The 144179-nt window shown below is 40.9% G+C and overlaps 2 protein-coding genes across 3 annotated transcripts; one reads left to right on the plus strand and one right to left on the minus strand.

The window, feature by feature from the left end:
• Window positions 1-28223: 28223 nt before the first annotated feature.
• Window positions 28224-78967, minus strand: SLC9A6 (solute carrier family 9 member A6). Its single transcript, NM_001101146.1, has 16 exons — window positions 78632-78967; window positions 70160-70359; window positions 68493-68570; window positions 68144-68220; window positions 67727-67839; window positions 65357-65462; window positions 58908-59049; window positions 56682-56787; window positions 56298-56386; window positions 53890-54003; window positions 51323-51434; window positions 49961-50114; window positions 44131-44161; window positions 41822-41901; window positions 36176-36281; window positions 28224-30903 (listed from the first exon to the last, which is right to left on the minus strand). The coding sequence occupies exons 1-16, from the start codon at window positions 78957-78959 to the stop codon at window positions 30631-30633; spliced, it is 2109 nt and encodes a 702-aa protein (NP_001094616.1). The 5' UTR covers window positions 78960-78967; the 3' UTR covers window positions 28224-30630.
• A 23216-nt stretch (window positions 78968-102183) lies between these two features.
• On the plus strand, window positions 102184-114473 carry MMGT1 (membrane magnesium transporter 1). 2 transcript variants are annotated; one of them, NM_001079630.1, is given in 5 exon segments: window positions 102184-102562; window positions 103784-103885; window positions 106598-106650; window positions 109365-109468; window positions 111067-111351. In NM_001079630.1, coding segments are annotated over 5 exon segments (498 nt in total). In that variant the 5' UTR covers window positions 102184-102483; the 3' UTR covers window positions 111227-111351.
• Window positions 114474-144179: the final 29706 nt, after the last annotated feature.

Raw genomic sequence — 144179 nt, forward strand, 5'->3', positions numbered from 1 at the left:
TCTCCAAGCAAGAACACTGGAGTGGGTTGCCATTTCCTTCTCCAATGCATGAAAGTGAAGTCGCTCAGTCGTGTCTGACTCTTAGCGACCTCATGGACTGCAGCCCACCAGGCTCCTCCGTCCATGGGATTTTCCAGGCAAGAGTACTGGAGTGGGGTGCCATTGCCTTCTCCGAAAGATGACTTACAAATGGCTAACATGAAAAGATGCTCAGCATTGCTCATTATTAGAGAAATGCAAATCAAAACCACAATGAGGTGTCATCTCACACCAGTCAGAATGGCCATCATCAAAAACTCTACAAACAATAAACATCGGAGAGGGTGTAGAGAAGAGGGAACCCTCTTACAGTGTTGATGGGAGTGCAAACTGATACAATCACTTTGGACAATGGTCTGGAGATTCCTTAAAAAACTAGGAATAAAACTACCATACAGGGACTTCCCTACTGGCCCAGTGGTTAAGACTTCACCTTCCAATACAGAGGGTGCTGGTTCAATCCCTTGTCAGGGAGCTAAGATCCCATATGCCCTATGGCCAAGAAACTGGAACATAAGCAACAGAAGCAATATTGTAACAAATTCAATGAAGACTTAAAATTAAAAACAAAAACAAAGAACTACCATACGACCCAGCAATCCTACTACTAGGCATATGCCCTGAGGAAACCAGAGTTGAAAAAAGATGCACGTACCCCAGTGTTCATTGCAGCACTACTTTCAATAGCTAGGACATGGAAACAACCTATATGTCCATCAGCAGATGAATGGATAAGAAAGTTGTGGTACATATACACCATGAAATATTACTTAGATATAAAAAGGAATGCACTTGAGTCAGTTCTAACGAGGTGGATGAACCTGGAGTCTATTATACAGTATGAAAAAAGAAAGAGAAAGACAAATACTGTATATTAACACATATATATGGAATTTAGAAAGATGGTACCAGTGATCCTATATGCAGGGCAGTGAAGGAGACACAGACATCAAGAACATACTTTTGGACTCTGTGGAAGGAGAGGGTGGGATGATTTGGGAGAACAGCATTGAAACATATACATTACCATATGTAAAACAGATAGCCATTGGGAGTTTGATGTGTGACGCAGAGCATCCAAAGCTGGTACTCCGTGACAACCTGGAGGCATGGGGTGGGGAGGGATTTGGGAGCGGTGTTCAGGAGGGAGGGGAGACATTTATACCTATGGCCGATTCATGTCAATGTATGGTAAAAAAAAAAAATTACAATATTGTGCAGTAATTATCTGCCCATTAAAATTTAAAAAAAAATTTAAAAGAGACATGTTTGTTCACTGAACAGAATGATGTGGTAGAGCAGGAAAAATGACTGGCTTGGAAGAAGGATTGTTATAGCTATGTCCTTCAGTAGGAACAGAGGGTAGGGATCTAGTGAGGAATTGGAGTGGTCGCTCTTAGAGAGAAAACATACATTTTCCAAAGTAACAGATTTGGTTGTGGGAGCTTTAGGAAGTTCTTTTTCTCTTCTGCTCACTTCTATTTTCTCAATGAAATAGGACACTAGATCACTAACTGAGAGTGAAAAATGGGAGAAGAGGTGTTGGAGGCCTAAAGAGAGAGGAATAGATGTGACATGGTCTTCCACAGGAGTTGGAGAGTGAATGTGTAGGAAAACAGTTTGGTTGCCAGACAACTCCAAGGATCCACCTGTGGCTGCTGCTGCTGCTGCTAAGTCGCTTCAGTCGTGTCCGACTCTGTGTGACCCCATAGGCGGCAGCCCACCAGGCTCCGCTGTCCCTGGGATTCTCCAGGCAAGAACACTGGAGTGGGTTGTCATTTTCTTCTCCAATGCATGAAAGTGAAAAGTGAAAGTGAAGTCACTCAGTCGTGTCCGACTCTCAGTGATCCCATGGACTGCAGCCTACCAGGGTCCTCCGTCCATGGAATTTTCCAGGCAAGAGTACTGGAGTGGGATGCCATTTCCATCTCCGCCACTTGTGGCTAGCCGTCATGAATTTAAAGTGAGATCAGATAATGTGGTTTTGTATTTTCCTTCAGCCACAGTTCAGCTGCAGGTGCAGAGCAAGTAGAGAGGTGCACTTAACCAGGTTTGGGTTTTGCCAAGTAAGTCTGCAGATACGAGAAGGGCATTAAGCTGGAGCGTATGCAAGAGAGTGATTACAATGATCGAGTATGGAGTGCAGGTTCAGTAAGGAGGGGACAGAAGACATCAAGTAGATGCAGGACAGGGAAAAGGTCGTAGGATCAATGGATGGGAAGTTTCATGGGGTCAAAAGATAGTTGGCAGTGAGCTGGACAGACAGGAGATGCCAGACTCCTATCTAGCCTTGCAATGAGACATTGCAAGATTGGGTAGAAAAATTGGTAATGACCAGGTCTAGGATATGGTCATGGAATTGAGAGGCTGGGGTGGGGCTGAGGGCAAACAAGATCACTGGAGGAAAGGAGATCAAGGAACTGAGAGGCTGGGGTGGATACCAAAGTGGCTATGGTGGTGTTAGTGGAAGAGGCTATGGTTGTGGTGGCAGCTCCATACAGAGTTCAAATGTCTCCCCATCTGAGAACTCTGCTTTGACTCCTGAGGTTAAATGAGCCCCTCCCACACCTGTCTCTTACCCTTCCCATCACTGTGCATCCTATTACTCTATTTTGCTTTCTTTAATGCACTCATCATCGTCTGGAAAGATCATGCTTCTTTAGTTACTTTCTGTCCCCTTATTTTCTGCCTTTTACGCTAGAATCCAATGAATTCGTCTTCTCCAATGCTTTCTCCATGTGCTGTGCTTAGTCGCTGAGTCGTGTCTGACTCCTTGCGACCCCATGGGCTGTAGCTCGCCAGGCTCCTCTGTCCGTGGACTGCTCCAGGCAAGAATACTGGAGTAGGTTGCCATGCCCTCCTCCAGGGGATCTTCACAACCCAGGGATTGAACCCAGGTCTCCTGCATTGCAGGCAGATTCTTTTATTGTCTGAGCTACTTTTCTCCATATAGTGTACTTAATAACTGGCCATTAGAAAATAATGAAAAAAGCTTGAATGAGTTTGATCATGCATGTGCTGCCTCCTCAGCCTACAGGAGGGCCCTTCATGAAGCCTTTGGAAAGCTGGGTGAACAGGATTCATTTAGGGGAGGCTGAGCCTGTGTCAGCTGGTGAGGGTTTCTGGGAAGGGGGGTTTTACAAAAAGCAGAGGACTAGTGATGAGCCCTCAATTTCTGAAAAGTGTAGCTAGTGTTTTTTGCATTCAGGGGAGTGTTGGCTGTTACATGTTGAATGAATACAGAATTCCCCCAAGGGTCTCCCTGTGCACACCCTACGAAGGGTTCAAGCTTAGTTTCCAGCCAGCAGAGGAGTAATGCGACCTTGGGCTGACCTCCAGCTGCAAAAGTTGCCTTTCCTCTGGGGCTCTACACCTTTCCACATCCCATTCTTTTTTATCTCCACTGGCTCCAATCAGGCTCTACCTCCCCTTGCCTCTACTGAAATAGGTCCAGTCAAGGACACCAGAGACCTCCTGCATCCAGTCATTCTACTGTCTCTGCCTCAATGCTCAGTGGCAGCCTGAGCCACACAGACAGCTCTCCCCTCCCTGAAACATTTTCTTCTCTCAGCTGCTGGGAGATACCTAGGATTTTCCCCACCCACCCATCTCGTTAGCTACTCCTTCTCCTCTGCTTGGCCTCTAAATGTGGTGTGAGGGCCTCAGGGCTCAGTCTCTGGTGTCATTTTCTCTGCCTTCATCCTGCTTCTGGCTATTTCCCTCGGCTTTGCCTCTCCACTCCTATGGTCTCCGCTGCCACCACTCCCATCCACCTCCTGACAGCTCTTACAACTCCAAGACTCTTCTCTGGGCTCCAAACTTCAGTATTTCTGTCTGCCTACTAGACATCACCTCAAATGCAAACATCCAGAACAAAGCTGTGCCTCTTCCCTCCACCCCTCACCAAATCTCCTCCTCTGTGTTGCTCATCTCTTTAAATGGCACCAGCATAGCTCCAATAGCTCTGGCCACAAACCTAGCAGCATCATCAGTTCCTCTTTCTCCTCCCTCACCTCGATTTATAAATCCATCATCAAGCCCTCTCAGTCTTACCTTCTAAATAGCTCAGGATTCCATCTACTTGTCTTCATCTCCACTCATCACGCCAGCCAAGCCAGCATCCTCTCTCACCTGCATGGCATGTCCTAACTGATCTTCCTGCCTCCACTCTTGCTCCCCCACTGCAATGAGATCGGTGGTGGTTTCAAAACATAAATTGGATTGTGTCTCTCTCCCACTCAATACTGTTTAATGGTTCTTCCATTGTCATCAGAATACAAATCCCAAATCCATGACATGCTCAAGTTACCTCTCTGGTCTCCCCTGCATGACTGCTTCCTCTTTCTTAAACTCTGTGAGCTTTTCTTTGTCCCTCAGTTTTGCACAGTGAGCATAGGCCCTTCACATGTGTTGCCCATCTTCTCCCGTATTCAGCTTCACCTTGTTGACCTGGCTAACTTCTCCTTATCCTTTATGTCACAGCTCAAATGCCACTTCCTCTGGGAATCCACACTGACCCTCGCATTCAGCCTTCAGGGTCCCTGCTCTATGTTTCTAGAGCACACTACATATTCTCCTTGTCATAGCATCGATCTGACTGCACTGTAACTGCCAATTTTCCATCTCTCCATCTAGACTAGAAGCTCTGGAGGGCAAGAAATTCCAGTCTTTTGTTCCCTTCTGGATGCCATGTGTCTAGCTCATAGTAGGCTCTTTGCACCAGTTATCCTTATACTGGAATATTCCTCATGCACATCTTTAAAAGTTTGCCTGCTCATCCTTCAGACCTCAGGCTAAAGATCATCTCTTCACAGATGCTGGCCCTGACCACCAATCAGAGCTAGCCAGCCACTCACTATCACATCACCTTACTTCCTTTCTCTGCATTGCACTTGCCACTCTTGGATATTTTCCTTGCCTGTGAGCTTCTTTTTTATCTGTTCCTGGCCTGTCTTCCCCAGCAGGAACATACCCTCCATGGGAACAGGAACCTTGTCCAGTTTTGCCCCACATTATAGCATAGCAGCTAAGTTAAAGTATAGCTTGTGGTAAGATGAATGTTGGATGAACACATTTTGGATGAATTGAATGAGTGAACCAATGAATGAATCAATCAATCATTCAAATGTAACCCTCTGAGGAGAGCTGAGCATTCTCAAGTGGAAGCTGTAAATTAAGTGAGGAGCTTGTAAAACCACCTTCACAAGTTGAGGCCTAAGATGGGTGATCGTTGGATCCTGAAGGACCATGGCCAACATTCACCTAGCATGAGTTGTCTCTGGGACTCATGAGAGAAGGATACTAAGGAAGGTTCTTTTTTCAAATTTCCAAATGGCACAGACCTTTGGTATGGAGAGAAGAAAAATAGCTCCCTGTGGCCTCCCATGGCTTGCTAATGGAAGGCACTGGCAGGGACTGGCTTCTCAGAACTTTTGATGGGTACTGAAGGTTGATCAACTGGTAACAAGTAAGGCCTGGGACACAGATGTCACATGAGCACTCATGGAAATGAGTGGACCATTGTCTACACCCAGGGCAGGACTGGGATTTTGAACAGTCTCAGCTTTGCTGGAGGGCAGTGAAGAAGCATATACTGGCCAACAGTCCCCACATTCCACTGCCGCCCTGCCTCTCCCCGTCCCGCTACCCTCACGTCCTCCACCCCCAGACCACCAACAGCTAGAACAGAAAGTCATCACTCCACCTCCAGAAACTCTGGCCACAGGAACTTGTCCAACTTACTAAATCAAGCTCTTCACTTCTGTGAATACTAAGAAGCAAACCTAAATGGAGCCCTTGCCAACAAAACTTCTCGCTTGCTCAGCATTGAAGTCGAGCTTCTGAGCTTTCCAACAAACATTTCTGAAGCCACCCCCTTTCTTTTTTAAAACTGCAAACTATAGAGCTCTCTCGCAGAGTCCTCCTCCCTGCTACCCCCTTGATGGCGAGCCATGCCAGTTTGGACACCTCCCAAGGACCAGACTTTTATAAACCAAGCACAAGTTCCCTCAAATGCTGCTTGATTGATGGAAGTTCTGTGGGATTCGACCCTTAGAGGATTCACATTCAAAGTCTCCTTGATTATTAAGTACCGCCAGAATAGACACTAAGCCCCCCAGTATAAAACCAAATGCCCTGAAGTTCCATTTGCTTGCTGTTGCACACACTGTTGTAGGCAATTCAGAGCATTATGTGCCCTCTGGTCCAAGGTACCATGTGTGGTGCTGCTTAAACAATAGAAGACATAATTCTACCCTTAAAAGGGTCCAGTGGGGCCAGATCATCATATGTGCCCAGGACATACGTGTTAATGAAGACACTTGTAGTATAGACACATAAGGCGTGAGCAGTGTTCTCTCTCTATGCCACCTCTGGTGAGTGGGCTGAGCTCTCAGGTATCCTTTGGGCCCCATGACACAGAAGACCCAACTCCAGAATACCAGGAGCAGGCCACATCCCTCACCCAGGGCTAGTGAAAACAGCTCAAGTTTAAATTCTGGTCCCTGGGACAAGAAAATCTTAGAAGATCTAAAGAGCCTCGCAACCCAAGTGAGTTGCTCAGTTGTGTCCAGCTCTTTGCAACCCATGGACTATACAGTCCATGGAATTCTCCAGGCCAGAATACTGGAGTGGGTAGCCGTTCCCTTCACCAGGGGATCCTCCCAACCCAGGGATCTAACCCAGGTCTCCCACATTGCAGGTGGATTCTTTACCAGCTCAGCTACCAAGGAAGCCCTACCAAACTAACCCCCTAATGGAATGTCTGTTAACTGAGTCGACTGGAAATGACTAGCCCTGCCCACAAGGCCGGGTTGGCACGTAAATCTTGGAGCACCAGGGAAGAATTTGCACCTGTGGCTCTGGTCTCATCTTCCTTGCTTCTTTTAAAAAATTTTTATTTTATTGAAGTCTAGTTGATTTACACTGTTGTGTTGATTTCTGCTATACAGCAAAGTGACTCAGTTATGTGTATATATATACATATATATATATGTATATATATATACTTTTTCACATGATTTTCCACTATGGTTTATCACACGATATTGAATATAGTTCCCTGTGCTATATAGTAGGGCCTTGTTGCTTATCCATTCTACATGTGATAGTTTGCATCTGCTAATCCCAGACTCCCATCCCTCCATTGCCTTCCCTTCCGCTTGGCAACCACAAGTCTGTTCTCCATGTCTGTGAGTCTGTTTCTGTTTCATAGATAAGTTCTTTGTGTCTAATTTTAGATTCCACATATAAATGATACCACACAGCATTTGTGTTTCTCTGTCTGACTCATTTCACTTAGCATAATGCCCTCCTAGTTCATCACTGTTGCTGCAAATGGCAGTATTTCATTCTTTTTATGGCTGAGCAGTATTCCATTGTGTATATGTACCACATCTTCTCTATTCATTCATCTGTCGATAGACACTTATGGTATTCCATATCTTGGCAATTATAAATACTGCTGCCATGAACACTGAGGTGCATGTAACTTCAAAGCAGTGTTTTTGGGTTTTTTGGATATATACCCAGGAGGGCAATTGCTGAGTCATGTTAGTTCTATTTTTAGTTTTTTGAGAAACTTCCATACTGTTTTTCACAGTGGTTGCACCAGCTTACATTCCCACTACACGTCTTTGCTCCTTAGTAATCCACTTGATCACACTCCATCACCCAAGCACATTTCCTTTAATGGGAGGCAGAAGAACAAACACAGAGCTGAGCAGTTCCTCTCAGAGGCCTGCACCTGAGGCTCTGGGAGCACAGAAATCAGTGAAGCCACAGTGAACTCAGGAAAGGTAGACATTTTGTGTGGGAGGCAATGGGTCCTAGGGGAAAAAAAAAAAAAGAACAACCACAGAAAAAGCAACTTGCTTAACTGGTTATCTTTTTACTTCAGGGCTGGCCACACAATAACCATGTCACAGGATGAGTTTAAAGGAAAATGAGAAAGCATTTCATGGTTTGCAGAAACCACCACACTCGAGCCCAGCTCTGGCATAGCAGTCCAGGGCACACAGCGCTCTGGGAGACAAGGGGGATCACCAGAGTCTGACATGCTCACTGTCTGCACTCTCTCCCCACCATCACGGGCCCACCCACAGCATACCACATCCCAGCCCCCAGGGGACTCTTTCCCATCCAGACTTGGCTGTGAGAAATGGAACTGGGCAAAGGACTCCCTGAGCCCTCAGCCTGGGCTGTTTTTAGCCGAATGGGTCCAATCCACCAAACCACAGCAAAATCTACTGCTAGCAGCTGTAAAGAGGTGCGGAAATGCGGGACAGATGGGAAAGGCCTTTGAAGTAGAGAAGCAGTCCCTAAACGGAGGAGAAAGCCGCATGCTGAGCAGTCATTTTTTTGAAAAATCAAATGGCCCAAGTGCAGGAAAACATGCAGCAAAATCCCCAAAGGTGTTTACAGAATACAACCTTGACTTTCAACTCCTTGGGTGAGGTAAAGTAGCCTGTGAAGAATTTGTTTGTGGATCACCTTTTAGGAAAACTACTTCAGACCCTGCAGCCAATTTCTTGGGATAATCTCATCACTAGACGGCATTTTCTCAACAATTGGTCAACGTCTGATCCATGCCCATGAGGCAGATGTTCCAATAAGGCCAGGCTACCGTGGCTCCCCAAAAAGCAGGTGAAGGGGGTTTTCTCAGGTGTTGTATAACTTGGCTGGGAAGAGCAGCCCCGACTATGTCACGCGTGCTGGCAGCAGCCCTGGAAGCAGTGTGCAATCTCCCAAGAGAGGACTTCTTGGAAGGGCAACACTCACTTAATGAAGGTAGAATTTCTGAAGTCACTGAAGAAATATGAAAGCTCTGATATGCTTGTTAAAAATCCATCTCTACTTTTTTGTGGTGCCAGGTGTTTGGGGAGGAGGGGCGGGGGCGGGGGAGGCCACTAATGTCACAGTTCTTGTCCTGAGCGGGAGGGGATTGCTGAGGGCTTCAGGGCAGGGCTGGGCAGACTTTCTCCGAAAGGGCCAGATAGTGGATATCTTCAGCTTTGTGGGCCTTGTGGGCTCTGTCCCACAGGCTCAATTCTGCCTTTGTGGCTCTAGCAGCCAGAGACAAAATACAAACCAATGAGCGTGGCTAAATGCCAATAAAACTTTATTTGCCAAAGCAGCCTGAGCCTGACTGGCTCTTTGGGCTGGATTTGGCCTATAGTCCATAGCTGGTGACCCTTGCCCTGTGCAAAGCGAAGGCTCATTTGCAGACTTCTTCTGGTTCAGCATCTCCAAACTTGCTGAAAGGTAAAAGGACAAGCTGAGGTCCCTAGACACCCATAATCACTTCTCTTCAACCGTTCTCAGTTGAATCCCATGATGTCATTCTGAAATGCAGTGGGTCACTGACAGGGTCACATTACTCAGAGAAAAACAGGATGTTCGACACCTAAAATATTCAGAACAGGCCCAGAGCTCATCGCTGCAAAAATGCTCTTATATAATGGGAAGCAAGGGAAGGGAAGGGAGCCATGGGCAGCTGAGCAGGGTCAGTCCCTCACAGAGCAGGGGCCAGCTCAGATGGTGGGCCTGCTGCCTCTCCCCCACCCCATCACATCTCCCCTTGCAGCTGTCATCCAGTGGCCAGATGACTTCATTTCAGCTACCCACCCCCCAAATAAAGGGGGTAATAATCTCTCACTTGGGAGAAATACCATATGGTAGATGCTTTGAAAAGTTGTAAGGAAAGTGGAAATTACTTAGGGGGAGAAAGCTACTTCCAAAAGCATGAAATTTGTCTAGAAAAGGATCAGGCAGTTTCTTTGAAATATCATAGCTTCCTAAAAACTCGAGTCTAAACTAACGGATTAGGCAACAAGAGGGACATTATCAAGGCAAATAGGCAGGGAGATCTGTTTCTTTTGTTTACATACCTTTAGTGCAGTTCAAATCCCCGACACTTATTCGCAAAGCCCTCCCATTACCTGCTCCTGCTAGAATCTCCAACCTCAAGGCCACCACTCTCTATCTCATACTCCAGGCTCAAAACTACGTGACACAACAACTTCTAATTCCCGAAGGTCCAGGGCTGTGTGGTTTCATGCTGCTAGGCCTTTGCTCGTGGGGTTCCTTGTTCTAGAAGGCCCGTCTTGCCCTTTAAAACTTAGCTTCTTTATATGCATAAGATAAGTTACAAGGATACATTGTACAGCACAGGGAATATAGTCATTGTTTCATAGTAACTTTAAGTGGAGTATAATCTATAAAATATTAAATCACTATGTGGTACACCTGAAACTAATATTGTAAATCAACTATACTTCAATGAAAAAAGTCAAAATTCCGCCTCCTTTGTCTGTTCCCTGACCCTCCTAAATATGTTCAGCACCCTCCCTTCTGTGCTACCTATGGCTCTTTTGTACATATTTCTCCTATGGTATTTACCATACCGTTGAGTCATTTGTTTGATTATATGGCTGATTTCTTCAAGCAGACCACGAACTCCTTGCTGTCTGATACATCTTTGGATCTCCAGAGCCTAGACAGTACTGGGCTCATGGGAAGAGCTCCATAAGCATTTGCGGAATTAGGATGTCCAGTAGTGGGAGCACCATATTGCCAGGTGTTTTCTTTTGAACCAGAGCTATGTTTTCCGGGGCTTGCCTAAGTTAGGTCTCCACATTAAGGTCTCTAGACCACAACCATCTGTAGCCCTGGGTTCCTCAGCGTGAGGTTCCAGTCAAATGGGTCATTGGCATAACTCTTTCATGAACTTTAGTCCAACTTTTATACACCAAGCCTCCCAGTCCAATTACTGATAGTCTTCCAGATGGCTCCTTCTTATCCTTCAGGTCTCTTTTAAATGTCTTCTCTTCAGAGAGGCTTTCTATGGCACCCCAGTCCTCGGGTAGATCTTCTTATTACTCTATCTTGGCACACTGTTATTTTGCTTTATGTCATTCATCACAGTCTATAATGATCTGTGCTATTTCTTTACTTGTTTATTGGCTGCCTCTCCCACTAGAGGGTTAGCTCCACAAGGGACTAGCTTATTTGCTGTTGTAGCCCTGGCTTAGAACAGGACTTGGCATTTAGATAGCATTTAATAAATATCTGTTCAATGAATGAACGCTGTGAAGTCTGAGTAACATAATACACCTGGAATGCCTCACACAGTAACTGTTGCCTATGGGTGTGCTGTAAACGTTTTTGTATTGATATCTCTTCAAACACACTAATCCTGGGAAACAGCTAGGATAATGAAGCCACATGTTCCCTGCTCCCACGCTTGCAAAAATGCTTCCTTCCATCTACAGACAAATGAGAAGGGAGATGAAAGCCAAAAAGAGGGCAGTTGTCATCTTTCATGGACAAATAAGATGTATGCAGAAGTGGACAACATTCATCTCTCCTTCAAGGGAAGCAAAAGTTAAATTCCCCACAGCTTGAGCAACCAGGGAAACCAGAAATGTTCGCACATAACCTTAAAAGTGGATCTGACCATACTGCAGAGGAAGACAAGCCCGGGTTAGGAGATTATGACCATATAAGGCCCTGCAGGCCGCTCCCAGTGGAGACCGAGATAATTTGGCACCTCTCAGCAAAGACCAGCAGGACTGCGCTCAGGCCTTTGTTCACCAATAACCCCAGATCTGCTGTCTACATTTTCATCTAAACATTTGAGGAAAACTCTAATACCACCCTAAATATTTCAGGCTTCATAAACCCTTGAAAGAAGTGCAGAAAATAACTCAAAGGTGGTCATCATGGACATGCTTCCTAGAGATCTCCCTGATCTGCTAAGAGGGTGGGATGGGAGGGCAGGGTTCTGGAACAAGGGCTAAGATCTGCTTCTTTTTCTGCCAGTGACCTATAAGGCCAGAGAATTGGAAAACTCTTCTTGTAAAGAGCTGCTGCTGCTGCTGCTGCTAAGTCGCTTCAGTCATGTCCGACTCTATGCGACCCCATAGACCGCAGCCCACCAGGCTCCCCCATCCCTGGGATTCTCCAGGCAAGAATACTGGAATGGGTTGCCATTTCTTCTCCAATGCAGGAAAGTGAAAAGTGAAGTCGCTCAGTCGTGTCCAACTCTAGCGACCCCATGGACGGCAGCCTACCAGGCTCCTCCATCCATGGGATTTTCCAGGCAAAAGTACTGGAGTGGGGTGCCATTGCCTTCTCCTGTAAAGAGCTAGGTAGCGTTTTTAACTTTGTAGGCCGTAAGGCCTCTATCACCACTCCTCAACTCTGCTATTAGAATGGAAAAGCCTTAGCCCACAGGTAAAAGAATTGGCATGGCTGTGTCTCAATTCAACTTTACAGATGGAAACTGAAATTTGAATCTTATATAATTTTTGCATGTCATGAAGTAGTTTTCTTTTGATTTTTTCCAACCATTTAAAAATGTAAATGCCACTCTTAGTTTTCAGGTAATATAAAAACAGGCAGGTGGTGGGTGGGTCTGAATTGGACTGTGGGCTGCAGCGGACCTCCCCCAGCAGCAAGCAGCCACACACAAGGAGTACAGCCTCAGGTGTTTGACCTCACTTGGATTTTTCAAACTTACTTTCTGGCAAGGTGACCTGGAACAAGGTGGAGTCTGAATCTCAGTTTTCCCCATCTGTGCAGACTTCTCCATCAGCTCTAGAATGAGGTTTCAAAGAGATAAGTCATGGGAAGCACTCAGTATATAGTTCTTGGCACACATTGTACGGGTGTGATAAGTATTAGCTACTGTTATCTGAAATGCCCTTTGCTGAGAGCCAGGTCTTCCCTTCTGATAACCCAAGTGCCTTGCACATCTGATACACAGTAGATGCTCAGGAATTGTTTGCCGAATGAATGACAGAAAGAAAGGAAGGAAGGAAGAATAAATGGAACCCCACTGAAATCTAGCAACTGATGCCTCCACTCACTAGCTGCACAGGCTGTCGGGTTGCAGCCTGTCTCACTTCCAGACATTTAGTTTTGGCCCAATGCCCTTGTTGAGTCCTCATTGTGGATAAAGGGTTGGGGTGGACTTTGTGTGATGTCACGATGTATCTGTGGTAGCTGATCAATAATCACTTGACAAATGAATGCATGAATGAATGAACAGGTATTGCCTAAACCAAGCACTATGGTGTTGGAAGTCCAAGAAAAGAGATTCTTTTCTCCCCTCCCCTGACCATGCCTGGGGCTCCTGATGCTGGGAGGAGTCACAAGAGCGAGAGGGACCCCTCTGAAAGTCTAAGTGAAAGGAGGCAGAAGGTCCTATTCCCTTCTCTTCCTCCCTCATTTGGCACCACCCGGGGCTACTGGTCTGTCCACCACCTGCCTCACTAGGAGACGTGGCTCCCACACAAACAAACTGGGGCTTTTTCAAGCCAAATTTCTCTCCACATCCACATCCTCATCCATAGGGCCCTTGCTCCAGCTGCTAAGGTAAAAGAGGGGTTAGCCAGTGATTCAGGCCCATGTGCTTCATGGGGGGAAGCCATTTATTTTTCTATAAACAGCATATGGTGCTCATCTATGCCTCCCAAGGAGGCTGTGGGGATTCCTGGCACGAGGGTGATTTTGTTTCAAAGACTCTCCATGGGTCCCAGGGCGGGGAAAAAAAAAGCTGCTGAAAAGACAGAAAGGGAAATGATCTTGAGCCATCCGCAGCAGTCCCTAAACCACAAAGAGCAGCATGGGCGTATCTGAGGCTCCAGCGCAGGCCTCCCTGGAGGCAGGAAGGCCCTGTGAGGCCCAGCCAGGCTGATACCACTCAGGCGGAGAAGCGGCGCGGGGATCAAATGAGCGCTCTGTGCTTGGCCTCGGCGCCCACGAGCAGGGGCCTGTGGGCTACGTGCGCGCTGACAAGACCCTTAAAGGATTCCAGCTTTTCCTCCAGAGGAAGGCTTGACTTGGCTCCTGGCTACAAATAACTGTCCAAACCACATCATAGCTGTTTCACAAAAAGTGCTCAGAAAATGGAAAATGTGAAGGGCATTTTGTGGGAACCAAGAAAGGAGCCAAACACAAGCACAGCATAACTTTTCCCACCACCCAGGGAGCCACCTTCCTGAGTCTCGAGTCTTGAAGAGACAGAAAGGGGAGTCGGGGCAACCCACCCCATTTGAGCTGGCCCCTATGAGCTTGGTGAGGCTCATGGGAATCGGCATCTCAGAGCCTGCTTTCGGCCTTTGAGTCTATGGTATCAGTCATCTCTTCTGATTAAGAATAGTGATAACAGGGCCTTTCCTGGTGGCCCAGTGGTTTACAAATCCTCCTGCCAATGCAGGGGACGCAGGTTCTATCCCTGGGCAGGGAACTAAGATCCCACATGCCAAAGAGCAACTAAAGCCCCTCATGCCACAACTAGAGAAGCTTGTGGTGTCACAAACTAAGACCCAACGCAGCCAAAAATTAATAAACATTTTTTAAAAAACTAGTGATAATATCTGTAACAGCCAACAACGGATAGAGTGGTCACTGTCACCAAGGCACTGAAAACTAAACAGCTATGTGAACTTGGACATTCACTGAACCTCTCTGAGCTTGAATTTCTTGGCTTCTCTGTAAAAGAAAGACAATAATAGGGCTTACTTCAGAGGACGCTTGTGATGATTTCAACAAAGCTATGAGTGTAAAGGGCTTAAACCCTGCCCCTGGCCCATTTGAGGTACTCGGTCCAGCAGCAACTTATTATTACTATTCCACATTGAAAAAGTATCAAGTGATTAAGATCAAAAGGGGGACACCAAGAACCCGTCTGAACTCTGCCTTCTGCACCTCCTCACCCTACTCTGCTCACCTTACCCTGGCTCTTCAATACACACTCGTCAATTTTCTCCCAATGGCCCAGAGGGGCAGCCAGGATGAGGGCTGATCTGGCCATCCAAAAGCAATAACCTAATCCCTCAGGGGTCCATGTGCTTATCAACTGCAACTCTGAGCAGACTGCCTCTTTCTTCCTCCCCACCAGGTCCATTTTCTGCAGTTTACATCTCCTTGACAGCTTCACTTTGGCCTGGCTCCACAGGGCAATGCATGAGGCATAGCCCTAGCCCAAGTTGATCCATTGGCTATCTTGCCAGGTGACCAAACTGTGAGTCAGAAATTACTCAGGCATTTGAAAGCAAAAGCACCCTTTCTGTTGATGGCCACCAAAAATAATGCCCCCAAAGATATTTTTTCCTTGTTTTTCTGAGTGTAAATCAAGATGAGAAGGCGAGGGTGGAATGAATGAGGAGAATAGCATTGACATATATAAACCATGTGTAAAACAGACAGCTAGTGGGAAGCTGTTGTTATAATACAGGGAGTTCAGCTTGGTGTTTTGGGTATGACCAGGAGGGACGGGAATGGGGGTGAGGGTGGGAGGGGGTTCGAGAAGGAAGGGGATGTATGCATACCTATAGCTGATTCACTTCAGTGTACAGTAGAAACCAACACAACATTGTAAAGCAATTATACTCCAATTAAAAAATAAAAAATAAACAACAACAAAAAAACCCAAACAAAACAACAAAGCAGAAGAGAAAAAAAAGTGAGTGGTGGCAACCAGTCCTGTGAAGAAAATGTTTCGTCTTGGGTTTGTGCACTTGTTCATTTCATGGCATTCTTAGTAAGTAGCTGAGTAATACACCACAGGCCTGGGGGATCGAGTCAGACAAAGGTGCCTGAGCCTGAGGGGGCCACTCTCCACTGGTGGAGGTGGACACAGTAAATAAGCAAACTGTGATGTGGTGTGAAAGTTCTCTGCGGAGAGGAGCCTGAGGTGCTGCTGGGCCCCAGAGGGAACAGGCACTGAACTCATCCTGGGACTGTGTTTGTGACAACAACAGAAAACAGGCTTTGAATGAAAATAAATGGAACTGAGCAGCCCAGGAAACCACATGCAAAGCACCCCAGGGCCTGCCAAGGCAGCTCTAGATCTTGTTTCTCTGGGTCGTGGTGACTCTTACTGCTATTTCTTGTCTGTTCCTGAGCCTGCGGATTGGGCTCTTTGCCTCCAACCCCTCAAGGAAGAGTTAATCCTTAAGAGAATACTCACAATATTCTTTTTAAATTCAAGTATAGTTGATTTACAATGTTTCTGTATGTTACAGAAAAGGGATTCAGTTATACCATATATGTATGCATGTTTTCAGATTATTTTCCATTATAAGTTATCATAGAATATTTAATATAGTTCCCTGTGCTATACAGTAGGACCTTGCTGTTTATCTGTTTTATGAATAGTGATGTATATATGTTAATCCCAAACTCTTAATTTATCCATCCCCATCCCCTTTCCCTTTTGGTAACCATAAGTTTGTCTTCTATGTCTGTGAGCCTCTTTCTGTTTTGTAAAAAAGTTCATTTGTATGAATTTTCTAAGATTCTACATGTAAGTGATAACATATATTTGTCTTTGTCTGACTTACTTCACTTAGTATGATAATCTCTAGGTCCATCTGTATTGCTGTAAGTGGCATTATTTCATTCTTTTATGGCGTAGCAGTATCCCATCGTGTGTGTGTGTGTGTGTGTGTGTGTGTGTGTCTATGTACCGCATCTCTTTTATCCATTCATCTGTCGATTGACATTTAGGTTGCTTCCATCTCTTGATTCATAGTGCTGCTATGAACACTGGACTTCATGTATCTTTTAAAATTCTATTTATTTTAATTGATTGATGATTGCTTTATAATATTGGTTTGATTTCTGTCATATATCAACATGAATTAGCCATAGGTGTACATGTATCCCCTCCCTCTTGAACCTTCCTCCCACCTCCCACCCTTTCCTACCCCTCTAGTTTGTTACAGAACCCCAGTTTGGGTTCCCTGAGTTGTACAGTAAATTTCCATTGGCTATCTATTTCACATATGGTAGTGTATATGCTTCCATGCTACTCTCTCCATTCATCTTATCCTTTCCTTCCTCTCCACCACCCTTATCCATAAGTTTGTTCTCTATGTCTGCATCTCCATTGTTGCCCTGAAAATAGGTTCATCAGTAACATCTTTCTAGATTTCATGTATGTTAATATACGATATTTGTTTTCTGACTTACTTCACTCTGTATAATAGGCTCTAGGTTCATCAAGCTCATTAGAACTGACTCGAATGTGTTCCTTTTAATGGTTGATTAGTATTCCATTGCATATATGTAATACAGGCTTCCCTTGTGGCTCAGCTGGTAAGGAATCTGCCTGCAATATGGGAGACCTGGGTTCGACCTCTGGGTTGGGAAGAGCCCCTGGAGGAGGGCATAGTAACCCACTCCGGTATTCTGGCCTAGGGAACTCCATGGACTGTGTAGTCAATGGGGTCACAAAGAGTCGGACACAACTGAGTGACTTTCACTTTCACCACAGTTTTCTTTATCCATTCATCTGTCAATGGATATCCATGTTTCTTCCATGTCCTAGCTCTAGTAAACAGTGCTGCAAAGAACACTGGGGTACATGTGTCTTTTTCAGTTTTGGTTTCCTCAGGGCATATGCCTAGAAGTGGCATTGCTGGGTCCTATGGTGGCTTTATTCCTAGTTTTTTAAGGAATCTCCATACCGTATTGTAACACAGGCTTCCCTTGTGGCTCAGCTGGTAAAGAATCTGCCTGCAATGCGGGAGACCTGGGTTCAATCCCTGGGTTGGGAAGATCCCCTGGAGAAGGGAAAGGCTACCCACTCCAGTATTCTGGCCTGGAGAATTGTCCAAAGAGTTGGACACCACTAAGCAACTTTCACTTCACTATATTATGTTCCATAGTGGCTGTATCAATTTACATTCCTACCAGCAGTGCAAGAGGGTTTCCTTTTCTTCACACCCTCTTTAGAATTTGCTGTTTGTGGATTTTTTGATGAGAGCCTTCATTTATCTTTTTGAATTAAGAGTTTTAATCTTTTCTGGGTATGCACCCAGGAGTGGAACTGCTGAGTCAGCTCACAATATTGTTACAAAATCCAACATAAAAATCCCCAATCCTGTATACAGTAGGATTCCAATTTTGTACTTGTCTGTTTCTGTATGTGGGAGTTCATAATGCGCATGCAGAAAAAAGACTGGAAGGAAACACATCAAAACATTAAAAGTGGCTCTCTTTGGGAAGCATTCTTATATCTTCTTGTTAAATATTTTCATTTTCCCACAATGAATATGTATTCATCTTTATTATCTGAAATATACTGTTAATTTTAAAAACGAAGAGTTTGCAAAAGGCTGCATTGCTATATGATTCTGCTTATATGACATTCTGGAAAAGGCAAAACTATAGGGACAGAAAACAGGTCTGTGGTTGCCGGGAGCCTAGGGTGGGGAAGGGACTAACTACAAATGGACACGGGGGTTTTTGGAGTGATGACAACGTTCTGTATCTTGATTGTGGTGATAGTTACATGATTGTGTGTGTGGTTTTCAAAACTCACAGAACTGAACACTTAGGACAAATGTTGTTGTATATAAAAATTTCCTCAGTAAATCAGAGATTTCTTTTTGGTTAGAGTCTGGATCATTTCTCAGCTTCTATTATTTCTGAAGAATCAAATGGACCTAAGAAGATAATGAAAAATTAGAGGATATGATCTCAAAAAGGAAGATTAAAGAAAGAGATAAAGAAAAGTTTCATATTCCTGTCAGTCTCTTCAAGTTCAGCCTTAAGTGACTGGGGTTTGAGTTTGGTTTCTGTTCTTTGCTCCTTTTTTAATTTTTTTTCCCTTTGCTCCTTTTTTAAAGTCACTTGAGACCAGGATATATATGAAAGATATAGTTTTTCTTGGTATTTAATGAGGTGACTTGAGTATGAATTCAAGTATATGATTTACAACTGGAGTGATATCTTTATGAAACATTTACACCTGTGACAACACCTAATAAAACTTATTTATTATTATTAGAAACATTGCTTTTATGGTTAGAACAGACTCAAAATAATGCCATTGGACCAGACACATACAAATTGATCATTTACCCTATTGATCTTGTCAGTGTCATATCTAAATTCAATCTGATGGAGAATTGAGAAAAGGGCAAGCCAGTGACATCATTTTCTTTAAGAAGATTGGGGTTTTAATTCACTGCACAGGACATGACATAAAGACTATGTTAGAGTAGGGAACTACATGAGCCAGAAGCTGGCATGAACTCAAGATTATCTGTAGAAGGAAAGAGCGATGCCTAGACACAGACTCTCCTTCACGTAAAAGGACTTGAGGGTCCCCTGTGTCTGGCATAGGGGCAGGTGCTACAATTCTTGTCCCGAGTGACCAAGGTAGACACTAGTGTTCAAATTCAGTCATATCATTTAAATATTTATCCTTGGTCCTTTATTTAATATCAAATCAGATAACTGTCCATAAATATTGACATTAGGTGTTGTTATAATCAAGATAGATTCAAAGCTACTCTTTCGTTGCCTCCTTAGAATAAATGTTATGGAAGACAGGTGGGCAACTGGCTCAGTGCAGAGAGAAGAGCTATTCTATTTACTTTTTATGAAGCTGCAAATTCTTCTGTTTCTCCTTGCTGCTGCTAAGTCACTTCAGTCGTGTCCGACTCTGTGCGACCCCATAGACAGAAGTCCACCAGGCTCCCCCGTCCTTGGGATTCTTCAGACAAGAACACTGGAGTGGGTTGCCATTTCCTCCTCCAGTGCATGGAAGTGAAAAGTGAAAGTGAAGTCGCTCAGTCGTGTCCGACTCTTCGTGACTCCATGGGCTGCAGCCCACCAGGCTCCTCCTTCCATGGGATTTTCCAGGCAAGAGTACTGGAGGGGGTTGCCATTGCCTTCTCCGTGTTTCTCCTTAGAAGTGGCTTTAAATGTGTGGTGCAGAAACTGTATGTACAGATGCTCCTGGTTCAAATAAAACCAGTTGAGAAATCACAGAGAAATACTGAAAATTAAAAAATAGTTAAGTAATGGATCCTGGTTAAGGGTATGATGAAAAGATGGCATGGAGTTCACTACAGAAAAAAAAAATTACCTTGTTAGTCCATTTTATTTACAAACTAGGAAATTCAAGCTCTAGACCCATAAAGTCGATGGCCCACTGGATGTCTCCACTTGGATATCACACAGGTACATCATGCTCAGTATGTCCAAACCTGAACTTTTTCCCTTTCCCTCTCCCCAGCATATGCTCTTCCTGGGTTCCCCATCCTGGTGAATGGAGCTACTACCTACCAGTAACTCAGTCCAGAGAAACCTGGCAGTCATCCTTAACACCCTAACCTTCCTCACCTCCAGTATGCAAGCATTCAATAGGTTTCCCCCAAATGTGCTTTGCCATTCCCTTAGTGTTACCATTGGTCTCCACGTTCCTGGATCCAGTGGATGCTCTTCTATCTTTGTATGACTTTGACCTCTTTACTGATTCTGACATTGCTGGAGGTCCCTTCCTAATGAAAAAGTCTTTTTCTCCTTTGATATCTCTAACACCACTCTTCTTTTCTACTAGCCTCTCTAATCCCTTTAAATATGACTGGTTTTGCTTGTCTGTTTGTTGTTGCTTTGTATTTTTGTCTAGGACTCTTTCTATTATATACTTTCTCTTGGTGAGCTCATCTACTCCCAAAGTCTAAATCTCTCTCTTGTGCTTTGGGCTTATATAATTAACTCATCCTTTAAGACTCAATTCAATGCCACCTTCCTCAGGAATCACAGAAGAGTACTTCATCTTATTATAGGCCTGTCTTCACTACTAGACTGTGAGCCCCTTGAAAGCAGGAACTGTGCCATATTCACTGCTGAATTGCCAGGACCCTGGGTAGGTGCTCAGATAAAGTTTGCTGAATGAGTGAGTGAATGAATGATTAGTAGAATCAACTAATTGGTCTCCTATGAATGGTAGAGGTTTGAATCGCCCTACTGACATCCCTGGGCTTCCTAGGTGGCTCAGTGGTAAAGAATCCACCTGCCAATGCAGGAGAAGCAGGAGATGCGGGGTTTAATTCCTGTGTCAGGAAGATCCACTGGAGGAGGAAATGGCAACCCACTCCAGTATTCTTGCCTGGAAAAACCCATAGTCAGAGGAGCCTGGCAGGCTACAGTCCATGGGGTTGCAAGGAGTCGAACATGACCTAGCGACTGAGCATGAACACACTGACTTCCCTACCAATGGGTCAAAAAGAGTACAGCTCAGCTGGATAGAGTATAGTGTAATGAGAGCAGAGTTGATGGCTGCATTATTACCCAGACCAGCCAGATTTGTCCTGGATGGTAACTCGAGGCCAGCTGTGAACTCTGACCAGCTGTCTTGAAAATGTAACGTTAGTCATCAAGAGAAATGGGTGAGAACACAGCATCACAAACCCGGATGGTGGTAGGGTCTCACCCCAGCAAGTAATCTTATTCTTTCATTGATGTCTCCCTTTAGAGGTGGGATTAGTGTCGGCTGATGGAAACCTTGGGGAGAGGGAGAGGAGACTTTTCACCTTCCCGGGGGCTGTACTTCTAACCCCACTCTCTACAGGGAAAGACTCAGGTGAATCAATTAAGTGTTCTCAATAGCTGAAGGGCATACTTCATGAGGTTTAATACACAGTTTTAGATCAGCACATCAGTCCTACAGTTTCTAGATGGGGGAATAAAATCCTACTGAGGAAGGAAAGCAGTCATGAGTTAACACAGAAGCAACTTTAGGAAATACCTAACAGGATCAACATTACCTTTTTTTTTTTTTTAAATGACAGCTCTCTGTGGATCATCTTTCTCTCAAGGTAGTTCTGAAGTGACTTTTCCCAGCGACTCTGGAGGCAACGAAGACTTCATTTTGGAAACATTGGCTGGTGAGCTGGTGAGTCACACCTCAGATGAATTAATAAAAGTTAAGAAAACAAAAACCAGATGTTTCCTTCATCTTAATATAGGCCTCTGTGCTTTCTTTTGTCAGTTCTACTGTCAATTGCTGATTTCCTTCTCTTGAGGCAAAAATCAATCTTTAAAAAGTTTGAATATCTGCATCTTTTATGAACTCTGTCCCACAGTGGCTGTTTGGCTCAAATGTCCACACAGACTGCAGCCCCGGCACGGACGCTTTCAGCAAGTGAACGACACAGTGTTTGAGGACAGCACACCAGAGGGCTTTTGGATGCTCCACTGGGTTCGCTGGAGAACTGTCCCAACAGCCTTTGGGAGAAGCACAAAGTGAAGCCGTCTCCTTGCTTGCACGTAAACCTCCCCAGAACCAGAAAGGGTCCGGCCAGCTAGCAGTGGCTTCCTTTCCAGATCCTGGATTCACTTCTTGGCCCTTGACCCTCCCAGAAAATGCTAAGAACTTTAGAGCGCCTGCAACATATATTTTCATCTCCTGCCCAGACCAGTGGAGGATACACTGAAATCCAGAGTGACACACTTTTTAAAGTTTCCTAACACCACCCATCATTCCCTGAGAACTTTGGAAGTATTCTGTATTTTTGTAAGAAAGGAAAATAATTTATTTTTTCCTCCATCTATTGTACTTTGGTTAAAGCAATTATTTTCCCCAGACGCCACCCCAAGCAGAAAGCTCCAGATGTTCTTAGGTCATAACGGGAGAATAGATTGCAAGTCCTAGTGTTTTCCAAGCTTGTGTCCTCTCCCAGCTTTTTCATTTGGGGCCCTGAGTTATTTTCTCTTACTCTGCTTTTCCTGATTGGGTTCCATCTTCTCTTACCTTCCAGAGGCAAAACTGGATTCATATCTTTACTGCCTACATCTCTGAACATCTTTGTCATAAAAGGTTTTTGATATAGATGAACTTATTTGCAAAGCAGAAAGAGAGACACAGATGTAGAGAACAAACATACAGATGCCAAAAAGAGAAGGCAAGGTTGGATAAATTGGGAGATTGGGACTGACATATACACACTAATGTGTATAAAATAGAAAGCTAATGAGAACCTACTGTATAGCACAGGGAACCCTACTCAATGCTCTGTGGTGACCTAAATGGGAAGGAAATCCAAAAAATAGGGGATATATGTATATGTACAGCTGATTCACTTTGCTGTACAGTAGAAACTGACACAGCAGTGTAAAGCAACTGTATTCCAATGAAATTTTTAAAATAAATAAAATTATAGTACTACCATTCTACCCACTCACTTGCCTAACCCAGATCACTGGGAATCATTGTACCACCCCTCACCCTCAACTCAATCACCACGTTTAGTCTCCAAGTCCTGTTGAATCTATGGAGCACCTGTGCATGTCTCCTGCATTTTTTCCCTCCTCTCCACTCTTGACATTTGTACAGTCCAGGCCATGCCCTCTTTCACTAGGCTAAGCCATCATCTCTGTGTCCACTCTTAGTCTGTCCAGATAATCCATCATTCCCATTGCAGCCACAATGAGAGCGAGCTTTCTAGAACCCAAATATGGTCATGTCTTCCACACACTGCCACTCCCTGGCCAGCGCGTGGGCATGGTGGCTTGGGAAAATTCCTGACAACAGTGAGTAATGTGGAAGCATTTGTTAAAGATAGGCTAACATCACAGAAATGGCAGGGCCTCCTTCCCCAGCCTCCTGACCCCTCTCAGGGCTGGGCATTTATCATCCGGACATTCCTCCATCCCAGTGCCATGTTGTCTGTATACCTGCTAGTCTACCCCACTGGACTGTGAACTCTGGATCTTGTGCAGTTCCGTACCCATAGCATCGTGCACAATGCCTGACACAGAGCAGACATTCAGAACTAAATAAAAACAAGCCCCTCTCCCTCAGAGGCAATGCGTTAGTTGCCTATTGCTGCCATGACAATTTACCACAAACACGAAGTGCAAGTGTTAGTCTCTCAGTCGTGTCTGCCTCTCTGCGATCCTATGGACTGCAGCCTGCCAGGTTCCTCTGTCTGTGGGATTCTCTAGGCAAGAATACTGGAGTGGGTTGCCATGCCCTCCTCCGGAGGAACCTCCTGAACCAAGGATCAAACCCGTGTCTCTTATGTCTCCTGCACTGGCAGGCGTACCCTTCACTACTGAGGCACCTGGGAAGCCCCACCACAAACAAAGCACCTTAAAACAACCCGCACTTGTCACCTTATGGTTCTGGAGGCCAGAAGTCTGACAGTCTCACTGGGCTCAAATCAAGGTGTCAGCAGGGCTGCCCTCCTTCCAGAAAATCTGGGGGAAACTGTTTCCTTCCCTTTTCCAACTTTTAGAGACTGCTTTCCTCTCTCTTTCAAACCAGCACTGAAGCATGTGTCTACCCCTGCTTCTGGTGTCACATGTGTTTTTCTGAACACAGCCAGTAGTGTTCTCTAATTCTGTGGGCCTATGGGATTGGACTGGACCCAACTGGACAATCCAGGATAACCTCCCCATCTCCAGGTTGGCTGATTAGCAATCTTAATTTCATCTACAACTGTAATTCTCTTTGCCATGTTACTATTCACAGGTTCCAGGCAAGTTAGGAAGTGAAATATTAGTGGGCTCAAATGTTTAAATATCAGCTTCTTGGTTCCCCTTAGAAAATGGATCTCTGATTGTTGGTCTCAATAAAGTGTTAAAAAACAATTGTGTAGTGCAGACAGGGGGTCTGATCACCATTATCTCACTTTCTCACACCAAACAAGCTCTCAGATGGGAAAAACAGGCAGCTTTCATTGTCTGACAGAAGTCCTCCGGATTTTTCAGATGCAAAAGCAGCTCACGTGCTTTTTGCCTAGTGCACATGGAAACGCAGCTGTATAGGAGATTCAAATGAAGAAAAAAATCATGTAATAAAGCCTTGTGACTCCCCAAGCAACCAAGAGTTGAATACTTGTCAAGCAATTTTGGTAGGATTAGTATTTAAACACATAGTGGACCACTTCAGTTCCAACAAATCTGGAGAAATTAAACCTTGTTTCCAAGAAGCGCTCACAGAGCTTTCAAAGTGTTTTTCCATCACTACAAAAAGAAAGAACTTGCACTGCTAAGCTGTCTCTTGAGTGGGACTCACACCATCAGACCACAGCAGTGGAAAACGAGCAGGACACCAGGGGCGGGGCTCCTGGACAGCAGGGCGGTGCTGCTCAAGGAGAGGGGCTCTTTCACTCAGTACACAGAATTGTCCAGAAACTGTCAGGTCTCACGGCAGTCAGGCTCCAGCCATGACAGCCCCAGCTAAGCCAGTTCTCAGAGTTCAGCCTTCACCGTGGCAACCGCTTGGGAACCCTCCAACTTGCAGAACTGGAGATTCGGAAGGAAAGTCGCTCACAGTAGAAGCATGGCCTGCAGAGAGTTTTCCCTATTTTATTCATGTAGCACCTCATCACAACACCTGGCGGAATACTCAAGCTCAGTGTCAAGAGCCTTCTGAATCCTGGTCAAAACGTTTCCATGTACATCACTTCATCTGATCCCCCAATCAGATCTGGCAGCTACTTGGGCTTGGAATCATAACTCAGTACCTACCACAGTGTTGGCACACGACAGTAGCTCAGTAAGTGTTCACTGGATCCACGACCTGTCATATTTTATAAAGGAAGAAACAGGCTCGGAGAGGTTTAAGTAGCTTCCTCAGTGTGCCCAGTGGCAGGCAGGGCTGAAACCTGGCCATTCTGTTCTCCCACTCCACCATGCTGGCCTTCCAAACCCAACTCAGTAAAGGGTATGAGGATGTTTTGCTCCTTTTCAGCAAACTTTTGTTGAGCATCTACCCCAAACCAGAACTTCCCATTACTCTTCCCCTGTCCTCTGCCTGGCCAGTTCCTTCAAGCCCTGGTTTTAATATCAGCTCCTGAGCAAGGCCTCCTCGATGAGCCCTCCCACAGCCACCCAGCCCCTGCCTCCTCACCCAGTACCTCTCACCTGATTCCTGTTTGGTATTTATCCCAACCTCTAATTACTTGATGTGTATATTTGTTTATTTATGGTTGGCTTTCCCCAACTGGAAGTTCCATGAAGGCAGGAAGCCAGCTCAGACTTTCTGGTGACACTTAAGATGAGGGAGATGATGCCACTAAAACAAAAAGCCAACATGGTCTCAGGTGAATCCACAAATATGTTTAGAACAATGGACTCCTAGTGCGAGCATCTGAAATACAGGAAGGCAATGAGATTGTCAGTCTAGGGGCAGAAAGACTCAGGGGAGACACAGCAGTTTTTCTTTTCCAATAACTGAAGGCTGTGATCCCAAAGAGGACCATGGACGTGCCTCAGAGGGCTGGTGGGAGAGGGCTGAAGGGGAGGAAGTTGCAGGGACAGGTTTGGGTTCAAGGTGCTTCTCGTTATGAGTGCTGGGTACTTCCTGTCTTGCACACTCAGCTGTGAGTATAAGAGGGTTGCCTCCATCTATTTTCTTCCTCACTATATGTACCTGGTTATGGTTTCACTCAATATCTATTTGACTGAATGAATTTGTGTGGAAGTTACAGGTAGAGGCTGTCACTATTCACTGCCTGGAATGTTTCTCATCCTCACCTTGTCATCTGCTTGACCCTCTGCTTATTCTGTGGTCTAACCTTAAATATCTCATCATCAGGAAAAGCTTCCTTATCCCCCATGACCAAATGACAGTCCCGCTTAGAGCCTCCTGTACTTTTCCACCCTGTGATGACTGTATTTGGTGTTGTCTGCTACTTGAGGTACGTACTCCCCCACCAGAAGGCACTTGGTGTGTCTTGCCTGAATGATTCCCAGCAACACCATGAGATGGTCACTGGCATCCCCTGCTGTGAGGGCAGGGACCATTGCTGTTTGCTGCTATAGCCACCATGTGGGGCACAGTAAATACACAAATATTTCTTAAATGAATTAACTTTACAGCTAAGAAATTGCAAAAGCTTGGCAACAGTAAGCGGTCAATGTTACACTATAAGCAAGCAGCAGAGTCTAGATTTGAACTCAGGTCTGTGTAACTCCAGAGCCTGGGCTTTTTCTATCAATATTATACCAAACTCTGTGTGGGTTCACAGCCATTGTTTAGGACCTCATGCTCTGCCATCAAAGGTGGGCTCCTTAGTGAAAATATTGGCAGGCACACTGTGAAGGCATGGTGTTAGCCACGTTGCCTTGTCCATGGACTCAGAGATACAAGGGGGCACTTCACTAAGAATTCAAGAAATTTCCCAACCAGGGAACGTGTGTCTGGCAGCCAACAGTGCATCAAATGGAGGAACAGAGCTGAGACTTCATGCCCTACCCTGGCCTGATGACAAGTAAGTGGGGGGTGGGCAGCAGGACAGACATCTGTAATTGCCTTCATCATCCTTCTACTAATACTCAAGATGGAGTAGCCTGTCACCTGGCACTGGAGCTACTAGAGTAGCAGGGAAGAAATGTAGACTTTGGAGTCAAGACTGGATTTGAGTCCTGGCTCTGTCACTTACTAGCAGTGTATCAAACTCCTCCCAGCTAAGTTCCCTCATCAGTGAAAAGCGAGTAATGGAATATACCCTCCCGGCATTATGAAGATTAAGTTAAAATGGAAATGAAAAAAATACCTCTCATACACATTGCCTAGACCTAAGCGGGCCCCCAAAATGCAAACTACTTAGTGACTGAATGACTATTTTTGTCATTCCCAGTTTATTGCAAGCCTCACACATCAACGCTGCATCATTTGTGTGAAGTACTTCCTATCAAGGGCTTTCTGATTAAGTCAAGGCTTTTACATCTTCATCTCCAAACACTTGTGCATTGAGTCAGATAAACAAATATACTTTCTCAAACTTAATGTTAAGGTTTTATGTGTGAATTAGAAAACATGAGTTGGTTGAAGAAACAAGCCTGTGCTGTGGAGGCCACCACCTGGGCCCCTCAAGGACCATGAGCAAGGGAGCTGGAGTGGGTGGCACCAAAAGACAATCATGGTGTGGTTGGTGCCATTACCGGACTAGGCGAAGTGACTGTCAGCAAACCCCAACCTAGAGAACTTCTTACACACAATAAGCAAGACCTGTCTTTAACTTGGAAAAGGACTATTTGTGTGATTGTACTCTCAACCCAACTTGGAACTACCTTACCTAACTTTTTACAGAATTTACTCTCCCCACATAATGGAAGTTAACATGTTCATGACATTATCCATTACTGAGCTAACAGGCTACAAATCAATATAACAGAATTCAACTGCTTTGAATCATATTTCTTAAATGGTCCAACTGTGCCCATGAGCAAACACATCCAGCCTTACACATAAGCACCAAAAATGTGCCACCCCATAAGTTATGTTCTGTTAGGTTTCTGTTTGCTGCTTTTTTAAAAAAAACACCAGTCTTCCCCCTTTCCCAGTAGGTATATAGGTAGAAAAATAAATGAAGTCAGCACTCTTTACCTCTTACTAGAATAAACTGTGACTCAAACACCATGAATGGTTACTTGCAAGGCTATAATTTTTTTAATGACAGATTTTCCTAAAAGAAACCACTATAACGTCTGTCCAAGTCCTCCAAGGGAAAACAAAAAAATACATAAAGATTAAAAGTCTATTACTTTAACAGCACACTGCCAAACACGGACAACTAGGATACAATGCCAAGGAACCTTAAAAAATAACTTGAAAAGACACAACGTTCAAGTCATTCACACGTGTAGGGTCCACAAAGGACAGGAAAACAAGTCCGAGAACAGTCCTACTTGTGCATGATGAGAATTCTGCTCTACCTCATCCAGGTTCATTCAGGTGTCTTAAACCAACAGATGGATGAGCAGAGTTTGTTTTCTTCTTTGCTTGGAGATGCACACATAGATTAGAGGAGAGGAGAATCTTCCAGATGCTGATTTAAGCACAGCAGGCTTGGTTCCCCTTTGATAAAGTACGAAGGCAGATTCAGTTGACTCAAGCTTTATCAGTTTCCCTAAGAAAAAGTCTCATGCATGCTGAAACAGACAAGTTACTGAATTTGTCATGCTAAGTATTTACAGTCATTTTCATAAAGTGAGCCCAGTAACTTGACAGGATAAAAAAGGTAGTTGTGAATTCCTTGTATAACCTTTTACAGCGTGAATGACTTTGTGGGTAAATGACGCTGAAGTTCAAAGCCCCTCAAACATGTTAACAAGAAATTACTGACGGCATGAAGAGGCACACATTATAGAAAATGCACACTTCACGGGTTCCTGCATAGCAGGAAAGTCGCTACCACTACATAACAAATGGCTATGCCAACAGTTAGAGCTGCCACTCAAGGGATCAACAGTAGAATTCCCTTAAAACCGCAAGGAGTGTTTGCATCACAGCAAGAAAACCTTTGGGAAAATAAGTATATTTTGTTTGGAAAGATATTTTGCATTGGACAATTTGAACATCACATAAACAAAACCGTTTTCAAATTGGATAAGATTTAAGGCAATGCTACTCAGACCTGAGGGGGAAAAAACCTACAGAAGTTTGTTTTTCTTCCAAAACTCTGACAGGTCAGAATCAACATTGGAAAGGATCCCCTCTGCTAAGCATTCAATACACTGTTAGGTATTTGCAGCATTACAAAATAGAATCCACTTTCATACTCTGCATATGAAATGGGCAATTGTTATACACTCTTCCTTGAAAACTGTAAGAAACAAAACAAACATGGCAGCTTAGGTATTTCCTATTAAAAGTCACATGAACATGAAGACAACTACACCTGGTAACACAAAGGCAGAACCGTCCTCACAACAAGCTCGGGAGCGCTGTATTCTCTCCTGACTGGCTGTGGTGTCCTGTGGAACGGTCATGGATTCATAAATTAACATCAACTACAGACTAACGAATGACAAGTAGACACAGTCAATTCAAAAATTTTACATTTTGCTCCTGTTTGGCTGCTAAAGAGCAGCGATTTAAATTGGTATAAAAACTTCTGACCACAAAGCTTGCTATACAGATAAAGTACATAATCAAAAAGTAAGCAGCAATCGAGTTTCTCATTTAAACTTATCTGGTATAGAGTATTTACAGATTTGGGGGGAGAGCTCTCTGAAACCACTACGCTCCTTACTTCTCCTGTCCTCTGCCCACCCCAGCCCCTCCAAATCGAAATCAAGTGTTCCGAACTATATACAACTATACTTTGGCTAAGTGGGCTGGATGGTGCAACTCTTTCCAAGGTCTTGGTCTGGAAAAAAGAAACAAAGTCTTGGAAGTCATGCATAGCGTTCTTTTCTGAGTAGCAGTGTACTGGAGCCAAAAAATTTACTTTTTCACGGCAAAGGGGAAAAGGGGCCCCAGCACTTCACTCCCCAACCTGAATGGGCAAGATCCGAAGCCACTGGCCTCATGCACCATAACAGGCCACCAGACAAAAAGGAAAGAAAAAGGTCACGACAAAGGCAGCAGCAATCAACATAACTTTCCAACAAAGCAACTTCTCCTGCCTGGGCTCCCCCAGAAACAGTGCTCCCTCCTTCCTCTCCCTCCCCTCCCACAAGACAAAATTAATTCACATCACAAGAACTTGGTGCTCTGGTTAAGTGGCAGGTAAATATAAGAAAGAGTAAATCTGTCACCTTGTATACCTGAACTGAGACATAAAGCTAACAGAACACAAGACATCACTGTGAAATTAACTTTCTAAACAGGTCCAGTCTACATAGTGTGGCCAATAAAAAGTAAAATGAAGAATTTGTTCACAATCTGCCTTGTACAGGGTATTTATAGTCTTTCAATGCTATATAAATAAATAGCATTTATATAGCTTAAACATTCAGAGACATGCACTGGGACTTTTTAGGTAGTACGAATTTCTTCACAATCACATGTGCAAATTTTACAGATCACTAAGTGAGTAACTAGTAAGCTTAGGCTGGACCGTGTCTCGTATTATCTAACAAATTTAAGGGGGGCTCAGAATCATCCATAGGTAGAACCAGGCGTGTTCCCCGAATGACCAGTTCATGGTCCCCAAAGGCAAGTTCCCGATCAAAGGCATCTTCAGAACTGTTTCCCATAAGTCTCCTAGGGGCACCGGATGATGCTGACTCAGTGTTCACAGTAGAATCGCCATACGTCAAACTAATATCACCATCATTGAGGATGAGATCAGAGTCATCGTCTTTCAACTGTTCCTGGTTCTAAATGCAAATAAAACAAGTTTTGAGAATTATTATGAAAAATTAAAGAAACATTTCCAATAGCTGAATTTTCAAGGATGCTGTATTTTCTCTGACCCCACTTGCCCCATTGTGTGCCTGCAGACTGAAGTGCTTGACAGCTGCCAAAATCTCTACTGCTTTCTCTTACCTCCTGTCTCCTCTCCCCTCCTTCAGGTATTAGCTCCTACTTATCACTGAGGTTTTCACTTAAAAGTCACTTTCTCCCAGAAGTCTTCTTTGATCGTCCAAGGCTAGCTTAGTGCCCTCTTGTGTTCTTCCCTAGCAGCCTGCACTTAGCCCTCTCCCTACAGTGGCACTTACCCCTTTTCATAGCTGCACATGCAGGGATCTGCATCACATCTCCCCCCACTAGACTCTAAATCCCTTGTATGCTGTAGTTCAACCACCTAACAATTTGGGGTACACAGAAAAGTATTCACTAAATGTAAGTGCAATTCATTGCTGAATAGGTTTAAATAAATGAAGCGCTTACTTTCATGTCAACAATGCCTAGAAATATTGAACCTTCACTACCCTCATTACATACTTGTCAAGCAGCTCAAAAAGCTTTTGTTCTAATGGAAATTTGGGGGCCAAAAAGAATATAATTTCATAAAGTTCCAGAAGAGGGAAAAGTGTCCAGGATATATAGTGCCATTTTGGTTAATTAAAAAATGTACATGTGCATAGTGAGAAAGGGTCTGGAAGATCCCCTGGAGAAGGAAATGGCAACCCACTCCAGTATTCTTGCCTGAAGAGTCCCATGGACAGAGGAGCCTGGTGGGGTACAGCCCACAGGGTCACAAAGAGTCAGACACAACTGAGTAACTAAACCACCACCACATATCAGTAAACAATGATGTCACAGTCAGCAAGAAACTGCAGCCCTCCAATGTGAGCTGGTGAGCCTGAGGAAACTCAGGAAGGAAAGAATACCTGCCATCCAGCAGCCATCAAACTGCAGCCACAGCCCACAGTGAGCCCCAAGGGAGCTCAGGGTGTGAAAACATAGGATACCCGCCCCACACAGCTGAGGTGCATTTCAAAGGAATGCTTTCAGTGAGCCCAGACTTTGCCATCTTCCCATCATAAAAAAGCACTAGATTCCTTCTTTTGGGATATCTGGTTTTCTTTAATTTACAAAAACTTTTGACATTCAGACTTCCCACCCTTTGTTGCAAAATTTTTATATAACCTGGTTCCACCTACCCTATGCCTCAGCTCCAATCCACCCCACTCCCCCCACTCCCACCTCCAGGGAACAGTTTTCTCAGGGTTTCTTGAGATGCTGCCTCCCAGACTTGAAGTACCCCAAATTCCAACTTTTAGGTTGTGACTATTTTTCCAGTCAACAATAGAAAAGTCTAGAAGGGTATTCAACAAAATGATGATAGCAAGCTCTGCATGATAGGATTGCTAATGGTTTTTATAGTTTTCTTTATGTTTCTGTATTATCTGAAATTTTATTATAATGAATACTTATTACTTTTAAAAATCAGAAAGTCATTTTATTTAAATGTAGAGTAAGAATCATTGTAAATACTCATGTTGATACAGCAAAAAAAAGTCTGTGACTAATACTCCTTGAGGGAAGTAGATAGAAACCTCCTACACCCAACTCTCCTATCCTGTGCATTTAAAAATGTTAAGTTTGTCTAAGATAGTCAAATAGACTGAGGACACTATTAGACTAAAATTTCACATTTGCTGTTGCTGGAAATTTTAAAATTCTTTGCTGTTGCTAGAGATTTGCCTCAACACTCAAAGAAAAAGACCTGTAAATTAAAAACCAAAGAAACCCGCTCCACCAACCAGCCATAATCCCTTCCAAGCCAATCCAGCTGTAAGTCTAAGCTGTAAGTCTAAGGAGCCTGTCTATCACTTAATTCAGCAATGCCCACAACAAAGCTCTGTGGGGCCTTCACACATCAGCAGGGGCTCTTCAGCACCTTGGACTGCCTTTATTAAGTTTGAAGTTTGGGGCAATAGCTACCAAATCTTAAAATGCATATGCCTTTTGACCCAGCGATTTAACCTTTAAAATCTATTCTTTATAACTTTATATTATTGGGTAAACATATATACAAGGATACTCACTGTAAACATTGTTTGTAATAACAAAAACACAAAAGGAATGAGACTGACTAGATCAACCTTAGTAAAGCTACACTACGCAGCCACCAATAGACAGAAGGTTCTTGTGGACTCTTACAAAGGTATCCATGCTGTGGATCATTAGGTGAAAAAAAGCAAGTAGCAGGACAATACTATTATAATCCTGTTAAGGGAAGCACACCGATTGAAACCGCCCACCTTGGCCAGGCACCACAGTAACTTTGCATGAGTTGTTGTATGACAGGAGATCCTGATAAGGAATACGGAATAAGCCACCACCAACCAGAAGAGTTCGGGGAAGGTTAAAAGGAGACACCATGTGTCCATCCACTTCCCAGAATCCCTCTCGCTAGCATCCATCTTGGCTGAGCGATGTGTGCGCCACCAGGAAAGACTCTGAATTAGAGTGATTGGCCAAAGACCACCCGGAAACTAATCCCATCACCATAAAACCCGAGACTGCAAGCCACACAGCAGAGCAGTTCTCCTGGGTTCCCTTACCCTACTGCTCTCCACCCGGGTGCCCTTTCCCAATAAAATCTCTTGCTTTGTCAGCACATGTGTCTCCTCGGACAGTTCATTTCCGAGTGTTAGACAAGAGCCCAGTTTCGGGCCCTGGAAGGGGTCCGCCTTCCTGCAACAATCCCATTGTAAAAAAACAATAACAGACAGTTATATACACACATAGAAGTTTGTATAGATAAAATATATCTGGGACTATCCACAATAAACTCTTAAAAAGACTGTCTCTAGGGGATGTGGTGGGAGAAAGAGAGTGACTTTCATTTATCACTTTGTACATTCTATACTGTTTGAATATCTGGCTGTAAGTATGCTGCTGCTGCTGCTGCTAAGTCGCTTCAGTCGTGTCCGACTCTGTGCAACCCCATAGACGGCACCCACCAGGCTCCCCCGTCCCTGGGATTCTCCAGGCAAGAACACTGGAGTGGGTTGCCATTTCCTTCTCCAATGCATGAAAGTGGAAAGTGAAAGTGAAGTCACTCAGTCGTGTCTGACTCTTAGCGACCCCATGGACTGCAGCCTACCAGGCTCCTCCATCCATGGGATTTTCCAGGCAACAGTACTGGAGTGGGGTGCCATTGCCTTCTCCTGTAAGTATGCTACTTTTGTAATTTAATAAGGAGTCAGCATAACAAAAAATTAAATTAGAAATGAAGTTTTATGGTTGTTCTGGGTTACACTGCATCCCCCTCATCCCCTAGAAATATGAAATCCTAACTCCCAGTATCTGTGAAAGTGACCTTATCTGGAAGTACAGACTTTTAAGGGATCATGTTAAGATGAGGTCTTTAGTGTGGGCCCTGATCAAGTATGGCTGGAGGGTGTCCTTATAAAAAGGGGAAATTTGGAGACACAGACCTGCACGTGCACACACACACACACACACACACAGGGAAAATGCCAGGTGAAGATGAAGACAGAGATCACGGTGATGCATCTTCAAGCCAAGGAATGCCAAAGATGGCCTGCAAACCGCTAGAAGCTAGAGAGAGGTCTGGAATAGACTCTCTCTCAGAGCCCTTAGGACCCAACCCTGCTGGCACCTGGACCTCAGACTTCCAGCCTCCAGACTGTGAGACAGTAAATTTCTGCTGTTAAGTTTGGGGTACTCTGTTATGACAGCCCAAGGAAGCAAATAGAACAATGTTGTATTCTGCTATATTCCACAGAACACACAGGCATTGTGCAGCTCTTCTGGCTTTTCATGATGGTGAGTAGGTCTCTGGAATCCAACAGCCAGGCCTCACTGACTTAGCTGACAAAGCTGGCTGACCCCTCAGCAGACAGCCATGTGGGCTAACAGGGTAAAGAGGGAATGGGCACTGTGCTTGATACGGGAGCCTGGGTAAAGTGGGAGGGAGGGACAAGACAACATGGGGTGTGCCCCCCACCCACCAGCAGTCAGTGTATGGACTCAACATAACATAGTGCTGCAGGGTACTCCTCCCTGACCCAGGTGCCACCCCAGCTAAGGCTCCCCTTCCCTGTCCATTCTCCATGAGACCTACGCTAAAACACCACAGAGGAGGTCATAAGGAAGTGTGTATGTGTGTGTGGGTGTGCATGTGCACACACATCTACACTGTTTTACCACACCCTTGCCTCTCAAGGTGTTACATCAGAGTAGTCAAAACTGACAGGTTTTGTTAACATGGGGACTTTATTTGATGTCACAGATTATTTTTGAAGGATTGGGTTAGAAGTAAAGTTTTTAACAAAAAACTTGAAAAAAACTAAATGCTCATATTTTAAAATAAAAACTGCTTAGCATTTGTCATTTCTTTCTTTGTTGCAGTACCTGCTAAATTACCAATCTTACATTGGCAGTTAAGGAAAAATATGGAATTTAGATTATATCTAGGTATGTTGATGCCTCCCATGAGATATACAATACAGGTAGATAAACTTGCCCTTATATATGAAATAAAAGACCATCTGCTGCACTTTAGGAGCATCAAAAAATGTTTTAGTAATCCTCTCATCATGACTGTGATGATCCAAATTTATAGATTAAAATATATAAAGTTAGTATTGAGTTCAGACCACATGCTGCAAATAATTGATTCTCCAGGCAAGAACACTGGAGTGGGTTGCCATTTCCTTCTCCAATGCAGTAAAGTGAAAAGTGAAAATGAAGTCGCTCAGTTGTGTCCGACTCTTAGCGACCCCATGGACTGCAGCCTACCAGGCTCCTCCACCCATGGGACTTTCCAGGCAAGAGTATACTGGAGTGGGTTGCCATTGCCTTCTCTGAAATTGAAAACCAGCACAGAAATAGAATTTTTTTACTAAAATTACTGATAGCAAGATGCTATTCCATATCTGTTTTCAAATGATGTTTCAAACACTGTGAATTACAATAAATTTAGAGATAAATTATATCTATTCCATATACAATTTATATAAAAATTATTATATATATAATAAATTTAGAGATTTCAGTGCACTTTCTAGCTGAGCAACATATGTTTATATTCCTGCTTGTGGCTTTTATATCATAAAAGCAAGCAAAGCAAAACAAAACAAAACAAAAACAGCAGTCACCCATCCATAGAGCAGATACATTTAAATTTAACTTAATGAAGAACTGAGGTTCTGGATGAAACCAACTTACCTCATAGGCCTGGGGACTGGTCAGGCATCTTGCAATGGGGCCACAGCAGGCAGGCAGGGTGGTGGTAAGAGGAGGCCCGCTATGCGTCAACAGAGGCTTCAGATAGCTGTGCTGGTTAAGGAAGAGCTGTGTTCCTTTCTTTATCAATTTAAAAAGAACACTCTGCTTGATTACAATCACTGTCACAGTGTACCAACCACTTCAGATAGCAAATGTCCCACTTCATGACCCTGTTATGTCAGTGAGATAGCAACATTTTAAAATTTTGTAATATTATCTCTGTTTTACAAATATGGAAACTCAGGCTCACAGAAGTCAACGATCTGCCTAAAGTCACACAAGTAAATGGAGGACCAATACTCAAACCCAGATCAGTCTGATTCCAGATCCTATGACCTTTTGACCACTACATCATATTGCCTTTATGATTTTACTAAAGGCAAAATCACACTCGATTTAGCACCGAAGGAGATACAGAAGAAAGAATACTAAAGAGCCTGAAAAGCGATTAAACATTTCAGTAGTAGAATATAGTAATAAAAAATGGTTTTCATTATTTAGCTGGCCTCTTCAATGAGTTGAAACTTCAGTATCAGAGGAAATGCAATTCTAAAAATATTTTTAAAAATTATGCATCATGAGTTCCTCTGTCACAGACTCTCATTTTAGCATTCATCTATTCTCCAAAAATAAAAACAGATGCAATAATATATTTGATACTTGAAAGGAAAAAAGAGAATCACAAGAAAAAGCAGAGAAAGGGAGAAAGACACATATACATATTCCCTACTTTCTAAAATTACAACCTAAGGTTGTTCTCAATTAAAAATGAAAGAAATTTACATAAATTCCCATAAACTCTAAGGTTAAAGTACTTTGTATAAACACACTTATATAGTTCATAAAACATCTTGCCACACAAAAATCACTGAAAATCTGGAATGATGAATTGTACTAGTGCATCAAGTACAGAAACTACCACATCTTAGTTCAGTGGTACTTAACAGGGTACTTAGTACTGAGGCTAATAAGTCTTGGTGTTTAACTCTACAAGAACAAATTCCCTACAAACTAAAACTTATCAAATATTGACCAAAAAATCTGAATGGTCCAGTATCTATCAAACAAACTAAAACATTGCTCATACAAAAAGCTCCAGGCCCAGAAAGCTTCACTGGTTAAAATCTTCCTGGCACTTAAGAAGCAACACCAAGCTTACATAAAGTCCTCCACAAAACAGAAAAAGAGAAAAAGTCTTCCCTACTTGTTTTATAAAATTAGCACAGTCTTATTATAGAAACATGATAAGGATATTACAAGAAAAAAAATCACAAGCCAATACTTCTCATGAAAATAGACACAAAATATGAGCAACTAAATCCAGTGTCACACAATGAATAACATATCATGATCAAATGGGATTTGTTCCACCAAACTAAGATTGGCTTAACATTCAATTGATGAAAATCAGCAAGATAAAACACTAACAGAGAAAAAAATAAACACGTGATCATTTCAATTGATGCAGGAAAAGGGTCTGATAATACTCAATACCTATTTATGATAAGAACTCTCAGCAAACTAGAAAAAAAGAGAATTTTCTTAAATTGATCACAGATATCTCAAAAACTTATAGCTAATATCATACTTAATGGTGAAATATTGAAAAATATCCCTTGAGGTCAGGAATAAGACAAGAATGCCCACTGTCATCACTTATATTTAACACTGCATTGGGAAGGTCCAGCCACTATCAGTTCAGTTCACTTGCTCAGTTGGGTCCAACTCTTTGTGACCCCAAGGACTGCAGCATTGCAGGCTTCCCTGTCCATCACCAACTCCCAGAGCTTGCTCAAACTCATGTTCATCGAGTTGGAGATGCCATCCAACCATCTCTTCCCCTGTCACCCCCTTCTCTCCTGCCTTCAATCTTTCCCAGCATCAGGGTCTTTTCCAATGAGTCAGTATTTCCCATCAGGTGGTAAAAGTATTGGAGCTTCAGCTTCAACATCAGTCCTTCCAGTGAATATTCAGGACTAATTCCCTTTATCATTGACTGGTTTGATTTCCTTGCAGTCCAAGGGATTCTCAAGAGTCTTCTCCAACACCACAGTTCAAAAGCATCAATTCTTCGGCACTCAGATTTCTTTATGGTCTAACTCTCACATCCATACATGACTACTGGAAAAACCATAACTTTAACTAGATGGACCTTTGTTGGCAAAGTAACGTCTCTGCTTTTTAATATGCTGTCTAGGTTGGTCATTGCTTTTCTTCCAAGAGGCAAGCGTCTTTTAATTTCATGGCTGCAGTCACCATCTGCAGTGATTTTGGAGCTCAAGAAAATTAAAATCTGTCACTGTTTCCACTGTTTCCCCATCTATTTGCCATGAAGTGATGGGACCAGATGCCATGATCTTCGCTTTTGGAATGTTAGGTTTTAAGCCAGCTTTTTCACTCTCCTCTTTCCTTTCATTTTCACCAAGAGACTCTTTAGTTCTTCGCTTTCTGCCATAAGACTGGTGTCATCTACGTATCTGAAGTTATTGATATTTCTCTTGGCAATCTTGATTCCAGCTTGTGTTTCATCAAGTCCGGCATTTTGCATGATGTACTCTGCATATAAGTTAAATAAAACAGCCTTGACGTACTCCTTTCCCAATTTGGAACCAGTCTGTTGTTCCATGTCCAGTTCTAACTGTTGCTTCCTGACCTGCATACAGATTTCTCAGGAGGCAGATCAGGTGGTCTGGTACTCCCATCTCTTTCAGAATTTTCCACAGTTTATTGTGATCCACACAGTCAAAGGCTTTGGCATAGTCAATAAAGCAGAAGTAGATGTTTTTCTGGAACTCTCTTGCTTTTTCCATGATCCAGCAGATGTTGGCAATTTGATCTCTGGTTCCTCTGCCTATTCTAAAACCACCTTGAATATCTGGAAGTTCACCGTTCATGGATTGCTGAAGCCTGGCTTGGAGAATTTTGAGCATTATTTTGCTAGTGTGTGAGATGAGTGCAATTGTGTGGTAGTTTGAACATTCTTTGGCATTGCTTTTCTTTGGGATTGGAATGAAAAGTGACCTTTCCAGTCCTGTGGCCACTGCTGAGTTTTGCAAATTTGCTGGCATATTGAGTGCAGCAGTTTCACAGCATCATCTTTCAGGATTTGAAAGAGCTCAACTGGAATTCCATCACCTCCACTAGCTTTGTTCATAGTGATGCTTCCTAAGCCCCACACAACTTGGCATTCCAGGAAGTCTGGCTCTAGGTTGGTGATCACACCATCATGATTATCTGTGTCATTAAGATCTTTTTTTGTATAGTTCTTCTGTGTATTCTTGCCACCTCTTCTTAGTCACTTCTGTTTCTGTTAGGCCCATACCATTTCTGTCCTTTACTGTGTCCATCTTTGCATGAAGTGTTCCCTCAGTATCTCTAATTTTCTTGAAGAGATCTCTAGTCTTTCCTATTCTATTATTTGCCTCTATTTCTTTGCATTGATCACTGAGGAAGGATTTCTTATCTCTCCTTGCTATTCTTTGGAACTCTGCATTCAGATGGGTATATCTTTCCTTTTCTCCTTTGCCTTTAGCTTCTGTTCTTTTCTCAGCTATTTGTAGGGCCTCCTCAGACAACCATTTTGCCTTTTTGCATTTCTTTTTCTTGGGGATGGTCTTGATCACTGCCTCCTGTACAAAGTCATGAACCTCCATCCATAGTTCTTCAGGTACTCTGTCTATCAGATCTAAGCCCTTGAATCTATTTGTCATTTCCACTATATAATCGATTGTAAGGGATTTGATTTAAGTCATACCTGAATGGCCTAGTGGTTTTCCTTACTTTCTTCCATTTAAATCTGAATTTTGCAATAAGGAGTTCATGATCTGAACTCTAGTCCCATCACTTCATGGCAAATAGAAGGGAAAAAGTAGAAGCAGTGACAGATTTTTTTGGAGGATCCAAAATCACTGTGGATGGTGACTGCAGCCATTAAATTAAAAGATGCTTGCTCCTTGGAAGGAAATCTATGACAAACCTAGACAGCATAATAAAAAAGCAAAGACATCACTCTGCTGACAATGGTCCAAATAGTCAAAGCTATTGTTTTTCCAGTAGTCGTGTACAGATGTGAGAGTTGGATCATAAAGAAGGCTGAGCACCAAAGAATTGATGCTTTCAAATTGTGGTGCTGGAGAAGAATCTTGAGAGTCCCTTGGACAGCAAGGAAATCAAACCAGTCAATCTTAAAGGAAATCAGTCCTGAATATTCATTGGAAGGACTGATGCTGAAGCTGAAGCTCCAATACTTTGGCCACCTGATGCGAAGTACTGACTCACTGGAAAAGACCCTGATGCTAGGAAAAGTTGAAGGCAAAAGGAGAAGGGGGCAGCAGTGGATGAGATGGTTAGATAGCAACACCGACTCAATGGACATGAGTTTAAGTAAACTCCAGGAGATAGTGAAGGACAGGGAAGCCTGGCGTTCTGTAGTCCATGGGGTAGCAAAGAGTTGAACACAAGTTAGCAACTGAACAATACCATAGATACGCATTCATTCGTGTTTCGATATATTAGAATCCTTCCAGAAAGTGAATGTAAAAATCTAGCAAACAGAATATAGTAAGTAGTAGCTTCTAATGATAAGTGTCAAGTGCATTTTTCTTAAACATAGAAGGTTTTGATCAGAAAGTCAAAAGCAAGGAAAAAGGATTTTACATAGCTGTCCCAAAGTCACTTCAACAGAACATAAACTAGGTTCTGATTCACTTAAAGTCTCAGCCAGAAAGAACTCCATAATCCCTTTATCTAGTTCAATTTTCAAATAAGAAATTAATTTTAATAAATAGTGAGTGATACAATTTTTTAAAAGGCATGATTTAGGGACTTCCCTGGTGGGCCAGTGATTAAGACTTTGCCTTCCAATGCAGGGGGGTTGGGTTTGCTCTGGTCCAGGAGCTAAGATCCCACATGTCTCTTGGCCAAAAAACCAGAAACAGAAGCAGTACTGTAACAAATGTAATAAAGACTTCAAAAATAGTTCATATAAAAAGTATCCTTTAAAAAATTTTTTTAAAAGCATGATTTAAACAGGTTATTATATATAACCTGACTTAAAGTATAGCTATGAAGAAGACTGTTACAATAGGACAAGAAAGAAATCTGGTAAATAATGAAGCACTGGCATTCTGAATGGAGAGGAGAATCCTCCAGTCTTTGGAAAGGTCAGAGAAAAGACATCAATGATCACTGCGGTATCTAGCATTGCTGAGTTTCTCATTCCCATGCTTCTTCCTAAGCCTGCCTTTCCTCTTTTACCCTAGCAAGCACACTGACAAACACCAACAAATTCCTTTTGCGGCATTCACTCAATTAGCTAAAAGACAATAAATATTAAAGTTTACTCCATAAATAAACCTATATATCAAAGCAAGTCTATCATAAAGGCTCTTGAGTCCCTACTGGCTTCACGGGTTTTCAGAGGAATTCATCCATGTGTGTGGATAACCTTCTCCACTACACTGAAGGGGAAAAGGAAGACCAAAGGTATGTTTTATATTCCAGTTCAGGAAGAGAGTAGTCAAAACAGTTGTTCCATTAAATTGTAATCATTCATATCCATACTGTTTTTTTCTCAATTAAGGATACTTGTGATCAAAGTTATACCACATCCGGAAGAGCCACGCGCTCTCTGCTTTGGTAGTTCTTCTTTCACTTTCAGGAATACCCTGCAAACAGACAATAAGTAAGTCAATATATACATAAAGACAAAAAACACATTCATTTAAGAGTCATTGCTTTGTAGAATTACAAATATAGCCTAATTTAAGAGCTTGTATATTGCAGCTTAGGAATAAGAAACTGAAGTATTTTTCTGAACACTTCTATTACTCAGGCTGCTTCCTGATTTATGAGTCGACTGGCATTTAGCAAAATTAATGTGGGATAATCCACCCCCTAAATCTGAAAGCTTTACACCCACAATGTGAACTGCACCTTAAGCGGAAAACATCCCATAAACATTCTGATCTTTGGGAGTTGTCATGGGTCTCAAAACTAACTGGCATTTTCAAAGATGCTATTATGTTGTTAGAACATTAGCAAAATTTAAGTAAGTAGGGAAATTCCATGGTAAGCCAGGCTGGGTAGGAGGGAAAACTAACACAGCAAGCGGATCTCTTCAAAAACAGCTCCCCCCAAAACATAAACTGCATCCCCATGTGTAACACGGAGCAGTCAGCAGTGGCGCTGTGAGGCCATCTGGTTCATCTCGGCTCTGATGTGAACTAGTTGGGCAAGTCCCTTCCCCTCCCAGCCTGAGTTTTTTCATGAATACAATGCGAACCTTACTCAAAAGCTCTTTCCAGCATGAATGTTCTGTTTCCAAGATTTTCAAAGAGTACAGTTTAGATTCTGGGTTTGGTTCCTGTTTTGTTCCTGTTTTTCCTGATCCTCAAAATAAGTGAATCTTCCTCTCAGTAGGTATCAAAATACAAAATGTCTGAGAACACTGAACAGGCTTACAGTGTTTACTTTCACATCAGGAGGCATTAGTTTGTATAGCTCCACTTTTTAGAAGAGCAACAAATCTACAAATCTCACGATCCCCTCACCACACGAACACCTGTAAACCTAACCCCTACATGTTCCATAGTTACTAAAATCTTCCTCTGTGCTTCCCAGTGGACACTTGAAATATTGAGTAAACAATATACTGAGCCAAGGCATCCACAGTTTTGAGGGCAAAGTAAAAATGACATTTTTTTCTGGATGTCACAGTTGGTACTCACCTACCTGGCTCTTTCCCTGTCACTCCATTTCCATTTGTCCTCTGTGGTGACAGAGGGGACATAACAGGTAGAGGCATACACAGATGGTGATCAAGCATTGGTCTGGGGAGCTGTCTGATCACTACTCTTTTTTCGACATGGGGGTGGAGGCACTGAGGGGCTATTACCCTTTGGAAACTACCCCAGGAACTCAGCATCATGGGAACTCATCCAGCCTGGTTTGTACAATTATTTCAAACCCATGAAATTATACTTTAAGGTTCTGATCACAAAAGAGGCAGGTGCGTCCTAGGTCACATACAAACTCATCACTCGATAGCTAGCAAAATTAGCATTCAGGAAATGAATCTGACAAAAAAAATTTTTTTAATTACACTCTGAAGACAAGTAGACCAGGGCCTGTTTCAGACAAGAAAAAGAACTATTGTTTTTAAAGAGATGCTTTCCATTTTCAAAAACCTCATTTCTGTTATTTCCCATCTCATGTCTAGGGCAGAGGCACCTATTCAGCTGTGCTCAGAAAGCATTAAAAGGTGGAAGAAAAATACCAGGAAAAGGTGGTCAGTCTAGAGAAAGCACGGAGTTACAATGCACTAGTCTACCAAGTTCTGTTTCAAGGAAACAACAGAGAAAGTGACACATGAGTGTAAGCAAGGAAACATGGGCAGGGCTGAGGCAGAGGGTAAGAAAGCACATTCTCCTGAACAGGCAGGGAAGCCTGGCTGAAGAGCCCAAGGCTTCCAGGCAGTTCTCAAGGGCAGCTGCTGGTCATCCAATTTGAAAGTTGCACAGGAAAAGCAGCTGGAGTGGGGCTTACATCAGAGACAAGACTTCATGCGGAAACCAAAATGGAAAAAGGCTCCCCGTGCCAGAACAGTCACTTGAAAACCCAGGAGTGCTTAAGGGACTGCTCTTGTCTGTGGCCAAAGCCCAGCCTTGCCCACAGATAGGGGAGCTGTCACCCTTGATAACCACACGCGGCCTAAAATTCAGTTTTGTCTCTATCGAGCAGTGAGAAAAGCCAGGAATGATATGATGTCAGTTAAAAGCTGATGCAAATAGTACAGAATCTAAATAACAGTGGCATGAAGTCTACGTAGACTTGTTTTCTTTCCAAGCAACCACACATTTGACAGAAATGCCAGGACAACACAAATGCATATTTACCAAGTGTTCTTGGTCTGAATCAACACCAACCCTAAAAGAAAAACACAAAAGGCAAATGAGATCTTGAAGCAAAAAAAAAAAAAAAAAAAAAAAAAAAAGCCCTATTCACATATGAGTACTCTTAGGCAACTATTTTTCTCAACACAGAAGCTATGAAATGACTAATATTTTTGTGCTTCTCAATGGCTGCTGCTGTAGACTTTTGGCTCCTGCCACTTTCCTTAGCAACAGCTTGACTCCTAAGGTAAGCAGGGTCTACTAACCTTCTCTTCCCGCAAGCCAATCCCACTTACCAGTTTCAGAAAAAATAACTTTTTCTTTTGTAACCAAGTCCACAACAAGCAGGAGTCAGGGCAAGCAGTGCTGCCCAGTGGCCGAATAAGAACTCTAGGGCAGTTCCACAAACAAGGTTGGCCCATTGCAGTTCCGAGAGGAAGCTGCATGTTTTCAGACCTCTCAGCTCTCCTGGCAACATTCTGTTATGATGACTGAAGAGAAGGTCCAATTCCAGGGTGTTTTTCCATAGGTGAATGGATAGCTATTAGCCTTGGTTCTTCATGACTCTTTTTTATCTGCTTTCAATATCTCAGGGAACAGCTTCATTATGAGAAGCTCTCTTTGACTCCTCTATCTCCTCAATCTGAGCACTCACCACCTCTGTTCATTCTCCCTCTAAACTGTCTCTCAGATCCTCTCTCCTTTCCATTTCAACTGCTCAAGCTGGGACCTCATTCTGACTCACAGCATCTGGAGCAACTGGCTGTAAGGGTCCCCTGCTGCCAGGCTCTCCCTGAGAGTTAGCCATCTCAAGCAGAGAGCTCACTGGCTTACTACCTTTACAAAAGTCTCTGAGACCAGCTTGTAACTCAGAGGGTCAGGTCTAAAGTCCTTTGTGTGGCATTCAAGACTCTTCAAATTAGCCACCCCTGCCACTCTGGCCCAGTTTTCCCCTGACCCTCGCCCAAACACCTGCTGGTAGTGAGACCCGACTGCTCCTTGCCCCAGACCCTGTCCTCTCCTGAGCTTCCATGTCTGTGCTTGTGCTGGTCCCTCTATTTGAACTGTATTGTCCCTTATTTTGTTCTCCTTTTTTGAGTTCCAAAGGAACCATTCTATGACCCCTTCAGTCAGGATCATTTTTCCTCTGGGCTTTTACAGTACTTTCTAATTCTTTTATTATAATACTTAGTATAGTAGAGTATAGTTATTTACCTGTCCGTCTCCCCAGATAAGACTGTGAGCTCCTTGAGGGTAAAGGTCATGTCCCAATTCATCTCTGTATCCCCAGAGTCTAGCACAGTACCTGACACACAATAGGTGCTCAAATGTTTATCGATTAAGGCCACTACTACAGACAACACAGAAAAAAATAGCAGTGTGAGAAGCTGCAGCAGGAGCAGCCTAGTAACACCAAAGGGAGGAAAATGATGCACGACCTTATCTGGAAGGCAAGAGAATCAGGGCCAAATACTTGAAAAACAGATGGTCATAACTAGATTCAGAATTCCAAGAAATGCTCGTTTCTTCTTTGTTAAGATGGCCAGAAGCTATTTAATACCTCCTTCGCCATATTAAACTCTAACCACATTTGTGTATCTCAAGTGACATCTAGTGGTCTTGACAACACAAGTTTAATTCTCAGATGCAAGAGTGTTGGAGGCCAAGTTAACGTAATAAACATTTATCAGAGCAGTTACCACCTGCCAGGCACTGTGCTAAGCATAGGGCATAGACACGATTTACACACAGCCCTGCCCTCCAGGAGTTCACAGACTGGTGGGAAAGACAGACATAACTACAGCGCAATCCCCAAGGGCTCTGCAGTCCAGAAGAGCTGGGTTCCAATCTGACCTCAGCTCCTTTCTAGCTGTTTGAACTTAGTCAAGTCATGCGGCCCTATGAACCACAGTTCTATCACCTGAGAAATGGGGGTGATGGCCCCCATGCAGAGTTGCTGCAAGAACTAAACAAGAAAATGTGTCTAAAGATTTTAAAACAGTGATACATCATTGTTGTTGTTCAGTCGCTCAGTTGTGTCCGACTCTTTCTGACCCTGTGGACTGCAGCAGGCCAGACTTCCCTGTCCTTCATCATTAACACTTGCTAAATGGTAACTCTTATAATAACATCATCATTACAAGGCTGACTGAAAACAGTGCTATAACAGACGTACTCTACAGTAAGCAGACAGAAGAGTGGTTCTGAGAGAAAAGAAGAGGGTGAAAGGAGGCGGTGTTTGAGCTATGTCGTTTCCTGGGAGTGGAAGAGCAATCCAGGCAGAGCCAACAATGTGAGCAAAGGCTCAGAGACGGGGAAGTGCAAACTATGTGTGGTACACAACAAGGAGCCAAAGGTGACTGTCACAAACTACGCAAAAGGACAGAGGAAGAGCTGGCTGGCTCTCACTCACTGAGGAGCCACTGTCCACACAACAGGACAGATGACATCACGTTCTTGCTGTGAAATCCTACAAGACAGCAACTGGATTTTATTTATTTTTAAACAGAAAGTTTATTTTTAAGACATTCTTGTTTTATTTATACTACATTTTCTTTTTAATGGCTACACTGGGTCTTCGTTGCTGCGTGAGGGTTTTCTCTAGTTGTGGCGAGTGGGGGCTACTCTCAAGTTGCGGTATATGGGCTTCTCATGCTGTGGTTTTTCTTGTTGTGGAGCACAGGCTCTAGGGCATCCAGGCTCAGTAGCTGTGGTGCACAGGCTTAGCTGCTCCAACGCATGTGGAATCTTGTCAGACCAGGGATCGAACCCCTGTCTCCTGCATTGGCAGGCGGATTCTTTACCACTGGACCACCAGGGAAGTTCCGAGTGGATTTTAAAATCCAAACTCCTTACTGTGTCCTACTAGAACCAATAGCAGGGCTCCACCGACCACGCCAAGTTGGTGCACCTCCTGCTTTTGTGAATAAAGTCTTGTGGGAGCATGGCCATGGCAACTGATTCATGTATTGTCTATGGGGCTTTCATGCTGGAGTTGAGTAGTTGAGACAGAGACCATATGGCCTTCAAAGCCTAAAATATTATTCTCTGGCCCCTGACAGGACACATTTGTCAAGCTCTGCCCCTAAAGGATCTTGCCCACCTTGTTTCCTACCTGCCTTTTGGTTACTATATTCCAGCTAGGTGGGCTTTTTTCCTTTTCATTCAACAGGCTGTTTGTTCCTGCCTCAGAACCTTTGTACTTGCTCTCCCCTCTGCCTGGACCACTCTTCTTCCTGCTCACTGCTTAACTGGCATTATCTTGTCATTCAGGTATCCTAAGCTCCAATGTAACCTCAGAGACACCTTTCTTGAGCTCCATCGATAAAATGCACTCTATGCCCACCTACTATCATAGCACCTTGTTTGCCATCAGAGCATTTAACATCATCTAAAATAGTCATCTTCATTTACTTACTTGCCAGTTTACTATCTGTCTTCTCCCACTACAGTACAGACTTTATGAGACCAGAGACCTTTTCTATCTTGTTACTACCACTGTACCTCTCCAGATCAGGGTCTCTTAACCTTTGCAGTACCAACATTTTGGCTCAGATTACTCTTTGTTGTGGGGGCTGCTCTGTGTACTCGTGGGATGTTCAGCAGTATCCTTGGCTTCTACCAACAAGATGCCAGTAGCAGCCCCCTCTCTTTGACTGTGACAATCAGAAATGTTTCCAGGCACTGCCAAATGCCCCTGTGGGGAACTGCTGCCAGTTGACGGCCACTAAATTTCACCTTAAAACAGCACTGGGAACATGGCTGGTGCTAAGTTAGTATTCATTGAATAAATGAATAAAAGACACATTTGAAGTATTGTACTAAGAGCTTTACAGACATGAGCTCAGGAATCCTTACAACAACCCTGGAGGAAAGTACTGTCACACATGTTACCAATGGGGAAGCTGAGGCTTAGAAAGGTTAAAGAACTTGCTCAGGATCACAGAATTACTAAACAAAGGGGCAAGAACTCAAAGTCAAGCCTAATCCTGCATATATGTTAAAACTGAAGGACTTTTTAGTATTCTCACAATTATACTCAACAAATTTGGGGGGAGGTAAGAGAAATTTAAATTCCAGTCTCTGCAAAGAGGCCAAAAAACCCCCAAACAACAACATTAATAATAGTTAACCTAAGACTGTATGATAATGTATACAACTGAATGCCAAACAGGACAGGCAAGATGGGGCCAAAGAGCTTGCAAAGCTGGTGAGGTGGATTCAGCTTTATGTGAGTAGGTAGGTTTTGGGGGAGCTTTTTCTGGGGGGTGGGGTAAACATGGGTATTTGGTTTAGTACGTGTGAAAGGCAATGAGGGAAGAGAACTGATTCTACCTAAACACTGAGATTCCACTTAAGAGTGTTATTTTTCCTAAATTATCTTACATTTAGCTTTGGCTTTGTTTTCCTTAGTAGAATAAGGAAGAACGTTTGTTTTAAAACTCTTGAGGAAAAAAAAGGAGTTTAATCCTTCCAAAATGGACCATCCTCATTTCTTGATACAGAGGTCTAGGACAAATCAAGTGAGATTGGAGGCTCCTCTGTCCACCATTAATGGTATTTATGAGCTTGAACAACTAGAAACTTTTAAAGCCTCTATTTCCCCACTTGTAAAATGGAGTGATTGTGATTAGATAAATATATCAAATGCACTTAGCACAATGCCCAGCACATAGAAGGTGTTCAACAAATGCCAGGTCCTCCCTAAAGTAATAATCAGGGTTACAAGAACATTATTTTGATGTATTTTTAATTATCCACAATAACAGCACAGGAATTGTAATAAAAGGATTAGAACAGTAAAGAGAAAGACAATCATAACAATATTCAAAGTCTGATTTAGGGCTGGTTGCTATTTAGAGTATTAAAAGAAAGGCATAAAATGGAGAATGGACTCTGTAAGATGTGAAAGAAATACTATTTTCTCTAATGAACCTTACACATTCTGGAAGCTCAGTAGCTCTCAAGATCTATGAAGTTACAGCAAACACAGAAGTAAAACCTACAACGGCTTTAACTATAGACTGCTGTACCCATGGAAACAAATGCAGAACTCCTGAGATACAACAGAGCTTTTTCCAACTGAATACAGTAACTAGTGTGCATTCAAGACTAAGATCTTACAACCTTGGCCTTGGATTGTCAGGTCAGAAACAGTGCTGATCATGAAGATAAGAAAGAATGATAATATCTAGTTATTGATTTGGGCTGGGATAAATTGGACTGTCTCATATGCTGCAGATACAAGAAAATTTTTGATCCAGTTTGGAGATAAGAATAATAAGCCTTAAATATATGCATATCCCTTGACCAAGCAATTCGACTTCTAGGAATGCATCCTAAGGAAATAGCCAAGTGCACATTGGTATATGCATTTCCAAACACTCACACTGTTAATCATAGTAAGAGCAAAATTCTCAGCCGTAATAACAAAAACCTAAAAACAACACAAAAGTCCAATGGTAGAGATTTGGTTAATAAATTACAATATAAGCAGCCATTAAAATAATGATATTTACTAACATAAATGTCTATGCTATATTATATTTAAAAATCAGTTTATAAGAGTACCTACAGTGCTGCCTCTTTTTGTTAAAAAAAATACATGGAGCAGAGCAAGAGGTCTGGAAAGACATCCCTCCAAGTGTTAACAATAGTTTTTATCCTTCCTTTGCATATTTTCCATTTTTTCTGTGCTACATGTTATATACTTATTATAAGGAAGAAATGAAATATTAGGGACTTATCTAAGCTTAAAATTCTCTCATGGTTAAAAGAAAAATAACACAAATTACATTTTAATACTAAAATGAGGTCCCCAATCAATACATACCTTATATGCAAACATGACAGCATGGCAGTGGTGCCACCACCAAATACCCACACAGTAAAAAACACAATCAGAAGTGTGGTGCTGAACATCATCTGCCGGGCATAAGTGGCCGTATCTCGAATGGCCAAGGCAAACGCCATCGCGCCACGAAGGCCTACAAGGGAATAGGAGGACGACAACATGAACTTCATAAATTCAAAGACATAAGGTACATTCTGAGACCTTAGAATAGCATGAACAAACACATATTTCAACATACGTAGGTATATACAACCAAATACAAAAAGAATTAGTAGATGATACTCACAAGCATTGATCATTTAATAATTTTTTAAACTCTATTGTAAAATGTACTTACACTAAAGTTCACTCTTTCGGGTGTACAGTTCCGTAAGTTTTGACAAATGTATAGAGGTGTGTGACCACTACCACAACCGAGACACAGTGGTTTCATCACCCCTCTCCCAAATTCCTTTGTGCTACCTTCTTTTTGGTCTAACTTCTCATAATCTTACCACACTCTTGGTAACTATTGATTTTCTCTGCATTGCTGGGTTTTTGTCTTTTTGAGGATGTCATGTAAATGGAACATACAGAATGAAACCATTTGAGCCTGGCTTCTTTCGCTCAGCACAATGCCTCTGAGGTCCATATATGTTCTATGTATCACTGGTTTGTTCTTTTTAGCACTGAGGAATATTCCATGGCATGGAGGTGCCATTATTTTGCATACTCCCTCACTCACTGGAAGACAGACAATTGGGCTGTATCCAGGTTTTGGCAATTATGAAGAGAACTGCCATAAACATGCACATACAGATTTTTGTGTGAAAATGTGTTCATCTTTACCTCCTCCACTACACTTAACATAGTTCTGAACTGGGAATTTGGAACCAGAACATGAGAAAACTCCCACAGAAAGGAATGGGACACTTTTAAAAAGGATGTTTTATTGGAGGCTGTGATTTCAATGTTTAAGGGAGTCTAATATATTATCTTTGGAAGGGCTGATGCTAAAGCTGAAACTCCAATACTTTGGCCACCTCATGCAAAGAGTCATTGGAAAAGACTCTGATGCTGGGAGGGACTGGGGGCAGGAGGAGAAGGGGACGACAGAGGATGAGATGGATGGATGGCATCGCCGACTCTATGGACATGAGTTTGGGTGAACTCCAGGAGTTGGTGATGGACAGGGAGGCCTGGCGTGCTGTGATTCATGGGGTCGCAAAGAGTCAGACACAACTGAGCAACTGAACTGCACTGAATATATTATTGGCGTATTATTTCCATCTAAAATCAGACTGGTATATGCACGGTGAGTTGTTTACTGGAGGAGGCAAGAAATAGAGAGTTAAAACTTACCAGCAAACATCATCATGTGTTGAAAATTTGATCCAATCTTACTTCTTCTACCCAAATTAAGTAAGAGGGACAAGGGGTAAATATTGGCAGCTCTTCCCAAGAAAATAGCAATCTAAAATTATTAATAGGTTAAGGATAATTCTTTTTATTGTTAACGTTATTTAGACCATGCATTCCTATCACTGGACTTTTGTACTATTTCTAGGATTTTGCTATTATGGCTAACGATTGAGGGGGGAGCCACCTGGGTCCCTAAGAACAAGGACAACTCCCTAAGGATGGTTACAAGGCTGTGCGGGTCCCTGGTGACTTTGTGGAGCAGAGCCTGCTACACCAGTTCAGACTTTTACATGAGAGAGAAATACATTTCTATCTTTTTTAAACTTTGGTTAACTTTGGTAATTGCCACATGAAACCAAACCTATATCCTAACAAATACAGCCAGAAGGAGAACAAGTATCTCCTGCTAAGAGTCAATTTCCATGGTAGGATTCTGTTTTGAGGAATTTCAACTCTTAACAGACTCAAAAACCTACAGAAAATATTTAGCCTTGGTGCTGGGTAAGTACTGTGGATTCAAGCCACTTGACTGCTTAAAAATTTCTCAAAGACTAGCAGGATATGAAGTTACTGATCTCATGGGAGTCTTCAAGTCAAGGTTCTTCTCTTATGAATAAGGCTTTATCTGTTTCTGCCTGAAGTTCATTCTCAGAAGACTAAGACTCGGTAGAATAGTATTTCAGTAATACTTCAGTTTCTAACACAGATCCTACTTAGAGTTTTAACTAAGAAAATATTTCCAACAATCTCTTTTGGCAGAATCTTCATTCTGAGGTGGTTTCTTAAAATACTACTTCTTTTGAAAATCACTAATTCAAACATCCCACTCTCTGACCACAATTTCTCTTTCCATGTTTCACATCCATCTATTGCAGATAATTCTTCCATTTCACTGGGACCTCCAGTCCAAAGACCCCTCTGCTTTTCCATCAGTCAGTCCTCTCCCTTCTTCATTTCCTTTTCTAGACGCATCTTAATAAAACTCTTTCCAATACTCAGCAATCCCTTTCCCCTCTGTTTTCACTGCACCAACTTGACAAAACTCCAAATTCAGATGGACTCAGCTATCTGTTTTCTCCATGCTTATAGCTAAATAGTCCTGGATAAAGTAATACAACAGGGCAGGCTGACTCTACTTTAAGATTTATTCCTCAAACTCAAATGGGTTCCTAACACCGCTCAGCGATTCTACTGCATTTCTTTGCTCAATGCACTTTTCTACTCTCTGCAACAACTATTTCCTCAAAACTCCTATCATCTATGGGAGCCAGCCTCCTAGAGGGTTCCCTAGTATTCACACCCTTGTGTAGTCTCAGCTCACACTTTACCAGGGTTTATGTGTGATCAACAGAAAACAGCAGAAGGCAGATGGCACACTGTCTCCAAGACTAGGTCATAAAAGGCCCTTTGCACTCCATCTTGGTGCTCTCTCATCTCACTCTATTCTCCTGGGGAAGCTATGTTGTGAGTTGCCCCATGGAGAGGTCCATGTGGAGAAGAACTGAAGCCTCCAGCTAACAGCCATGTCAGTGAGCTTGGGGTGGCTCCTCCATCCCCAGTCAAGTCTTGAGAGAGTACAGTCCCAGCCCAGAGCATGATTATAACCTCATGAGGGATACTGGAGCCTGCCAACTTAACCTGCCAGTTAAGTTGCTTCTGGATTCCAGACTCTCAGAAACTGCAAAATAACATGTTTGTTGTTTTAAGCTGCTAAATTTTAGGGTAATTTGTTACATAATAGATAACTGATAGGCCACCTGCTCCTATCTCACTTTCAGCAGATGATCTCACCTCCTGCTTTTCAGATAAAAATAGAAGTAATCAGAGAAATGCCATCTTGGAAATGTACATACTTCATCTCTACATACTCTACCTTCTCCTGGAACAATGGCGGAACTGTGCTTCTTCCCTCTGGAGGCCCATCCCTCCCCATGTGCTTTGGACTCCATCTCTTCCTGCCTTCTTGTGAAGTTGGCACTATTGCTTGCTCTCTTTCACGTAATCAGTGTCTCCTTTTCAACTAGGTTTTAAAAACTCAATGAGAAAGAGAAAAAGAAGGGTGGTGGAGAGGGAAAGAGTGGGCAAGCCTCCTTCCATCTTTCATCATCTTTCAACTACTGCCCTGTGGCACAGACTGCAAACTGCTCTCCATCATCCAATCTCTCTTTCTTCCCTTCAGTAACAGAGGACAAACAGTTTTATCTTTTGGAGTTGGCAGAATGGTAAGAGACTTTTTCTTGTCATTTCAATCTGTCAGTATTATTTGTGCAATAAACAAAAACGTAAATAGCATAGACTAGATAAAAGAGTTGAAATCCTTATTTACTTCGCTCAGAGGAAAATATTATATATATTATTATACATATTATTTATATTAAAAATATATGTATCCTTATCAATTCTTATCAATCTTATCAATTCTTATCAATCATCCGACCCCCAAGAAAACACGTGCAAATCTCAATTTAAAAAGAAGTTTCCAAAACAGAATACATAATAAAGGATACAAATGCTCCTACTACAAATGTTGGGTTAAAGACATGGTTCTGGAAGGTGAACAGTGTCAGTCCCATGTAGGAGAAGATGAAATTCTCTGCCAAGAAATTGAGAAGCTCAAACAACTGAAACGAAATTTCAAAAGGTTAGTCCAGTAAAAATCTACATTAATTTGAAAACATGAGTATTACTAAGATATTGAAACAGATACTTCAAATATGTAATGTTCATGTATATCCTCCAAAACATGCGATTCAGAGGGAAGCAAATGTAGAGATGACATTTCTGGTCCCACAGAAAAAGCCATAAATGTTTCCCCTTCACTTGCCCAATCAACTTCCCTTCTTCAATTCCCATATTCAGTCATTCTCACCCTCATCCTCCAAACCCTGCCAATTTTTTTTTTTGGAATGTTCTTGGTTGTCTCAGCCACTGCGTTAGTCTAACTTTCATCACTTCCCATCGATACTGCTGGGGATGGACCCTAAGTGGTATCCCTGCCACCCTCGACTTCTACACCCTGACTCAATTAATTCCTAAATATGGCAGGTCCCAGACACTTCCCTCTTTACAGGCTGTAAGACCCAGTTCAAATCATTTTATCCTGGTACAGAGTGCTTCATGACAACTCTCACACCAGCTTGCCATGTGATTTCACTTTTTACATGGGTCTCAGCCCTCACTAAGAGAGTGAGGGCTTGCACATTATAGTCCTGTGCTCTGTTCCCTGCCCTGCTACCTGCCCACCTCCACCTGTTTACATCACTGTGATGAAAAGGCCACAACTAGAAGCATGAAAATTATAAAAGGAAAAATCTCATTTATAAAGGCAAATAAACAGTAAAGGTAATAAATCAACCATATATAAAGCTAGTAGGAAGGTTAAAAGACAAAGGTAGTAAAATAATCTATATCTGCAATAAGAGATAAAACAAAATGATGTAAAATATGATATCAAAAACAGTAAACATGGCAAGGGGGGGAAATGCATTTGAACTTAAGAGATCAGCAAATATATGCACCCCAACGTTCACGGCAGCATTATTAACAACAGCCGAGATATAGAAGCAACCTGACTGCCTATTAATAAATGAATGGATAAGATGTGGTGTACACACACACACACACAATGGAATATTACTCAACCGTGAAAAGGAATTAAAATTTGCCATTTGCAACAATACGGATGGACCTAGTGGGTACTATGCTAAATGAAATAAGTCAGAGAAAGACAAATACTATGTGACCTCACTTATATGTGAATTCTAAAAACAAAGAATAAAAAACAGAAACAGAGTTATAGATACAGAGAACAAACAGATGGTGGCCAGAGGGGATAGAGTTGGGGGAAGAAAAGAAATAGGTGATGGAGATTAAGAGGTACAAATTTTAAGTTGCCAAATAAATGAGTCATGGGATGAAAGGCACAGTTTGGGGAATATAGTCAATAATAAGGTATTATCTTTTATCATGGTGATTATTTTGAAATGTACATAAAAACCAAATTGCTATGCTGTATAAGAGGAACTAACATAGTGTTACAGGCCTCCCCAGTGGCTCAGCGGTAAAGGATCACCAGCAATGCAGGAGCCACAGGAGATGTGGGTTCAAGAAGATCCCCTAGAGGAGGGCATGGCAATACACTCCAGTATTCTTTCCTAGAGAATCCCATGGACAAAGGAGCCTGATGGGCTACAGTCTACAGGGTCACAAAGAGTCAGACATGATTGAAGTGACTGAGCATACACATACAACACAGTGTCATAGGTCAATTATACTTCAAAAATAAACTAACTCATAGAAAAAAGACATCAGATGTGTGGTTACCAAACGCAAGTTGTAGGGAGAGGGGAATTGGATAGAGGAAATAAAAAGGTACAAACTTTCAGTTATGAGATAAACAAGTACTAGGGATGTAATGCATAATATGATAAATATAATTAACACTGTGATATGTTATATATGAAAGTTGTTAAGAGTAAATCCTAAGAGTTCTCATCACAAGAAAAAACTTTTCCTATTTCTTTAATTTTGTATCTATACGACATGATGTGGTCACTATTTCATGAGGTATACAGATCAAACCATTACTCTGTACACTTTAAACTTAAGACAGTGCTGTATGCCAATTATAGCTCAATAAAACTAGAAGAAAAAAAGCTATTAGAGGAAAACAAGGAAAAGAAGCTAACTGACCATTGGAATCACAATAGTAACAGCCCCTGGCTACTTTGCTGATCTATCTCTACCCTAAAAGCTGTCACCCTTCAATCTGCCAGTCTCATCTATTTCTGGAGCCAACAGAAGAGGAACTGAAGTGAGCAGACATCACTTTGAACAGAACAAAGATTATTTTAAAGTAAAAAAAAAACTGTTTTGCTGCAAAAAAAGTTTATTGACAAACTATAGTTTCTCTTACCTGTTTAGTTCTATGCTGAGACTCTGTGGACAAGTTGTTGTACGTATAATGGGCCTGTGTGATGCCACAAAACAACACTGCAACCACACCTATAAAGACAATGAGTTCCGAGTTCACATCAAAGGCGTGTTCCCAACTTTTATACTAAGGATCTTATTCATAGAAGTAAATTAGATGTTTAGTGTTAAATTTTTCAGTTGTGACTTACTTTGTCGAGAGGAACCGCTTCCACTGAAAATCTTTTACATTCTAAAATGATAGCATAAATGCCAACCCTAACAAGAGTGCTCAAACACTAGAGGAGTTGGTCCACACATAGAAAAAACATCACTGGCTAAGTCACTCCCTATAAGGGTTTACAATTAAAAGGAGAAAGTAACCTACCTGTGAAACCCCATGCTTCAGCTAAGAGGAAGGTACTCCAGGACATCAAGAAGAACAGGCCCGTCTCCAACAGCTGGAACTCTCGTAATTTGGTGAACTTTGTCACGTAAGACTGTCAAGGTTGATAACAAGATCTCATAATACAGAAGTGTTACTAGAAAAAATAATAGTTGAAGCAAGGCAAGCCTGAAAGCAGAAGGATTCTCTAGTCTCTAACACAAAAGTCACAGAATAAGGAGGCACCAAAGTGAAGAAATTCTGAACACAAGCATTGTACTAAGGAGTCAGCAGTCCTCCCTTCCATGAGGAAGCTCTACAGCTTAGTCCATCCAATTGTTTTATGGGTATCACATGCTTTGTTAGAAACCATGCAGTAAGGAACAGTGTGTGTGCGTGCTCAGTAACTCAGTTGTGTCTGACTCTTCTGAGACCCATGGACTATAGTCCACCAGGCTCCCCTGTCAATGGAATTTTCCAGGCAAGAATACTGGAGTGGGTTGCCTTCCTAATCCAAGTAAAGAACAAACATGACAGTAAAGGACAGGAGTGACAGATCAGATACACAATATGCCAACTCTATTAATTTGAGACCCAAAGCAAGACAGCTTCCATAATAATAGCAATTTATACCTAGTAAAAATGTCATTTTCATGAGATTTGATGTTTAATCCTCTCTGTGATGTAGAGTATCCCATGAGGAAACTGAGGCATGTCACTCACTCATACTAGTATAACAAGTATTTGATAGTTGCCAGTGGAAGGGCCTGTATCAAGCTGTGGCAAATCTCAGCCTGGAGTCTACATTCCCTTCAACAAATGTGTACTACAACACAATGATAAAGTTCCTCAAGGAACTTAGGCTAGGAAAGAGATACTAGCTGGCCTGGTCCTTCTTCAGAACTGTTTTCACTGTCCCTTTAAGGCTCAGTGTGCCTGAAAAAAAGCCCTAAGACAAGCTTCTTCCAGAACAAAACTAAGTACAGAAAATGAATATATTCTTGGAAAAGTATTTGTTTTCTATGAAAGTATCTTGAAAGTTCTGGAGCTGGAAGCTCTTTAGAGATCAAATCCTACTCATCTTCCACGCTCTCCTCACCCTCCACCTTCCTACACTGAGGTCCCATGGAGTGCAGTGCCAGCAATTCTTCTATATTAGGAGTTCCAAAAGGCAGACACCACAAGAGGCCTTGTTTATCTGTGATACACAGGGCATAGCATGTGGTATATAACAGATAATCAAGAAATTTTTTTGAAGAATTAAAAGCTTGATATAAAACAGAAAATTGAAGTTCCAGAAGTTTAGGTATACTTGCACTTAAAGAATCCAATAACAGAAGATTTAGATTCATTTATTAAACTGTCATTTTCTATTATATTTTAACTTATGAACGTGAAACTGCAATGACTAAGAAAAAAAGAAAAATTTTTGAATGAATACAAGAATGACTGGCTCAATGTTTCTAAAAGCAAACTAGTGGTAATGTGTAGGACTTGAGAGCATAAGGTTAAAATCGGTGAGAGCTAAGATGAACTCCCATCTATCCTAAGCCCGGGAACTTTATTTTATTCAATTGGTATCAAGATCATACATTCCTATTCGTCCTATTAAATGAAGAGCAAAAGGATGCCAGGCTGAACAGCCACATGGAACACCCAAGGGGCTCTTTGGAAAATATCTACCTTTATATCAATTCAATCTGCTGCTGCTGTTGCCGCTAAGTCACTTCAGTTGTGTCCGACTCTGTGCGACCCCCATAGACGGCAGCCCACTAGGCTCCTCTGTCCCTGGGATTCTCCAGGCAAGAATACTAGAGTGGGTTGCCATTTCCTTCTCCAATGCGTGAAAGTGAAGTCGCTCAGTCGTGCCCGACTCTTAGCGACCTCATGGACTGGAGCCCACCAGGCTCCTCCATCCATGGGATTTCCAGGCAAGAGTACCAGAGTGGGGTGCCATTGCCTTCTCCCTTAAAATTCACCCCCAAAAGGTCACTATGTCTAAATAGAATTCCATAGTGAGTGTTTAAGGGCATGAAGCCCTACACAAAGCAATGAAATTCTTTTATTTATTTACTGGTAAAGATGATTGCCTAATTCAAACCAAGCACTTGCTTATAAGGTTAATAATTATAACATGATGTCAATTGCAGAAGTAGGTGAGACCACGGAACACAGTATTACATTACTCTGTAAAGTTAACAAGAAAAGATAAGTATAATAAAAGGATATTAAAGCTGTCACCACTCCAGTAGCAGCACCCATCGCGAAAGAGCCACTGAAGATTCCAAGGAAAATCCCAATAGACTTGAACATGGCTGTGACATCAAAGGTGTGGCTGTTGTCTCCAGCTGGCTGGTATGCTACTATTGAGCTATGAAAGAGAAAGAAATGGCTCTTTCTTCGAGAAGCAACTTTTACTTTTAAAACATTATCTAAAAAATTTTAAAAATTACCTAGTGTCAAGCTTGATGATGAAATAAGAGGGGGTAAAACCCAAAACTTTGGATTTGAATTGCCAAAATAAGGACCAAAGGTTACCAAAACATGCTGCAGTGGATCAGCTAACAAGAAAACTCAGCTTTTGTTAAGTGACAATTTCAGAAGGTAGAACATTTTATTCAGTAAGATCCTCTTTATGAAGGTCGAACCAAGCCTTTTCCTCCCGTCTCAAGATACCACGCAGCACTATTCTTTTGTGACTGTTTACTTACTGGTACTGAGTGCCTAAAAGCCCTAACGTACTAATAATATGAACAAACTCATGAAAAATTCCCCACGTTTCCAACACAGTATGCATAAAAATATAAAGAACACTGTTCAATACTCAATCCAGTCACATTTTGTTTTTCCTATGGGAAAAATAAAAAGGATGACTAAAGAACCCTTTCAACTTTTAGAATACTAGATGGCCCAGAACCTCCTATCTATTCACTCACTGAAATGGACTTTTATAGATAGAAGGGCTTGAAAGGCCTTCCAAGGAGTTAAGAGTCCACTCAACAGTACTTTTAGCATACCCAGCTGAATCCTTCACCTAAACTTCTGAAAGAAAGTCACTCTGTGAGAGGCCAAGACAGGTAATTAGAAGGGACACTCTCCATCTTGAACTCACAGTCTAAATCTGGTCTAAAAATACTTCTTTTGAAACAGTTGCCCCAGGAACTAAACACAGCTGAGAAAATCACTCTTGCTAGTGGGTCTCTGGCAAAAGCACCTACCATTACTAAGTCAGTTTTCATCACAGTTAATTGAGTACCAGTGTTTATATAATGAATCCAGACTCAAAGACATCACACAAGTCATGTCAAAGAAAAGAAGCAGAAGAAACACATTCCTAAGAATATAATGAATTCTCCCCGTGGTTATTGCTGATTTTTGTTTTTTCTGATTCGAGGCTAAAAATGACATTGCTATACCACGTACATGAAGTTCTCTTCACACATCCCTAGTTAAGTTAAAAAACAAAACAAAACCTAAGACCAAGCTAACATTTCCTAATTTTACCTATCTTATTGAAGTATAACTCCAATATGAATTTCTGGTAATGGAATATAGAAATTTCTGAGACTCAATCTGAATTGAAAACTTTAAAATCTGCATTTAGTCCAGGTTCGATGCACGATACTGGATGCTTGGGGCTGGTGCACTGGGTTGGACCCAGAGGGATGGTATGGGGAGGGAGGAGGGTTCAGGATGGAGAACGCATGTATACCCGTGGCAGATTCATTTTGATATATGGCAAAACCAATCCTGTAAAGTTAAAAAATAAAATTAAATTTAAAAAAATAATAAAATCTGCATTTAAATCTTCAAAGTGACCAGATCATTTTGTGATTGGTAGATCTGTTACTGTTTTAGTGAATATGAAATGGCTTTTCACGTCATACTATCTTACCTACACATAAAGGACCCTACCACTGTAAATTAGAGTTGACTATATTATAGCATGAAAATATAGCAGCTGGCTGGAGAAAGGAAATACGTTCTTTCTCTCTGGCCATAGTTTTCAAAATGCTGACAGGAACAAAGTATCAATGCAATGCCTTCTGAGATCACTTTCCCTGGAGTAGTTCATGGAAATTCAAGATTCACATTAATCATTATTTTATTCTTTAATCACTAAAATGTACAGGAAAAGCATGGTGGGCTGAGAACACATGACAGGTTTGTCTTCTTCCTTTTCAAATGCTGGCCTCTGGATTGAAATCTTAACTCATCTTTTCTACATCAGTCAACATTTTAACTTGAGGCAGCAGCATTTTTATGAATACTTAAAAAAAATCTTGAGAGTAATACAATGTACAATTTAGGGGGGAAAATCACCCCATCATTCCACTACCCTGACAGATCTCTTATTTTCCTTCTGTATTTCTTCCCCCTCTTTTTGTTTTGTTCAGTCACTCAGTTGTGTCGAACTCTTTGTGACCCCATGGACTGTAGCACAACAGGCTTCCCTGTCCTTCACTATCTCCCAGAGTTTGCTCAAACTCGTGTCCATTGAGTCAATGATGCCATCCAACCATCTCATCCTCTGTCACCCCCTTCTCCTTATGTCCTCAATCTTTTTGTTACATGCATGCTAGTTCATGTTTAGTTGTAATCATAGTGAACATACAGTTCTGAATTCTGCTTCTTCAACTGACAATAAGAATGACTACAGTCTCTCTAGTCGTGGTTTTTTAAGACATCAAAATGGTCCAAATGGATATAACATGATTTATTTAACCATTTCCTCACTATTGGACATTTTAAAGTTGCTTCTAATATTTTTGCTACTATAAATAACAGTGTGAAAGAACATATTTGTGCTTTTTACAAATTTTGGACTGTTTTCCCATTCTACATTCTTAGAAACAAGGTATTAACTAAACCTATAGCTGCTTTTACATGTTGAGCAATAGCTTTCAACTAAATCTTTATTATATTTTAAGAGGGAAATATGACTATATCTCTCATTTTTTAGTAATGATATCCAATGGCCTAGAAATTCTACTTTCAAAAAATATCCTACAGAAATACTCTCAAGGATTCACAAAGATTTATATATAATATATTCACTGCAGTGCTATTCACAATAATACGATATTAGAAAACACTAAATATTAATCAGCAAGGGAACTGCAGAGGTACATTGGTAGTGTATCCATACAATGGGATAAAGGAGGTATTAATGTAGTACAATGTCTAAGTGAAAGAAGAAAGTTACAGAAAAGTATGTACAGTGCTATGCCATTTTGTTTAAAAATTAATATTATTTATACATATGCTAATATCCTAATGGAAAAAATCTGGATGAAAACATTAATAAGTGGTTATTTCTGAGAGCTGAAATTTCAGGAATTTTCTACTAAGTCAGATACTTTAAATTTTTGTTAAAAACATGTATTAATTTATTATCATAAATGACAAAAGATAAAATACAAAAGAGCAGGTACTACCAATTTCAATGTCAACAACAATGTACAAGTGATGCAGTTTTAAAACGACATCAGGGTTTCTCAATCCCAGCATTACTAACATTCAGGGCCAGGTAATTATTTGTTGGGTAGTGGGTGCTGTCCTGTGTATTGAAGGATTATTTAACAGTACCCTTGGCTTCTACTCACTAGATGCCAACAGCAACATCCTCCTGTTCTTGATAACCAAAATGTCCCTAGACGTTGCCAAATATCCCCTGGTTGGGGGGTGGTAATGGTGCAAAACTGTCCCCAGTTAAGAATGACTATAGTAGACCATTACCAGCAGTAACTATTTTTCATTAACAATTTTGTTCTTGGTAACTGAATAGGTAAAAATGGCCACTAATTTCACATGTATATCTCTGGTGACTAGTAAAGCTAAACAGTTTCTGTCATGTTTGTCTACTCATACTTACATTTTATAAAATGTAAATGACCCTCAAAACATATTTTAAATTAGTATGAACTTAGGTCTCTAGGGTAATCATGGTATACCCGTTCAGAGGAATACTATTCAACGTAGACCATCTCTAGGTATACACAACCCTATCAGTACATAAGCTCTACCTCATACAGCAATGAGGGAATCAGTTTCACTCCACCTTCACCAGATTAAAGTATTGACATTAACAACAAAAAAAGTTACTGTCAATCTAACAGGTCAAAAAACAAATAAAAACAACTTCTAACATAAATTTCGAGAATGGATATCTTAACCTGTTAACTGCCTAAGAGAAGTCCTTCAGGAAGGGGTCCCCCTCTTTCCACAAGGCTGTTTCTACAGAATATACACGTTAGAAAATCACCAAACAGAAGTCAACACAAAGTAGACTATTCACATCTAGTGAAAGTTGCTCAGTCGTGTCCGACTCTTTGAGACCCCATGGACTATACAATCCATGAAATTCTCCAGGCCAGAACACTCGAGTGGGTAGCCATTCCCTTCTCTAGGGGATCTTCCCGACCCAGGAATCGAACCAGGGTCTCCTGCATTGCAGGCGGATTCTTTACCAGCTGAGCTATCTAATGTACTTTTAAAGGCAAACGAAAGATGATGAAAAATGTAATGCCAAGCACTTCAGTTAGGAACCTCCTACGAAAGTGAAAGTGTTAGTCGCTCACTTATGCTCGACTCTTTGAGACCCCATGGACTGCAGCCCACCAGGCTCCTCTGTCCATGGGATTTTCCAGGCAAGGATACTAGAGTGGTTTGCCATTTCCTTCTCCAGAGGATTTTCCCTACCCCGGGATCAAACCTCGGTCTCCTGCACTGCAGGCAGATGCTTTACCATCTGAGCCACCACAGTCGCAAAAAATTCTGGCAATAAATATGGTAGAGGGGGTAGAATTTATATGCACTACATTCACAAAAGAAGATCTGATCTTTCGCACATCTTCATGCACAACATTTAAGGAATTAGTGTTACATCTCAGAAAGGATAATTTTCCACTTTGCAGTTAGACAATGGGGTAAATCAAGTTGTGTAAACCAGAGTCAGTGACTGACTGCTCTTTTATGGTTAATGAAGTGGAAATTAAGGAGAGAAATAAAAGTAAGGAGGAAAGGTGAGAGAGTTTTACTTCTCTCTTGTAGAAAGTTCTGGTGTAGAGTAAAGGCAGTTGTCTATAGGGTTAGATATTTGCTTAGTAGGAGTGAGTTGGCAGGCCACAGCTCCTCAGAGGTTCACATCCACTCTTTCACCTGCAAATATCTTCTAGTAGCATATATAGTGATTTCTATACTTAGATTAAAATACTGCTCATTTTCATTGTTTTCAAAAAGTGTCCAGCTCTTTGTGACCCCATGGAGTCCATGGGGATTCTCCAGGCCAAAATACTGGAGTGGGTAGCCATTCCCTTCTCCAGGGAATCTTCCCAACCCATGGATCGAACCCAGCTCTCCCACATTGCAGGCAGATTCTTTACCAAAATTCTGTAAAACAATTATCCTTCAATTAAAAAAATAAATTTAAAAAGTATACTACTTAGCACTTCTAAAAATTAAGTTTCTGAAATGATTATGTTAAATAAGAGAAATATGAATTAAAGTATGAAGTATTTCTTAATCATCAAATTGGCAAAAATAGCAAAGTCTGCCATGTTGGTGAAGTTGTGAGGAAACAGGCACTCTCATAATTTGGTGGCTAAAATGCAAAACAGCTAATTGACAGGCATTTTAGCAATTTAACAAAATTACAAATGTATTTACCCTTTAACCCACTAATCTCACTTCTGAGAATTTATCCTACCAATAATCAATATACTAATGTACATATAAAACAGGCAAGTTCAAAGTTAATCACAGCAACATTATTTGAGATAGCAAAGAATTGTAAACCCTTTATGTTTCCAGCAATAGAAGACTGATTAAGTAAACTACAGTACAGTTCATAGTATTGTACACAGAATACTATGTGCCTGTAAATGAAGAATGAGAAACTCCTGGCTTTGATACAGAAAGATCTCCAGAATGTAGTTACGTGAGAGGAAGTCAGGTATAGAACATATACAGCATGCTACTTTTAAAATATGAAATGAGGCAAATTAAGAATATTTATTCATATACATGCTTGCATTTGAAGAAACACTAGGATACACAAGAAACTAATAAAAATGGTTACCTAAAGGGACTGAGGGGATAGGTGGATGAGGACAGGAGTGAGAATGTGACTTTTCAATGTATACCTTTCTATATAGTTTTGATTTTTGAACCATGTGAATATATAGCTATGCCAAAAAATTCAATTTGAAGAAAAAATGTCCATGTTAAAACAGAATGCAAAATTACATATACACTACAATCACAACTATGTAAAAATATTATGTATAGAAGAAAAGAAATTTTTAAAATGTCCTAGAATGCTTACAGTAATTGTCTTTAGGTGTCAGGGATACATGTCGCTTTTTCTTCCTTTTCTTCTGTGCATTTTTTAAAAAAAAATTATTCGAGTATAGCTGCTTCACAATGTTGTCTTATTTTCTGCTGCACAGCAAACTGCATCAGCCATGCATATACATATATTCCTTCCCCTCTTTTTTTGGTTTCTATGAATTTTCCATGTTATCTATAAGCATATATTTATTCACAGGGGAAAATGCTTCAGGTTTTCAAATGTTTCTATTCATAATCTACTCTACTCAATAAGTGACTTCTGGTTCTTAGAATCCTAATGTTCGACATAGAGAATAAAATAAGAAAAAAAAAAACAACACACTTACGAAGAGAGCACTATGGCAACAGCATCATTGAGGACACTTTCACCAAAAAGAAGTGCATAGAGTTCAACATCAACTTGAAGCTCGTGGAATATGGCAAGAACAGTCACTAGCAAGTAGAAAGAGTCACAGGAATATTAAGACATTACAAATATAACATATTTCCCTCCACAGATGATCATACTAGTTATTTGGAAATTCCTTTCTTCATCTCAGAATTCAATCCTAACAAACATTCATACCATATTAAAGATTCAGTAATTTTATGTCAATATTTTCTTTTCCCTAACTGTGTACCTGTAATATCTCCTTCCTTTTCTAACAGTCAAAAATAACCTTGGAGGACTGAGTTGGCCTACATTCTTTATGCAAATGCTAATAATCTTGCCTTGTACATTTCTTTCCCATAAAAAATACATTCAGAATTTCTTACAGACCAGGTGATCATTAATCTTTGATAAAGAAGACTATTACAAAAAGCATTTCCTGCTGCAAACTTCATTTTTCCTTGGAGCCTTATAACTCACTTCTATTTGACTTGTAAATTTCAAGCATACCAGCTTAGCAGAGACAGTGGGAAATGAAAACACGAGTTTGGTTTCCGGTTGGCATAAAATTTATGACCAGAATTACAGCTGCTATATTTAACTTAATAAGAGGACAACTATCAGGCTATTTCAGCTTGAGAGGGAAAAAAAAACAAAAACAAAAAAACCTTCTCTTAGAAAACCATTACATGAGAATTCTTAGAAAATCAGAGGAGACTGAAGTTGCATTGTAACTTTAATTGCTGAGTCACGTACAGCTCACTTGCTAGATAAACTCAAGCAAACATGAAAGATTATTACAACCAGAGTTGGGAGAACCTCTTCAAATGCCAACTAAAAAACAGGAAGCTTGTACTTTAAAAGATAAAGTGTCCACTGCAAAGCATTTCATCCAGAATATCCTGATATCAAAGCTAACCAAGAGAAGGCAAAAAGGAGGGCTGGAACAATGCTGTAAAATTTTAAAAAGAACCTATGGCTCCCCCTTCTATCAAGTGAACAACTGCAAAATAATAGAATTATTATAGGGGTAAATACCTATATAACTCAGAAGAAATATAACCATTCAGCTTTATATAAGCAAAACAGTTCTGCTTGAGCCATCCAGGCAATACTCCCACTAAAACAAAACCAGAAGTTTTAAGTAATGTAGGCCAGTCCAACTGACTGAGATTTCTCCTAGACTTTGAAAAGTTGAGGATTTTGCTTCCAGTAAGAGAATATGGAGAACAGAGACCACTAGCTTCCTGCAAAAACCATCCCATCTTCATACTGATAATGGGAATAGCTACAAACAACAAGGGGGCAGTCTCGACTGTCTTTAAGGAGGTGATTTGCTTTTCAGTTTTAAAAATGCCAGACTACAAAAATGCCTCTCTAAAATGTCCTCTGAGCTCTTAAAATCATTTCTTACAGAGTATAGAGCATATTTTCCCACATTCTATAATGCCCTGTGTTATCAGAGTTAACACAGGAATTCAGAGATAAACTTTGATTATGCTAGATGATAATTAAAGAAGATTATTAACTTACAAGGTCAAAGGGTAAAACGAAACAAACCTACCAAGAAAACAAAATCTAGTAAAAGAAAACTTGCGTCCTTAGTTCAAAAAATGCAATCTCTGCTCTTATCCCTACATCGTCAGCCTAAACATGCTCTAAATTCTTAATTTGAATGTAGCTGTGAAGATCACCAATATTATATCAGGAAAACTACAGTCTAACTCATCTAACTCAATACAACAAAATTCACTGTCACGTCATGATAATATCAAAACTACTCCATAATCAGAAAGCCAATTTTCTAAAAATAGCTCTTTAATATATATTACAACCCACCAATGGCCCCAAATCACACTTGTTTGTATAATGGCCTTCTAACAGTCATTTTAGAACAATTTTTCTTACTCTTAAATTCAGATTAGCTAAATGTCAACAGATTTTTAGGGATCTGTTTTCTAGAAGCTTGAAAGGAAATGTATCATCATTGCCCATTCTTAACTAATACAGTTTGTCTTCTATACCCTGTCACCTGGGATAGAGACCAACCTAAAATTCTTGAAGGAAATGCTTTACGGTCCTCATCTAAAAAGCATCAAATTGTGGACCAGTATTAGGACATATAATAAAGAGGAAAAAAATTGTGTGCTTAAGCCAAAAGGATCCATGAATTTTGTTTTTTCCTTCCACAACTGGAAAGTATAGCAAGATGGGGAATACCTAATACTGAATTCTACACCTCAAAGCAAGAAATACATGCATGTGTGTTGTTGGAAAAACACTGTACACCTTAAGTACTCAAGTTCCATATTCATGTAAAACATACCTGGATCAGTTGCTGATACGATGGCACCAAACAGCAGGCAATCTGTAAAGTAGAAATCTCCGGCAAGTTGTCCAGTTACTTTCATCAGTGTAACACAGCCATACATTATTGATCTGTTCAATAAACATATGTCTACTTTAGAAAAAACATCAACTGCGAAAGAAGTTAGAATACAATAAGAATAAGACGGGTCTACTATTAGTACTTTGTGACTAAACCCGCATTTACTGCATGTCATTTAAATATCGTAATGCCTTAGCCTTAAGGAAAATTCAAAGAACTTATTACCTATATGAATACATTTTACTACAAAAGTCCTTAGACACATTCAAGAATACAATATTGCAGAAGTCAAATATGCATTATTTTAAAATTATAATTTGAAGGCTAAAAGTGTTTTAAGCTTCAAATACTCACCCAATTACAAAACAAGAAATTGCAGTTCCAAGAAAAGCGTATGCTAGGATTGACCCAAGGTTTCGAAAGAAATGTCTCTGATAGGAAAAAAGTTTTACTGTGTTAGAATATTCACCAATTATTTTTAAAAGAAAAGGTTTCATATTCTAGTGTACTATACTAATATTAAATGCATTATCCATTAAAAGAAATAACTAAGAGAGACTTCGTACAGGCATTAAATTCAGCATCTCAAAAGGATCAGGAGAGGGAGAAGCGAGGGGTGAGCTGGCCATTTCTGAGCGGCAGCGATAGTAAAGCCCGTGGAGTGTAAGGGTGTTCAAAGCATATGAAATACAAAAGCACTTACTCTTTTCAGGCTATATCCTGCATAAAATATGATAGGAGGAAGTAATATGTTGAAAAATACTTCTGGATCAAAAGTAACCTGTTAAAATAAAGAGTTCTTTTAGATGAATTCGCTCAGAAGATTTCTTATTACACTATGAAATGAGCAAAAAGAAAAAAAGATTAAATGTTAAACTGGTGAAAGCCAAGAACAGTACCATTGTGGTTACTGAAAAATATTTCATACAGGATAGCTGGTGTTCCACTTCTCAACCAAATGACAAGGAGATAGCATTGGAACAATCAGTTACATCCTATCTATGCAAAGTAGGTTAAAATGATAGTAACACTCTTCAAAATAAGAGAAAGTATGAACGTGTCTTTGCTTTAAATAAAAGAGGCCCCAAACTGGTAACATAAAATTTGGGAGTACAGAATTATTGTTGGCAAGAGGAAACAGAGTTCTTGCATAGGTAACATCTCTAAAGGTATATAGCATAATATAAAAAGTTTCTGTACAAATCAGATTTCTAGTCCTGACAGCCCATTTCTTTTACTATCTATTCCCTATAATAATATAGATGTCCCCTTCTGTTCATAAGGCTACAGTAGGATTTGACATGAACACAGAGCAGCTACACACATAGCCAAGCTAAAAGTTCATTTCCTAGAGCTTTTAAGGAACTAGAATTTTCCACAGGTAGAAAAAAGCTCTAGCTACAAAGTAAAATTTAAGTTTGTGTGTAATTTTGAAAAGCATTAAAGATGGTCAAAAACACAACCAAGTAGTTGTAAAAGCCAAGTCCTGTCAATGTAGAAAGCATATGTGGAGGCAAATGGTCAAGGGTGGATGAAAACAGAGATATGAGGCCCTGAGACACGTCAGGATGGGAACTATGAATGGGTCAGGAGAAAGCAGCTCCAGGAATGTCTGGGAGCCAGTAAGACTGAAACCAACCTACATCAAGTTTCATGCACACCATGGTACAGTACCTGATACTCAGGTTGAGGCCCTTATGAATCAAAGAAAGATTAAATTGTGCTCAGTATACAACACAAGGGCATCCCTCCTGGCTCAGTGGGTAAAGAATCCGCCTGCAACGCAGGAGACACAGGAGATGCCGGTTCAATCCCTGAGTTGGGAAGATCCCTGGAGGAGGAAATGGCAACCCACTCCAGTATTCTTGCCTGAAAAATCCCATGGACAGAGGAGCCTGGCAGGCTACAGTCCTACTGGTTGCAAAGAGTCAGATGGGACTGAGTGACTAAGCACTCTACAACACAATCAAGGCAAGAAAGAATTCAAAAAAATATTCATGGAATATTTTAGGTATTATCATATAAATGCTATGTGCTAAAGTACCATAAAACTCCAAGGGCCATAGGCAAATTGAAAGAAATATTTATAAATTCTGCTTAACTCAATACCGGTTACCATTTATTACAACTGTAAACATTACAGAGTGAAACAAAAACAATTACAGTACTTAGTTTCAATCAGAAAATCAAACTGTAGACATGACAATTTCCTTAGCACTGCATTACATTCATTCATTGAGGTTTTAATGCATTTGAAAATACTGATTATTCTAAATATCATTAAAAATTCATTATTTTTCTCCTGAATCACTTTGCTGCTATTATATACTTTTTAAAAAATCCAAAGGTTCTCTTTAATGAAGAACTTACCTTTCTAAGCATTTCATTATCTTGAACATTATTGAGTTCATGTGAACTAATCTCTCCTTTCAGCGTATACTCATAAAATTTTCCACTAACATTTACCAATAAGGTAGTTGGGCTTGACTGCACTTCACAGCTCAGGGTCACGTTATTCACATCGCTTGGAACGTGAATGCCATATCGAAGCACAAGGCCCACCAAAAGACCTGGAAATAATAAAAGAATAATATAAGCTCTTCTTTCATACAGAAACTACTTCTTGTGTACCCCACACATACCTCTGGATTAATAACAGAAAATCTCTTATGATAGTTTCCTGTAGTTCAAAATACATTTTTATGCCAAATGCAGTTACATTTTAAAGTCCTACTAAATTCACAAATCTAAGTGCCCAATTTAACTCCAGTGACAGGAGGGGAAAATATCCCTGGGGGTAACAACGCATATTGTATTCCTAGATTAAGATATAAATAAGTGATTAGGAAAGTAACAAAATGAGGAAATACCTTCAGATCATCTGTACACAGTACATGCTCCAAGGTGTCCCAACCTGACAGTATAATTATGTTAGAAATGTGTTTACCATCTCCATCTATTAATACCAATTCACAAGTCCTAACTTCTTGCTATTTTCTTAAGTCATTCCTAAAGCACTGCTGCTGCTGCTGCTAAGTCACTTTAGTCATGTCCGACTCTGTGCGACCCCATAGACGGCAGCCCACCAGGCTTTCCGTCCCTGGGATTCTCCAGGAAAGAACAATGGAGTGGGTTGCCATTTCCTTCTCCAATGCATGAAAGTGAAAAGTGAAAGTGAAGTCGCTCAGTCGTGTCCGACTCTTAGGGACCCCATGGACTGTAGCCTACCAGGCTCCTCCATCCATGGGATTTTCCAGGCAAGAGTACTGGAGTGGGGGTGCCATTGCCTTCTCCTCCTAAAGCACACGGCTGGCCAAATACAACTTTTACAAACTGGAAAGTTAATGTTTGTAGATTGAGTTCTTCTAATGCTAAAGGTTCAGATTTTAATTTTAAAATATGTTTCAAAATGAAAACATGGACAGAAGAACTGACTTTGACACTATATCAATGTATTATTAGAATTTTACCTGGATCATCATATTGATATTCAGTTATTCACAATGTTCTAAGTACTATAAACCTAGATTGATCAAAAATGTTTAAAAATGACTTTATTGTGATATAACTCAAGTACCACAAAGTTTATCCTTTTAAACTGTACAATTCAGTGGCTTCTAGTACATTCACAAAGTTGTATACTGATCACTACTTTCCAATTCCAAAACATTTTCATTGCTCCAAAAAGAAACCCTAGACCTATTAGCAGTCACTCTCCATTTCCCCCACCCCAACTGCCATCCCCTGACAGCCACTAATCTACTTTTTCTCTAGATAAATCTGCCTATTCCAGATATTTCATATAAATGGAATCCTACAATATGTGACCTTTCATGTCTGGCTTCTTTTCCTTAACATAATGTTTTCAGGGTTTATCCATGTTGTAGCATATATCAGTGCTTTATTTCTTTTTATGGTCAAATAATGCTTCAGTGTATAGATATACCTCAACTGCAAATTGAACTCAAACATCTGGAACTTTCCTTAACTCTGCTTTAATGGCATTTTACCTTCCTGTCTCCGTCCACTCTAACTGGTCAGTCTTTCTTTTAATATATGTGAATGGACTATTATGCTAAGTAGGCCCACAGGGTTCACAAATGAAAACAAGGTCCCTCCTTCAAGTAGCTCTCAGTCCACTTGGCAAAGGGAGTGGGACATTAGGAAAGTCTTTCCAGAGGTGTCATCTAAGCAAGTAACAAAGTCAGAGAAAATGGTTTCCCAGGTATGAGGACTAGCAGTACATATCCAGTCACGGAAGAGTGAGAAAACATAGCCCATTCAGGGAATCATAAATAGTTCAGGATGGCTGGGATATCAAGTGTCAAGAGTTGAGGTGTGAAAGACTGGCAGGAGCTGAATCACGAAAGACCTTGCATGTTGGGGAAGGGAGTTTAGACTTTATCCTGAAAGCAAATGAAGCCATAGAAAGCCTATAAGCAGGGGCTTGACATCAGATTTCTATTTTAGCATGACTGGTCTAGACTACAGAGGTTCGGGAAGGTCAGATAAGAAGGCCACTGAGGTTATTCAGGCACTAAGAATGCAGGGCCTAATCTAAGACAGCAGAGATAGGGAGAGAGGGAGATTTTTTAGAAAGTATTATCTTGTAAAAGAATTTGGTGACTGAGCAGACTGGGAGCAAGGGAGATGAAAAACTAAGAGGAACCTAAAGTGACTTGGCAACTAGGTGGATAAGCTGGGCCAGTGAGTGAGGCAGGGGACAGATTTCTAGGGGAAATGTGCAGCTTCATTTTGGACATGTTGAGTTTGATGTACCTGTGATACATGCACAGTTGAGTATGTGGGATCTGGACCTCAAGGAAGGGGGAGGGTCTGGACTGGCGATATACACTTGGCAGTCATAAGATGGTTGAAGTCAAGTGCAGAAGGGATTACCTAGGGAGCAAACAAAGTGAGAAGAGGACTATGGATATATGCCCAGAGTTTTATGCCAAAATTAAGGGGCTGGTAGAAGAGAAGAAGACGATGGAGTCTAAGAAAGAAAAGCCACAGGCATAGGAAGAACAGAGGAGGAAGTGATGAAAACTAGTAAATGCTGCAGCAAAGTCAAGGAAGACAAGCATTAAGAAGTGTCAATTGGGTTTGGCAACAAGGAGGTCACAGGTGACCTTGGTAAGAGCAATTTCAGTGAAGTAGTGGAGGCAGAAGCTAGGCCAGAGTGGGGAGTGATAAAGCAGAAATGGGGAGTGCCAGAGCAGTAGTTGGCCGGGAATGGAGGAGGAAGCAGCAGAGATGAAGGATCCTTCTCTTCAACTTATAGTCACATGTAATTTTCTTTTTTTAAATGAGCAACAATGAGAAACTGGTAACCAGTACAATGGCATCGACTCTAAAAAACATTTTAACAAAGATTCAGATATTTGAAACAACATGATGGACATTGAGGGCATTATGCTAAGTGAAATAAGTTGGACAGAGAAAGACAAATACTGTATTCTCTTTTATGTGGAATCTTAAAAAGAATAAAACAAAAAACAAGCTCAATAGATACAAGCTCTGGTGGTTGCCAGAGGCAGGTGGAAAGGGATGGGAGAAATGGGTAAAGGGGTATAAATTTATTTAAAATTTAATAAATAATAATTGAAAGATTTGATCTTGCTGTTTAGTCACTAAGTCGTGTCCAATTGTTTTGTGATCCCATAGACTGTAGCCCACCAGGCTCCTCTGTCCATGGGATTTCCCAGGCAAGAATACTGGAGTGGGTTGCCATTTCCTTCTCCAGGGGATCTTCCAACCCAGGGATCAAACCCATGTCTCCTGCACTGGAAGGCAGATTCTTTACCACTAAGCTACCAGGAAAAGATACACTTTGAAAATATTTCACCTCCAAAAAACAAAATTAAAAAGTGATGGCTGGATACTGTGTTTGATAAACATAATCTGGGAGAGAAAAGGTTATCACTCCACAGTCATCCTGTCTATATGATATGGAAATATCTCTTTTTTCTACTATCCCATAAGACCTCCTAATTAAGAGGCTAAGTAGTACTAAGTTGTCCCCTTACATTGATGTACAAAAATCACAGTTAAGCTATTACAAGCAGCAATAATATCAGCATAAATTCTTTCCTTATCCCCAAGCCTAACTATATAAGGAAGAGTACCCACAGGTTCTACTGCACCCCAATCCAATGCTGAAATGTCACTGTGTGTCCTGAGGAGGGCTCAGCACTTGGACAAATCTTATACCCTGGCAGTTAAAACACCAGCAAGGAGAATAATTACTTAGGTTGCAAAAAAATCAGATCTTCTTATTACAGCATCAGACAGCTGAAAAATTAGAATTTCTGTGAATAAGGTTGACAGATCAAGTTAACTTGGGCTCTGTGAAAGGTCAAATCCTAATCATGGAGTTAAGGCAGTTCTCAGTAAAGAGAAAGTACACAAAAGGAGTGCTTTGTTAAGGGGATAAGGCAGAAAATTCTCGCTTCCTACACAGAGGCACAAAAAATATTGATATCATGACATTTAAAATTACCACTGTCAGGCAACAAAGTGTACAACCACAAAGAGATATCTTTCACAAGAGACAAGTCCCTCCCTTCCTACACATTCCTGACCCTCTTGTGCTGGAGATCCTCCCAAGGACTGAGGACTCAGGCCCTCTGGACCCAAGGCCCAACCACTGTATGAGTCCCATAGTGGAAACTGGTTTTTTAATGGATTTCAGCACATCCTTCCAGCTTATCATACTAGAAGCCTCTGATAGTCAAAAATATGGAAGAAACTTAAGTATGGCCAAAATTGATAAAGATTTCTACAGGTTAAAAATATATGCATATTTGTATATGTGTGTGTATACATATATAATATTTATCTGCTTCTTGAAGAATGCTGTTAGATTCTGTCTTAAAAGTTAATCCAACTATTACGAATCTGTCACTATTTTCTCATCTATAAAATGGGGATAAATGACTTTCTCAACATTATTTGGCATTGACAAAACCAGAATTAAAATCTGCATTTTCTATTTCCAAAGTCTTTATAATTTTCTTATCACTTCCTGGCTTTCATGTCACTAACTTGTTCTCTGGTGGTTATGTCTCCATTCTCTCACAGGTTTCCCTCACAACTCACTTTAAAACCCCTGTAACTTTAAGTATTAACTCCCTTCATATCTGATCTTATGAAATTTAATATAACATAGTGAAGGAGAAAAAGCACAAGTTTGGAGGGCAGATAGAAGTATCAATTCTGGCTCCATCAAGTTCTAGTCTGTGATTCTACCGTAGATAATCTCTCATTGAACCTCAGTTTCCTCATACGTAGTGATGATAATACTAACATAGTTCGTTTTCATAAATAAGCTTTATCTCTTCGACATGAGGTAATATGTTTTAAGAGGCTAAGAGAATGGGGCTCTGAGGCTGACTGATTGAACTTCATCCTTACAAGTTATGTGACTTCAGGCAGGTCACTGAACCTCCCTGTGCCCCAATTTCCTCATCTGTAAAATGGGAAAGATAATAGTACCCATCTTACAGGGTCATTATGAGGTTTAAATGAGATATCTGGAGACCATCTAGCAGTGTCTAACGTTATAATGCTCAGTAAACACTTCCTATTCAGTCACTAGATTGTAAGTGCTTTGTGGGCAGGGAGGATGACTCATCTGTATTTTCCCATTATGTCTCATACATCAAAGACAATAAATATTTATTGATGAATCACATTAGTTAAACTTGGGACTCTGGATGCTGTAGTTTCAGGCATAATAAGTACTGCTTCCTTGCTTTTTGCTTTTTATACCATCTAAAAGCACACTGCAGTTTTCAGACTTACTAACGGTAACTCACTTTGAAGCTTCTTAAGCAAACTAGCCCAGGGAACAGAACACTTGGGTGCTTCAGCATTGTGTTTGTAACTAGGCTATATTATAATCTAGAAAGTGACCACGTTGGCAATTTAATCTCATTTTCTTTTTTTACCCTTGCTTCTCAAAAAGATAAAGGAGAGGCTTATTTTAAGTAGCATTTTTCCAGGATTTAGGTAGCTAAATCATCAGTGGACTGAATCTTGGTGATCTGGACATTCCCAGAGTAAGAAGTCTTTTCATCTGGAAGTAAAGCTAAAAACTAAAGGTCTTAAAGTACTATATTAACATAATAGCTATAATGGTACAAGTTGTAAGAAAAGGTAAATGGCAGATGGTAATTATGACTAGAAAATGTCCTAATTTTCATGGCACTGAAAGTACTTTGAGCCTCACCTATTCTCAAACTGGATTTGGGAGTTGGTCAGGAGCTGTTCATCCACAGCCCCCGATCACCCATACTGAGAAAATGGGACAGGCTAAAGAATGCCAAGTCATGGCAAATCAACCCGATTTGACACCCAGGTAAATCTCTTTTACTTTATATTCCACAAGAGACACCCTTGTTTTTTCTTCACACAACACCAACACTAAGGTACTCCATCACTTTTTATTAACTTAGAAACATCAGGGAAGGAAATCAGTAATCCCACTTTTCTCCTTTAGCCCAAGAATTAGAGGAGGTTAATGATATCAACTACCAAAGAACAAATGTTGTCAGGGCAATTCTAAGTCTCTATTTGACTTTTGTAAAAAATACTATGTCTGCCTCTTAACTTACAAGACTGAGTCAATTAAAAGAATCATTCTGAGCTTAACCTGAGAAAATGCAGTTATAACAGCAATAATAATGCAATTGAAACTCTCATTTAATGAGCATTTACTTAGGGGTCAGATACTGAGCTAAAAACATTTCTTCCTCACAATAATGCTACTATCATTGTTCCCAATTTATAGATGACAGTGTAAGAAGGTGAACTTGCCCAAGATCACAGAGCTATTGGCACAGCGAAATAGGAACCCAGGTCTGACTCTAAAACATGGGCTAGAAATCACGGTGGTGGTCTGTTTTTGTATGGTACAAGAGCTAAGAATGGCTTTTAAATTTTTAAAGGTTTACAAAAAGAAAAACAAAACAAAACAAACATTTTCACAACACAGAGATTGATGTGATCCACAAAGCTGACAATATTTACTCTGTGGCCCCTTTCAGAAACAATTTGCAGACCTGTGATCTAACCATCTTGAACCACTTTATCATACTCTATAGGAAAGAGGTTACAGTGATCGGTTCCTTATTTTAACACCATAATACTCATTTGGCATTTAATGGAATTTAAGATCCTTTATTTTCTTTATATGACTTGTCTACCCAAGAAAGATAAGTTCTTTTAAGGTAGGGATCATATATTTCTTTGTATTTTCTGTGCATAACATAGTAAGCTGAGTAGCAAATGTTTGTTGAGGATAGTAAATAAATCACACACTGTTATACAGAGAAATTAAACAGAGATATACAGTTTATCTGACTAACTCAGCTTAAGGAGTGCTGCAAATAGAATACAAAAACATGAAATATGAAAACCACCACCCAATATGTCTAAAATCTAAGAATCTCAGGAAGCAGAGATATTTTGCACACAGGCTTAGAATTTTATTACCTTACAAATGAAAAATAAGTCTGAGTTCCTGCATTTTCCTGATACACACAGCTACCTTTCCTTGCTATGCTACCCTTGAGCTGCACATTCCAGAAGTCTGTATTTACTGGAAAGGGATGGGGGTGGGGGGGTGCGTGGAGAAACGTCTTTTTATGCCAAGGCTTCTCCCACCTATCTGCAAGTCTGAGACACAAAGCTCAACAAGCTCATCAGTTTAAGCCTGTTTCAAATGCAGATAATCTTCACTCATGAACTGCACAGAAAGGACTGTTTATCTGCCCTCTTCTCTTCAGCCATATATCCCCTCCTGGTCATCCTAGATTAAGACAGCAATATGCATCTTTTCCTCTCATGAGTCCCCAGCAGAGGCCAAAATGCCTCTGAGTCTGTGGTTTGATTTGCCCTTCTCCCCTTATGATCAAAAAATAAAGATAAATAAGAAATCTCAAAAAGAAAGCACACTAAGACACAAGAACTGAAGCCATTTACTCAACAATCTGTCAACAACCTTATGCCATCAGCAAGTCACCCATCGCACTGCATATGCGTGGTGCTCCTAATTACTGTTTGGCGGAACTGTTCTGACCATCCTACAGTACAACACGCTGCCGGAAGATCTTTATCTCTTGTCCTTACCTCGGCACGGCCTGAATTAGAAGAGTCAACCATATGTATTCATATCAGATATCACAAGCCTAGTACAATACATCAAGGTGTCATCAAAATTGCCCTAAGCCGCCTTCGGCTTCTTTCCCGTTCAGGTTTTTCTCAGCCTCCAAAAGACAGGGCATAGCAAGAGCTGGGTGATGGGGAAAGGTGGACTCTGGCTCCAAGGGAACGCCAGATGCTGAGCAGCAGAGATACTGCTGCAGCTTCAATGGACCTTAAACGAACTGACATCCCAGAGAAATGGATAGCTGGGCTGGCTTCCCCTCCCCCAGTCCTCAACCCAATCCGAGACACCGCACCCACTCCCTTTCCATCCTCAGTCCTGGGTCCCGAGCTCGGTAGGCAGAGGCGGAGAGGAGGGGTGCGGAAGAAAAGGGAGGTGGGGTCGGAGGGAAAATGGTGTGGACCGGCAGAGGAAAGGGGGGAGCGAGGCCGAGAAAACGGGGGACGAAGCTTAGGAGAAAATGGGGTGAGGCAGAGAAACGAGGAGTGAAGCAGGAAAAAAAAGGGGGCGACGGAGAGAAACGGAGATCCGGGAGAAAGGCGAGGCGGAAAATGGAAGCAATGGGAAGGGGAGCGGTACGTAGGCCGAGCAGAGCCAAGAGAGGAGGTGAGGCAGCCGGCGGACAGAGAAAGGGGGAGCGCCCGGGGCAGACACGGGGTTGAGACACTTGCCATAAATCATAGCCAGGCCGGTTTCGTGCAGGAAGCGGGCCCGGCGGTGCTTGAAGAGCCAGATCGTGAGAATGGTAAGCGTGAGCAGCAGGATGAAGATGAGCAGGTTGGCGCTGTCCTGCCGGTGGCTCTCCTCAGCTTGCTTCTCTGACACGATTTCCTCGTCCATGGCTCTCGCTTCTCCGCCAGCGCCGTCCGAAGCCCTGGCCCAGCCAAAGACGCCCACTGCGAGAAGTAACCAGAGCGGCCGCGTAAGCCGGCGGGCCCGGGGGCCGCCGCCGTCGACGCCGCGGCGGAGGGGCGCCCGCAGCCAGCCGCGTCGAGCCATGACTCCCCCCACCGCCCGCCCCGCTCCTCACCCGCAGCCGCCCGCGGTCGGACCACTCCCCGAGGGCTCACGGGAAAGGGGCGGGGCCCCAGGGAAGCCGTCGGAGCGCGCGCCGCCGCCGCCGCCGCCGCCGCCGCTCTTAAAGCGGACGCGCCACTCCCAGCTCGCTGGGCCCTATGACTTTGGCCTTCTGTCCCCCGCCACATCAGCTTCCCCCCAGGCTCCGCTGCCAGGGAATGAAAGGCCGTCTAATCTAGTCCACCGCCTTCTGGAAGAGAAACCTGGGTTCAGCGTAATCAAAGCAGTGGCAGATTGCGCTCAGTCTAGTTTGATCCTATTCTTAAAGGTCTCAGAGGAATGGATCTTTCATAACCCATCTCAACATTGTCCCCCAGTGTCTCTTAACAGGATAAGAAGTTGTCCTCTTGGGAAGGGCCTAAATCTCCATCTTTAATTTAAATTGGATTCTCCTTGTTGTGTCCTCAAAGGGGGGAAAAAATAGCACTGTAATAGTTCATAAATAATTGACTCAAAGGCAAGGATTCTGCGTGTGTCTTTATGCTCGGTTTTCTTTACACGTAAACACCCGATGTAAGTCATCTCTTACAGATAAACTCCTCAATCTCGCAAAGATTCAGTCGGTTTGTGCTTAAATTTCCCTGTGCTCTAGTCTCCTCTCTCCCCAGGAAGAAATCTTTTGTGATGTGATGTGTTTCTCCTTTTCCTCTTGCTCCTTTCCTCTGCCATCTTAAAGGAGATTTCCCCAGCTCAGAAGCCACCTTTAACACCGTATCTCATCTCTCTTCTTCAAAGAGTATTTTCCCTGTTCTCAGCCTTTCAACCATGTACCCAAGATTTTCACAGTTCTCACCACTCTGAGAACAGTGGATTTCTATTTTCTCCCTTCCTCTCAGATCACTCATTAGTCTTTGTGGGCTTTTTGTTCTCTCTAGACTTTCTCTAGATGTTTCATTTCTAATTCTGCAGGAATGAACTCCAGTTCCAAGACCTGACCTGCCACTCTCCCTCAGGCCTCTACCTGTTGGATCGTGAACGTAATGCTGGTGAGACTCTTACCAATTGCCAAAATTAAGAATGCTTTTAAAAAATTATTTATTTATTTAGATGTGCTGGGTCTTAGTTGTGGCATGTGGGATCTAGTTCCCTGACCAGGGATTGAACCCAGGCCCCCTACATTGGGAGTGTGGAGTCTTAGCCACTGGATCACCAGGGAAATCCCCTAGAAATGTTTTTGAATGAGCTCATTTCACCCCTACCAACACATGTTCTTTCTCATTTTTTTCATACTGTTGATACTAGCTATCCATCCAATTCCTATCATACTGCCTAGAAGTCATGACTCTCAAACGTTTTCATCTCATGGCCATATAACCTCTTTGCTAACACAAACAACATCCAGGCAACTCCCAGCTGCCCTGATGTGGATTCACTCCCATTAACCAGTTCATTAAGATGGTAAGCTTAAAAATAAGAAAGTTCTGGAATGGTGCTTATCTTGGAGTTCTGGCCCCGTTGGGTCAGAATCTGTGCCAGTGACTATGAACCCATTCTCTCCTCTTAGTACCTGGGTCTGCCCCTGTCTTCCCAATTTCATGGCTGCCTGTCCCTATACCCTGCCTCCAGCCTAACCACACTGCCCTGTACACACAAGGCTGGGCTGTGTAGAGACAAAAAACCTAAGTGAGAATCATTCCCAGTGTCTCCACTGCCTCCCTCCCCAGACCTATCTCTGTCACCCCAGAAGACCTAGCACATGAGCATCTCAGCTTCTTCAGGCCTAACCACCCAATCCAAGGCTGTTTTTGCCCCAGCGCAAAACCATTTTTTATTCTCCTAGTGTTTGGAACTTAAGGGAAAAAAAAGTCACAGTCTGCTCTCCTGACTACAGTCAGCAAAATTCTCCAAGCTCCAGACTCTACCTCTGATTACATGGCCCCAGCAACTTAGTGTCCTTCCCCTACCCTCTCCCTAGCAACGTCTTTATAGCAGGGTTCCAGAAGGAGTCTTGAGAGGGCAATAACTCTTTCAGGCAGGCCACCCCCTAGCAGGGGAGCCCTTGGCTCCCCTCAGAGTATACTTCTCTCTCAACTCAACACTGCCTGGTGTGACTCTCGCCCTCCATTTTTCCTCTCACTGCTGCTCCCCCTGCCAATCCTTGCATGTGCCTTCTGGAATGCCCTCTATTAGGAACAAAGTACCCAACGCTCTCAGTTGCTGCATGATGCCTGCTACATCTCCCCTTTTCCCCAGTCCCTGAGCCTCGCCCAGCACATCACATGCTCTGCAGCTGTTTCAAGTGGAGCCTGCTTATTTCCTCACCACTCCACACTTCTACACACACACACACCCCTCACCACTCCACAGTCCTGCACACACACACACACACACACACACACACACACACACCTCACGCCCTGTATCAGGTTGCCTGAAGGAGGAGCTGGCACTCCACTCACTACCCATTGGTTGCATTCCAAGCTCCTAACTGCCCCACCCTGCCCTGAATGCTAACACCCTCTCCTTCCCTGGTCCTCAAACGATTTCCTGATCACTCTCACACATTCAGCAAGGACTTGGGTATCTGGTTCACAGCTTCCTCTCCCCTCCCTCCCCTCACCACCCCCAAGTCTAGGCTCCCTTAGCCCCGCCTTCGAAGCTCAAACAGGTCAGTCACCTGGAATTCGAGCCCTGCCTCCATTTTTATTAGGAAAATCAAGATCCTCAAAAATAGTCTTCACCGTCCTCACCCTGCAGTCAGTCTCTTTCAGTATGCCATCAGTGCCCATGCCTTCCTCCTCCTCTCCAGCCCCAGTGCAAGTGGTGTTCCCTCCTCCCTTATGAAGCATGCCTCAGTCCCACCCAGCATTCCACCACCCGCTTCCTGCCTCTTTCAGGGTCTACTACTCCAAGAATCATCTTCCTCCACCATCTTCAGTGGCTCAGTCTTCACCACCCTTTCTGTTCTCCAAAACCACTTTCAGGGACTTTTCAGTGGTTTTGGAGTTCAGTGGTTAAGACTCTGCCTTCTAACTCAGGGGGTGCAAGGTTCGATCCCTGGTGGAAAACTAAGGTCCCACATGCCAAGGGATGCAGCCAAAAATTAAACACACACACACACTTTCAGGTTTCTCTTCTAGGAAACAGCTTCCCCCACCCCCCATCCACACCCGCCTCTACTACTAGCACGTTTCTCTCCTCCCATTCAGATCGAGTTTCTCAAGAGTCCTCTACACTCCCATCCACTATCAGCCAGCCAAACTGGCCTGCCCCTGTTTTGCTATGACCTGCTGTGAAGCATGCTTTTGACATTTTTTAGTGGCTGAAAAAATCAAAAGAAGACTGTTTTCTGACACGTGAAATCCAGTGCAATTCATACTTCAGTGTCCACCAGTAAAAGTTTACTGGACACGGCCAAACACATTAGTCTACTGATTGTCTGCAGCAGCTTTGCAGACATAATACCAGCTTTGGTATTATTTCTGTTCTAGGGGTCAGGTACCATTGTGGGTGTGTGCTAAGTCACTTCAGTCATGTCTGGCTCTTTGTGACCCTATGGACAGTAGCCCGCCAGGCTCTTCTGTCCATGGGATTCTCTAGGCAAATATACTGGAGTGGGCTGCTATGGCCTCCTCCAGGGGATCTTCCCGACCCAGGGATTGAACCGGTGTCTTTTAAGTCTCCTGCATTGGCAGGCGGGTTCTTTACCCCTAGTGCCACCTGGGAAGCCCCTGTCTGTGACAGCTTTGGGACTACAAGGCAGTCCCAAATGGGTGGTTGAAAAACAGACAGTATATAGTCTGCAAAGCCTCCAGTATTTACCATTTGGTCCTTTACAGGAAATTTTGCTGACTTTTGCCTTGGCCACTGCCAATCATTATACTTTTATCAGAGGGATCTTTCTGAAGCACAAGTCTGATTACATATACCATGTGTCTGCGTGCTGTGTTGTTTCAGTCATGTCCACTCTTTGGAACACTGGACCATAGCCCGCCAGGCTCCTCTGTCCATGGGATTCTCCAGGCAAGAATACTGCAATCAGTTGCCATGCCTTCCTCCAGGGGATCTTCCCAACCCAGGGACCAAACCTGTGTCTCTTATGTCTCCTGCATTGGCAGGTGGGTTCTTTACCAATAGTGCCTCCTGGGAAGCCCTATATATACCACAGCCCTGCTCCAAACCCTCCACTGACCCCATGGCTTTCAGTTCTGGCTCCTTAGCTTGGCACACAAAGGTCCATACATCCTGACTCCAGACAGCTTCTTCACCATATATCCTGCCTTTCTCCCACAAATACACTGTGCTTCAGACTTTCTGAACTTGTTAGTTTCCTGAAAGCTTCATGTGCTCTCATGTGCCTCGCCACGTTCTCCCTCTGATTGAAGAGTCCTTCAACCCATTCCTCACCGAACTAACTTCTCATCTGACAAAACTCAGTTTAAAGGTCACCAAACATGGTACTGCCGACTAAAAAAATATGTACAATGTGAGGGTTGTGAGTTAAGGTTTGTTTGGGGCAATATGAGGACTGCAGTCCAGGAGACAGCACCTCAGATAGCGCTGAGAAACTGCTCCAAAGAGGTAGTGGGGACAGACAGTATATATGTGATTTTGGTAAAGGGAGACTACATGCAATCAAGCACATATTTTTTGTAAAAAAATTCTGCTGGTCTCATGAAGTTTCTACTAGTCATGAGAAACAATGGTCACCGTGAAGGATTTTAGTGCTTTTCTAGATATGAGGAGATACAAGAATTGGGCTCATAAAATTACCTCCTGAGAATATCTATCTGAGGACCTGTCCTGCCAGTTTTCCCAGAGCACAGAGTACCTCATTTCTGCTCTCCACCCTGAATTCCTTTGGGGGTATTGAAGGTCAGCAGCTGCAGCAGCACATGATTTAATCCTTGATAGAAAGTGAAAGAGAAGTCGCTCAGTCGTGTCTGACTCTTTGCAACCCCATGGACTGTAGCCTATCAGGTTCCTCCGTCCGTGGGATTTTCCAGGCAAGAGTACTGGAGTGGATTGCCATTTCCTTCTCCAGGCGATCTTCCCAACCCAGGAATTGAATCCGGGTCTCCCACACTGCAGGCAGACACTTTACCGTCTGAGCCACCAGGGAAGCCTTGGTAGAGGTAGATGGCAAGCACCCATGGCAAGTGCCAATTTGTAGTTGACAGTACATATATACTATGGAATATTACTCATCCATAAAAAGGAACAAATTTGAGTCAGTTCTAGTTAGGTAGATGAACATAGACTCTATCATACAGAGTGAAGCAAGCCAGAAAGGGAAAAACAAATATTGTATTTTAACACATATATACGGAATCTACGGAGAAGGCAATGGCACCCCACTCCAGTACCCTTGCCTGGAAAATCCCATGGATGGAGGAGCCTGGAAGGCTGCAGTCCATGGGGTCGCTGAGGGTCGGACACAACTGAGCAACTTCACTTTCCCTTTTCACTTTCATGCATTGGAGAAGGAAATGGCAACCCACTCCAGTGTTCTTGCCTGGAGAATCCCAGGGACGGGGGAGCCTGGTGGGCTGCTGTCTATGGGGTCGCACAGAGTCGGACATGACTGAAGTGACTTAGCAGCAGCAGCACACGGAATCTAGAAAAATAGTACTGATGAACCTATTTGTAGGGCAGGAATAGAGATGCAGACATAGGGAACAGATTTGTGGCTACAATGGTGAAAGGAGTTAGTGTTGGTTGCTCAGTCACGTCTGACTCTTTGTAACCCCATGTATTGTAGCCCACCAGGCTCCTCTCATCATGGGATTCCCCAGGCAAGAATACTGGAGTGGGTTGCCATTTCCTCCTTCAGGGGATCTTCCTGACCCAGGGATCAAAACCAGAGCTTCTGCATTGCAGGCAGATTCTTTACAGTCTGAGCCACCAGGGAAGCCCAAGGAGAGAGTGGGGCGGAATTGAGAGAGTAGCATTGAAACATATACACTACTGTGTGTAAAATAGATAGCCAGTGGGAAGTTGCTGTATAGCATGGGGAGCTCAACCCAGTGCTCTGTGACAACCTATAGGGGTGGAATGGAGGGAGAAGGTGAGGGCAGTTCATGAGGGAGGGAACCTATGTAAACTCATGGCTGACTCTAAGGCAGAAATCAACACAACATTGTAATTATCCTCCAGTTAAAAAAAAAAAAAAAAAAGGCCATCAAGCTTTCGACGATGCCCTCAGGCTGAGTTAGGGGCTCCTAAAGTAATGCTCAAAATTCTCCTAGCCAGGCTTCAGCAATACATGAACCGTGAACTTCCTGATGTTCAAGCTGGTTTTAGAAAAGGCAGAGGAACCAGAGATCAAATTGCCAACATCCGCTGGATCATGGAAAAAGCAAGAGAGTTCCAGAAAAACATCTATTTCTGCTTTATTGACTATGCCAAAGCCTCTGACTGTGTGGATCACAGTAAACTGTGGAAAATTCTGAAAGAGATGGGAATACCAGACCACCTGACCTGCCTCTTGAGAAATCTGTATGCAGGTCAGGAAGCAACAGTTAGAACTGGACATGGAGCAACAGACTGGTTCCAAATAGGAAAAGGAGTACATCAAGGCTGTTATATTATCACCCTGCTTGTTTAACTTACATGCAGAGTACATCATGAGAAACGCTGGACTGGAAGAAACACAAGCTGGAATCAAGATTGCTGGGAGAAATATCAATAACCTCAGATATACAGATGACACCACCCTTATGGCAGAAAGTGGAGAGGAACTAAAAAGCCTCTTGATGAAAGTGAAAGTGGAGAGTGAAAAAGTTGGCTTAAAGTTCAACATTCAGAAAACGAAGATCATGGCATCTGCTCCCATCACTTCATGGGAAATAGATGGGGAAACAGTGGAAACAGTGGCAGACTTTACTTTTTTGGGCTCCAAAATCACTGCAGATGGTGACTGCAGCCATGAAATTAAAAGACGCTTACTCCTTGGAAGGAAAGTTATGACCAACCTAGATAGCATATTCAAAAGCAGAGACATTACTTTGCCAACAAAGGTCCGTCTGTCTAGTCAAGGCTATGGTTTTTCCAGTGGTCATGTATGGATGTGAGAGTTGGACTGTGAAGAAAGCTGAGCGCCGAAGAATTGATGCTTTTGAACTGTGGTGTTGGAGAAGACTCTTGAGAGTCCCTTGGACTGGAAGGAGATCCAACCAGTCCATTCTGAAGGAGATCAGTCCTGGGATTTCTTTGGAGGGAATGATGCTGAAGCTGAAACTCCAGTACTTTGACCACCTCATGTGACGAGTTGACTCATTGGAAAAGACTCTGATGCTGGGAGGGATTGGGGGCAGGAGGAGAAGGGGATGACAGAGGATGAGATGGCTGGATGGCATCACTGACTCAATGAATGTGAGTCTGAGTGAACTCCGGGAGTTGGTGATGGACAGGGAGGCCTGGCGTGCTGCGATTCATGGGGTCGCGAAGAGAGTTGCACATGACTGATCGACTGAACTGAACTGAACTGAACTATATGGTCTTTCAGAGTACCACCCCTTGCCTCCTGCAAATCTCTCTCTTAGCCCTCCTGAAATATTATGTTTGATTTACATGTTTCTCATACCATGTCATGAGTATCTTGAGGGCAGAAAGCAAGTATTACTTATTTCTTTACTGACAGCCACTAGCCCAACACCTAACCAAAATAGGTACTCAATTACAACATATGTGAGCATCAGTGTATGTCTGTTCTATTTCCTTGAGTACCAAGGAAATCTCCATGTTTGCAGATGACATTCAGTTCCCGTAAGTACCTAGATTCAGTTCAAGGACAAACTGAAAGAGGACTTTACGGTATTGGGTACATAGTAAATGCTCAGGAAGGACTTACTGATTGAAAAGTATACATAAGTTTAGTCTAGTGTTTGTGGCAGTCCTTGGTTCTTTGGAGATGCATAATAAACACTGATTTAATTAATTCACATGTTGATGGAAAGGCTGAAAAGCTAAGTTGAGGCCGTATTGTGGAAGGTCTTAACACCACATAAAAGTTTAACTCATCCACTCCCCTGCTCAAAACCTCACCAATATTAATTTGGCAGCAGATAGGGGAATAAACAAAATGGGCAACAGGGGAGACCAGTGAAAAGGTTGGAAAGGTAGTCTTGCTGAAAAGTAGTGAGGCCTTCATTTATAGGATGCAGTAGGAATGGAAATGGAAAGCTGAAAGAGAAATCCAGTGCCGAGGTATGATTACCCTGCTTTAGCAACCGATGGGGTGGGTGGATGCGGAGTGCTTAAAGAAGGATGGGAAGATGACACCGGGGTTTTGAACCTGGATGACTGGAAAGCACAGGACAGCTAATAGCATTAAAATGGGAGTCAGAAGGTAGAGCTCAGCTCTGGACAGGTTGGATTTAAGGCAGCAGTCTCCAACCTTTTTGGCACCAAGAACTGGTTTCATAGAAGACAATTTTTCCACAAACTTGGGGGGTGGGGCATGGGCAATGGTTGTTTCAGGATGAATCAAGAGCATTACATTTACTGTCCACTTTGTTTTTACTACTATTACATCAACTCCACCTCACACCATCAGGCATTAGATCTCGGAGGTTGAGGACTCCTGATTTAAGAGACTGGTGGGATTTCCAAGTGAAGTTATCAAAATGGGCAGTTAGAAACTTGGGTCTAGAATTCAGGAGTGAAGTTAGGACCAGTGGTAGATCTGGGAGCTATATGCACAATGTTGAAGCTATGGGAGTCATGTGTTCTTCAAAGAAGGTAAGGAAGAAAGCCAGTCCTGGGCCAGTAGTATCGAGAATGCTATATTCAAAGAGCAGAAGAAAGAATAGGTCACACATATTGATTAGGACTCAACATAATTATGCTGGAGTTTTCAGTTTATTTCCTAAACAAACCAGCCCAATGTGCTAAAAAAGCAAATAAGATTTTTGGTGTCATTTTCAGTGTCAAGGCTATGTGAAATGAATACTCATATTACCCTCAGCCAAGTAACCTAGGATACTTGGTACAGATGTAGTAATGAAACCCCACGAGAAATATTAGTGGATCTGGAAAAAGCCCAGAGAAGAGCAATTAAAATAATCAAAGGGGTGCAGCAACTGATGTTTTACAAAAGACTAAAAGGATAAAGAACCTCTTCAGTCTGGAAAAACAGCTAAGAAGAGTCAATAGCAGCATCAACAACAATCACAATGGCTAAAATTTACTGAGTGCTTCCTGTGTGTGAGATTATTTTATAAACAATTTGTAAGTATCATCTTGCTCAATCCTGACAACAATCTTATCAGGTAAGTACTATTATTATTCCCACTTTACAGATGAGGAAACAGAGGCACAGTGAAGTTAAGTAACTTGTCCAATCTGCCAGTATTTAAACCCAACCTGTTTCTGGGGGTGTGGCCCTAAACTCACCTCTTCCATAAGCACACCGAAATCACAACTATTTGTGTGGCAACTATTGATGAGAAAGACCAGAAGGCTAATAGAAAAGATCTTCTACAACTAAAGATATAAAGAAGGAGCCCCAACGAGACAGGTAGGAGGAGCAGAGATGCAGTATAGTCAAGACCATACCACTGGGTGGGCAACCCACAAACAAGGATAATTACAACTGCAAAGGAAGAAGCAATGAGTCTGAGCCCCACATCAGGCTCCCCAGCCTGGGGGTTCTGCACCTGGAAGATAAGCTCTCAGAATGTTTGTCTTTGAAGGCTAGTAGGCTTACTTTTGGGAGAGCAAGAAGGCTGTGGGAAATAGAGATCCGCTCTGAAAGGGTGCATGAAAAATCTCACATACTCTGGCACCCAGGGCAGAAGCAGTAATGTGCAAGAAGTCCGGGTCAGATCCACCTGCTGATCTTGGAGCGCTTCCCACAGAAGGAAGAGGTAACTGGAGATCACCCGAGGGACACAGACCCTGGCAGCAGCCATTTTGGGCAGCTTGTTCTACCACGTGAACAGTGGTGCTATCAAGTGCCTTTTGGAGCCCTCCATCTAGCTTATTCCAAAGAATAGCAAGGAGAGATAAGAAAGCCTTCCTCAGCAATTAATGCAAAGAAATAGAGGAAAACAACAGAATGGGAAAGACTAGAGATCTCTTCAAGAAAATTAGAGATATCAGATTTCATGCAAAGATGGGCTTGATAAAGGACAGAAATGGTATGGACCTAACAGAAGCAGAAGATGTTAAGAAGAGGTGGCAAGAATACACAGAAGAACTGTACAAAAAAGATCTTCACAACCCAAATAACCACGATGGTGTGATCACTCACCTAGAGCCAGACATCCTGGAATGAAAGTCAAGTGGGCCTTAGGAAGCATCACTACGAGCAAAGCTAGTGGAGGTGATGGAATTCCAGTTGAGCTATTTCAAATCCTGAAAGATGATGCTGTGAAACTGCTGCACTCAATATGCCAGCAAATGTGGAAAACTCAGCAGTGGCCACAGGACTGGGAAAGGTCAGTTTTCATTCCAATCCCAAAGAAAGGCAATGCCAAAGAATGCTCAAACTACCACACAATTGCACTCATCTCACACGCTAGCAAAGTCATGCTCAAAATTCTCCAAGCCAGGCTTCAGCAATACATGAACCGTGAACTTCCAGATGTTCAAGCTGGTTGTAGAAAAGGCAGAGGAACCAGAGATCAAATCGCCAACATCCGCTGGATCATGGAAAAAGCAAGAGAGTTCCAGAAAAACATCTACTTCTGTTTTATTGACTATGCCAAAGCCTCTGACTGTGTGGATCACAATAAACTGTGGAAAATTCTGAAAGAGATGGGAATACCAGACCACCTGACCTGCCTCTTGAGAAATCTGTATGCAGGTCAGGAAGCAACAGTTAGAACTGGACATGGAACAACAGACTGGTTCCAAATAGGAAAAGGAGTACGTCAAGGCTGTATACTGTCACCCTGCTTATTTAACTTCTATGCAGAGTACATCATGAGAAACGCTGGGCTGGAAGAAGCACAAGCTGGAATCAAGATTGCTGGGAGAAATATCAATAACCTCAGATATGCAGATGACACCACCCTTATGGCAGAAAGTGAAGGGGAACTAAAAAGCCTCTTGATGAAAGTGAAAGAGGAGAGTGAAAAAGTTGGCTTAAAGTTCAACATTCAGAAAACGAAGATCATGGCATCTGGTCCCATCACTTCATGGGAAATAGATGGGGAAACAGTGGAAACAGTGGCAGACTTTATTTTGGGGGGCTCCAAAATCACTGCAGATGGTGACTGCAGCCATGAAATTAAAAGACGCTTACTCCTTGGAAGGAAAGTTATGACCAACCTAGATAACATATTCAAAAGCAGAGACATTACTTTGCCAATAAAGGTCCGTCTAGTCAAGGCTATGGTTTTTCCAGTGGTCATGTATGGATGTGAGAGTTGGACTGTGAAGAAAGCTGAGCGCCGAAGAATTGATGCTTTTGAACTGTGGTGTTGGAGAAGACTCTTGAGAGTCCCTTGGACGGCAAGGAGATCCAACCAGTCCATTCTAAAGGAGATCAGTCCTGGGTGTTCTTTGGAAGCACTGATGCTAAAGCTGAAACTCCAGTACTTTGGCCACCTCATGCGAAGAGTTGACTCATTGGAAAAGACTCTGATGCTGGGAGGGATTGGGGGCAGGAGGAGAAGGGGATGACAGAGGATGAGATGGGTGGATGGCATCACTGACTCGATGGACGTGAGTCTGAGTGAACTCAGGGAGTTGGTGATGGAGAGGGAGGCCTGTTCTGCAATTCATGGGGTCAAAAGAGTGGAATAGGACTGAGCGACCTAATTGAACTGATCTAGCTTATTAGCGCAGGGACCTGCCCCCAGCCCTGCTCACCAGCCTGTCGGTACCAGTACTGGGAGACCTTAGGCCAAGCATGTAGCTGAGAGGAGATACAGTCCCACTCACCAGCAGACCTGCTACCTTAAGACCTCCTGAGCCCACAGCTGCCCCGGGACCTGGCCTTGTTCACCACAGGGCCCAGGACCTGTCCTTGCACAGCAGTGTACTAGCACCATCTCTGGGATTTCCAGGGCCCTGCAGCTAGAGATCCTGAGACCTGGCTCCATCCATCAGTGGACCAGCACTGGCCCTGGGAACACCTTCACCCACCAGTGAGTGGGCACCAACTCTGGGATCCCCTGGGCCCTGGTCCCACCAGGGACCTGGTGTACCCTGGTCCGACCAGTAGGCTGTCACAGCCTCAGGACCACCTGGATCCCATCCCCGTCCACCAGCAGGCCAACACCAGCTCTGGGACACCCTGGGCCCCTTAGCCAGTGGTCCTGGGATCCTTCCCCACCCACCAGTAGGCTGACACCAGCTTTGGGACCTCCAAGGCCCTATAGCCAGAGACCCCAGGAATTGGCTCTGCCCACCAGTAAGCTGGCACTAGTTCTTGGACCCCATGGGCTCCAGCTCTTCCCACCAGCAAGCCAGCACAAGCTTTGAGATGTCTTGGATGGCTCAGCCAGTCGCCCTGAGATTTGGCCCAACTCATCAGTGGATCAGGGCCACCTTTGGGACACCTCAGAACCCTCAGCCAGCCTTGTTAGGAATCAGCCCCACCCATCAGCAGGATAACAGTAAATCTGGAAACCTTGGCCCTCCAACCACCCAGCCCAGAACCTGGTTCTGTTCACCAGTAGGCTAGAAGTAGCCCTGGAACCCACTGGGGCTCTTAAGCCAGCAGCCTCATGACCTGATCCCACCCACTAGTAGCCTGCAGCCTCTGCACAAGGCAGAGCCTGGCAACCAATCGGACTGGGTGACAGCCATGCCTACCACACCACCCACAGTAGTCAGCCCACCACAACAGAAGGACCCATGCAGCCCACATAGGGGGCACCCCTACAGCACACAGCTCTGGTGACCAGAGTTGGGTGTGCTACTGGGACGCATAGGATATCTTCTACAAATGGCCACTTATGCAGGCTCAGAAAATATAATCAACTGTTGGGGTCCTCTAATGGACCGGAACCTGGTGGTCTGGAGTAGACAATAAGAAAGTGAAAGAGAGAGCCGGAGGGAGGGAGAGAGAGAGAGAGAAAGAAAGATATGGGGACCCAAGCTCTGATGGAGCAAAGGATTAGGAGCAAACACTCAAACATTTTTTCCTAAGTGAAATTACTGAAAAGCTGATGCAGAATAACTTGACAAATGAAACGCTGTTCACATCCAAATACCTGACCTTGTCCCCAGAAAAGAAACGCAGCCTGGCAGCTGTTGAATCTCTCTGTTCAGTGTGTCAAGGAAGATGATTATACTGTCAAGACCTACCTGAAAAGAAGGTGAATATTTTTCACTTTTGATATTCTTAGGAACAAATAACTTATTTGGCAAATGGTGTCTTTTTTATGTTTTTTTGGTTTTGTATTGTGAAATAGGCACTGAAGCTGATGTTATTTGGTTTTAAGAATCTTACAGACTGGAAACAGAAATAAAGCTATATTAACAATAGTTATAGGCTTAAAGAATATATTGCGTTGGAATCTAGTAAAGTCTGTTCTGGATAAGGAAGATAAAAGTGTTCTTGTATATTCCCCCTTATTTAATTTTTTATTTGTAGTTTCAGTGTGTAATGTGTTTGTTTAATTATGTCTTGTGTTTGTGGATTATAAGGAATGTATGTAATCTGTTTAATAGAGAATGAATGTAAAAACTGTTTGAATTGTTTAGAAATATAGGCAGGGCCATTGTCTGTTTTTATAGAATTAGGTGTTCTCATTATTGCAAAGTAAGCTAACAGGTGGGTTATGACATGTCATGTAGTTTCACCTCGGAGAGGTGTGGCCCATATAAAAGAAGAATTTGTATCGATCGAGACATGTAAGAAGGAAGAGCAAGAAAGTTCAGGACAATGAGTTACATCCACTTGCCATAAAATTCTCTTTCATTTGTCATAAACCTTTTTTATATTTTTGTATTTATCATTTTATTTGTCATTTCTTATATCTTTTTATGAAAAGCATATATCTTACTTTTCTTTAGCAACTATGAAGTGTCTTGTATATTAGCATTTTATAGATTGAATATATTTATTATATTATATATTATAATATATATTTATTTTTATATAAATATTTATATTTATTAATAGTTTAAAATCTCTTTAGTTTTTCTGTAAGAAAAACTTTTTGTAAGAGGAAGTTAGTGTTCAGTAATTAATGTTTTAAAATCTTACTTAATTTGGAAATGACCTAGCTATTTAATAAACTTTTATCATTTAGTTTAGTTGAATTCTAGGAATTTAAGTTACCCCAATCCTAAGAGATTATTTTAGATAGACATTTTTAAAACATAATTATTTTTAATACAGTTTATTTAAAATTTTTCACCTTATTTATATATTTATATATATATAAAGAGTTAGTTTTTTGTTGACAAATTTAGTTTTACCTTAAATCTAGGCATAATAAAAGTATCATACAATGTTGATGATTTAAGACATGTCTTAATTAGATTAGCAAATAATTATATTTAAATTATATATATATTTAAATAAACATTATATTTAATATTGAATATTTTTCAGTTCATGTGAACTTGAATTTAAATAGAGCTCATTAACTTCATATTATCCAAAAACAAAGACATACATTGAGATATAGATAATTTTAGATAGACAGACATAGTTTTCTGTTTAAATTTAAATATCTTTTTGATATATATATATATACATATATATATAGATAGATATAGATTTTAAGTTTATATATATAATTTAAATATCTTTTTGATATATATATATATATATATATATATATATAGATAGATATAGATTTTAAGTTTTCACCAATTTGATTATATCTGGAGTCTCAGATAGAGTGGGCTGTGTATCCCAAGGACACGATAAGAGTTAACTTTAGTTTTTTTTCGTAGGCTTGTTTTTGTTTCCCAGGTAGAATTGGAGCTCCAAAACAGTATTTTAACAAGTTAACCTTTTCCTAACTGCACGTGTAAGAAGAACCGGTTTTGCAATTTCAAAAAAGATTTTATTTTAATCAGTTTTCTCTGGAGTCTAAAGAATATCATGGCCAGTCAGTGTCAAAAATATCATTTCTCCTTTTTGTAGTTATAGTATATTATTAATGATATATGCATGAGGGAATTGCTGTCACACTGGATATAAAGTCTTGGCTATAAAATTTTGACAAATAGTGGGACTGTTAAGCGTACCTTGAGGTAATATAGTCCATGAAATCTTTTATGAGGCCCGATATGATTAGGATAATGGAGAGAGAAAGTGAATCTCTCCTGGTCTAAAGGGTGTAAAGGTATATTAAAAAATCAGTCTTGTAAATCAGTAATAATAATGTGTCAATTTTGAGGAATAGTAGTAGGTGATGGGATCCCTGGTTATAATGTACCCATAGGTTTCATAGAAGCATTAGCTTTTCTAAGGCTTGTTAAGAGATACCATTTGTTAGATTTCTTTTTTATAACAAAAATAGGAGAGTTCCAAGGAGAGCAAGATTCCTCAATATGTTTTAATTCTAATTGTGTGTCTGTAAGTTCTTTAATAGTCTGTAATTTTTCTTTCGTAAGGGCCCATTGTTCTGTCCAAATAGGCTCGGCATTCTTCCAAGTTATTTTAATAATTGCTTTGTTTGTTAAATGAGCAGTGGCCCTTAGCAAAAATATGGAATGTATATCTGAGTTTGTCATTGCATAAGTAAGTCCCTTCCTATTAGATTAAGGGGTGCATCTATCACACAATATCTTAATGTTGCAGGCTGGCCTTTTGGTCCTTCATATGGGTAGATTTGAACATTTTGATAAATTTTTTGTACTTTGGTTTGACAAATTCCTGCAATTTGGCAAGAGATTTTTTGTATAGGCCAGGATTTGGGCCATAAATGTTTGGAAATAATAGTAATATTAATATTAGATCCAGTGTCGAGGAGACCAGAAAATCTTTTACCATTAATTTTGATATTTATATTTGGCTGGGCATATTCAGATACCAATGATGTCCATAAGGATTGTTTTGATCTGTACTGCTGAATCTGCTTGTCTGTACATTATTAGAGGAGTTAATAGAAATGTAAGGTAAAAGCTGGGCTGGAAGAAGCACAAGCTGGAATCAAGATAGCTGGGAGAAATATCGATAACCTCAGATATGCAGATGACACCACCCTTATGGCAGAAAGTGAAGAGGAACTAAAAAGCCTCTTGATGAAAGTCAAAGAGGAGAGTGAAAACGTTGGCTTAAAGCTCAACATTCAGAAAACGAAAATCACGGCATCTGGTTCCATCACTTCATGGGAAATAGATGGGGAAACAATGGAAACAGTGTCAGACTTTGTTTTTTGGGGCTCCAAAATCACTGCAGATGGTGACTGCAGCCATGAAATTAAAAAGATGCTTACTCCTTAGAAGGAAAGTTATGACCAACCTAGATAGCATATTCAAAAGCAGAGACATTACTTTGCCAACAAAGGTCCGTCTAGTCAAGGCTATGGTTTTTCCAGTGGTCATGTATGGATGTGAGAGTTGGACTGTGAAGAAAGCTGAGCGCTGAAGAATTGATGCTTTTGAACTGTGGTGTTGGAGAAGACTCTTGAGAGTCCCTTGGACGGCAAGGAGATCCAACCAGTCCATTCTGAAGCAGATCAGCCCTGGGATTACTTTGGAGGGAATGATGCTGAAGCTGAAACTCCAGTACTTTGGCCACCTCATGCGAAGAGTTGACTCATTGGAAAAGAGGAGGCCTGGAATGCTGCGATTCATGGGGTCGCAAAGAGTCGGACACGACTGAGCGACTGAACTGAGCTGAACTCCATCACGTCCATCGAGTTGGTGATGCCGTCCAACCACCTCATCCTCTGTCATCCCCTTTTCCTCCTGCCCCCAATCCCTCCCAGCATCAGAGTCTTTTCCAATGAGTCAACACTTCGCATGAGGTGGCCAAAGTACTGGAGTTTCAGCTTTAGCATCAGTCCTTCCAAAGAACACCCAGGGCTGATCTCCTTTAGAATAGACTGGTTGGATCTCCTTGCAGTCCAAGGGACTCTCAAGAGTCTTCTCCAACACCACAGTTCAAAAGCATCAATTCTTCAGTGCTCAGCCTTCTTCACAGTCCAACTCTCACATCCATACATGACCACTGGAAAAACCATAGCCTTGACTAGATGGACCTTTATTGGCAAAGTAATGTCTCTGCTTTTGAATATGCTATCTAGGTTGGTCATAACTTTCCTTCCAAGGAGTAAGTGTCTTTTAATTCCATGGCTGCAGTCACCATCTGCAGTGATTTTGGAGGCCCAAAAAATAAAGTCTGCCACTGTTTCCACTGTTTCCCCATCTATTTCCCATGAAGTGATGGGACCAGATACCATGATCTTCGTTTCCTGAATGTTGAGCTTTAAGCCAATTTTTTCACTCTTCTCTTTCACTTTCATCAAGAGGCTTTTTTAGTTCCTCTTCACTTTCTGCCATAAGGGTGGTGTCATCTGCATATCTGAGGTTATTGATATTTCTCCCAGCTATCTTGATTCCAGCTTGTGCTTCTTCCAGCCCAGCATTTCTCATGATGTGCTCTGCATAAAAGTTAAATAAGCAGGGTGACAATATACAGCCTTGACGTACTCCTTTTCCTTTTGGAACCAGTCTGTTGTTCCATGTCCAGTTCTAACTGTTGCTTCCTGACTCGCATATAGGTTTCTCAAGAGGCAGGTCAGGTGGTCTGGTATTCCCATCTCTTTCAGAATTTTCCACAGTTTATTGTGATCCACACAGTCAAAGGCTTTGGCATAGTCAATAAAGCAGAAGTAGATGTTTTTCTGGAACTCTCTTGCTTTTTCAATGATCCAGCAGATGTTGGCAATTTGATCTGGTTCCTCTGCCTTTTCTACAACCAGCTTGAACATCTGGAAGTTCACGGTTCATGTATTGCTGAAGCCTGGCTAGGAGAATTTTGAGCATTACTTTACTAGCATGTGAGATGAGTGCAATTGTGCGGTAGTTTGAGCATTCTTTGGCATTGCCTTTCTTTGGGATTGGAATGAAAACTGACCTTTTCCAGTCCTGTGGCCACTGCTGAGTTTTCCACATTTGCTGGCATATTGAGTGCAGCACTTTCACAGTGTCATCTTTCAAGATTTGAAACAGCTCAACTGGAATTCCATCACCTCCACTAGCTTTGTTCATAGTGATGCTTTCTAAGGCCCACTTGACTTCACATTCCAGGATGTCTGGCTATAGCAAATTAGGTAAAACGAGGTGACACAGAAACATGTTCCAAACAAGGGAAAAGATAAAACCCTAGAATGACTAAGTGAAGTGGAGATAGGCAATCTATCAGTAAAGAGTTCAAAGTAATGATTGTAAAGCCATTCAAAGAATTTGGGGGATGATTGGATGAACAGAGTGAGAAGTTGGAAGTTTTTTAAACAGAGTTAGAAAACATAAAGAACTAAACAGAGATGAAGAATACAATAATTAAAATGAAAAATCACTAGAAGGAATCAACAGTACTGAACAGATCAAGGAGCTGGAATACAGAGTAGTGGAAGTCACTGAAGCTCAGCATAAAAATAAAAATGAATAAAAAGCAATGAGGACAGCTTAAGAGACTGCTGGAACAATATCAGACATACTAACATTCACATTAAAAGGGTCCCAGAAGGAGAAGAGAGAGATAAAGGGACTGAGAACATATTTGAAGATATATTAGCTAAAACTTCCCTGATCTGGAAGACAGGTAAACAGACATCAAGGTCCAGAAAGCACAGAGAATCCCAAACAGGAACCCAAATAGGACCACACCAAGATATGCTGTAATAAAAATGGCAGAAATTATAGATAAAGAGAGACTATTAGCGGCAACAAGGGAAAAGCAACAAGTTATGTAAAAAGGAACTTCTGTAAAGTTATCATATCCCTTTTCAGCAGAAACTCTACAGGCTAGATATATTTAAATTAATGAAAGGGAAAAACCTACAACCAAGAATACTCTACCCAGTAAGGTCTTAAGTCAGGTTTGATAGAAAGATCAAAGTTTTACACACAAACAAAAGCTAAAAGAGTTCAGCACCACTAAACAAGCTGTACAATAAATGCTAAAGGAACTTGTCAAGATGGAAAAGAAAAGGCCACAATTAGAAACATGAAAATTACAAAAGGAAAAATCTCATTGGTAAAGGCAAAAATACAGTAAAAGTAGTCAATCAACTATTTGTAATATTAATAGGAAGGTTGAAAGATAAAAGTAATAAAATCATCTGTATTTGCAATAATTAGTTAAGGGTACACAAAACAAAAAGATGTAAAATATGATATCAAAACAGTAAATGTGGAAGGAGGGGGGCAAAAATGCAGGGTTATTAAAATAGCTATATGAAATGACATGTTTACTAAACTTGTGGTAATCATTTCTAGGGAAGGTGGGTTTTTGAACTAAGTAGGAAAGGACAAAGTGTGCTAGGTAGGGGGAGAATATGCATGGGAAATGGATACATGGACATGGTGCATGAAATTACTTCTCCAGCTGGATGGCTGTTAATCAACTTGAAAACAATTCTGGGATTGCAGTGCTTTTTCTATTCAACCAGATCTCCTGGGGAAACAGTGATGAGCCTTCATAAACATCTCTATCTCCATAGGAAATGCTTTAGAGATGGCTATCCCCACCTTTAATAACATCCTCATCACTTATCCACTATGCATATGAACAACGGCTATTTCTTTGGGAAAACTAAACACACTTCTTGCATCACCCAGGAATTTAAATGCTCTTTCTCATGACGTTTGACTCTTGTTCTAAGAGCTCGTGAAAACACTGCTGCCATTAGCTGTACCTTGCACCTCTGGGAATAGCTCTAATGTACAGAACACTGTATGAGTGGACCCAAGGTATTTAGTAACTGTAACTTAGTAAAGTCTTTAATAACTGTGACTATGAATATCTTGGCTTCCTTTCAGATTGGAATCTAAAGATAAGACAATTAAAGACAATTAAAATCCTACCCCATGAATATGCTGCTGCTGCTGCTAAGTCGCTTCAGTCATGTCCGACTGTGCAACCTCATAGACGGCAGCCCACCAGGCTCCCCCGTCCCTGGGATTCTCCAGGCAAGAACACTGGAGTGGGTTGCCATTTCCTTCTCCAATGCATTAAAGTGAAAAGTGAAAGTGAAGTCGCTCAGTCCTGTCCAACTCTTAGTGACCCCATGGACTGCAACCTAACAGGCTCCTCTGTCCATGGGAGTTTCCAGGCAAGAGTACTGGAGTGGGTTGCCATTTCCTTCTTCATCCTGATTGTGAGGTTTATACATAGTTAGAACTGGACATGGAACAACAGACTGGTTCCGAATTGGGAAAGGAGTATGTCAAGGCTGTATATTGTCACCCTGCTTATTTAACTTATATACAGAGTACATCATGCAAAACGCCAGGCTGGATGAAACACAAGCTGGAATCAAGATTGCCAGGAGAAATATCAATAACCTCAGACACGCAGATGACACGACCCTTATGACAGAAAGCAAAGAAGAACTAAAGAGCCTCTTGATGAAAGTGAAAGAGGAGAGTGAAAAAGTTGGCTTAAAACTCAACAGACTGAAAACGAAGATCATGGCATATGGTCCCATCACTTCATGGCAAATAGATGGGGGAACAATGGAAATAGTGACAGACTTCATTTTGGGGGGCTCCCAAATCACTGCAGATGGTGATTGCAGCCATTAAATTAAAAGATGCTTGCTCCTTGGAAGAAAAGCTATGACCAATCTAGACAGCATATTAAAAAGCAGAGACATTACTTTACCAACAAAGGTCCATCTAGTCAAAGCTACGGTTTTTCCAGTAGTCATGTATGGATGTGAGAGTTGGACTATAAAGAAAGCTGAGTGCCAAAGAATTGATGCTTTTAAGCTGTGGTGTTGGAGAAGACTCTTGAGAGTCCCTTGGACTGAAAGGAGATCAAACCAGTCCATGCTAAAGGAAATTAGTCCTGAATATTCATTGAAAGGACTGATGCTGAAGCTGAAACTCCAATACTTTGGCTAACTGATGCGAAGAACTGACTCATTGGAAAAGACCCTGATGCTGGGAAAGATTGAGGGCAGGAGGAGAAGGGGATGACAGAGGAGGAGATGGTTGGATGGCATCACCAACGCGATGGACATGAGTTTGAGTAGACTCCTGGAGTTGGTGATGGACAGGGAGGCCTGGTGTGCTGCAATCCATGGGGTCACAAAGAGTTGGACATGACTGAGCAACTGAACTGAACATTTGTAAGAAATATAATATACCATACTTGACATTGATCAAGTACTCTGTCAACTCTTGGCTTAGAGGTGAATAAACTGGTGAGGGCCAGAGAAAAATAATGACTATAATTAAATGTTTGGAAAATGGGATCCAGGACAAAAGCTATATAGGTAAATTTGAGGAAATCTGATGATTCCTGGATGCCTTCCTTTCTTTCTTTTTTTTTTTTTTTAGCTTTGAGGAAACTCAAATATATCAGAAAATGCTTATCATCAAAACGTTATCAAAATGTAAGTGTGTGTACAAGTCCAGAGGGATTTTTGAACACAATTCAAAATAACAGAAGGATGCTCTATAGAGATCCTTTCTAAGGAGGATACACCCCCTCTACTTTCCCACAATTCATTCATTGTTTCAGTAAACACTGAATGCCTACCATGTGACAGGCAATGTTCTAGGTATAGATACAAATCTCTGCCCTCTTGGAACTTACATTTCTGGGCAAAGAGAGATAGTAAACAAAAGAAACATAATCAATAGGTAAATTGTAGTGTATCTTAGAAAGTGACATGAAAATAGAGCAGTCGAGGGGCCTCAGGAATGGGAAGAATGCAAATTTAAAAGCATAGCCAGGATAGGCCTCTAATAGCAAGTGAGGTGAATAAATTGAGTAGCTAACATGTAGAATTCTGACGTTAAAGGGAAAGCATGGTGATCATCATACTTTGCATTTACCCTGTGATATGCAGTTTACAACATTGCGCCAGCCAGTCAGGTGGCAGGGAGGAGTTGATGGGAGTTTGGGAAAAGGAATGAATTCTATTTTGGCCATATTAAGTTTTAAGTGCCGTGTGATAGAAATAAATGATCAGCAAGGAGTTGGAAATGCAAGTCTGGAGCTTAGGAGAGACATTTGAGATACAGCTGTTGATTTGGAATCACTAATATTGACAATGGCTGAAAGCAGTGGGGAGGAATAGGTGACCTGGCCAAAGGAGAGTAGAACGTAAAGAGGTCAATGTGAAATGTCTACATTTTAGGGGATGAAGACAAAGATAAAAATCGAGAGTATATTTTATTCTGATCAGAGAGACAGAGAGAAGATGAGCCAGTATTGTTATCATCCTTTTATTCTTCCCTTTTTATTTCAACCTAATGTGAAATGTGGGCTTCCCTGGTGGCTCAGATGGTAGAGAGTCCGCCGGCAATGCGGGAGACTTGGGGTTCGGTCCCTGGGTTGGTAAGATCCCCTGGAGGAGGGCATGGCAACCCACTCTAGTATCCTTGCCTGGAGAATCCCCATGGACAGAGGACTGAGCTTTCTTGGTGGCTCAGACCGTAAAGAATCTGCCTGCAATGGGGGGAGACCAGGGTTCAATCCCTGGGTCGGAAGATACCCCGGAAGAGGGCATGGCAACCCACTCCAGTATTCTTACCTGGAGAATCCCCATGGACAGAGGAGCCTGGCGGGCTACAGTCCATGGGATCGCAAAGAGTCGGACACGACTGAGCGACTAGGCACACACAATGTGAAATAGGTCCCCTTAGTGACAAAACACTCCTCTGGCGCTACACCCCTTTGGGTGCGAATCTTTCACATAGACCACTTACAAGTAAAGAGAAGAGGACTAACTTTTACTGAGCGTACCCCGCTTGCAACGTGTTCGGGGCCTCCAAATCCCGGGTGGTTTTCCTCTACACCCCCACTAGCTCCCTCGCTTTCACACTAGTGCCTCCTTCCGTAGTGCCAGTTTCCAGTACGCTGAAGTACAAGAAAGGTCGACAGAAAACAAAGAGCACAACTTGAAGAAAAAGCAAAACAAACAAAAATCCCCGGCCAAGACATAGGGATCTGGTACTGACAGCCTCTAACTACCTCCTGCTGCGTCCACTGTCCCTCTGCCCTACCCGGAACTCTCCATAGGCCCCGCCCCCGGCTCTCCGCAGGCCACGCCCCCCTGCCCCGCGGCCCGCGCTCATTTGCTGGCACCTTCGTCTCCACTTCCCCATTGATCCGCCTGCGCTTCTTCTTCTACGCTCTCCACGCAGCCCCGCCTCTCCGAGAGCGGCAGCGCGGCGCAGGCCCGGCTCTTCAGCATTCCTGGACCTTTTTCCTTGTCTTTTACCCCTTCTTCCCAGCATTCCCGTTTCCGCTTTCTCACGGCTATTCTGTTTTTCCACCTCTGAGACGCTTCGCGCCCAGGGGTTCAGTGACGTCATCTTTCTGCGCTGCGCGGACAACCGCCGGTGGAGGAAGGAACGGTTCTGCCGCCCTTCGCTTCTTTTGTTGGGCTGCTCTTTCGGAGTCATGGCGCCGTCGCTATGGAAGGGGCTGGTGGGCATCGGCCTCTTTGCCTTAGCCCACGCGGCCTTTTCCGCTGCGCAGCGTAAGTGCCTGGGGGACAGGGACAGCTCCCATGCGGGACTCTGCGGGCGGCGTGTGGGCGCACCCAAGAAGGAGTGTCGGACCGAGTGGCCCAGAAATGGTCATTTGAGACCTTAGAGTTTGGGGTGACTGTGAGAAGCGGTGCGGGGCTCCCCGGTGGAAAGCTTGGAGTCTGAGGAGAGTGGGGCAACTGGGATTACAGCAGGGTTGGAAGGGGATGTTGGGGAGAGGGGATCGGTGGGCTGCAGGGTGGGCAGAAAGGGAGCCTTTCCGGGAATCTGGGACAAGTGTTGTCAGATCCATCGCGGGGTTGGTAAAGTGTCAGATCGAGGACTTCGGATGCTCATGGTTCCATGACAACTAGGTGGACAGCGTCTTGGGCACTCCTGGGTTTTCCAGGAGGACTGAGAAGTTAGGTGACCACTTGCCTCTGGGAGGCACTGTGATATGGGGCAAAGAGCACCGGGCTGGGAGACTGGAGGGCTGGTTCTTAAAAACTTGCTTTACCGCTAAATCTGTGACCTTGGGCATATCATATCCCTTCTCTGATGCTTCATTGAGGTGGATTTTAATTCTTGCCCTTTCTATGTCAAAGAGTGATTGGGAAGTTTAAGAAAAAGGCAAAGTAAAAGTACTTTATCGTACATATACAATTGTATTGTCAAGAAGAAACTTAGACTCCAGCAGAGGATGCAGTGCAGTGAGACGGTTGATCTGTTTGGAGGTCTTCCTTCTCTCCTAGACCGAGGGTTAGCAAACTCTAGCATGTGGGTCAAATGCAGCCTCCCTCTTGTTTTTGCAGTGAGCTAAGAATGTTTTTAGAGTTTTAATTTGTTGGGGGTGGGGGGAGCAAAAGAATATCATTTTATGATCCATGACAGTTATATAAAATCCACGTTTCAGTGTCTATCGGTGGTTTTATTGGCACACAGTCATGCCCGTTTAGGTATTTTCTGGCTGCTTTCTAAGGGCAAAGTTGAATAGTTGCAACGGAGATAGTAAAGCCTGCAAAGGCTAAAATATTTATTATCTGGCCCTTTACAGGAAAAGTTTGCCGATCTCTTTTGTAACCTATAGAGCCCACGAGGGCAGGGATGATGTATATTTTGTTCATTGCTGTAATCTCAGTGCCCAGCATAATGTTCCCTACAGTAGTTACTCAATAAATTTGTTGAATGAAGGGAGGAAATTCAGAGTTGAACTTTTTTCCTTTATTTGCTAGATTACTTTCCATCTTCAGGAATAAAGTGGAAAAGGAAATGCGAATTCCTTCAAAGCTCCAGTTTTCAAGATAAAATCTTTCGTTCTATGTATTATGTATACGGTAATTAAAATGATCCAATTATTAAAATTACATTTTTAGATACATGTATTATGACAACATTTGTCTTGACAAAAATTCAGCTTTAATTTTTTTAAAAATTTATTTTGAAATTTTAGATTTACAGAAAGGTTACAAAGATAGTGCAAATAGTTACTGTATTCTCTTCACCCAGTTTCTCTCCTTGGTAACATCTTCCATTACTATGGTATGATATCACAACTAGGAAACTGACATTGGTATATTACTATTAAGTACAGTCTAGCTTTTATTTGGATTTCACCAGTTTTCCCATTAATGTCTTCTTTCTATTCCAAGAATCAATCCAGGATATCACATTACATTTAGTCCTCATGTTTTCCCTGCCTCCTTTCTCTCTGACAGTTTCTGCAAAACTCCTGTCTTTAATGATGACAATAATAATAGCTTACCATGTGCCAGGCACTGAACTAAGCACTTTATGTGTATTGTGTAATTCAATCCTTCCAAAATCCCTGTGAAGTGAAGTGAAGTGAAGTCGCTCAGTCGTGTCCGACTCTTTGCGGCCCCGTGGACTGTAGCCTACCAGGCTTCTCCGTCCATGGGATTTTCCAGGCAAGAATAGATATTATTGTTATTATCACCTTTGAAAGATGAAGAAATTGAGCCACGCTGCTAGGAAACTTGCACAAAATTACAAAGATGATAAATGGGGAGGCTGGGCTTCAAATACAAACAGTTTGATTCTAGAGCCTATGTGCTACATTGCTTGGTAAAATTCAGTCTTGAGTAATTGGTTGAAATTGCGATGTGCTTAGGTGCTAGAAGGTGCAGTGATGTCCTGAGGGAGTTCAGAGTCAAATGGAGAAACAAGTGATTCAAGCAGCAGTCACCATAAAGTGATATAGATGCTAAAAGTAAAGATACATGGAGATGGGAGCAGTTGTTTTTTGGAGGTGGGGGAAGGGGTTAAGAGGCACCTAGAGCCTTGCTGATCAAGTGTGGTCAATCATCTGGGACCTTGTCAGAAATGCAGAAACTCAGACCCCACCTCAGATATGTGGAATCCGAATCTACATTTTAATAAGATCCCCAGGTGATTGTATGCACATTCATTTGAGAAATGCTGCCCTAGAGGAGATTAGGATACAGTGGTACTGTGTCATTTTCTACTATAGACTTCAGCTGTAAAATATTACAGTCCTAGAGCAAGGAGACAGGTGACAGAAGTCCAACCCTTTCGTTTTACAGATGAGGGAATATCCTACTAAGGTAGGGTTAGAGTCAGATTAGGCTTCAAGCAAAGAAAGGTAGCTGGGAATTGGACAGTAGGAAGTTAGCCAAAACCTACTTTGGCATTGGTTTAATTTTTCTTTTACACCTGTCCTGTGATGAAACTTGTGAGATAAAACCAGAAATGTCTCTAAACACATTCTCTTTTAAGAATCAGTGAGTGCATGCTTACTCACAATTTGAGTTTTTAAGCATGTTATATTAAGTAGAGGGCTTCCTTGGTGGCTCAGTTGGTAAAGAATCCACCTGCAGTGCGGGAGACCTGGCTTCGATCCCTGGGTTGGGAAGGTCCCCTGGAGGAGGGCATGGCAATCCACTCCAGTATTCTTGCCTGGAGAATCCCTAAGGACAGAGGAGCCTGGCGGGCAGTAGTCCATGGGGTCACAAAGAGTCTAAGACAACTGAGCAACTAAGCACAACACATATTAAATTAAGTAGAGACTGCTAGGTTCCTCTAGAATTAGGATTTTGTGTTTTTATGTGAGATGAGAATGCCTTGTGGCATTTATCACTGCAGTAGGACCTCTTTACAATGCTCATGTTGGAAACAGACCATTATTACCATTGAGGCTAATTGTATCTTGTCAGATTGTGGCAGCAAGTAGCACCCTATGGTGCTGTGGCATGCTCATCTTTCCTGTGATGAACTTTATTTTGGCAGAGCGCCTATCCTGTATCTCCTTTGATTCTTATATTATTCCCATTTTACTGATGCAGAAATCTAGGCAGTGAAAGGATACTATATTCTCAGGCACATTCACCCTCTCCCTCCTACATTTTAACACTCTGAGATTGAGACACATGTTACAGTCCACCAGAGTGTCTTTCACATTGAATGAGATTATGATAAACTGAAGAGCTGGTGTTATGATCCAGGCTTCTCAACTTCCAAACCTTGATCCTTTTCCTTCATACCCTGCTGCCTCCTGAGGCTAAGGCAGTAGCAGAATTAAATCATAGAAGCAGAAATTGATGTACAGGAATTACTCCTATTCCAACGCTGCCCCAGGATATTCTCTTGAGAAAAACATTTCCATAGCAATATTACTTTGTCCATATTATGTAATGGTAGTGCTATTTTAGAGTTGAGATTTTTCTGTAGACTTAATTTTTAAATAATTGTGATTTCTTTGATCAGTTAGTGAAAGAATTTAAGAGAATTCTAGTTTTCCTGTAATAATGAAAGAAAAGTTGTTTAGGTATTTCTTCCTTAGTTTGCTCACTTTTCACTCTTCTGTTTTATAGGATGAGAAAGCAGGTCATGATGGGAATAAAATAGTTCAGGATCAGACTGACTGCCTTAGAAGATAGAGGTTTTTGAGGAATCCAGGATTAGCATTGTTTGTTTTAGCATATGTCAGTTGTTTCTTTGGTATATTGATTTGCTTGCATTTTAAGAAAAATGGGCTACAGTTTCCTTAATGGTGTGCTTCTGGTTTATAGATCGTTCTTATATGCGATTAACAGAAAAGGAAGATGAATCCCTGCCAATAGATGTAAGTTGGTCATTTATATTCCATTGAAATATATATAACCAAATCACTTTGTTGTATACCTGAAACTAACACAACATTGTAAATCAGCTATACTTCAATAAAAATATATATTTATATACAGTTTAAAAATTAGCCACATAGCTTAAAATGTATTTAAAATTTTTTTTTATTTTTTATTCTCTTAATTTTCCAGACATGAAATAACATCTGTTATATACTTTTTGTCACTGATTATAAAGCCCAAAGATGTAGAAACAAAATATTTCTGTTTGGTTTCTAGAACTTAGTTTGTTTATTTTTTGGCTGTGCCACGCAGCCTATGGGATCTTAGTTTCCCAACCATGGATGAAACCAGGCCCCTGGAATGGAATTGTGGAGTGCTAAACACTGGACCATGGGGGAAGTCCCTAGAACTCAGTTTAAATAGTCTTTCTAGAAGTTGCTCTGTCCATAGTCTAAGATGAACTTAACAAGTTGATTATTTGACTTTATCTTTTTTGGCTGCACCTTGAGCCATGCAGAATCTTAGTTCCCTGACCAGGGATTGAACCTGTGTCCTCTGCAGTGGAAGCATGGAGTCTTAAGCACTGGACCGCCAGGGAAGTCCCCCACTTTTTAAAAATCTTATGTTTTTTAGAAAAGTTTCTTTTATACATAAAGTTTAAAAACAAGTAAACCTAACAAAACATTGTTTAGGGGCATACACAGAGGTGATAAAGATTAAAAAAATAGGAAGTGCTTTTTTTAAAGTTGCAATAATATGTGAACTTCACTCACAGTTTTTTATCTTTCCTGGATTTTTTTTTTTTTTGGCTGTGCTTTGTGGCTTGAGAGGATCTTAGTTCCCTGACCAGGGATCAAATCCATGCCTTCTGCAGTGGAAGTGCAAAGTCCTAACCACTGTACTGCCAGGGAATCCTTCCCCCAACTTTTTTATCTTTCTTGGATTTTTAATGTACAAAAGTAGTAAGTTCTTTGTAGAATCAAACAGTGTCAAAAGTAAAATTGACTCCATATATTAAAAAAACACTGACCCCATGCTCACAATTCTCCTTCTGTTCCCAACAGTTTGGAGCGTATCAGTAGTTTAGTTTTCTTCTGTGCATAAGCAACATTATCTTTGTTTGTGTGTATATAGTTTTATGTAACCAAAACACACAGGATTTTTATTGATTTATCTTGACATATTTTCACGACAGCTCAGAGTTACCACATCCTTGTTAATGATGTCTGTGATTGCATTGTATGAAATAGGTCTTGGTACACTGATGATGGGGATGTAAACCAGCATAACATATGACATTAGATTTTGATTTAGAAAATTAAAGTAATAGCTTGTGGCTAATTTTGACTTTAATTGTCTGTAAATCAAGATATGGTAAATGTGACTATTAACTCACTCTTCTGTTACCTTTGTTTTTGTGGTAGATGCATACACACACACACACACATGCACTTGTGTATATGCACTCATTTCTATCTGTTTCAAATAACTTTCTTCTGTTTACAAATGGAAAAATTTGAAAAATACAGATAATTACAATCAGGAAAATTAAATATGCCTGTAATCCCATGTTGGTTAATATCAAACACTGCAAATTTTTGTTTACATGCTTGCACAACCTCTTTGGAAAGCAGTTTGGTATTACCTAATAAAGTTGAATTTGTGTATACTCTCACGCCAGTGATTGCATTCCCTTGTGTTAGGAGACATACACAAAGGTATCCATCCTGACTTTGTAAAAGTTACAGACAGGAACTAGCCCACATAGCTATCAACAGTGCATGGATAAATTGTGGGAATTTCATGTAATGAAATACAGTGAAAATGAATGGACTATAATAACTATATACCACAATAGGGAGGAATCTCACCAAAAGAAAAAAAAGCTCAAATGGGAAAAAGTAAGCAATGTATGTTTTAGACGTACACATAGAGCTGGTAAAATAAATAAAAGCAAGGAACTGATTAATACACAATTGGGGCCAATGGTTAACTGGCAGGGAGGGTGAGGGATATAATTGGAGAGGGATACCTGGGCCTTGAAAGGGACTGGTAATATTCTCTTTTTTAAGCTGGGTAGTGAGTGAGGGCGGAGAAGGCAATGGCAACCCACTCCAGTACTCTTGTCTCGAAAATCCCTTGGACGGAGGAACCTGGTATGCTGCAGTCCATGGGGTCGCGAAGAGTTGGACACGACTGAGCGACTTCACTTTCACTTTTCACTTTCATGCACTGGAGAAGGAAATGGCAACCCACTCCAGTGTTCTTGCCTGGAGAATCCCAGGGACGGGGGAGCCTGGTGGGCTGCTGTCTATGGGGTCGCACAGAGTCGGACACGACTGAAGTGACGCAGCAGCAGCAGCAGCAGCAGTGGGTAAGGGGTGTTTTTTTTTAATACTCTGTGTTATTTAACACTAATACATTAAAACATTTATAGTTGCTCTTAGAAGTTAGTCATAGTTGATAACTGAGTTCTGAATGGCTCAGTACCTGTTTTGCTATTTGAGCAAAACCCAGACGTGTTATTGCAGCTGATCCACAGAACTTATAGAAGATACTATTGTGTTTGAGTCCAAATCATTTAAAGTGAGAATTGACTGCTTGATAGCATCTGGGAGAAATACCTGATAGAGGCTAGAAACGGAGAGAAAATTGTAAATTTTCATAATATTTGTTTGTTGTTGAGTAATCTTAATCTTTATACTCACAGATAGTTCTTCAGACACTTCTGGCCTTTGCAGTTACCTGTTATGGTATAGTTCATATTGCAGGGGAGTTTAAAGACATGGATGCCACTTCAGAACTAAAAAATAAGTAAGTCTTTTCCTTTTCATAGACATTTAATTTCATGGGGGTTTTGCTTCATTTACATAGTTTAATATTATGTTTTCTGGTACGTAAAAGTTGGTTTTGTTTTTACATTTTGATCATGCAGTTTGTATGAGTAATGAGGTAAAAAAATTGAGTCAGTGTTTGATTTGACAGGAAAAATGGAAGTTGAATGACAGACTGTTGACATTAGAATAAGATGTTATATTATGGTTGCTTAAAATTACTTGTTTGTTGGTTGGATAGATGGATGAAAATAGATATATAAGGAAGATATTCCCTCAGGCATGTTTTCCTTCTTTCCTTCCCTTCTTCCCTCTCCTCTACCCCCTCCTCCACCCCTCACCACTTTGCTTCCCTGTCTCCTTTCTCTTTTCCTTCCCTTGCCCTCCCTCCCTCCCTTTTTCCGCTTTTTATCCTCTTGTCCCAGCTTAGTCGTTGGAAGATTAAGGGGTTTTCTGTTTCCTCTATCCTTTGAACCTAGTCTGTGACATAAACTCTGCTCTCAGGCCCTTTTATGTCCTCAGACTAAAGTATATTTGTTATTCTGCTTTGTTTTTTCCTCCTGTACTACTTCTAAGCTATTTTCACGAGCTTTGCTTGCTTTACTTTTCTGTGTTGCTCACTTTCATAGAATCATCCTTTAGCTTTGTTCAATTCAATCTCTGGACTTTACCCACCTTCTTGATCCTAGAAATTTTAACACAGTACTTCCTTAGAAGAATTCACAGTACACATTTATGTGTTACAGGAAATTCGCTCCCTTTTTACTTTTACTTTTAAATTTACATTTCATATAGTCACATGTCAGGCTTCCCTTTTATGTGGGGGTATGCTTGGATTTTTAGGTGGGCTGACTTTGAGATTTGAGTTTTTATCAAAAGAAGAGTTCTCTTTCCTTCCAGGAAATTAATATTTAAAAACAAATCAACACCAAAAGCTGTACACTTCAGTGTTTGTGAACTTTTTTTAGACTACATATATCTCGCTGGAAAGAAGAAAAGGATACTCCACTATCACCACCCACTACTGTTCTTACAAAGAGTCTACCAGGAATCACAGGCGAGGGGCCAAGAAAGAAAGCAGTAAAACAGAATGGCATTAAGTAGGTGGTAGCAAAGTACATGAATTTAGTACATGGCAGCAGAATATACAGGTTTGGACAACAGCGGGTACAGAAGGGCCGAAAGGAATCTTTCGTTGTACTGATTCTTGGGAAACAGATCAAGTGAGAATAATCAAAGGTACAATCTATGTACTTTTTTTTTTTAAGGACTATTTAGCATGGGCTAGTGGTAGATTCACAGAGGTGATTAAAGTTGAGTGATTATTTGTTTGCATAGATATCCTGGAAGGAATGCCTGAATTAAAAATTTTATTATGTTGCTTTTCCGGGTTTCTTATTTTCCTTGTACAGGAAAAAAGTGAATACAGTATGATTACCAATTATAGTCTCATTTTATGGATTTAAACTTAGTTAAAAATACAACCCATAGCAAATTCATAATTTATTAGAAGCCTACTTATTTTCAAATAGGCTTTTATCAAGGTTTATCTAAAATTGATGCTTTTCTTTTTTTAAGGACATTTGACACACTAAGGAATCACCCATCATTTTATGTATTTAATCATCGTGGTCGAGTACTGTTCCGGCCTTCGGATACAACAAATTCTTCAAACCAAGATGCATTGTCCTCTAACACATCATTGAAGTTACGAAAACTTGAGTCACTGCGTCGTTAAGATTTTTACAAATTATAATAACAGGACAGGACACAAAGCTGGAATATTGGAGTTTGGGATACAAAACACTCCCCCATCAGTATTTATATTGATCGCTCAGACCTAATTAAAAAAGTCTACAACCCTTATTTGTACACTGTTAATCAAGTCATTAATGCAGTATAAGTTATCTGTGAAATGAGTCTTTGATCTTTCATAGAATTCTTTTTTCATTTAAAACAAATTCACATTTTTTGTAAAAGTCACTGTTTTGAGCACATTTCTTTGAAAAATGTTGATGGTTTTGTAATTATTTATTTTCTTAGATTTCTTTTGCACTACAGTTTTTAGGATCCTTTTGGAAATAGTGTGACTACTGCATTTTGCAGCATGAATGGTAGTAAATGGTCTTAAGTTCTTAACAACAAATGAATTTCTCTAAAGAGACCAAAATGGTGACTTACCAGTTTTTCTTATGCCCCCTAAAAAGTGGCTCTGCTTCAGCAGATACTTGCCAGTTTTTAATTTATCCATGAATTCTCACCCTACCCTACTCCCATATACCTCCTAACATCAGCTGTCTTGTTTCATCACTTCTCTGGGATTCAGTGTGCAGTGAGCAATTTTTATGTCAGAAATCCCGTCATAACAAATAGATTTAACAAACTCAACTTACGTAAAGCTACCTGTGTTCTCTTCATGTATCTGTAAAACAATGTCCCTAATTGATTATATAGTGTAAGAATAGTTGAAGATAGACCAGAAAGACCATCCGTGAATTAATTATCCTGCCTATGTAGAAGAACAGTAATCACTGAAGAAAACTGATTAGTTGTTACTAACCAGTTTAACTTATTCTAAGCCTCTGTTATTTTATTGCATAATGAACTTGTGAATTAGTTGGAGAAGGCAATGGCACCCCACTCCAGTACTCTTGCCTGGAAAATCCCATGGACGGAGGAGCCTGGTGGGCTGCAGTCCATGGGATCGATAGGAGTCGGACACGACTGAGTGACTTCACTTTGACTTTTCACTTTCATGCATTGGAGGAGGAAATGGCAACCCACTCCAGTGTTCTTGCCTGGAGAATCCCATGGACAGAGGAGCCTGATGGGCTGCAGTCCATGGGGTCGCTAGGAGTCGGACACGACTGAGTGACTTCACTTTGACTTTTCACTTTCGTGCACTGGAGGAGGAAATGGCAACCCACTCCAGTGTTCTTGCCTGGAGAATCCCATGGACAGAGGAGCCTGGTGGGCTGCTGTCTATGGGGTCGCACAGAGTTGGACACGACTGAAGCGACTTAGCAGCAATGAATTAGTAATAATAAAGGAAACCTTATTAAAGGTAGATCTCAACAGAATTGGGCCAAATATGTTCTAAATATTTGGAACTAATATCTTTTAATTTAAAAATTAAGGTCGTAGCTTCCAATTTGTAGCAGACTTGGAGTTTTCTGTCTTCATTGTATGTTGCTGAAGGTGAGGATGAGGGTACAGACTAGAATTTTTTTAGAAATAGCAATTTTAGGGAAATTTGGCTAGCTCTGATCTGCTGGAAGCTTAACATTTCTTGGTAGAGAACGTTGCTTTTGTTGAATTGTATAGGTGTAAAGGGAATTTAAAAAGGAAATGTGCTTTAGGCAAGAATCATAAGATGCCCTTATCGTTGATGGCTTTTTTTCTGCTAGTAGTAAACCTCAGCTCTTCTGCCTGGTAACACACAGCCCAAAGTACAAGATTATTTTGTCAGTGGGTTTTTAATCGTTGTTTAGTTTTGTTTTGCTAACCTTTTAATCATTGTTTAGTTTTGTTTTGCTAACCCAATCTATCTGTGGAACACTGACTCTGCTCTCTAAGGAGAACAAAGTTAGAAATCTAAAATAATTTAGAAATGAGTTTAAAATGTGAAGTCAGGAGTTAAAGTCATATAAATCGAAGTAGTGTACGAGAAACAAGCTCCTTCCATCATGCCTGTCTACCATTTCCTCAGGTATGACTTGATTTGCAAGATCCTCTTGTTTTCTTCTCTTTTGAGGCCTGTCTTCCTTTCCTAGTATGTTTTTATAATAAATTTATTAAGATATAAATCACATACCTTACTATTTACCCATCTAAAGGGTACAATTCAGTGGTTTTATAATGTATTCACAAAGTCGTGCAAACATGGTCACAGTCAATTTGAGAATTGTGGCTGTCACCCTGGAAAGAAACCCTGTACCCTTTAGTAGTCACCTGTCCTTCCCTCCCAGTGCCTCCCAACCCTGAGCAACTAATCTTTCTGTCTGTGCAGGTTTGTTTCTTCTGGTCATTTAGTATGATTGGATTCCCATAGTATCTGAACTTTCATGGCTGGCTTCCCAGATATTGTTTAGTTCTATGTGGAGTGAGAACTTCTCATGTTAAGAACTGTGAATTCTCTGAAAGGAGGTGGTTGGTAAGAATCACTAGATGTAAGGAGGCAAGGTCAGATTCCTAACAGGTTTCTCAGTCAGTCGGATGCTGAATAGGTTTTTTCTCAGAACCAAGCATTCATGATGTGTTAATATAATTGTTTGTCTAGTCTCTAGAATGGATATTGAAATCTTTGCCTGCTCAGGATAGTCTTGCTAAAAATGATGCCAAATAATATGGCAAGTAATTGACATAGCAGACTTCAGTCATGTCTAATTTTGCTAGGAGCTTGTATACCTCTGGTCAGGTGAGTTTCCCAAATTTTTAATTTCCTCCAGTGAATTTATGCTCTCTTTTTAAAGTATGTACCATAGGATTGGGGTGATTTGGATGCATCATAACAGTGCTAAATGAATTAAGTTCAGAAGTTTTTTGTAATGCTGTGAGGCAGTACTAAGGTAGCCAAAAATGTAGTGATGTGAGCAAATTAAGCCTGCAGCTGACTATGATTTCAGTGACATTCAGAAGTGTGTATTGTTGAAGGCTCTCTAGAATATAGGAAGGCTCACTTAATCAGGGAAGCAGCCGAATGCTATGGCCTAGTGGCCCAGCTGCAGAAAATGCAGGTCGGCAAATTGGAGGCTGTGAAGCTCTGTAACTCCCTAATGATTGTTTCCTGAGCATTGTGGCTTATTTTTGAGTGGCATGACAGCATCCCCCGGTTGTATGTGGCCTGTTTCCATGATGTATTGAGTAGTGTTGTTTGTTGTGAGCATCAATGCCTGTAACACCAAGCTAAACACATTCTTTTGGATATGTTTCCTCTCTTTAAATGATCTTGCCCTGTCCAATAAATAAATGATTGTCTCACCCTGTTTTTGGTAGTGGTTTTTTTTGTTGTTTTGTTTGTTTGTTTGTATGTTTTACTTTTAATCTCATTTTCTTCTGCTTCTCTGTCCCCAGAAAAATGTAAGATTTAATTTTAACAACTGTATTTTTTCTAGTGTGATGCTTTTACTAAATTCAATGGATACTTTACTTTTCATTATACATGTAAAGTCTTACTGCAATTTTATGCTCTTTTAGAGTTGAAATAGAATGTGTAATCTCATTTATATTTGTATTTATGAATTATCAAATACCCTTTGGAGTACAAGAATATTGGTCTTCAAGCAGCAGTGTCTAATCATTCCAGCACAAATTTGTTATATAGCCAAACTGCTATTACAGAAATGGCAATTTATACTTCATAGGAAATCATTATGATTGAAGCATCAAGGGGCAAATCTAAAGTTTAATCCAAGAGGAATTTCTGATTCTAAAAGCATGGCACTTGTCTGCAGTAGTTTGAAAGATAGCACTATTAGTATTCAAATCTACATAGGAATATCTCAAAATAACCTACTAATCAAGTGTTCTTTTAAAAAGAAAAAGAATATATGCACATGGCAAAAAAATCAGATGGTACAGAAAGGTATGAGATTAGAACTTGCTCCCTTTCTTCCTGCTCCTAATAACCTCTCTCCAGAGGTAACTAGCTTTAAGTGTCTTGTATATTCTTTCAGGAAAAAAATAATTTGCCAGCAAGTGTATACATAAAAAGTTTTTACATTAATGGAATAAGACTGTATACACTCTCTGTACCTTGCTTTTTTTTGCTGTGTCTTATAAGATCTTTTTGTATCTGTATATATAGAAATACCTCATTCTTTTTAATGACTGTGTGGTATTCTACTATATATTGTGTTACAAATGTTAAAACATATAGACTTCCAGGTTGTTGGCAGTATTTTACTGTTGATAAACCATATTGTGATGAATTTACTTGTACGTATAATGAGTTTAACCTAACAAGGTTAATTCCTAGTAATAGAATTGCTGGGTCAAAGGATAGTTTTCATTTTCAGGTCAGTAGGTATTGCCAAACTGATCTCCAGAAATCTGCCTAATTATACTTCCACATATAATGTATAAGAATAATTATTTATGAGGCCCTTACCAATATTGGGCACTCAGCTTTTAAAATTTGATCATCTGAAAGTGAATAAATGGTACTTTGCATCTTAATGAAGTTCTAATGCATTTTAATGAAGGAGATGGAACACATTTTCATGTTTATTGGTTACTTATATTTCATTTTCTGTGAACTGTGTGGTCATGTTCTGTTTTCGATTCGATTTGTTTTTATTAGTTTGTATGAGCTCTTTGTATGCTAAGAAAATTGGTCTATTGTCTTATGTTTAATAATATTTTCCTGAGTTTTATTTATTTATGTAGTTAAACTTACCAGTCTTTATGGCTTCTGGGATTTGTGCCTTGCTTTAGAAAGGCCTTTACATTTAAGAATAAATTTAATGTATTTTTTCAGTATTTTTAAGTTTTTTTTTTTAAACTTTTAAATCTTTGATTCGTTGGAATTTAGGTGTAAAGAGTGAACTAAGGATTCAACATTTTTCTCTTCCAAATAGCTATCTGGTTGTCCCAATCCTATTTATTTACTTTTTCCACATTGATTTGAAAAACCATCCCTTGTATATTGTTTCCATATATATTTAGATTTGTTTCTGAACTTTACAGTCTTTTCCAAAACTTACCAGTCTTTTAATTACTTTAAGTTGTTACACATTTTCATATTAGGCTTTGCTAATATACATCACATTATTATTAATTTCAGCATATTTTCCTAGTTATTCTTGAATTTTTATATTTCTAGACAAACTTTCAGTTTAGTTCAGTCACTCAGTCATGTCCGACTCTGTGACCCCATGAATTGCAGCACGCCAGGCCTCCCTGTCCATCACCAACTCCCGGAGTTTACTCAAATTCATGTCCATCGAGTCAGTGATGCCATCCACCCATCTCATCCTCTGTCATCCCCTTCTCCTCCTGCCCCCAATCCCTCCCAGCATCAGAGTCTTTTCCAATGAGTCAACTCTTCGCATGAGGTGGCCAAAGTACTGGAGTTTCAGCTTTAGCATCATTCCTTCCAAGAAATCCCAGGGCTGATCTCCTTCAGAATAGACTGGTTGGATCTCCTTGCAGTCCAAGGGACCCTCAAGAGTCTTCTCCAACACCACAGTTCAAAAGCATCAATTCTTCGCCACTCAGCTTTCTTCACAGTCCAACTCACATCCATACATGACTACTGGAAAAACCATAGCCTTGACTAGATGGACCTTTGTTGGCAAAGTAATGTCTCTGCTTTTGAATATGCTATCTAGGTTGGTCATAACTTTCCTTCCAAGGAGTGTCTTTTAATTTCATGGCTGCCGTCACCATCTGCAGTGATTTTGGAGCCCCCCAAAATAAAGTCTGACACTGTTTCCATTGTTTCCCCATCTATTTGCCATGAAGTGATGGGACCAGATGACATGATCTTAGTTTCCTGAATGTTGAGCTTTAAGCCACTTTTTCACTCTCCTCTTTCACTTTTATCAAGAGGCTTTTTCGTTCCTCTTCACTTTGTCATAAGGGTGGTGTCATCTGCATATCTGAGGTTATTGATATTTCTCCCAGCAATCTTGATTCCAGCTTGTGCTTCTTCCAGCCCAGCGTTTCTCATGATGTCGTCTGCATAGAAGTTAAATAAGCAGGGTGACAATATACAGCCTTGACATACTCCTTTTCCTATTTGGAACCAGTCTATTCCATGTCCAGTTCTAACTGATGCTTCCTGACCTGCATATAGGTTTCTCAAGAGGCAGGTCAGGTGGTCTGGTATTCCCATCTCTTTCAGAATTTTCCACAGTTTATTGTGATCCACACAGTCAAAGGCTTTGGCATAGTCAATAAAACAGAAGTAGATGTTTTTCTGGAACTCTCGCTTTTTTGATGATCCAGAGGATGTTGGCAATTTGATCTCTGGTTCCTCTGCCTTTGCTAAAACCAGCTTGAACATCTGGAAGTTCACGGTTCACGTATTGCTGAAGCCTGGCTTGGAGAATTTTGAGCATTACTTTACTAGCATGTGAGATGAGTGCAATTGTGTGGTAGTTTGAGCATTCTTTGCCATTGCCTTTCTTTGGGATTGGAATGAAAACTGACCTTTCCCAGTCCTGTGGCCACTGCTGAGTCTTCCACATTTGCTGGCATATTGAGTGCAGCAGTTTCACAGCATCATCTTTCAGGATTTGAAAGAGCTCAACTGGAATTCCATCACCTCCACTAGCTTTGTTTGTAGTGATACTTTCTAAGACCCACTTGACTGCACATTCCAGGATGTCTGGCTCTAGGTGAGTGATCACACCATCGCAGTTATCTGGGTCGTGAAGCTCGTTTTTGTACAGTTCTTCTGTGTATTCCTGCCACCTCTTCCTAATATCTTCTGCTTCTGTTAGGTCCATACCATTTTTGTCCTTTATCAAGCCGCCGATCTTTGCATGAAATCTGGTATCTCTAATTTTCTTGAAGAGATCTCTAGTCTTTCCCATTTTGTTGTTTTCCTCTATTTCTTTGCATTGATTGCTGAGGAAGGCTTTCTTATCTCTCCTTGCTATTCTTTGGAACTCTGCATTCAGATGCTTATATCTTTTTTTTTTTTAACTTTATTTTATTTTCAGATGCTTATATCTTTCCTTTTCTCCTTTGCTTTTTGCTTCTCTTCTTTTCACAGCTATTTGTAAGGCCTCCCCAGACAGCCATTTTGCTTTTTTGCATTTCTTCTTCTTGGGGATGGTCTTGATTCCTGTCTCCTGTACAATGTCACGAACCTCCATCCATAGTTCATCAGGCACTCTATCTATCAGATCTAGTCCCTTAAATCTATTTCTTACTTCCACTGTATAATCATAAGGGATTTGATTTAGGTCATACCTGAATGGTCTAGTGGTTTTCCCTACTTTCTTCAATTTACGTCTGAATTTGGCAATAAGGAGTTCATGATCTGAGCCACAGTCAGCTCCTGGTCTTGTTTTTGCTGACTGTATAGAGCTTCTCCATCTTTGGCTGCAAAGAATATAATCAGTCTGATTTCGGTGTTGACCATCTTGTGATGTCCATGAACTTGAGTATCATTTTATTCAGTTCTAAAATCCTATTGCTATTTTTCCTAAAATTTTAGGAACTTAAAATATGAAAGAATAGTTTGATGAGTGCCAAGATACTTTTCAGTTAGATTCACCATTTCTAAGTGTTTTGTTACTTTTGCTTTTGTTCTTTCCAAGTGTGGTTTTTTCAAAGCCCTCCTGAATTGTTTGTGGTGAGTTAACAGACTTCATCATCACACTTCAGGACATCATGACATTCCTAAATATGTCAGCAGGCCTCCCCTGTAAGAGTGAAGACATTGTTTCATTTAACCACAATACCATTCTCACACTTAAGAAAATGATGAACCGTCTAATACTATATTCAGATTTACCCATGTATCCCCAGAATGACTTTTATAGCTGCCCTCACCGAGGTTCACAAATTACATTTTTAAATTTGTCTCTCTGGTCTCATTTATTTTTTTAGCTGTGCTGCCCAGCTTGTGGGCTCTTAGTTCTCCAACCAGGGACTGAACCTGTGCCCCCTGCATTGGAAGCACAGAGCCTTAACCAATTGGCCACTAGGGAAGTCCCTCTAGTGTCTCTTAAATAGTCCTTCTACCTCCTTTTAAAGATGCTATTTTCTAAATAAACCTTAGTTTTTAGAACTGTTTTAGATTTATAGAAAACTTGGGAAGATGGTGCAGAAAATTCCCACATAGCTTGCCTCAATTTCACCACAGGTTAAAGTGTTAGCATGATACATTTGGTAACAATTCTTGAACCAAGATAGATACATTGTTATTAACCAGAGTTAATATTCAGATTTCTTTAGTTTTTACCTAATATCCTTTTTATGTTCCAGGATTCCATCCAGGATATTAGCTGTGATGTCTTAGGCTTCTCTTGGCTGTGACAGTTTTTAGACTTTCCTTATTTCTGGTGACCTTGACAGTTTTAGGAAACTCAGGTAATTTGTATGATATTCCTCTATCTGGATTTGTCCAATTTTTTTTTAGCGTTATTAGACTTGGATTATGTATGGCGTTGTCATACCAAGGGTACACATTTATTAACCTGAATTATCGCTCTTGATTTTTTTTGCCTGTGCCTGCAGCCTGTGGGATCTTAGTTCCCCAACCAGGGATTGAACCTAGGCCATGGCATGAAAGGGCAGAGTCCTAACCCCTGGACTGCCAAGGAACTCCCTGTTGGTGTTATTCTTGATCACCTAAAGCAGTGTTGGTCAAGTTTCTCTATCAAAGGGTAGAGTTACCCTTTCCATACTGTCTTGGAAGTTGCTATACATAGCCCAGACTTAGAAAGTGGGGAGTTATGTTGCACCTCCTTGAGGATGGAGTATCTACATCAATTATTTGGAATTCTTCTGCACAGGAGATATCTCTTCTCCCCCACTTATCAATTTATTCTATATTTTATTTATATGAGTTTGGGCTCATGGATATTTATTTTGTACTCTGGCTTATCATGCAATACTACTTAATTTGTTGTTGAAATTGTTCCAGTTATGGACATTGGTTGCTCTTTCTTTTGATTCCTGTGTCCCTTTGACATCACTCCCATTATTGTGGATTTTTTGCCCCAGTATTTCTTACCTCTGGCACTACAAGATGTTCTGGGTTCATCTTGCACATTTCCTTCTCCAGTCCTAGAGTCAGCCTTTTACTCCAAGGAACCTGGTTCTTTTTGTTGGAGAATAGTTTTTAAAACCAAGATCTGGGCCCTGGTTTTGCTGAGTTACTACTGGAAATTTGTCACTTCAAGGCCCTTCTACCTGAAAGAGCAAGGAAATATGTGTTACTAACCTGTGCCTATACACATATGTATAAATATTTCTATAGGTAACATCTGTATTTCTATTAAGTGAAACGCAAGTTCGTTTTGATGTTTGATCCATCGCCACATACATCACTGTAACTTCCTCCTCTTGCTTATCTGTAAACTGTTTCAACACTGAGAAACCTGGTTCCCACTGTCTGCTAGCCACTTACTTGAATTGTTTAATTCCAGTATACATGTGCAGTGTTTTCAGAATTATTAACATGTTTTCCCATGGGAAACAACTTTTTCAGCTAGAGCACAGTGATTGTATAGGGATTTTTTGCTATTTTACAGTGTCCACTCATTTCCAAATTTACTTAGGTCAGCACATTTCCCACGTACTCTTTAGTACATTTGTTTCAAGAACTTGTAGTATAGATTATTTTTCCCCTTCTGCATTCTATCCTTGGACTCCCCTGACCTAAATGATTTTTAAAAATATACACCAAGGTTCACTTTTTGTGATCTAGAGCTCAGTCAGTTTTGACAAATTCATAATTTATGTATCTACAATTACATTATTATATAGGATAAATTCACAACCCTAAAAATCCCTTGTGCTTCACATGTTCAGCCCTCTCCTTTCCCCTGAGCTCCTGTTCACTACGATCTTTTTACTGTCTCCATGGTTTTGCCTTTTCCAGAGGGCCATATAATTGGAATTGTATAGTATGTAGCCTTTTCAGACTGGCTTCTTTTACTTAGTGATATGTATTCAAGTTTCCTTCATGTCTCTCTGTGGCTTGATAATTCATTTTTAAAATCTGTGAATAATAGTTCATTATATGGATGTTCCACAGTTTATCCATCACCTATTGCAAGATATCTCCATTTTCTGATGATTATGAATAAGCACTCACATGTTTTTGTGTGGACCTGCTTTTTCAAATTAATTGGGTAAATACCAAGGTGTATGATTGCTGGATCATATGGTAACATTATATTCAGTTTTATAAGAAATAGCCAAGCTGTCTTCCAAAGTGGCCTTACCATTTTGCATTCCCATTAGCAGTGAATGACTTCCTGTTACTCTGCATCCTCGCCAGTGACTGGTATTGTCAGGTTTTGCATTGTAACTATTGTAATAGATGTGCAGTGATGCTCATTTTAATTGACAGTTTTCCCTAATGACAAAAGATGTTGAGCATCTTTCATGTTTATTTGCTATCTGTATTTCTCTTTTGGTGAAGTATCTGTTTAGATCTTTTGCTTAATTTAAAAAATCAGGTTGTTTTCTTACTGTTGCATTTTAAAAGTTCTTTGCATATCTTGAATACAAGTCCTTTTCAGAGTTGTGTTTTGCAAATATTTTTTCCCAGTTCGTGGTTTGTCTTTTCAGTCTCATAATAGTGTCTATTACAGAGAAGATTTTATTTTAGTGAAGTCCAACTTATCAATTTTCTCTTTCTTATCTCATGCTTTTTGTATTATGTTTAAATGCTCATTTCCAAATTCAAATCCATCTAGATTTTTCTCTTATGATTTCCTGTAGAGGTTTTATTGTTTTTCATTTTACATTTAGATCTATGATTACTTCCTAGCTAATTTTTGTGAAAGATGTAAGATCTGTATCTAGGTTCATCTTTTTTCATATGGACACCCAATTGTTACAACACCATTTGTGGAAAAGACTATGCTTTCTCCATTGAATTGCCTTTGCTCCTTTGTCAAAAATGGTCAACTATATATGTGTGGGTCTATTTCTGGGCTGTCTGTTCTGTTAATCTACACGTCTACTCTTCTACCACACTGTCTTGATTACTGTAGCTTTACACTAAGCCTTGATATCAGGTAGTGTGAGTCCTCCATCTTTGTTCTTATTTTTCTATATTACATTGGCTATTCAGGATCTTTCATCTTTCCCTTTAATCTTTAGAATCAGTTTGTCGATATCTACAAAATAATTTTCTGGGATTTTGACTGGGATTGCTTTGAATCTATAGATCACATTGGAAAGAATTGATATCTTAATAATATTGAATTTTCCATTTTGTGAACATGGAATATCTCTGCATTTATATAGATCTTATAATTTCCCATATAGAGATCTTGTACATATTTCATTTGATTTATATGTATTTCATTATTTTGGTGCTATTATAAATGGTATTTTTTAAATTTCAAATTCTAATAGTTATTGCTGGTATTTAGGAAGGCAATTTTTTGTACATTACCCTTGTATCTTATTCCTTGTTATCATTATTTTTTAAATTCAGGAATGGATCTTGAATTTTGTTAAATGCAATTTTGGCATTTATTGAGATACTCATGTTTTTTCTTCTTTTACCTATTAAAATGGTGAATTATAAGAATAGACTTTCAAATACTGACCCATTTTTGCATTCATGGGGCGAAGTAAATATCCATTAAAGATAACAGCTTGCTAGGATTTTTGGTCTTTATGATTTTCTTTAATGTTAACCCGGCTTTTATAATACTTTCTTTAAGCCACAGGTTCACTAGGAAGACTAGATTTCTGCCAAAAGTTGGGTTATTTCTTCCTTTGTTGTTAAGGGTACTCACTTCTTTCTCTGCATTAGTTTATGTGCTGTTCTTTTTGCATTTTATAATGTAGTATTTGGTCCATACAAAATGTATGGAATATATATGTAAGCCGAAACTTAAAGGGACTTGTGTAAACTCACATCAAACTTAAGAAGAAGAGTATTATCAGTACTATTGAAAAAATCTTTTGTATTATGTGTAGTGGCCTTTTGATGTATGTCCTCTTTAAGAAATATTTTCCTATTTTGGAATTCTTAGAGATACTCTTCTCTAAATTCCTCTAAAGTCTTATTTTTTTCTTTCATATTTAAATACTTAATCAATCTGAAATTTTTGGAGTATGGTATGAGGAAGAGATCCAATTGCATTACACTTTACATACATTGCCAATATGTGCTGCAAAAAGAAAGTCTATTCTTTTCCCAGCAATATGTAATAATACCTCTGAAATGTATCACATTCCCTTATATGTGTGACACTATTTCTAGGCCCTGCTATTCTGTATCATTGTTCAATTCATGTACCTCTGCATCTGTATCACACTGTTTCTATTACTAAAGGTTAATAATAAGCCTTGAGATAGTAAGGCAGATCCCCCTAATTTGTTCTTCTATGTGTTTGTCTTGGGTATTTATTTTCCCACATAGATTTTAGAATCAGCTTGTAAAGTTCCATGAAAAACTGTTGGAACTTTGATTGTTATTGTGCTAGATTTATACATTAATTTGAGGGACGGAGGAAGTGGACTCTGAGTCTTCCTGTCTACGGTACAGACCTCACTTTAAGTCTTCTCTGATACCTTTCAATAAAATTTTATAATTGTCTGCATACCAGTATTAGACATGTTTAGTTATATTTATTCTATACACATATACACATATTCTCTCATATATTATGAAAGTGAAAGTGGCTCAGTTGTGTCAGACTCATTGCGACCCCATGGACTATACAGTCCATGGAATTCTCCAGGCCAGAATACTAGAGCGGGTAGCCATTCCCTTCTCTAAGGGACCTTCCCAACCCAGGGATCGAACCTGGGTCTCCTGCATTGCAGGTGGATTCTTTACCAGCTGGGCTACCAGGGAATCCCCCTACTATATATTCCTATATATATCTTTAATATTCTTTATATAATTTTGTTGATTTTAAGATTGGCTTTAAAACTTACATTTCCTGAATTTCTTGTTATTGTTATATAGAAGAATTATAGAATTCTTATATATTAAGAATTAATTCTTATATATGAAGAATTATAGAATTAATACACAGTTAATTTTTATGTGTTGATTTGATATCTATTCTCTTTGTCAAATTCTTTGTTTATAGACTACTTTGAGTTTAGCCAAATAACTTACTATCTTTTATTATCTTAAGGTGTAAGCTAGGGATTCTTGGAGTACAGTGTTAAATAGAAGTGGTGGACATCCCTGTCTTGATCTTACAAGGAATACTGATTTTTCACAACTAGGAATAATATACACTATAGATTTCTGGTAGATTCACTTCTTAACACATGATTTTAATTTTGTCCTTACGAATAGTTGTTTTATGACTTGTGTTTTCTGCATTGATTAGAATGATTGTATGACTTTCCTCCTTTATTTGTTAATACAGTACACTGGTTATCTATTTCTTGCCTCTCACCTCCAAATTAATGTTTGGCCTAATCTGTGAAAATGGTCCATTTCTCTTTTTTTTCCTTATAGCAGTTGTCACAGAAGTTTGTCTGTAAAGGGCGTCAGAGACATTGTAAGGGGAAAGTTTTGCTTCTGGGTCCTGGGTTGCTGACACAGCTGGCTTCTGCTGGGCACCAGGCTTCTCCAGGGCTAGGCTCTGCCCCTCACATGATTTCTCCAGGGCCTGGCTGGTGAAAGGCATAGTGACCAGCAGCACTCAATGGTCAGCAGCTTCCCTTGAAACCCTCTCAGCCAATAGTATATGTCAAACTGCTTCTGATGAGACATCTCTGTACCAACATTCTTAGATACCCCAGAGGCAGATTTCTAGAAATTTCCATTGGTGTGGTACCACAGCAACTTTACCACCATTCTCTGAGTTGCTTCTAGTCTTTTCCAATAAGGTCAGGATTTCGACCCTTGAGCAGCAGGAATACTTTTCCTTGGGTACTTTGCCTACAAGGAACTGTTTCTTGGGCATTCTCAGTCTAGGGGGTGGTACTCTTCCTTGGGGGATCTATCTCACCCTGGGAGGCGGAAGTCTTCCTTGGGTACTACAGATAAGCTGTGGGCTGGGGAGATTTCACTGGATGATTGTCAGCACTGTAGGAGAACTTTCCCTGGGGTACTCTCTCAGCTCTGTTGATGAGGGGGCTTTCCTTTAGTGCTCCATCTTAGTCCATTTAGGAGGACGTCTTCCTTGGGTGATTATCTCAGTGCTAGGGGAGGACTTTCCTGTGCGTGGGTGCTCTCCATCTCAGCTGTTTTGGGGAAAGGGATTTTCCTTGCTTGCTTATCAGCCATGTAGTGGGGAGTCTCTTCCTTAATCGCTCCATCTCAGCCCTGGTTTTGGGGGTGTTTCTTAGATTCTGTTTCTTAGATTCTGTTTCTTAGTCCTGTGAGGAAGGACTCTACTTTGGGTGCTTTACATTAGCCCTGGGGCCAGGGTTTTTCCTTGGATGCTCTGTCTTTGCCATGGGTGGGAGGTGCTTTTACTTGAGTGCTCTGTCTCAACCCCATGGAGGCAGGGAGGAACTCTTCCTAGGGCCTTCTACCCAAGTAGTGTTAAAGGAGGGGCTTGTCCTTGCATGTTTGATTTCAGCCCTAGCCAAAGGGATTCTTCCTTGGGTGCTACACCTCTAATCCCAGAGGGTGGGTTTGCAGCACCACAAAAATTCTCTGCCATACATTTCTGGGTCTCTCCAACAAGTTCTGGACATCAACCCTTTTTTTGGTGGGAGGGTATTTTCCTGTTAAGTTCCCTCTAAGCCCTGGAGAGGACTTTCCATTGGGTACTCTATTTTCAGCCAAGGTATGGCACTTTTTCTTGCATGTTTATGTCAGTAGTGGGGGAGGAAGTTTCCTTGTGGACCCTATCTCAGCTGTACAGTAGGAAGGCTTTCTTTGGGAGCTATATCTTAGCCTTTGTGCGGATATTTCTTTGGATGCTCTAACTGTCCTGGGAGTGGTACTTTGCCTTGAGTGTTTTCCCAGCCCTGAAGGGTGGTTGTTTTTGGAACTGTATCTCAGTCCTAGCAGGGATGGAAGAGGCACATTACATCTGTACTCATGGAAGAGACCATTGGTATTAAGGCACAGAACATGCAGTAATCTTCTAAACTGTATTCCACCTTACCCCAATCCTCAATTAATTAGTTTTCCTTAATCTTTCTGTGCCTTGGTTTCTTCATTTATAACAATGAGAATGGTAATCATACCTAACTCAGGATTCTACAGAGGATTAAGTGAGTTCATATATGTTAACCATTTAGAATAGTACCTGGCAGGCAGTAAATGCTCAATGAAATGTCTTCACCCTCTTTGTATTCTATTATAAGAAATGCAAATGTTACGGAAAAAATTCTTTATCATGATTCTATTCAAATTATGGGAGGCATAGTCTTTGTTATCTTTGGATGAAAACAGCTTAAAGATAAGCTTCTATGCTTCTGACCCTTATCCCCCTCAATCCAGCACCTAGGTGGACATATTTGAATCTCCCTGTGTTTGGGGGTGAGGGGGCTTATATTTTCAAACTACCCTACCCTTCACCATCTGTGTGTAGCATTGGGTAAAGTGGTAATCAATATTTGTTAATGATGAATTTAAAGCATAAAAGGACACACACAAGAGAATGATTTTTCCCTAAGAAGGGTTGATAAAGGATGAATTGTACCTCTTCAGTGGGTAATTATGCATTTGTCCCCTTTTGGTTGATGACAGCCACTCATCCCCACCATGGTTTTTTGGCTTTGGATAACACCACATATTTTAACTGACTTATTTCATTTAGACTGGATTAAAATTAAGTTGCATTTCTGATAACAGAGTGTTTCTTGGGGGATGAATGGCAAATTTTTCCCTGTGATTAAAACCATATTAATGGTACAAATGCATGATTATACATACATCTGAAAACTTTCCAAAGTTGTGATGGTTGTATTTTTGTCATTAATGGAATAGGTTGATTTTTTTTTTTAGTGAGTGATGACTAATGAAGCTGATGAGTTTGCTGCTCAGCTTGAAAGCAAAGTGGAAAGTCCTAGAGAATCCAACAGTCCTTCCTCATCTAAGAGAAGGTAGACTATGGCCTTTCTGTTGATAAATTAGGAAGGAAGATGGTAATTATATCTTTGAGGAATGGAGAGATATAAACATTTTTGCAAGTGGAAGAGAAAGAATCTAATAAGGTGCAACAAATTGGAGTTACTGCAAGAATTGGAAGGATGAAGCAGATTCTTGAGGCAGTAAGATATGATGGGCTCAACAAGAGGATAGGTCTGAATATCGCCATCTCCTGTTCATACTCTAATCCAGAGGAGTCTGACTTCTGCATCCTCTACGCCACTGAAACTGTCACATCTAGTCCCTTGTCTGCTACACATTGCCTTTAACTTCTCAGCAGTACGTGACACAGTCAGTCACTCACTTCTCCATGGAAACCTTGGGTTTCCAGAAACCACATTTCCCTGATTTCTTCCCTGTTTCATTCTCCTTTTTCAGTTGTTTCTTTTCATTCCCACCACTAAATATTGTAGGGCCCCAAATCTGGATCCTGGGCCTTCTTCCCTTGAATATACTATCTCCCTAGATGATCTCACAGCCTTAGAGCTTTAAATATGATGTGTATTTCAACAATTCCTAAATTTATACCTCGAAATGACAACTTACTCCTAAACTCCAGACTCAGATTCTAATGCATGCATGTTATCTCCATTTGCATGTCTAAGAGACATTTAAAACTTAAATCACTCCATGTGTTTAAACTGAACTCCCTCTCCTGCACTAGCCTTCTCAGCATTACAGCATTTGTCTATTTTTTCTTTTGTTGTCTGTGCTTTTAGTGTGATATCCAAGAAATTATTACCATGTCCAAAGTCATGAAGCTTATTCCCTGTTTTCTTCTAGGAGTTTTATAGTTTTAGGTCTTACATTTGGGTCTTTAATCTGATTTGAGTTAATTTTTGTTTATGGTATAAGGTAAGGGTCCAGCTTCATTCTTTTTTTATGTGGATATCAAGTTTTCTCAACACCATTTCTTTTTAAAGCACTCATTTCTCCATTGAGTAGTCTTGACACCCATGTAGAAGAGCATTTGACCATATACATGAGGGTTTATTTCCAGAATCTCTATTCTGTTCCATTGATCTATTTGTATGTCTTTATACCAGTAACATGGAGAAGGAAATGGCAACCCACTCCAGTATTCTTGCCTGGAGAATCCCAGGGACAGGGGAGCCTGGTGGGCTGCCGTCTATGGGGTCACACAGAGTCAGACACTACTGAAGTGACTTAGCAGCAGCAGCAGCAGCATACCAGTAACATACTGTTTTAATTGCTAAAGCTTTGAAATATGTTTTGAAATCAGGAACATAAGTCTTCCAATTTTATTCTTTAAAAATTTTTTTGTCTGGCATCCCTTGAGATTCCATAGGAATATTAAAATCTAATTTTCTATTTCTGTAAAAGATAACTTTAGAATTTTGACAGGAATTATATTGTAGATTGCTTTGGTTAGTATGGGCATCTTAACAATATTAAATCTTCCAATCCATGAACATGGGATGCCTGTCTATTTATTTGTGTCTTCTCTAATTTCTTTCAGTGATGTTTTGGTAGTTTTCAGTGTACAAATCTTTCACCTTCTTTGTTAGGTTTATTTTTAAGTATTATTTTTTCTGCTCTTTTAGATGGAATTGTTTTCTTAGGTTCCATTTGAGATTGTTCTGTTAATGTATAGAAATGCAACTTATTTATGTGTGTTGATTTTGTAACTTTCCATGAGGTTTCATTTTATAATCCCACATTCACTGTAAGCTCCTTTTTGTATCCCTCACAATGTGTTGTACCACATAGGTGTTTTGGCATCTTTGGTTAATGAAATACCTGTTTATTTTCAGATTTAGAAGAAGATTCAGGACCTTGAGAATGTACTAGAAAAATAAATTCCTACCATCTTCACAACAAAGTTAATTACATAAAAACATAATCCTATTAAAACTATCAGTGAGAAACATTGACACGTTTGCTGTGCTGTAGGGTGGTGCTGGATATTGGTGAAGTTCCCTAGAATATAACATTCAAGGGACTTGCCTTCCAGAGGTTAAGAAAAACCAGTGAAGCTTTAATGCTATGATTTTATGTCAGTAAAATCTGGCTTTGGTCCTAAGAATTTTCTTTGAAAACATAGTTTGCTTTCTTATTTATTGTTTTCCCCTTGAGGAGGGATATGTTATTAACTCATCAGGCTAAATACTATTACAGTCCTGGTTTGTGCAGCAAGTCACATTCCTGGTATTTATAACTACTTTCTTTTAATACCCTTGTCCTCAACCAGCACTCAGCTTTTCATGGTTCTTTTCTTGGGAGGTGACTCAACATTCATTCTTGAATGCTTTGGCCACTAGACATTCTGCTTCAATTAGGTTTACAATTATCCACTGTTAGCTGCTCAGTCGCATCTGACTCATTGGGGCCCCTTGGACTGTAGCCAGCCAGGCGTCTCTGTCCATGGAATTCTCCGGGCAAGAATACTGGGGTGGGTAGCCATTCCCTTCTCCAGAGGATCTTCCCAACCCAGGGATCAAACCTGTGTCTCCTGCATTGCAAGCTAATTCTTTACTGTCTGACCCGCCAGGGAAACCAAGGGAATTCCAGAAAAACATCTATTTCTGTTTCATTGACTATGTTAAAGACTTTGACTGTGTGAATCACCACAAACTGTGGAAAATCCTTAAAGAGATGGAAATACCAGACCACTTTACCTGTCCTCTGAAAAACCTGTATGCAGGTCTAGAAGCAACAGTTAGAACCGGGCATGGAACAATGTACTGGTTCCAAATTGGGAAAGGAATACGTCAAGGCTGTATATTGTTGCCCTGCTTATTTAATTTATATGCAGAGTACATCATCTGAAATGTTGGGCTGGGTGAATCATAGCTGAAATTAAGACGTCTGGGAGGAATATTAACAATCTCACATATGCAGATGATACCACTCTAATGGCAGAAAGTGAAGAGGAACTAAAGAGCCTCTTGATGAGGGTGAAGAGGAGAGTGAAAAAAACTGGGTTAAAACTCAACATTCAGAAAACTAAGATCATGGCATCCAGTCCTATCACTTCATGGCAAATAGATGGGGGAAAAGTGGAAACAATGACACATTTTGGGCTCCAAAATCACTGTGGATGGTGACTGTAGCCATGAAATTAAAAGATACTTTGCTCCTTAGAAGAAAAGCCATGACCAACCTAGACAGCATATTAAAAAGCAGAGACATCATTTTGCTAACAAAGGTCCATATAGTCAAAGCTATGGTTTTTCCAGTAGTCATGTATGGGTGTGAGAGTCTTCATAAAGAAGACTGAGTGCTGAAGAATTGATGCTTTTGTACTCGCATAAGTGAGTCTCCCAAAAGTCATTTTACTTCAGGACGATGGGAAACACAAGAACAATGAATTCCATGAACACTGCTCCATTTCTGCACTCATTTCCTGTGAAATGGACTCCTTATTTAGAAGTGATGCTGATTGGAATACCATGATGGTGAATAAGGCATTTTTCAAGTCTATAAATGTTGGTTTCTCAAAAGCAGTTCAGGTGGGAAGGAAAATCCATTTCTAGAGTGTTTGAACATGGACAAAGCACTGCCCCTTCCTTAATGGAAGTGAGCCAGTGTAATCACCTGCCACCTGGTAGTAGCAGGCAGATTACTCTAGAGACTGGTGTCATATTGAGGGCTCAGTGTTGGCCTCTGCTTTTTGCAGATTGGGGCTTCAGCAGTGATTATAGTGAGATCAGTCTTGCTGAGTAGAAGCCCATGTTGCTGAGCAAAACCTCCATCCTTGCGATTTGGGCACTTGGTTCTTGAGTCCACTGGATTATGACCTGAATGCTAGAGAAAGAGGCTGATTGATGTCTAGATGATGAATACCTATCCATCGGATTATTAAAATTCTGCTCTGGTAAGCTTATTTATGGAGAATTCTCACAAGACACAAGTATCTTCATATCATGTATCCATTTGGACAGGTGTATTCACATACTTTTCCCCCAGACCTCCTTGTCCCAAATGTTCAATTATGCGTCTGCAAAGTCCTTGACCCTTCAGCCAATGAAGTGGAAGTGACCTAGACATGGATATGCACTCATACTTGTGGCTGACTCTCCTGGCAGAAGGAATGACAGGTGCACTGCTCAAAGTTCTTCCCTGGGAGGATTACCCTTCACCATGTCCTTCCAGGCTGTCCCAAAGTGGACTGGACTGATGCAGCTGTCCACTTCTGGCTTGAGTGGTAGGCAGGATTCTCAATGTGCCCTTCAAGATTCCAGTCTTCTGGTTATTTAATCAATCTCTAACATGAGTACTGCTGTGGTGGGATTTTTGTTTAATGAAAAACAAGTTTTATTTTGTTGGCACTGAAAGAAAAAGAAGTAAAACAACAGTATTTCTACACTGAGGGGAAAGCAATGTTTAAACTTTCTTAGCAATAAAATGTATTCCAAAAGAAAGTATGTTTCATGAAGATCCCAAAGTACAGGTGAATCTTAACACAACAGTACAGGAATCTGTAATACTGAAGATGACTCTCTTCTGACAGGATGTTTAACATACATTTTTTAAAATGATAGAGGCGGTGAAGCAATCTCTTTTAAATAACTGTGTCAAGAGTGATATGGCTTTTTCCATTAATACTCTAACAATTTCTTTTTAATACTTTTTACTGCTATGACAGTTTTACAGAAATTCTGCTGTACTTAAAATAAGCTTTGTTATTAAACTTAAAAGCTTTTGCACAGCAAAGAAAACCATAAACAAAATGAAAAGACAACCTACAGAATGAGAGAGAATATTTGCAAATGATGCAACTGACAGGGATTAATTTCCAAAATATATAAACAGTTCATTCAGCTCAATAGCAATCCCCCTCCAAAAAAAATCCAACCCAATAAAAAATGGACCAAAGACCTAAATAGACATTTCTCCAAAGAAGACACGCAGATGGCCAACAGGCACATGGAGAGATACTCAGTGTCTCCAATTTTTAGAGAAATGAAAATCAAAGCTACAATGAGGTATCACCTCACACCAGTCAGAATGGCCATCATCAAAATATCTATAAATATCAAATCTAGAAAGGATGTGGATAAAAGGGAACTCTCCTACACTGTTTGAATGTAAATTGATGCAACATCTATGTAGAACAGTATGGAGGTTCCTTACACTAAAAATGTAGTTACCATATGTCCAGCAATCCCAATCCTGGGCATATATCCTGAAAAGATGAAAACTCTAACTCAAAAACGTACATGCACCCCATCTGTCAGCACTATTTACAACAGCCAACACATGGAAGCAACCTAAATGTCCATCAACAGGTGAATGGATAAAGGAGATGTGGTACTATATATACAATGGAATACTACTCAGCCTTAAAAAGAATGAAATAATGCCATTTGCAGCAACATGGATGGACCTAAAGATGATCATTACTAGGTGAAGTAAATCAGAAAGAGAAAGATAAATATCATATGATATCATTTATATGTGGAATCTAAAACATACAAATGAACTTATTTACAAAACAGAAACAGACTCGCAGACATAGCAGTAAAATCAAACTTATGGTTACCAAAGGGAAAAGGGGGTAGGGGAGGGATAAATTAGGAGTTTCAGATTAGTAGATGCATACTGCTTTATATAAAATAGAAAAAGAACAAGGTCCTATTGTATAGAACAGGGAACTTAATCAGTATACTGGAGTGGGCTGCCATGCCCTCCTCCAGGGGATCTTTCCAATCCAGGGATCAAACCCAGGTCTCCTGCATTGCAGGCAGATTCTTTACCATCAGAGCCACCAGGGAACCCAAATGAACCATAATGGAAAAGAATATGAAAAAGAATACATGTGTATATGTATAACAGAACCACTTTGTAGTACATCAGAAACTGACACAACATTGTAAGTCAGCAGTTCAGTTCAATTCAGTCCAGTAGCTCAGTCGTGTCCGACTCTTTGCGACCCCATGAATCGTAGCACGCCAGGCCTCCCTGTCCATCACCAACTCCCGGAGTTCACTCAGAATCACGTCCATCGAGTCGGTGATGCCATCCAGCCATTTCATCCTGCCCTCAATCCCTCCCAGCATCAGAGTCTTTCCCAATGAGTCAACTCTTCGCATGAGGTGGCCAAAGTACTAGAGTTTCAGCTTTAGCATCATTCCTTCCAAAGAAATCCCAGGGCTGATCTCCTTCAGAATGGACTGGTTGGATCTCCTTGCAGTCCAAGGGACTCTCAAGAGTCTTCTCCAGCACCACAGTTCAAAAGCATCAAGGGACTCTCAAGAGTCTTCTCCAACACCACAGTTCAAAAGCATCAATTCTTCGGCGCTCAGCCTTCTTCATAGTCCAACTCTCACATCCATACATGACCACTGGAAAAACCATAGCCTTGACTAGATGGACCTTTGTTGGCAAAGTAATGTCTCTGCTTTTGAATATGCTATCTAGGTTGGACATAACTTTCCTTCCAAGGAGTAAGCATCTTTTAATTTCATGGCTGCAGTCACCATCTGCAGTGATTTTGGAGCCCCCCAAAATAAAGTCTGACACTGTTTCCACTGTTTCTCCATCTATTTCCCATGAAGTGATGGGACCGGATGGCATGATCTTCGTTTTCTGAATGTTGAGCTTTAAGCCAACTTCTTCACTCTCCTCTTTCACCTTCATCAAGAGGCTTTTTAGTTCCTCTTCACTTTCTGCCATAAGGGTGGTGTCATCTGCATATCTGAGGTTATTGATATTTCTCCTGGCAATCTTGATTCAAGCTTGTGTTTCTTCCAGCCCAGCGTTACTCATGATGTACTCTGCATAGAAGTTAAATAAGCAGGGTGACAATATACAGCCTTGACATACTCCTTTTCCTATTTGGAACCAGTCTGTTGTTCCATGTCCAGTTCTAACTGTTGCTTCCTGACCTGCATACAGATTTCTCAAGAGGCAGGTCAGGTGGTCTGGTATTCCCATCTCTTTCAGAATTTTCCACAGTTTATTGTGATCCACACAGTCAAAGGCTTTGGCATAGTCAATAAAGCAGAAATAGATGTTTTTCTGGAACTCTCTTGCTTTTTCCATGATCCAGTGGATATCAGTAATTTGATCTCTGGTTCCTCTGTCTTTTCTAAAACCAGCTTGAACATCAGGAAGTTCCCGGTTCACGTATTGCTGAAGCCTGGCTTGGAGAATTTTGAGCATAACTTTACTAGCTCTGAATAAAATTTAGTAGTTCTTGCAAGCATGAATGTGCTTTAGGAGACAGATCCAAAAAAATATTTCTACAATTTATATCAAAGAGTGTTCTGCCTATGCTTCCTTCTAGGAGTTTTATGGCTTCTGGTCTTACATTTAAGTCTTTAATCCATTTTGAGTTAATTTTGGATGTGGCTTTAGAGAATGTTATAATTTCATTCTTTTACACATAGCTGCTCAGTTTTCCCAGAACCTCTTATTGAAGAGACTATCTTTTCTCCATTACACATTCTTTCTTCCTTTGTCATACATTGACCATAGGTGCATAGGTTTATTTCTGGGCTCTTTATTCTCTTCCATTGATTTATGTGTTTTTGTGCCAGTACTATACTGTTTTAATGATTCTAGCTTTGTAATATAGTCTAAAGTCAGGACGTGTGACTGCTTCAGCTCTGTTCTTTCTTAAGATTGTTTTGGCTATTCTGGGTCTTTTGTGTTCCATACAAACTTTAAAATTATTTTTTCTAGTTTAGTGAAAAATGCCATTGGTGGGTTTTTTAATTAATTACTTTTTTATTGAAGGATAATTACTTTACAGAATTTTGCTGTTTTCTATCAAACCTCAACATGAATCAGCCATAGGTATACATATATACCCTCCCTTTTGAACCTCCCTCCCATCTCCCTCCCCATCCCACCACTCTAGGTTGATGGAGAGCCCCTGTTTGAGTTTCCTGAGCCATACGGCAAATACCCATTGGCTATCTATTTTACATATGGTAGTGTAAGTTTCCATGTTACTCTTTCCATACATCTCACCCTCTCCTCCCCTCTCCCCATGTCCATAAGTCTATTCTCTATGTCTGTTTCTCCATTGTTGCCCTGCAAATAAATTCTTCACTACCATTTTTCTAGATTCCATATATATGTGTTCAGTTCAGTTCAGTCACTCATTTGTGTCACTTTGCGACCCAACGGAATGAATCATGCCAAGCTTCCCTGTCCATTACTGACTCCCAGAGCTTGCTCAAACTCATGTCCATCGAGTCGGTGATGCCTTCCAACCATCTCATCCTCTGTCATATCCTTTTTCTCCCACCTTCAATATCTCCCAGCATCAGGGTCTTTTCCAATGAGACGGTTCTTCGCATCAGGTGGCCAGAGTACTGGAGTTTCAGCTTCAGCATCAGTCCCTGCAATGAACATTCAGGACTGATTTCCTTTAGTATGGACTGGTTGGATCTTCTAGCTGTTCAAGGGACTCTCAAGAGTCTTCTCCAACACGACAGTTAAAAAACTTCAGTTCTTTGGCACTCAGCTTTCTTTATAGTCCAACTCTCACATCCATACATGACTACTGGAAAAACCATAGCTTTGACTAGATGGACCTTTGTTGGCAAAGTAATGTCTCTGCTTTTTAATATGCTGTCTAGTTTGGTCATAGGTTTTCTTCCAAGGAGCAAGCATCTTTTAATTTCATGGCAGCAGTCACCATCTGCAGTGATTTTGGAGTCCCCCCAAAATAGTCTCTCATTGTTTCCCCATCTATTTCCCATGAAGTGATGGGACCAGATGTCATGATCTTCTTTTTCAGAATGTTGAGTTTTAAGACAACTTTTTCACTCTCCTCTTTCACTTTCATCAAGAGGCTCTTTAGTTGTTTTTTTTTTTTTTCTGTTTTCTGCCATAAGGGTGGTGTCATCTGTGTATCTGAGGTTATTGATATTTCTCCAGGCAATCTTGATTCCAGCTTGTGCTTCATGCAGTCCAGCATTTCTCATGATGTACTCTGCATATAAGTTAAATAAGCAGGGTGACAATATACAGCCTTGATGTACTCCTTTCCCGATTTGGACCAGTCTGTTGTTCCATGTCCAGTTCTAACTGTTACTTCTTGACCTGCATACAGATTTCTCAGGAGGCAGGTTAGGTGGTTTGGTATTACCATCTCTTTCAGAATTTTCCACACTTTTTTGTGATCCACATGGTCAAAGGCTTTGGCATAGTCAATAAAGCAGAAATAGATGTTTTTCTGGAACTTTCTTGCTTTTTCAATGATCCAGCAGATGTTGGCAATTTGATCTCTTGTTCTTCTGACTTTTCTAAATCCAACTTGAACATCTGAAAGTTCACAGTTCATTTACTGTTGAAGCCTGGCTTGGAGAATTTTGAGCATTACTTTGCTAGCATGTGAGATGAATGCAATTGTGTGGTAGTTTGAGCATTCTTTGGCATTGCCTTTCTTTGGGATGGGAATGAAAACTGAGCTTTTCCAGTCCTGTGGACACTGCTGAGTTTTCCAGATTTGCTGGCATATTGAGTGCAGCACTTTCACAGCATCATCTTTTAGAATTTGAAACAGATCAACTGGAATTCCATCACCTCCTCTAGCTTTGTTTGTGGCAATGCTTCCTAAGCCCACTTGACTTTGCATTCTGGGATGTCTGGCTCCAGGTGAATAATCACACCATTGTGATTATCTGGGTTGTGAAGATCTTTTTTTTATAGTTCTTCTGTGTATTCTTGCCACCTCTTCTTAACATCTTCTGCTTCTGTTAGGTCCATATCATTTCTGTCCTTTATCGAGCCCATCTTTGCATGAAATGTTCCCTTGATATCTCTATTTTCTTGAAGAGATCTCTAGTCTTTCCCATTCTATTGTTTTCCTCTATTTCTTTGCATTGATCCCTGAGGAAGACTTTTTTTTTCCTTCTCTCCTTGCTTTTCTTTGGAACTCTGCATTTAAATGGATATATGTGTTAGAATATGATATTTATCTTTCTCTTTTGGACTTACTTCACTCTGTATAACAGGTTCTAGGTTCATCCACCTCATTAGAACTGGCAAATGTATTCCTTTTTATGGCTGAGTAATAGTCGATTGTGTATATCTACCACAACTTCCTTATCCATTCATCCATCGATGGACATCTAGGTTGCTTCCATGTTCTAGCTATTGTAAATAGTGCTGCGATGAACAATGGGATACATGTGTCTTTTTCAATTTTGGTTTCCTCAGGGTATATGCCTAGGAGTGGGATTGCTGGGTCATATAGTGGTTTTATTCCTAGTTTTATAAGGAATCTCCACACCATCTTCCATAGTGGCTGTATCAATTTACATTCCCCCCAACAGTGCAAGAGTGTTCCCTTTTCTACATACCCTCTCCAGCATTTACTGTTTGTAGACTTTTTGATGAGGGCCATTCTGACTGGTGTGAGGTGATATCTCATTGTAGTTTTGATTTGCATTTGTCTAATAATGAGCAATGTTGAGCATCTTTTCATGTGTTTGTTAGCTGTTTGTATGTCTTCTTTGAAGAAATGTCTGTTTAGGTGTTTTTCACACCTTTTGATTGGGCTGTTTGTTTTTCTGGCATTGAGTTGCATGAGCTGTTTGCATATTTTGGAAATTAATCCTTTGTGTTGTAGCAGCAGCAGTAGTTGTTTCATTTGCTATTATTTTCTCCCATTCTGAGGGTTTTCTTTTCACCTTGCTTATAGTTTCCTTTGCTGTGCAAAAGCTTTTAAGTTTAATCAGGTCCCACTTGTTTACTTTTGTTTTTATTTCTTTTACTCTAGGAGGTGAGTCATAGAGGATCTTGCTTTGATTTATGTCATCGAGTGTTCTGCCTATGTTTTCCTCTAAGAGTTTTACAGTTTTGGTCATACATTTAGGTCTTAAATCCATTTTGAGTTTATATTTGCATATGGTGTTAGGAAGTGTTCTAATTTCATTCTTTTACATGTAGCTGTCCAGTTTTCCCAGCACCATTAACTGAAGAGGCTGTCTTTGCCCCATTGTATATTCCTGCCTCCTTTGTCAAAAATAAGGTACCCATAGGTGCATGGGTTTTTTTAATGGGCTTTCTATCTTGTTCCATTGTCTATATTTCTGTTTTTGTGCCTGTAGCATACTGTCTTGATGACTGTAGCTTTGTAGTATAGCCTGAAGTTAGGAAGCTTGATTCCTCCAGCTCCATTCTTCTTTCTCAAGACTGCTTTGGCTATTCAGGGTCTTTTGTGTTTCCATATGAATTGTGAATTTTTTTGTTCTAGTTCTGTGAAAAATGCCATTGGTAATTTGACAGGGATTACACTGAATCTGTAGATTGCATTTGGTAGTACAGTCATTTTCACAATATTGATTCTTTCTACCCAGGAACATGGAATATCTTTCCATCTGTTTATATCATCTTTGATTTCTTTCATTAGGCTCTTATAATTTTCTGTGTACAGTTCTTTAGTCTCCGTAGATAAGTTTATTCCTAGATATTTAATTCTTTTTGTTGCAATGGTGAATGGGATTGATTCCTTAATTGCTCTTTCTGATTTTTCATTGTTAGTATATATAGAAATGCAGGTGATTTCTGTGTATTGATTTTGTATCCTGCAACTTTGCTAAATTCACTGATTAGCTCTAGTAATTTTCTCATACTATTTTTAGGGTTTTCTATGTACAGTATCATGTCATCTGCAAGCAGTGAGAGCTTTACTTCTTCTTTTCCCATCTGGATTCCTTTTATTTATTTTTCTTCTCTGATTGCTGTAGCTCGGATTTCCAGAACTATGTTGAATATTAGTGGAAAAAGTGGACACCCTTGTCTTGTTCCTGATCTTAGGGGAATGCTTTCCATTTTTCACCACTGAGAATAATGTTTGCTGTAGTCTTATCATATATGGCCTTTCCTAAGTTGAGGTAGGTACCCTCTGTGCCCATTTGTTGAATAGTTTTAATCATGAATAGGTGCTGAATTTTGTCAAAAGCTTTTTCTGCATCTATTGAGATGATCATATGGTTTTGATCTTTCAATTTGTTAACGTAGTCTATCACATTGATTGATTTCCATATATTGAAGAATCCTTGCATCCCTGGAATAAACCCAACTTGATCATGGTGTATGAGCTTTTTGATGTGTTGCTGAATTCTGTTTGCTAAAATTTTGTTGAGAATTTTTGCAGCTATGTTCATGAGTGATATTGGCCTGTAATTTTCTTTTTTTGTGTAGTCTTTGTCTGATTTCGGTTTCAGTGTGATGGTGGCCTCATAGTACGAATTTGGAAGTGTTCCTTCCTCTGCAATTTTTGGAAAGAGTTTTAGAAGGATAGGCATTAGCTCTTCTTTAAATGTTTGATAGAATTCTCCTGTGAAGCCATCTGGTCCTGGGCTTTTGTGTTTTGGGAGGTTTTTGATCACAGCTTCAATTTCAGTGCTTGTAATTGGGTTGTTCATAATTTCTATTTCTTCCTGTTTCAGTCTTGGCAGATAGAACTTTTCTGAGAATCTGTTCCTTTCTTCCAGGTTATCTATTTTATTAACATATAGTTGTTTATAATAGTCTCTTATAATCCTTTGTATTTCTGCATTGTCTGTTGTAACCTCTCCTTTTACATTTCTAATTTTGTTGCTTTGATTTTTCTCTCTTCTTGATGAGTCTGGCTAGGTGATTGTCAATTTTTTTATCATCTCAAAGAATCAGCTTAAGGTTTTATTAATGTTTACTATTGTTTCTTTCATTTTTTTCATTTATTTCTGCTTGGATCTTTATGATTTCTTTCCTTCTACTTATTTTTTTTTTCTTCTTCGTTTTCCAGTTGCTTTAGGTGTAAAGTTAGGTTGTCTATTCTATGTTGATGTTTTTCTTGTTTCTTGACATAAGATTTTATTATAAACTTCCCTATTAGAACTGCTTTTGCTACACCCCATAGGTTTTGAGTTGTGTTCTCATTGTCATTTGTTTCTAGAAGTTTTTTGATTTCCTTTTGATTTCTTTAGTAACGTGTTGGTTATTTAAAATGTGTTATTTAATCTCCATGTGCTTGTGTTTCTTACAGTTTTCTTTCTTGTAATTGATGTCTAGTCTCATAACGTTGTGGTCAGAGAAAATGCTTGATATGAATTCTATTTTCTTAAATTTACTGAGGTTTGGTTTGTGATCCAAGATGTGGTCTATCTCTACACACTTTTTACTATCAACTTGTCAATTTCCAGCAAAATGCAACATGGGGGAATTTTAGACAGGATTAGGGCTTCCCAGGTGGTGCTGGTGGTAAGGAACCTGTCTGCCAATGCAGGAGATGTCAAAGATGTGTTTGGTACCTGGGTTGGGAAGATCCCCTGGAGGAAGACGTGGAAATCCACTCCAGTACTCTTGCCTGGATAATTCCATGGACAGAGGAGCCTGGTGGGCTACAGTCCATGGGGTGCAAAGAGTTGGATATGACTGAAGCAATTTAGCACACTCGCACAGTAGAGATCATTTTTCAGGAGAATTGACAGTAATGACTCAATAACAAATCTTTCAGTCCATCCAAAAAGTATTTTTCTCCATTTCCTGAGGTCTTTAATTTCTTTTAGTAATGTTTTATACTTTTTGTGTTGTTCATGCTCAGTCAGTCATGTCTGACTTTTTGTGATCCCATGGGCTGTAGCCCGCCAGGCTGTTCTGTCCATGAGATTTTGCCAGCAAGAATGCTAGTTGCTATTTCCTTTTGTGTTGTGCTCTAGCACTTACTTAGATTTAGATATTTGATGTTTTTGATCCTGTTTTCAGTTGTATTTAAAACTTCATATTCTAGTTATTTCTTGCTATTATATGGGAAAAGAAAAGTGGTAGTAATAACTAAAAAGTGGCTATTATTATAACTAATAAGTTGATTAAATTCACTTATTAACTATAATGATTTTATATTCTTTGGCATATTCTATGTAATGACATCTGTGAATAATGACAGTTTTACTTTTTTCTTTCCAAACTTCACAACTGTTATAATTTCCTGGCACTACTGAACTTTTAGAACCATCAGTTAATTGTTGAATAGATACTGGACACCACTTATTCTGAACTTTGGGAGAAAATGTTTGTTATTTCGTCATTAAGTAGGACATTTTGCTATAGATTTTTGGGGGAGTAGATACACTTATCAGATTAAGTAAGTTGCTTTTTATTCTAAATTGTGGATAGATTTTATCTTGAATAGGTATTGAAATTTAACCCATCTATAAAAGTAATCATAACGTTTTCCTTTGGTTTGCTGTTGTTAAGTATTATGTTGAGTTTTGAATCTTGCGTTCTTGCAGTATACCTCATCAAGACAGAATGTATATCCTTTTACATATACAATCATATGTAAATGTAGTTCAGGAGAGATATTAGTGCAAAGGCCTATAGTTTTCCTTTCTTCAAATATCCTTGTGAGATGTTATCAGTTTATATTGACCTTCTAAAATGAAGACAAAGAAAAGGAATTATTTCCCCTAAACAAGAGTTGACACAGATTGGTTTCTACTCCCTCAAAGGAGTAATCCACTTTTTTGTTGATGAGAGTTGTCCATTCCCCAAGCATTCTGATTACTCATGGTTATACCACATTTGGCTTTTTGACACAACCTTGTGTATTAACTTCCTCTGTTTTTAGACTGGATTAAAATTAAGTGGTGTTTTCTGGAAAGAGTATTTGTTGAGGTATGGTAAATATTGGACCATGGATAAAACTAAAATTAGTGATTCACTTTCTTGATTGTATATACATACACAAACTGTTTGCAATTTTGTGATTTTTGGATTTTTGTTGCAAATGGAACCTGTGCATTGATGTTTTTCAGGAAACGATGAGTGATGAAACAGAGTTGGCTGTAGGGCCTGAAAAACAAATGGAACTTTGCAGAGAACCCAAGAGTCCTTCTGCATCTAAGGAAAAGCTGAGTGTGGACCTGCTGTCAGTGAAACAGGAAGAGGAAGGAGAGTCCTATTCTGGAACCTCATCCCGAGTCCATGGAAGATGGTAAGGATGACTGTTCTCACCTCCTCTTCATGATCTTACCCAGTTAAGTGTGGATTCTGCCACCTCCACTTTACTGGAACTGTTCTCATCAATCTCTCCAGTTTTGGCTGAGACTGCCATTAATTTCTCAGCCATATTTGACACAGTTGTTAACTCCCTCCTTCATGGAAACTTTCTTGTACTCCCATATTCCAAGGTCTACTGGTTTTCTTCTCATATTTGTAACCCCCTTTCGTTCTTTTTTTCCCTACTTTCCCTTGTCATTTTCCCTGTAGATATTATTGTAAAGAGTCCTGAATCCCACCATTTTTCTCTATCGTCTCTGCTGCTGCTGCTGCTGCTACTAAGTCACGTCAGTTGTGTCTGACTCTGTGTGACCCCATAGACGGTACCCAACAGGCTCCTCTGTCCCTGGGATTCTCCAGGCAAGAACACTAGAGTGGGCTGCCATTTCCTTCTCCAGTGCATGAAAGTGAAAAATGAAAGTGAAGTCGCTCAGTCATGTCCAACTCTTAGCGACCCCATGGACAGCAGCCTACCATGCTCCTCCATCCATGGGATTCTCCAGGCAAAAGTACTGGAGTGGATTGCCATTGCCTTCTCTGCTATCATCTCTAGGCTACTCTAATGTGAACTTTCAACAAGATACTACAATAGTTTCTTATTTGATCTGATCCCCATTCTTGCTAGTCTGACCCTCACTGTCTAACCCTGCAGCCAGAGTGGTCATGTCAACACAGAAATCAGATCACACCACATCTATGCTGAAAACGCCTCATTACCTTTCCTCGGCACTCAGAGCACAATATGAGCTCCTGACTCTGGTCCACCAGCTCTGCACGACCTGAGCACACCATCCTCTCCTAACACGTGTCCTCTGCATGGGCACAGGCTGACTCTCTCTCCTCCTCCAGCCTCTGCCCAACGGACACATGCTCAGAAGGATCTGCCTGACCTCGTGATCCACTGGGGTTCCCCCTCCTGCTCTCTGTCCCCTGCCTGCTTGCTTCTCCCTGAACACTAATTTGAACTGTAATTATTTTGTTGGATCATAGTACACTTCCTACCTGGCCTTCCCATGAGCATGGACATTCCATAAGGGCAGGGATTGTTTCTTTGTGTGCCGTTGGAGGCCTCCCCCCAGCTCCTGGCACAGTGCCCAGAATAGAGGACAATGAGTCAATGGAGGAAAGGTGTTAGACCTGGAATAAAAAGAAATTCACTTTTCTGAGACAGAAAAGATGGATAAGGAGGATCATGTACTGACAGGGATTTGGGGCGATTGACTGTGGTTATCAGACATCTTGACATCGAGTGAGACTTGCAGCTTTTCAACTCATACAGAGCATTAAGGAGATATTAAATCATGAGTGCCAGGGCTCTATGAATGTTTGCATAGTAGTTGAACTGTTCAGATACATTACTGTATGTATTGAGAGTGTCAAGAGAGAAAAAGTGTTCTATTGTATGCTCCTTGCTCAGTCCTATTTGTGAGATCTGATATTTCCACTTGGAACATCTTCCTGCTCTGTGAAAGAAATAATTCCATAGAAACTGAAGAGCACATAGATGTCCCTGTGGGGGTAATTGAGCACAAATATCTTTCAGTTCAAACTCTATATTAGGTTTCTAGGAGCTCTTGTCATTCACAATATCCATGAGGATGGGAGGGGAAGTGGTCATACTCCACATGATGGTTTCTTGTCAAAATCTATTCCAGTGGACCTCATAGATTTGGCAAGCGGTGGTATTCTATCCAAGTTGGCTTCTCTGTCCGATGACTTAACTGGCCTCAGCAAGGGTGGGCTGATTCACAGACCTTCCAGTAATGCCCTATAAGAGGACTCATTACCAGCTGTCTTTTTGCAGATGAACAAAAAATCTTGATAATGGCTTCTTTGGGAATGATGCCAACTAAATTGTTATTAAGTCCAGAGGAAATCAATGCTGATATAAAATGTGAATTAAAGAAGTAAATTCAGCAACCTGAACAAAGTAAGTAGTATAACAATTTCTATTAGAAAAGAAGCACACACACACACACACAAACCATGCAGAGTC

The sequence above is a fragment of the Bos taurus genome, unplaced genomic scaffold (assembly GCF_002263795.3).
Source record: "Bos taurus isolate L1 Dominette 01449 registration number 42190680 breed Hereford unplaced genomic scaffold, ARS-UCD2.0 Super-Scaffold_1723_ScbfJmS_2085, whole genome shotgun sequence".
Lineage (NCBI taxonomy): Eukaryota > Metazoa > Chordata > Mammalia > Artiodactyla > Bovidae > Bos > Bos taurus.

Excerpts from the sequence above, each read along its gene's own strand:
- SLC9A6 (NM_001101146.1), bottom strand. The coding sequence starts at position 78,959 with ATGGCTCGACGCGGCTGGCTGCGGGCGCCCCTCCGCCGCGGCGTCGAC. Across the intron at positions 70,360-78,631 it reads CGGCCTGGCTATGATTTATG|GTCTTTTGGTGGGCCTTGTG; the intron begins GCAAGTGTCTCA and ends TATTATTTCCAG. Across the intron at positions 41,902-44,130 it reads ATTCAGACCAAGAACACTTG|GGTATTCCTGAAAGTGAAAG; the intron begins GTAAATATGCAT and ends GTCTGTTTGCAG.
- MMGT1 (XM_005227554.5), top strand. The coding sequence starts at position 102,484 with ATGGCGCCGTCGCTATGGAAGGGGCTGGTGGGCATCGGCCTCTTTGCC. Across the intron at positions 102,563-106,597 it reads GGCCTTTTCCGCTGCGCAGC|ATCGTTCTTATATGCGATTA; the intron begins GTAAGTGCCTGG and ends TCTGGTTTATAG. Across the intron at positions 109,469-111,066 it reads ACTTCAGAACTAAAAAATAA|GACATTTGACACACTAAGGA; the intron begins GTAAGTCTTTTC and ends TCTTTTTTTAAG.